Source organism: Strongylocentrotus purpuratus, unplaced genomic scaffold (genome assembly GCF_000002235.5).
Source record: "Strongylocentrotus purpuratus isolate Spur 01 unplaced genomic scaffold, Spur_5.0 spur5_scaffold_21, whole genome shotgun sequence".
Lineage (NCBI taxonomy): Eukaryota > Metazoa > Echinodermata > Echinoidea > Camarodonta > Strongylocentrotidae > Strongylocentrotus > Strongylocentrotus purpuratus.
The window spans coordinates 40,154,782-40,298,960 of record NW_022145607.1 but is presented as its reverse complement, the minus strand read 5'-3'; the positions used below and the strand labels follow the sequence as shown (position 1 = coordinate 40,298,960).

At 38.4% G+C, this 144,179-nt stretch overlaps 5 protein-coding genes across 11 annotated transcripts in view; 3 read left to right on the top strand and 2 right to left on the bottom strand.

Annotated features, from left to right (window-relative positions):
- LOC105446129 (uncharacterized protein K02A2.6-like) overlaps positions 1–1,241 on the top strand; it is a 13,119-nt gene extending 11,878 nt beyond the window's left edge. Inside the window, exon 2 of the mRNA XM_030994792.1 lies at positions 1–1,241. This exon is cut by the window's left edge and continues 1,199 nt beyond it. Coding sequence (XP_030850652.1) covers positions 1–870 — 870 coding nt within the window. The 3' untranslated portion in view covers positions 871–1,241.
- Positions 1,242–30,603: 29,362 nt separating this feature from the next.
- On the bottom strand, positions 30,604–35,740 carry LOC115928081. Its single transcript, XM_030994791.1, has 5 exons — positions 35,619–35,740; positions 34,950–35,071; positions 32,978–33,248; positions 31,941–32,185; positions 30,604–31,547 (listed from the first exon to the last, which is right to left on the bottom strand). Exons 1-3 carry the CDS (start codon positions 35,738–35,740, stop codon positions 32,989–32,991), a joined length of 504 nt encoding a protein of 167 aa, XP_030850651.1. The 3' UTR covers positions 30,604–31,547; positions 31,941–32,185; positions 32,978–32,988.
- Positions 35,741–54,249: 18,509 nt separating this feature from the next.
- On the top strand, positions 54,250–109,373 carry LOC591879 (tubby-related protein 4). Of its 4 annotated transcripts, none has more exons than XM_030994788.1 (13): positions 54,250–54,706; positions 67,260–67,388; positions 91,524–91,685; positions 94,158–94,332; positions 95,320–95,448; positions 96,016–96,152; positions 96,513–96,737; positions 99,586–99,640; positions 99,958–100,134; positions 101,310–101,530; positions 102,695–102,938; positions 103,937–105,141; positions 106,226–109,373. In XM_030994788.1, the coding sequence occupies exons 1-13, from the start codon at positions 54,455–54,457 to the stop codon at positions 106,346–106,348; spliced, it is 3,234 nt and encodes a 1,077-aa protein (XP_030850648.1). In that variant the 5' UTR covers positions 54,250–54,454; the 3' UTR covers positions 106,349–109,373. The 4 variants fall into 4 exon arrangements, with proteins under 4 accessions (XP_030850648.1, XP_030850649.1, XP_030850650.1 ...); XM_030994789.1 differs by having other exon boundaries at positions 95,317–95,448; positions 96,019–96,152; XM_030994790.1 differs by having other exon boundaries at positions 95,317–95,448; positions 106,232–109,373.
- Positions 109,374–114,624: 5,251 nt separating this feature from the next.
- Positions 114,625–129,822, bottom strand: LOC575462 (transmembrane protein 39A). The gene is made up of 8 exons (XM_775863.5): positions 129,616–129,822; positions 128,117–128,333; positions 127,470–127,553; positions 125,923–126,077; positions 125,071–125,350; positions 123,081–123,265; positions 120,748–120,868; positions 114,625–118,394 (listed from the first exon to the last, which is right to left on the bottom strand). Exons 1-8 carry the CDS (start codon positions 129,741–129,743, stop codon positions 118,173–118,175), a joined length of 1,392 nt encoding a protein of 463 aa, XP_780956.3. The 5' UTR covers positions 129,744–129,822; the 3' UTR covers positions 114,625–118,172.
- A 6,145-nt stretch (positions 129,823–135,967) lies between these two features.
- The window catches only part of LOC594769 (protein TFG), an 18,142-nt gene continuing 9,930 nt past the window's right edge, over positions 135,968–144,179 (top strand). For 2 of the 4 annotated variants that reach the window (XM_030994786.1, XM_030994783.1), the window contains exons 1-4: positions 135,968–136,089; positions 141,286–141,504; positions 141,961–142,044; positions 144,045–144,179. The exon at positions 144,045–144,179 is cut by the window's right edge and continues 39 nt beyond it. In XM_030994786.1, the coding sequence (XP_030850646.1) occupies positions 141,297–141,504; positions 141,961–142,044; positions 144,045–144,179 (427 nt within the window). In that variant the 5' untranslated portion in view covers positions 135,968–136,089; positions 141,286–141,296. Of the gene's footprint in view, positions 136,090–141,252; positions 141,505–141,960; positions 142,045–144,044 lie in introns of all 4 variants that reach the window. The other 2 variants (XM_030994785.1, XM_030994784.1) reach the window with 2 other exon arrangements.

Genomic DNA, 144,179 nt, shown 5'->3' with positions numbered 1-144,179 from the left:
GCTCACAGTAAATGGCCAGAGGTCATTCCCATGAGGTCTACAACAGCAGCGAATACCATTCGGGTGTTGAGGTGTTTGTTTTCTAGATATGGCCTTCCCCATGAAGTGGTATCTGATAATGGACCACAATTTGTTGCAGAGGAGTTTGCTGTGTTTTTGAAGAAGAATGGCATCAAGCACATCAAGTCAGCAGTGAAGCACCCAGCTTCGAACGGCGAAGTTGAACGTTTTGTTCAGACCTTTAAGAAGGCTATGAAGAAAGCCAAACCGGATGGGGGTGATGTACAGCTGAAGTTAGCTAGGTTCTTGTTGTCATACAGGACCACTCCTCATGTGGTGACCCAAGAAACACCGTCAAAGATGTTCATGGGACGAGACTTGAGGACACGGCTGAGTCAAGTGAGACCAGATTTAGGCTTAAAACTACAGCAGAAGCGAGCTCCGAAGAAAGAGAGAGTGAGAAGCTTTGAGGTTGGTGAACGAGTGAGAGTGTTAGATTTTCGGATTCATTCTGAAAGATGGTCAGAAGGTATGGTGACCAGAGTCCTTGGTCCAGTGACTTATCAAGTAGTGGTAGATGGTATTCGGTGGAAGAGGCATGTCGACCAGATAAGAAGGATGTCGCAGTGTGTAGATTCAATGGCAGAGCCACTCAGACAAACGGTACCGAACACAGACATATACAATGACAGAGACACCATCACAAGAGCCTTGACAGACGAAGACATACCAAACACACACACATCTCAGTCACCTAAGAAAATACCCCAGACCCAAGACAAAAGTCACACAGAACAACAGCAACACACAGAGCAAAACCTCCGTCGTTCAAAACGTCACATCAGTAAACCAGATAGGTTGGATTTGTAAAAAACTAAAACACACAATGTGTAACAGTTCTTGTTGCATGTCATAATGTTATTGATAAGATGAGATCAGAGTAATATGTTGGGATATGAGGATTATGATCAATACTGTTTGGTAATTTGTACAAATTGTACATTAAAAAAGAAAAGAAATGCATCTGTGATGCATAGTTTGACGTTTTAAGATGAAAAGTAATTTTGTTGTTATGAAATCATCTATGTTTTTTTTTTATAATACGGAGTCAGAATAAGTATGTTACATAGTCAGATCAGAGCCTAAGGGGTGAATGTTCAGTAAACAGTGTTTATACATTTTCACAGTCAAGGAACCAAGCATAAGTTAAAAAAAAAAAAAAAAAAAAAAAAAAAAAAAAAGCAACAACAGCAACAAACAAAACAAAAAAAAAAACTTGTAGGATAAGGATTTTTTTTTTTTTTTTTTTTGTGAAGAAATTCAAACCGCCTCTTTATTTGTTGTTATTGATCGATACCGGATAACAATATATCTATGCAAACTGGCAAATACATGTATACTGGAATATCACATGTGATGATACTGTTACAAAGAAATTTGAAATTTTGTGCGGAAGGAGAGGAGATGTGGTATAGCGCCACCTTGTGTTAATAAAACGTGCAGAGATATGACTCCCAAACCTGGACCATTGTGTTATCTTTGTTGTGTCCAAAGTGTTCTAAATGATGTACAGACACGACAGATGGTAGTAGAGGTAGAATGGAAGAAGGGTGGGAGAGTGGGGGTGGACGTAGGATGGTAGAAGAGGTAGGATTGTAGTAGAGGTAAAATGGAAGAACAGGTAGGGTGGGGGTGGGGTGGATGTAGGAAGGTAGTAGAGGTAGGATGGTAGTAGAGGTAAAATGGAAGAACAGGTAGGGTGGTGGTGGGGTGGATGTACGAATCTAGTAGAGGTAGTAGAGGTAGAATGAAAGAACAGGTAGGGTGGTAGTAGAGGTAGGATGGAAGAATGGGTAGGGTGGGGTAGAGTGGGGGTGGACGTAGGATGGTAGTAGAGGTAAAATGGAAGAACAGGTAGGGTTGGGGTGGGGTGGATGTAGGATGGTAGTAGAGGTAGGATGGTAGTAGAGGTAGAATGGAAGAACAGGTAGGGTGGTAGTAGAGGTAGGGTGGTAGTAGAGGTAGGATGGAAGAATGGGTAGGGTGGGGGTAGAGTGGGGGTGGACGTAGGATGGTAGTAGAGGTAAAATGGAAGAACAGGGAGGGTGGGCTAGATGTAGGATGGTAGTAGAGGAAGGATGGTAGTAGAGGTAGAATGGAAGAACAGGTAGGGTGGTAGTAGAGGTAGGATGGTAGTAGAGTAGAATGGAAGAAGGGGTAGGGTGGGGGTAGAGTGGGGGATGGACGTAGGATGGTAGTAGAGGTATCATGGTAGAATGGGTAGGGTGGGGGTGGACGTAGGATGGGTGAATGGGTAGGGTGGGTTGGAGTGGATGTAGGATGGTAGTAGAGGTAAAATGGAAGAACAGGTAGCGTGGGGCTGGGGTGGATGTAGGATGGTAGTAGAGGTAGGATGGTAGTAGAGGTAGAATGGAAGAAGGGGTAGGGTGGGGTGGATGTAGGATAGTAGTAGAGGTAGGATTGCAGTAGAGGTAAAATGGAAGAACAGGTAGGGTGGGGGTGGGGTGGAAGTAGGATAGTAGTAGAGGTAGGATGGTAGTAGAGGTAAAATGGAAGAACAGGTAGGGTGGGGTAGGGTGGATGTAGGATGGTAGTAGAGGTAGGATGGTAGTAGAGGTAGAATGGAAGAAGGGTGGTAAGGTGGGGGTGGACGTAGGATGGTAGTAGAGGTAGGATTGTAGTAGAGGTAAAATGGAAGAACAGGTAGGGTGGGGGTGGGGTGGATGTAGGATAGTAGTAGAGGTAGAATGGAAGAACAGGTAGGGTGGTAGGAGACATAGGATGGAAGAATGGGTAGGGTGGGGGTGGGGTGGATGTAGGATGGTAGTAGAGGTAGGATGGTAGTAGAGGTAGAAAGGGTGGTAGTAGACGTAGGGAGGTAGAACGGGTAGGGTGGGGGTAGAGTGGGGGTGGACGTAGGATGGTAGTAGAGGTAAAATGGAAGAACAGGGAGGGAGGGGTAGATGTAGGATGGTAGTAGAGGAAAGATGGTAGTAGAGGTAGAATGGAAGAACAGGTAGGGTGGTAGTTGAGGTAGGATGGTAGTAGAGTAGAATGGAAGAAGGGGTAGGGTGGGGGTGGACATAGGATGGGTGAATGGGTAGGGTGGGGGTGGAGTGGATGTAGGATGGTAGTAGAGGTAAAATGGAAGAACAGGTAGGGTGGGGCTGGGGTGGATGTAGGATGGTAGTAGAGGTAGGATGGTAGTAGAGGTAAAATGGAAGAAGGAGTAGGGTGGCCGGGGGTGGACGTAGGATAGTAGTAGAGGTAGGATCGCAGTAGAGGTAAAATGGAAGAACAGGTAGGGTGGGGGTGGGGTGGAAGTAGGATAGTAGTAGAGGTAAAATAGAAGAACAGGTAGGGTGGGGGTGGGGTGGATGTAGGATGGTAGTAGAGGTAGGATGGTAGTAGAGGTATCATGGTAGAATGGGTAGGGTGGGGGTGGACGTAGGATGGGTGAATGGGTAGGGTGGGGGTGGAGTGGATGTAGGATGGTAGTAGAGGTCAAATGGAAGAACAGGTAGGGTGGGGGTTGGGTGGATGTACGAATCTAGTAGAGGTAGTAGAGGTAGAATGAAAGAACAGATAGGGTGGTAGTAGAGGTAGGATGGAAGAATGGGTAGGGTGGGGTAGAGTGGGGGTGGACGTAGGTTAGTAGTAGAGTTAGGATTGCAGTAGAGGTAAAATGGAAGAACGGGTAGGGTGGGGGTAGAGTGGGGGATGGACGTATGATGGTAGTAGAGGTATCATGGTAGAATGGGTAGGGTGGGGGTGGACGTAGGATGGGTGAATGGGTAGGGTGGGGGTGGAGTGGATGTAGGATGGTAGTAGAGGTAAAATGGAAGAACAGGTAGGGTGGGGCTGGGGTGGATGTAGGATGGTAGTAGAGGTAGGATGGTAGTAGAGTAGAATGGAAGAAGGGGTAGGGTGGGGGTGGACGTAGGATGGGTGAATGGGTAGGGTGGGGGTGGAGTGGATGTAAGATGGTAGTAGAGGTAAAATGGAAGAACAGGTAGGGTTGGGGTGGGGTGGATGTAGGATGGTAGTAGAGGTAGGATGGTAGTAGAGGTAGAATGGAAGAACAGGTAGGGTGGTAGTAGAGGTAGGATGGTAGTAGAGTAGAATGGAAGAAGGGGTAGGTGGGGGTGGACGTAGGATGGGTGAATGGGTAGGGTGGGGGTGGAGTGGATGTAGGATGGTAGTAGAGGTAAAATGGAAGAACAGGTAGGGTTGGGGTGGGGTGGATGTAGGATGGTAGTAGAGGTAGGATGGTAGTAGAGGTAGAATGGAAGAACAGGTAGGGTGGTAGTAGAGGTAGGGTGGTAGTAGAGGTAGAATGGAAGAATGGGTAGGGTGGGGGTAGAGTGGGGGTGGACGTAGGATGGTAGTAGAGGTAAAATGGAAGAACAGGTAGGGTGGGGGTGGGGTGGAAGTAGGATAGTAGTAGAGGTAGGATGGTAGTAGAGGTAAAATGGAAGAACAGGTAGGGTGGGGTAGGGTGGATGTAGGATGGTAGTAGAGGTAGGATGGTAGTAGAGGTAGAATGGAAGAAGGGTGGGAGAGTGGGGGTGGACGTAGGATGGTAGAAGAGGTAGGATTGTAGTAGAGGTAAAATGGAAGAACAGGTAGGGTGGGGGTGGGGTGGATGTAGGAAGGTAGTAGAGGTAGGATGGTAGTAGAGGTAAAATGGAAGAACAGGTAGGGTGGTGGTGGGGTGGATGTACGAATCTAGTAGAGGTAGTAGAGGTAGAATGAAAGAACAGGTAGGGTGGTAGTAGAGGTAGGATGGAAGAATGGGTAGGGTGGGGTAGAGTGGGGGTGGACGTAGGATGGTAGTAGAGGTAAAATGAAAGAACAGGGAGGGTGGGGTAGATGTAGGATGGTAGTAGAGGAAGGATGGTAGTATAGTAGAATGGAAGAACGGGTAGGGTGGGGGTAGAGTGGGGGATGGACGTGGGATGGTAGTAGAGGTAGAATGGAAGAACAGGTAGGGTGGTAGTAGAGGTAGGCTGGGAAAACAAGTAGAGGGTAGACGTAGGATAGGGTAGACTTAGGATGGAAGAACAGGTATGGTGGGGGTGGACGTTAGATGGTATATAGAGGTAGGATAGAAGAATAGGCAGTATTGAGGTTGACAAAAGATTATAGTAGAGATAGGATCGTAGTAGAGGCAATATGGAATAATGGGTAGGGTTGGGATAGACGTAGGATGGTAGTAGAGGTAGGATGGTAGTAGAGGTAAAATGGAAGAATCGAAGAACAGGTAGAGTGGTAGTAGACGTAGGATGGAAGAATGGGTAGGGTGGGGGTGGAGTGGATGTAGGATGGTAGTAGAGGTAAAATGGAAGAACAGGTAGGGTGGGGCTGGGGTGGATGTAGGATGGTAGTAGAGGTAGGATGGTAGTAGAGGTAGAATGGAAGAAGGAGTAGGGTGGCCGGGGGTGGAAGTAGGATAGTAGTAGAGGTAAAATAGAAGAACAGGTAGGGTGGGGGTGGGGTGGATGTAGGATGGTAGTAGAGGTAGGATGGTAGTAGAGGTATCATGGTAGAATGGGTAGGGTGGGGGTGGACGTAGGATGGGTGAATGGGTAGGGTGGGGGTGGAGTGGATGTAGGATGGTAGTAGAGGTCAAATGGAAGAACAGGTAGGGTGGGGGTTGGGTGGATGTACGAATCTAGTAGAGGTAGTAGAGGTAGAATGAAAGAACAGATAGGGTGGTAGTAGAGGTAGGATGGAAGAATGGGTAGGGTGGGGTAGAGTGGGGGTGGACGTAGGTTAGTAGTAGAGTTAGGATTGCAGTAGAGGTAAAATGGAAGAACGGGTAGGGTGGGGGTAGAGTGGGGGATGGACGTAGGATGGTAGTAGAGGTATCATGGTAGAATGGGTAGGGTGGGGGTGGACGTAGGATGGGTGAATGGGTAGGGTGGGGGTGGAGTGGATGTAGGATGGTAGTAGAGGTAAAATGGAAGAACAGGTAGGGTGGGGCTGGGGTGGATGTAGGATGGTAGTAGAGGTAGGATGGTAGTAGAGTAGAATGGAAGAAGGGGTAGGGTGGGGGTGGACGTAGGATGGGTGAATGGGTAGGGTGGGGGTGGAGTGGATGTAAGATGGTAGTAGAGGTAAAATGGAAGAACAGGTAGGGTTGGGGTGGGGTGGATGTAGGATGGTAGTAGAGGTAGGATGGTAGTAGAGGTAGAATGGAAGAACAGGTAGGGTGGTAGTAGAGGTAGGATGGTAGTAGAGTAGAATGGAAGAAGGGGTAGGGTGGGGGTGGACGTAGGATGGGTGAATGGGTAGGGTGGGGGTGGAGTGGATGTAGGATGGTAGTAGAGGTAAAATGGAAGAACAGGTAGGGTTGGGGTGGGGTGGATGTAGGATGGTAGTAGAGGTAGGATGGTAGTAGAGGTAGAATGGAAGAACAGGTAGGGTGGTAGTAGAGGTAGGGTGGTAGTAGAGGTAGAATGGAAGAATGGGTAGGGTGGGGGTAGAGTGGGGGTGGACGTAGGATGGTAGTAGAGGTAAAATGGAAGAACAGGTAGGGTGGGGGTGGGGTGGAAGTAGGATAGTAGTAGAGGTAGGATGGTAGTAGAGGTAAAATGGAAGAACAGGTAGGGTGGGGTAGGGTGGATGTAGGATGGTAGTAGAGGTAGAATGGAAGAAGGGTGGTAGAGTGGGGGTGGACGTAGGATGGTAGAAGAGGTAGGATTGTAGTAGAGGTAAAATGGAAGAACAGGTAGGGTGGGGGTGGGGTGGATGTAGGAAGGTAGTAGAGGTAGGATGGTAGTAGAGGTAAAATGGAAGAACAGGTAGGGTGGTGGTGGGGTGGATGTACGAATCTAGTAGAGGTAGTAGAGGTAGAATGAAAGAACAGGTAGGGTGGTAGTAGAGGTAGGATGGAAGAATGGGTAGGGTGGGGTAGAGTGGGGGTGGACGTAGGATGGTAGTAGAGGTAAAATGAAAGAACAGGGAGGGTGGGGTAGATGTAGGATGGTAGTAGAGGAAGGATGGTAGTATAGTAGAATGGAAGAACGGGTAGGGTGGGGGTAGAGTGGGGGATGGACGTAGGATGGTAGTAGAGGTAGAATGGAAGAACAGGTAGGGTGGTAGTAGAGGTAGGCTGGGAAAACAAGTAGAGGGTAGACGTAGGATAGGGTAGACTTAGGATGGAAGAACAGGTATGGTGGGGGTGGACGTTAGATGGTATATAGAGGTAGGATAGAAGAATAGGCAGTATTGAGGTTGACAAAAGATTATAGTAGAGATAGGATCGTAGTAGAGGCAATATGGAATAATGGGTAGGGTTGGGATAGACGTAGGATGGTAGTAGAGGTAGGATGGTAGTAGAGGTAAAATGGAAGAATCGAAGAACAGGTAGAGTGGTAGTAGACGTAGGATGGAAGAATGGGTAGGGTGGGGGTGGGGTGGATGTAGGATGGTAGTAGAGGTAGAATGGAAGAACAGAAAGGGTGGTAGACGTAGGGAGGTAGAGCGGGTATGGTGGGAGTAGAGTGGGGGGTGGACATAGGATGGTAGTAGAGGTAGAATGGAAGAACAGGTAGGGTGGTAGTAGAGGTAGGCTGGGAAAACAAGTAGAAGGTAGACATAGGATAGGGTAGACGTAGGATGGGGGTAGATGTAGGATAGTAGTAGAGGTAGGATGGGAGTAGAGGTAAAATGGAAGAACAGGTAGGGTTGGGGTGGGGTGGATGTAGGATGGCAGTAGAGGTAGGATGGTAGTAGAGGTAAAATGGAAGAACAGGTAGGGTTGGGGTGGGGTGGATGTAGGATGGTAGTAGAGGTAGGATGGTAGTAGAGGTAAAATGGAAGAACAGGTAGGGTTGTAGTAGAGGTAGGGTGGTAGTAGAGGTAGGATGGAAGAATGGGTAGGGTGGGGGTAGAGTGGGGGTGGACGTAGGATGGTAGTAGAGGTAAAATGGAAGAACAGGGAGGGAGGGTGGGGTAGATGTAGGATGGTAGTAGAGGAAGGATGGTAGTAGAGGTAGAATGGAAGAACAGGTAGGGTGGTAGTAGAGGTAGGATGGTAGTAGAGTAGAATGGAAGAAGGAGTAGGGTGGGGGTTGAGTGGGGGATGGACGTAGGATGGTAGTAGAGGTATCATGGTAGAATGGGTAGGGTGGGGGTGGACGTAGGATGGAAGAATGGGTAGGGTGGGGGTGGAGTGGATGTATGATGGTAGTAGAGGTAGAATGGAAGAACAGAAAGGGTGGTAGTAGACGTAGGGAGGTAGAACGGTTAGGGTGGGGGTAGAGTGGGGGTGGACGTAGAATGGTAGTAGATGTTGGAAAATATAGGTTGGGTGGTAGTAGACGAAAGATAGTAGCAGAGGTAGGCCTGAAGAACAGGTATGGTGGGGGTAGGCATAGAATGGGGGTAGGCATAGAATGGGGGTAGACGAAGGGTGGGGTGGACAGTAGTAGAGGTAAAATGGAAGAACGGGTAGGGTGGGGTGGGGTGGATGTAGGATGGTAGTAGAGGTAGGATGGTAGTAGAGGTAGGATGGAAGTAGAGGTAGGGTGGGGACGGGGTGTATGTAGGATGGTAGTAGAGGTAGAATGGAAGAACAGGTAGGGTGGTAGTTGACGTAGGATGGAAGAATGGGTAGGGTGGGGACGGGGTGTATGTAGGATGGTAGTAGAGGTAGAATGGAAGAACAGGTAGAGTGGTAGAAGACGTAGGATGGAAGAATGGGTAGGGTGGGGGTGGAGTGGATGTAGGATGGTAGTAGAGGTAGAATGGAAGAACAGAAAGGGTGGTAGTAGACGTAGGGAGGTAGAAGGGGTAGGGTGGTAGTAAAGGTAGGCTGGGAAAACGAGTAGAGGGTAGACGTAGGATAGGGTAGACGTAGGATGGAAGAACAGGTAGGGTGGGGGTGGACGTAGGATGGTAGTAGAGGTAGAATGGAAGAACAGGTAGGGTGGTAGTAGAGGTAGGCTGGGAAAACGAGTAGAGGGTAGACGTACGATAGGGTAGACGTAGGATGGAAGAACAGGTAGGGTGGGGGTGGACGTTGGATGGTATGTAGAGGTAGGATAGAAGAATGGGCAGTATTGAGGTTGACAAAAGATTATAGTAGAGATAGGATCGTAGTAGAGGCAATATGGAATAATGGGTAGGGTGGGGGTAGACGTAGGATGGTAGTAGAGGTAGGATGGTAGTAGAGGTAAAATGGAAGAACAGGTAGGGTGGTAGTAGACGTGGGGTGGTTGTAGAGGTAGGCTGGTAAAACGGGTAGGGGGTAGACGTAGGATGGGGTAGATGTAGGATAGTAGTAGGGGTAAGATGGTAGAGTGGGTAAGGTAGGAGTAGCCGTAGGGTGGTAGTAGAGGTAGAATGGAAGAACAGGTAGGGTGGGGGTAGGCGTAGGATGGGGGTAGACCAAGGGTGGTAGTAGGCGTAGGGTGGTAGTAGACGTAGGATGGTAATAGACATATAGATGGTAGTAGAGGTAGGATAGAAGTATGGATAATGTTGGGGTTGATGAAGGATGGTAGTAGAGATAGGATTGAAGTACAGGTAGGGTGGTAGTAGACGAAGGATGGTAAATGAGTTAGGATGGAAGAATGGGTAGGATGGAAGAATGGGTAGGGTGGTAGTAGGCCGGGATGGTAGTAGAGGAAGGATTGAAGAATGGGTAGGGTGGGGTAGACGTAGGGTTGGGGTAAGGTGGGGCTGGGGTAGGGTGGGGTAGACGTAGGATGGGGGTAGACGTAGGATGGAAGTCTGACTGTAGTGGGAAAAGGGTATGAGATGTAGGAAGGTAGCAGAAGAAGGACTTACGCATACACAAACACATACACGCACTCATTATAAATATCTTTTAAACGTTTGAAAAGCTCATTTCATTGAAGAAAAACACATGACAGTAGAAAGTGTATCAGAATTTCATTTTATCTTTCAACAGTACTTTATGTATTATATCACAAAGTGTATAATAATTCCAAAGCATTATTTATTTATTTATTAATTAATTCATTTATTTCTAATCTTTTGACAGGGTAGCCCATTCACCAATAAGTAGTGGCCTTCCATGGGGCCCTGAATAAACATGAACATATTTACATCGTTTATAACGTTCAAACAGAACAGTTAAAAAATAATACTCGTTTGCAAAATAAACATATATCATTAACATTATCTTTATTTGTGAAATACATTTATATTTTTTGGTCTCATAAAATCAGTAATTCAATCATAAGAGTTATACAAATTTTTACACTATTGCAATATGTCAAAATATTCTACTAATTATGCATATATTACATTTGCATTTTCTGGATTTTCAATGACATTGACATTGTTCACAAATAGAGTCAGTAAATAGTATAAATATGCTTCAATAAATCAGTTATGAGTATTGTATTGAAACACAAACAATGATATTACCCAGGGACGTCAATCCTAAGGGTTGCAACTTACTTTAGAAGTAGCTGTCTATAGAACATAATAATGCAATGTTTTCCCCAATAATGGATTGGCGCCCCTACCCACATCATAATAATACTCGTTTGCAAAATAAACATATCATTAACATTATCTTTATTTGTGAAATACATTTATATTTTTTTGGTCTCATAAAATCAGTAATTCAATCATAAGAGTTATACAAATTTTTACACTATTGCAATATGTCAAAATATTCTACTAATTATGCATATATTACATTTGCATTTTCTGGATTTTCAATGACATTGACATTGACATTGTTCAAACAAATAGAGTCAGTAAATAGTATAAATATGCTTCAATAAATCAGTTATGAATATTGTATTGAAACAAACAATGATATTACCCAGGGACGTCAATCCTAAGGGTTGCAACTTACTTTAGAAGTAGCTGTCTATAGAACATAATAATGCAATGTTTTCCCCAATAATGGATTGGCGCCCCTACCCACATCATAATAATACTCGTTTGCAAAATAAACATATATCATTAACATTATCTTTATTTGTGAAATACATTTATATTTTTTTGGTCTCATAAAATCAGTAATTCAATCATAAGAGTTATACAAATTTTTACACTATTGCAATGTGTCAAAATATTCTACTAATTATGCATATTACATTTGCATTTTCTGGATTTTCAATGACATTGACATTGACATTGTTCAAACAAATAGAGTCAGTAAATAGTATAAATATGCTTCAATAAATCAGTTATGAATATTGTATTGAAACAAACAATGATATTACCCAGGGACGTCAATCCTAAGGGTTGCAACTTACTTTAGAAATAGCTGTCTATAGAACATAATAATGCAATGTTTTCCCCAATAATGGATTGGCGCCCCTACCCACATCGATGTGACTGGAGATGTCATGAAGACATTTCTTGAATGTCTCCTCTTGCCATCAAACCTGTCATGTGGGTCCTACATAGCACAGGATGTGCAGTTACCATGGTTACAGGTGGCAAGTAGATTTACCTTGATCACGCAATAGTACAGATATTGGATGAATGTTGGACAAATGAACTTCATTATGTCCAATGGAAATAATCATCCTAGTACCAATTGGAAATTATCCTTGTGGAACTCAAAATCTAATTCTTGTATCGTCAACCAACTTTGATAGGATGAGGATTTAACTATTGATGAAATTAGAAGGGGGTATGAGATGGGGGAAATTCCTCATGTGATTCTTTGCCCCTCCCATATGAGTCGAACGTGGTATATTTGGGATGAGGTACTTTATTGCCCCTCCCCTATAGTATAATAATGGGAGGAGCCCATCAATGTAAGAGCACTGCTTATATATGCCACTAGCTAGGCTCCTCCCTGTCACTGTATATATGCATTGGTATGCAGGGGAGGGACCCATTTGAAGATGGTATTCTGAGTTTCTCCTCCCCTTCTAGCTTACAACAGGCAATGAGAGGAGCAATTGATTGAAGCTCCTCCCTGTCACTGTATGCAGGGGAGGGACCCATTTGAAGTTGGTGTCCTGCATTTCCCCTCCCCGTTTAGCTTACAACAGATAATGAGAGGAGCAATTGATTGAAGCTCCTCCCTATCTGTTGTGTTTAAGGATCAGGGAGGGGTACATTCTGACCGGCACATTTTGCCTTTTTTTATCATCCATTGGCCCAGACTTGGGTATTCCCTACCACTGTCCTGTAATTCCTGTTGTTTAGCTCAACTAGGAGGGGCTCCATCCTCCCATTCTCACCCCCTTCAAAAAAATATTTGTTATGACCAGACGCCCCAGCCCTCTAAGGGCAAAGGCACTATAGAGTTCCAAAAGAGAATCTCAGTAAAGCTTACTTGCCACCTGTAGTAAAAAAAAAAGATAAAAAAAGGGTGCAGGTATTTCAATGCTAAACCATCCACTGTATGAAAACGATAAGGATATATGTCTATCCTAAAACCATACAAAAATACCAGTTCAGGGAAAAGGTGCAGAAGAACAGGCTACATATTTGCCTGGCTACACCAAACTGGTATATACTACAAAATGTACGTATCTTCATCGTTATGTAAAAAGCAGCAGTTTAAATGTCAAGTAAAGAGAGAGAGAGGGTATGCACTGACGTGACACAAACATATAAGACAATGGGAGGAAACATACTATGAATTCCTCCTATTCCCCTCTCTTACATATTCTGCTAACATCTTATAATCAAACCTTGAACATAAAGGTATGTTGTTCTAGTGGAACATTGATTATCAATACAACAAACAATGTTGTATGGTAGGAAACTGTCTACCAATAAAGCTATACACTCTCCTATAAATATACAGTGGATGGCACTATACCAGTCAAACATTCTTTTAACCATGTAACCATGTTTCCCAAATAGAGACATCACAGATGTATAGGCACTATAGTATCCTACCATTACTGACCAACATTTTACGAGGCCATTTGAACATCTAAATAGTGTAAACATTTGTTTTCAGAAGGGAAAAACAAAGTCAAATTTATTCTCAAACATTGCTTTAACATGAACAGGCACCTTGCCTAAGCTAGTACACATACAAGGGACATATCCCTGTATAAACAACAAGATGAAGCAGATAATACTGCTTAGTGGGAACATACACTTGTATGACATGGTTAAAAGAATGAATGCAATTTGTGGTATAGCTACACTTGTGACAGTTCCTAACTCACCAGAGGTACACACGTATGCATCCATGAATATGGTACATACATGTACACCATACCAAGCTAACAAGGAAGCTTATGCCAGGCTTCAGGAGGACTACAGCCTCCACCCTCATCAAAATGAGAGCTCCTGGATATGTTAACAGGAGATTATGGGGGTTCTACAATCAAATTATATTAGAGTATGGCCATTACTAACAAATATATACCAGTAATTATATGTGATATAAGAATTTCAAACATACTATGGCAAATTAGAAGTGTTGTTAACACAGTATCAGGTATTGCAATCATCCCTTCAATAACATAAACGCATGAATATATAAACAGCAAGTTTGTGTTGCATTTAAATCATTTCACAATCAACAATTAGCAACGATATAATCTCTTTTTCACAATAAATGAATCCATCTTTTTTAAAATATCAAATCTATGTTATGATAAAAAGTAAAGCATGATAACTAGTATGATAACCAGTGCAGAACAGAATGTTTGATAACAACTACAATAAGATAACAAAGTATATAGTGCTCTAACTTGGTTCATAATATAAATTATCAAAATATCAATATTAATATTGATACAAAAGCAAACTTGTACAACATTTTGTGTACAGGCAAAAAAAAAGGTCTCACAGAAATACTTGGAATGTATGATTTACAATTACCAATTAATAATTAAAAAAACAATGTGTTATATTTCTATATTTCTGAATTGTAACAGGGTATGAACATTTCCCACTTGCAAAGTACAAATGAACTTTAGATGCCAGAAATATATTGAGTCGTAATTTTTTCTCATGCTCTCACAATACTAGGAATTAAAGCATGGCACAATGATGCACAACTTTATTAATTTATTCGTCAACTTAATTAACACTTTCACGTCTGGAAATGAAAACAAAGTTGCTGATGCAAAAAGAGTTTACTCACCCACGTCTGGGTTAATAAACCCTATCGCATATTCAGGATAAGTTGACATATGCACGTCTGCATGTGTAAACTTTACCTGCTGAACCAAAGTAATATTAAGAGCCATTTTGAAATTGCTTTTTGTGTGCAATTTAACAAACAGATCTTTATCATGTATAATTCCATATATTGTTGTGCAGAGACTGATAAGCAACACGTGACTGAGACTAAATTCCATCTTCAGTCCCGAGATGAATTTGATTTTTGTTTTTCTCTAAATTCCTCCATCTGGAATTTTCTGCTTAAACAATGCAAGTGGGATGCCTAACAATTTTTTTTTTTAAATCTTCAAAAGATCAAGCTTTAGATGCAAGACAAAAAAGACAATTTGGATAATAAACACATTTGAACATTAATAAGGAAAATTATACATTTTCATGTACTTTGCATAGTCTAAGATAGTACATTTTCATGTATTTTGCATAGTCTAAGATAGTACATTTTCATGTACTTTGCATAGTCTAAAATAGTAATAAATACTGCTAAAATAGTAATAAATACTAGTGAATAATATAACGGCACTGATACTAATTACCATACATTAAAAATATTACACAAAAGAACTTGAAGAATAAATGGGAAACATAAGCCAGTTTGACTTTTCGTTTACCTTAAATTATCAAGGTGATCATGAACCAAATATTGCCCATACAAAACAATCTCATCAATCTGGTTAAAATCATTTAAATCTGAAACCTATAATTATTTACACTAATTCATTAATTAATTTTTTCAAAACAGTTTATTAAACAATCAATGTCACAACCATGTGGCTGAATTGCACAATCAAAGTCGGAGCTAGAGATTATCTTAAGATGTTGTGACTATGGCAGGAGTTGTCCTCTAATGTCATTAATAATGAAGGTGCATTGTAGACAAAATGGTACTTCTTTTGTTAGGAATGTGCAGGCTGCTCTATTTGATTACTAATTTAAAGTCTTTTTGTTTGTAGATTGTTTTGTCCGTTTATCATTAATTTCTTGAAGGCAATAATATATAAGATACATTTGTATGTATGTCATTGTAAAGGTTATACTGCATCAAAAGGTGTCCAGATATATTGGATCAAGTATCTACGAGCAATAAATACGTCCCAATAAAAAAAAAAATGTATTAAATGAATAAAAAATGTATAAACATTCTCTGAGCAACTCTGAATTTGATAACTTATAGTTACAAAGAAATAGAAGAACAAAATCTTGGCATAATTGTGATGAAATCTTTAGGAAATTATTAAAATATAATATCTAGATTTAACAGTCATAGATTACAAAGAGTAAGAGGGGGGAAAGGAGGAGGGGCTATTTAATCTTCTGAAACCTATAATAGCAGTATATAAAGTGTATTATTTATAATAAGTGTAATCATAGTGTAATGGAAAAAGAGAGAGAGAGAGAGAGAGAGAGAGGAGGAGTGGCATCTCTTGATTTGAATATGATGTGTAATAAACATGAAAATCTTACATTCAAAAGTCTCAACTATACATAATATAATATATTTGATTTGTTTTGATTTGATTTGTTTATCTGTGCGCCAAGAGTGCTATTATGTTGGCAGAGTTGTGCGCAATATAAATGTAGAATTATTATTATTATTACATGTATAAACAAAAATAGAAAGATGGTTGTTCCTTTCAATATGTTTCAGTGTTCAGAAAAGAAAAGAGCAGGTTAATAAGACAAAAATTGTACAATAATAGAACATGAGAATAGAGCTAGCTGTGAATCTGCTGGAATGTACTATTAACGAAAAATATTCAAATGAGTAAATCAAGATTCAAAATCATGAAGACTAATGTGATATAATTAATACATTAGACGTTTTCTTATGTCTACTTTATTAATGTCTTAAATGGATAATGGGAATCATGGGTGTCGATCCTTACGTAATACCTATTGTTCAGGGGGGATGAATGAATAGATCATCCCCCCCTGAACAATTGGTATCAATTACAGATCGACACCCATGATGGGAATAATTTTTGAAAATAAATCGGACATGGAATATCCACAAAAGTAAAGCAATTTCAGAACTAAGAACTACACAAGGTAATAGAGGGAGATAAGGGGAATACACTGTACCTCCTGAAATGAATCTAATAAACAAAATTTTAAACTAGCAAATCTCTACATTTAACAAAATATAGAGTGACAAACAGAAAACAAGTATAATTCATCTTAATTCTGATTAACAGTATTCAAAAAAGCAAAATCAAGAAATATGAAAAATAATCATTCACAGGAAGAAAGAGAGAGAGAGAGAAAAAAAAAGAGAAAGAGAGAGGAAGAAAGAGAGAGAGAGAGAGAGAGGAAGAGAGAGGGTAGTGAGCACTTTTTTTTCTTTTTTTTTTACTCAACACTTAATGTTCAGCATTATATGCAGACCCTTTTCAGTTTTGTAATGAAGATGAGTAATAAACACGCGGCCTCCAACATTCCTTGGTGAAAAGTATAAAGTCATAATCATTAAACAATAACATAATAGGAAAAGATAACAAAATTCGAGCGAGAAATCCTGCACGCTATTAAAAGATAACTTCCATAGTTCCATTTCATAGTTTAAGGTTTGAAAGTTGAAACTCAATATTGTGTGAAAGTTATAACAGAAAGGATAATCTTTATTTTATATTTGTTATTTATTTTATGATTTATTTATATTCCACTTGGGCGAGTTTTAATTTTGCAATCACTCCCGTGAGCACTCTGACAAGAAGCGATTGTGTAGCTCACGGGAGCGAATCGCCCATCGCCCCCGTGTATTGAGCACTGTTCGTAAATGATAATCATGTTCATTTTTTTTCTTCTATTCACTCCATGAATTGTTGCTATTCACTCCATTAATTTCTGCTATACAACTCATTAGTTGTTGCTATTCACTCCTTTAATTGTTGCTATTCAACCCATTTTGGGGTACATTATTCAAACAAGCACAACTAGGCTTAATAAGTTATAAAATTATAGAGACTAAACTAGTTAAATCAGAAATGATTTTATTATTTACTATTTAAATTGAATATACCTCACTTACGAAATCCAGCCATCTGATTGATTGAAATTGCAGTCGTGATTTTAGCCATTCCCGTAAAGAAACGAAACATGTCAAACCTATGTAAGAGTAAAATCCTGGCAAAAATCCAGTTACCGTGAAAATAATAAAATCTTGCTGAAATATTGGTTTAAGTGTTAACATGTTCTTTGAGCGAGCGCGGATACCATACTTTGTGTGTGTGTGAATTGGTCGCTTAATTTTTAGATTTTTTAATAAGGCGACCGGCGGTCTCGATCGTACTACTAAATTTGGCCTAGATTCTACTTATAGTTTCCAAACAAGGCAAAAATGGCTGAAGAAACTCTTCCTAGATTTCAACTTCTTGATGATGATCAATTGCAAGACTTGATTAATTCTGCTGACAGCAAGAACACCAAAAATTCAGTGAAATTCCCCATAAATATTTTCGAAGATTAGGTCTAGATCTAGACCTGCAAGTTATCAACACAGACCTTGATAGCATAAACAAACTTCCAAATTTAGAGCTGGACAATGTAGGCCTAGGCCTACTCCAAAAGTTTTAAGCTGGTGCTATAGACGGAAGAACGGTTCTTTATACATGAAGAAGTCAATGTTAACTATTAGATTCCGACTTGAGCGTCATTTCCTCAATTCTAACAATGTCAACATGATTAAGCATGAAGATTTTTAAAATTCGACAAGAGTTTTGCAGCAATGCTTAAACACAAAGGAAAGAGAGTTGTGACTCACAAACCAGCTATTTCAGCAAAATCCAAGGTTCGCTTGATTTGGATGATCCTGTAGGTCTTCAGGACAAGGTATTTATTGATGTTATCCTTATGACACTCGGACAGCTTTGAAATTTGTGAGGAATTAGGGGGAAAATGCTACATCTATACTAGTCCAACTCTCATGCAAACTTCCTCTCTTAAAGCAGTCCCAGATACAACTAGGGACATGTTGCCAACAAAGAGAGGGGATGAAGGGAGGGACATGGGTAGATACATAAATTTATATAGTAAATAATAAAATCAGTTCTGATTTAACTAATTTACCACAATAAATCATATGTATCTACCTATTATTGCTTAGACCAACACAGATGAAAGCAGGGGGCATGTCCCAAACAAAAGTTTGCGGGGGACCAGGCAAAATGCCGCCCTCAAAGACGCTGCAGCAACACACTCCTCACTCGCAGGAATGTAAAGATAACATGAAACGAAAGTTGTTAGGTGAAAGCCAGAAGGCAGCCTTCATAATGACATGAAGCGCTTCCCCATGGAAAAGAGCCTGGGAGGTACCAACACCCCTGGTATCATGTGCACGAGGACGCACACCCTCCGAGAGAGCCTCGGGACCCGCCATTTTGAACCACCTCAACAAACTATCTAGAGATAGATTCCTTTGAGGCAGGTGAGATGGGCTCCCGCGTGATAAGAAACAGCTGAACGCTGTCAAGGAAAAACCAAAGCCCCAGAGGGGAAAGGAGAAACCGATCCACCTACTGACACCTCTCACAGAGGAGTAGTAAGGGTAGTGGGAGTCTAGCCACCAACGGGCAAAGACCCCGAAAAAGGCCAACAACAGCACAGAGCTTCTCAGAAGCCGAGCTTAGCAAGACGGGTCCCGAAACAAAAAGGGAACCGGAACACCAGAAAAGTGCAACTGAGTACAGTCAAGACACCCCTAGGGCAGGGGCACAGCCCCCACCAGACCCCTGGGTGCCTGATGGACTTCACAGTCGAAGTCACAATCGGAGACTCGACATCTTAAAGCAAACGCTTCCTACCTTACGCCGAAAGGTCGGGTGACGAAGCCTGCTCAAAGGCCTTACTAAAGCTGGTAGGTTTAGCTACAGGCCCAGTGTGGTCGTTACGACCACGCTACACCGCACCTTAAGCTGAAAAGCTTGGTGCTAGAAGCCACTGTGTGACTGGGGGCAACTCATCTGAGAACCCGAGGCATATCCGAAGAAAACCGCGAGACAGAGTCCCACTCAAACCGACAGACTGGGGGCACGAACCCCCAAAGATGGGGTAAGGGGCCGATAATAGCTGCCCCTGGAGGAGCATTAATAGCAGCAGGAGCTGGAGGCTTAAACCCAAACAAGGGAGGACGGCACATGGTGGCAAGCCAACAACAGCACCAGGCAATCCGGGCCTAAAAGGTCTAACAGATGCCGGAGAAGCAACACCCGTGAAGCAACATCCGAGAATCAAGAATCGAACCTGAACCTGAGTCAGGTGTGACCGGAGCCGGCTCAAATGCCGGCTGAAGCACGGTCAAGGATAGGAGCAAACCTCCGTCTGAAACCGTGGTGCCCTTCTACTGACAACTTCAGTAGCCCAAACATTAACTCCAATAAACATGGTGATAACTTTGATGCCAACGAACTCAGAGAATAATCTGAAACCGAGTACGGTGTGAACGGGTCCGGTTCAAAGCCAGCCGGGGTACAGGCAGAGATAGGCGCCAAGCCACCGCCCAAACGATGTGATGAATTTGACGCCAAACTTTGGCGTCTGCCAATACAACTGATAACCCCAGTTGACCGAGTGAAAAAACTATCAAACCCCAAAACAAAGCTTGGGTGGCTTGGGTGGATGAGCTTTTCCGCTTCTTACCCCTAGATACGGGGGACGAAGCGAGCTTCACGGCCGTACTAGAGCTTAAACTTTAGCTTTACGGGCGGTGTGAACAGGGCCTCAAGCTCTTCCGCTTCTCATCCGTAAAGACAACGAGCTACACGGCCTCACTAGAGCCTAAGCTTAGCCTTCTGGCCGTGTGACTGGGGCCTGCTCGTTTCATTGCTTCGTGAGAAGCCTCACTCAGCGAGCTTGTGACCTTTGCGTTCCACTTATGTGATTTCAGGCACCTCAAATGTGGAAGCAGAAATACTGCCGAAATGAATCAGGTGCGTAAACCAGGTCAACCTTCGTGCTTTGCATGACTGCTGTATCGCAACAGAGCGAGGGGCCATGAAGCTCAGGGCCTCTAAAAGACTGACTAACCCCCGTGCCGTGGGGGAAAGCCTCTTATTAGAAGTTTCTATATTCGGTGTAATTGGATCTCTAGATCACAGCGTACTGGCGCCAGGGCGCAGCCTGCAGGCTGGCCCGGACGCAGTACCGCTGGCAACTTACTACAGGGCAAAGCTCCAGTCACACCAGCCCAAAAATACGTGGTGTGGGGAGCAACCTGTCTCGAGCCTGTACTTTAGATGCCCTTACCAACCCCCCCTACCGACCTAAACTCACTTGCTAGTGAGGCGGTAACGACAGCCGTAACTGGGGGGAGGAAATCGAATCCAGATCCAGAATTCTTGCTCATCGTTAACCTGTCGATGAGACAAAACAAGCTTTGTCTCCTGTATTTAGGGGTAAGAAGCAAAAGAGCTCGTCCACCGAGCCTCGGCTGGGTCTGGAGATAAAACGTGACATCAGGCGCGAGGATGACCCGGGTTTCACAAAGACGTTCGGGAGTGACCTTGGTTTCTCAAGTGATGTAGTTCCATTCAACGCCGTGGAGCACCAAGGCTCCGCGCTCGCTAAGTCTTTCTGTGAAGTGGCGAGGCGGTACTGCCCCGGTCCCACCAGCCATGAGGCTGAGGAGGCGAAGTGGTAATCTGACGGCGAGGGTTTGGCGTCAAACGTTTCTGTCAGCAGTTTCTGTATCCGCTCAGGCGGCTATGTTTTGGGGTTTGGTAATTTTTTCGCTCGGTCAACTGGGGTTACCAGTGGTATCGGTAGACGCCAAAGTTTGGCATCAAATTTATTACCCCTTTTGGACGGTGGCTTGGCGCCTATCTCTGCCTGTGCCCCGGCTGGCTTTGAACCAGACCCGTTCACACCCTACTCGGTTTCAGATGTATTCTCTGAGTTCGTTGGCATCAAAGTTGTCACCATGTTTATTGGAGTTAAAAGTTTGGGCTACTGAAGTTGTCAGTAGACGGGCGCCATGGTTTCAGGCAGAGGTTTGCTCCTATCCTTGCCCGTGCTTCAGCCGGCATTTCAGCCGGTCCCCGTCACACCTGGTCAGGTTCGGGTTCAATTTTTGATTCTCGGGTGTTGCTTCTCTGGCATCTGTTAGACCTTTCAGGCCCAGATTGCCTGGTGCTGCTGTTGGCTTGCCCACCATGTGCCGTCGGCCCTTGTTTGGGGTTAAGCCTCCAGCTCCTGCTCAGACTATTAGGCTATTAATATTATTATTATTATTATATTTATTATTATCATTATTATTATCATTATTATCATTATTATCATTATTATTATTATTATTATTATTATTTTTATTACTATTATTACTATTATTACTATTATTATTATTATTATTATTATTAGTGCTCCTCCAGGGGCAGCTACTATCGGCACCTTACCCCATCTTTGGGGGTGCATGCCCCCAGTCCGTCGGCTTGAGGGGGACTCTGTCTCGCGGTTTTCTTCAGATATGCCTCGGGTTCTTAGTTGAGTTTCCCCCAGTGACAGAGAGCCCCCGGTCACACGGTGGCTTCTAGCATCAAGCTTTTCAGCCTAAGGTGCGATGTAGCGTGGTTGTAATGACCACGCTGGGCCTGTAGCTAAACCTACCAGGTTTAGTAAGGCCTTTGAGCAGGCTTCGCACCAGACGTTTCGGCGTAAGGTAGGAAGCGTTTGCTTTTGGATGTCAAGTCTCCGATTGTGACTTTGACTGTGAAGTCCATCAGGCACCCAGGGGGATGATGGTAGCTGTGCCCCTGCCCTAGGGGTGTCTTGACTGGACTCAGTTGCACTTTCTGGTGTTCAGGTTCCCTTTTTGTTTTGGGACCCGTCTTGCTAAGCTCGGCTTCTGAGAAGCTCTGTGCTGTTGTTGGCCTTTTTAGGGTCTTTGCCCGTTGTTGGTGGCTAGACTCCCACCGTCCACTTCCCTTGCTACTCCTCTGTGAGAGGAGTCGGTAGGTGGATCAGTTTCTCCTTTCCCCTCTGGGGTTTCGGTTATTCCTAAATATCATTCAACTGTATCCTAAACATGATACCAGGGGTGTTGGTACCTCCTGGGCTCTTTTCCATGGGGAAGCGCTTCATGTCATTATGAAGGCTGCCTTCTGGCTTTCACTTAACAACTTTCGTTTCATGTTATCTTTACATTCCTGCGAGTGAGGAGTGTGTTGCTGCAGCGTCTTTGAGGGCGGCATTTTGCCTGGTCCCCCGCTAACTTTTGTTTGGAACATGCCCCCTGCTTTCATCTGTGTTGGTCTAAGCAATAATAGGTAGATACATATGATTTATTGTGGTAAATTAGTTACATCAGAACTGATTTATTATTTACTATACTAATCTATGTACATGTATCTACCTATGTCCCTCCCTCTGTCCCCTCTCCTTGTTGGCAACATGTCCCTGGTTGTATCTTGGACTGCTTTAAGAGAGGAAGTTTGCATGCGGTCGTAGTGCGCATGTGACAGGTGGTATAGCAGGGCCTTGGGGTGGGGTAAGCACAATTGTGCCTTTTTTATTTTGATGACTGCTTCGTCTGTTCACCTACAATTTAAGGGACAGTGCCATGTAGGCTCATCATTCGCATGTCACCATCTCCCAGCCAGTAATTACCTACACCTAATACCATGAATATCAAAAAATACCAAAAAAAGTTCAGTTCTTGAACTAAAAACGTGCCTCATCCAATATGATATCAATCAGCTCAATGGATGTAGGAAAGAAGAAATGTGGATATGTACACAACATTCACTTTAAAAACACTTTTGATGCCAAAGAGTGATGACTGCAATCATAGTTGAATATCTAGTGCATAATTTTACAATGGTGAAATAATATCCAATGCAAACATCTTCTGACTGCCAAGAGAATTATTGAACGAGACAAAGAAGTTGATGCATAGTAAGGTTACACTGGTTGCATAGTTACTGGTTGCAATCCATGACTGCTAATGTCATAAATATTTTCCACACAAGCAAATTACGATTTTTCTAACTAAGGAAAATTACTCTTAAATTAAGGGAGCAGATTGGTGAAAGTTTGAACGAAATCGAACAAACAATAAGGTTATGAATTTTTGAAAGCTGTAATCAAGTTCAAATTGCCTGATCGGTAATGTTGCTGTGATGTAGTGGCGGACAACTATTCAGCTTATTATAACACACAACGGTACTAAAATGTCAATTTTTCAAAATGTATGACCCAGGGGATCTTTTTCAAGCATTTCCATTCCACTTCTAGTTTCTCAATGTCATTTACTTCATTATTTGTTTATTCTATTTCTTCTGTGACTAGGCAATTATACCTATTTCTAACTTCCATAAGGTATTTTTCTGATATGACTGTTTTATTTAGAGCTTTAACATCCAGAAGAGGGTTTCTTTTTGTTCTGGGGAGTGTATTCTTAGCTTTATTTCAACTTCTGCAATCACCGGGTTGTGATCAGAATCTCTGTCAGCCCCTGGGCATGTTTTAACCTGCTTGATTAAATTCTTGAACCTGTTCGTTATTAAAATGTAGTCGATCTGATTTCTATTTGCATCTCCTAGGCTTTTCCAGGTGTAGGTTCTTCTTTTATGTTGTTGGTAAAAGGTGTTGGTTATCACTAGATCATGTTCCTTACAGAACTGAACAAGTCGATCACCCTGTTCATTACGATGGCCTAGTCCATATTGTCCAACAATCTTTCCATCCTTACCTTCCCCGTCTTTATCATTCCAATCACCTATCACGATAACAACTTCTGTTGATTTACAGTGCTTTAGCATTTCATCTATTTGATCGTAATATTTTTCTACTTGTTCATCACTGTAATCACTGGTTGGGGCATACACTTGAATTAATGCTTGGTTAAACGGTTTAGCTTTCAGCTTCATTAACGTCATTCTCTCATTTAATGTCCAGTATTAAACCTAGAATGTGTTTCAAGATTTTTCTTGATTAACATTCCAACACCATGTTGGTGTTTTTCTCCTCCAGAGTATATGCAGGTATAATCATCTCTCTTCATGCATCCATTATTAGTCCACCTAGTTTCTGCAATACCTATAATATCTAGTTTCATCCTATTAGCCGCCTGAATGAGGTTATCTAATTTCCCTGCCTTATACAACATCCTAACATTCCATGTCTTGTTTTCAGGGACAGAGCATCACAACCTAATCTTTCCGAAGGCTTTGAACTAGGTTGGTCATTATAATGTACCTTATTTGCAAAAGGCAGCAACTCTTCCCGAAGGCTATTTACAGCAGGACTAATTGTTTGGGGACCAGTCAGGCTTGCATCTCGCTTTTCTCTCTGTTTGTACTTATTCATGATGTTGCAGACAATGGTAATATACATGTACATGGTGAGGTAACAAACTCTTCCATGGTAGCTGGCCGTTGGCTCCATGTGAGCTCATCCGCCCGTAAGTTCTATATGTTATAGATCTATAGGATGGCTACACACCCTATGTTAATTGGGTGATGGTTCAGTTGAGCTGTCACGAGCATGAAGAGAATGGCATGATGACACATAGCAAGCACCTTAAACTACGAACTAGCCCTACCAGGAAAAAAAAATGCCTGATCTTGCTGCACCGTTCTCCAGCAATTTAAGGTACAAGACCAGCTAGAACATCACTCACAGGTACTCTAGTAAGACAGGTTATACCCTACTTACTACTACAGCTAGCCCATGTATCATCTAACCTGATCTCCCATAACTCTCAAGGCATCTACAACTATCCATCACCCTGCACGGCGTTTGCTGTAGTGTCTACGGCATTACAGTACCAATTGTGAGACAAGAAGTACTCAAAATTGGCCAGACCAATTCAGAGGACCTATAATTATATGCTATCCATAATTAATGTGACATAGTACCCCATGGGAGAAGGCGCTCAGGAGATAGAGAGATAGAGAGATAGAGTGGGAGGCAAAAAAGATTCTTGCTATGAATGGTATTTATCCTATTCAAAAAAGCAAATCTAGATTTGATAAGTCATAATCATAAATAGTGAGCAAGAAAGTGTGAGACATGGTGAGAGAAAGGGAAACAGATGATGGGTCTTGATTTAGAGCTGATATACAGCTGGTAATAATCGCAAAAAGCAACAAAGAGAGAGAGAGAACAAGGGAAGCTAAAATAAAATATGACTCTTATACAATAACAAATTAATCTGATAAACAGTACTTTTATATATACAGACTTGATATAAATATGATGAGTACACTTTTTTTCAAGATGAGAAAGACAAAAAATATTGCTTTGTATCTGACGTGCAGTATTTGAACAAGCCATTCAGCAGTACATCTAGATTCAGTAACTGGCAATATCAGGGAAAATAAGGTAAAATATCCTTATTAATCCCAATATTCAGATGTATACCGGTATATGAAAATTTGCAACTACAAACAGTTACCAAAGAGATTAAAAAAATCATGCCATGAATAAAATGTTTAGAAAGTAGATTCTACAAGTTATAACAAAGAAAAGAGATATGACATAATCAAGGCAAGGAAGCACACCTAAATGTAATTCATTACTAGCGAATGGAAAAGTTGATTACTAAAAGTAAACATGACAAGTCTGATATAAGATATTAAAAGAAAGAGAGAAAGAGAGAAAGAGAGAAAGAGCAAGATAGCAAGAGATCAAAAAAGAAAGAGAGAAATAGAGAGAGAGGGAGGGAGGGGATATGAAATGTGATTGGTAAGAGGATGAGGATGAGTAGGAGGATGAGGAATAGGGATACATAAGATGATGAGCAAGATGAACAGGTACGAGGATTAGGATGAGGGATAAGGAGAAGGATAAGGAGAAGGATGAGGAGAAGGATGAGGGAGAAGGATGAGGGAGAAGGATGAGGAAGAGGGATGGGTAAGAGGATTAGGATGAGGGATGGTGAAAGAGAATGATGATGTATTAGAAGGAGGATGAGGATGACAGATGGGTAAGAGGATGAGGATGGGGGTGGAGTGGGTAAGAGGATGAGGAAGAGGGTGGGTAAGAGAATGAAGATTAGGGATCGGTAAGAGGATAAGGAAGAGGATGGATATTAAAGGGGCTGTGGAAGATGGATGTGGAAGATGGATGTGGAAGATGGATGGGTAATATGATGAAAATGAGGAATGGATAAGAGGATGGGGATGGGGATGAGGAATGGATATGAGGATGAGGGATGTGTAATATGATGAGAATGAGCAATGGGTAAGAGGATGACGAAGAGGGATGGATATTAAAAGGACTGAGGAAGAAGGATAGGTAAGAGGACGAGGAAGAGGAATAGGTAAGAGGACGAGGAAGAGGAAAAGGTAAGAGGATGAGGTAGTGGAATGGGTAAGTGGACGATGGAGATGGATGAGTAAGAAGATGATGGATGAGGGTGGGGTAAGAGAAAGCAGAAAAATCAGAACTGATCTTATTATTTACTATATGAATCTATGTATCTACCTATTATTTGCACGCCACCATCGAGAACTTTTTAATAATGTCACGTTCGCGCATGCCCCACACCCCATACATCGCCTTCGGACCCAGCCTCAGGACCCGCTGCCTGAATAGCGTCCACTGTCCATTTGAAGATGGATTCTCGGGACGCAGGAGAAAAGAGCTCCCACAAAATGAGGAACAACTGGTCATCCTTTCAGTGAACCTTAGTTCTATCTAAGTACCACTTGAGTGCCATGAAGGGGCACCAGACCTTGTCCTCCGCAACCCACGAGAATTCCGAAAGGGGACTGAGGAAAACCTCCACCGGTCCGGAGGACGCCGACTGATTTTTGGCAAACCCGACATGAGTGGCAGCGAAGGGCGAACGGTAACCACGAATAGTGGAAAGGGCTCTACCCTTGTCAAACAAGTAAGTCAAAAAACCACTATCACACCTGCCGAAGTCTACGGGTGAGACCCCAAGGCCTTAACACCAAATGGAGAAGGGCTCCAAAGGAGAGTTGTAAAGGGTCCTTGTGGGATCCCTACGACTCTGGACTATAAACTATGAGACTCTCTTCAGAGAGTCCAGAAGTCAACGTCCTCCCGACACCGTCCTGGCAGTCAGAGAGAGCAAGCACCACGGGACGACGACGGAGAATCCCCGCCAGAGGCTGGAACAACACGTCCGGCCGAGAGAGGGAACAGATGTCCGCAGCAACAGGGACAGAAAACCGAACCCACCGACCTGAAACAAGCCAGAGATGGGAAACTCGCCGGGGAGCCTGTTGCCCCAACATCAGCAACGGACTCTGATTACCCTCAAGGTTAGCTGGGGAATTGTGTCCAAGAGATAATTCCCCAAAAAAATGGAAGCACTGAATCCAATGACTAGGGTAATAGTATATTTGTAAAGCACTTACAGACATTTGTATTAAATGCTATATAAAAATTGAATATTATTATTATTATCAAGACGGATCCCAACCTAAAACAGGTACCAGCTTACAACAGACAAGCGTAACTGGGCTTCAGAACAGACAGATGGGACCAGGGTAAACCCTGTCGCCCACCAAGATGCTTTGTTACAACGAGAAGCCCAGTCTGAACGGTTGGAGAGAACGCAGGCTGAGGTCTAAAAATCAACACAGCCTTCTCCGTCTAAGTCACAGTCGGAGACTGGACATCAGAAGGCTACAGTAAACCTCATAAAATACAAACTACAAACTTCGTTCCCCTTGCTGCAGTGTCGGGTGACGAAGCTTGCTCAAGGGCCTTGCTAAATCTGAAAGGTTCAGCTAAATAGGCTCAACATGGTCACAAAACATAAAACCAAACTATCACGAACAGACAAAAGGTCCCGCCGCAGAAGCGGTGATCCGTGAAGCGTAACAAGCTAAGGTGGGACGTTAGGTCAGTGAATAAATTAACCGCCTTACCACACGTAAGAAATCCCAAACAGCAAAGGCCGTAACGCCAGGACCAAACGCCCTAACCCAGCGGCGTACCAAAGCCTGTAATTTATGGTCGTGAAAGTGGAAATATGCGGAGCAGAAATGATACCCAAATTTCTGCAAAATAAATATGTGACTTGGGAACCTGTACCACCATATTAATAGCAATAAAAAAGAGGACGGAATTCAATGTGTAAAAAGAGCTAAGCCTATCGAAAAAAGGACAAAATCCTTGAATTTAAATGTGACTCAGCTGTAACGATGTCTCTGCCGGTAGGCGAGAATAGAAAGAGGATGAATGGCGGGTGTGCGTTGCGCACATGAACCCTGGGAAGGCGAATTATGGGGGTGGGGCATACGCGATTTTGATGTTTTTAGAGTTGTGGCGTAGTTTGGATAAACTAGCAAATGATAGGTAGATACATTGATTTATTGTGGTAAATATGGGTATTATGGATGGGTACAATGGATGGGAAAGATAATGAAGAGAAGATGATAAAGTATGAGAAGAAGAAAGAGTATAAATGATAATGTTCTAAAAGGACATAGAAGTGAGAGACAGAAAAAAAAGCAAGTCCATGCAAAGCGTAGCGTCCCTTTGCCGGGTAAAAATGGCCTATATTTAGCAAGTTTTTAATATTTATGAGCTGTCACCTTTGACCTTTGACGTACATACTCAACAACATTACTTACATTATTGAATGAAAACCACATTTTCGCATATATAAATAGGTATTTTGCATATTTAAAGAGCTATGACCTATGACCTACATACTCCAAAGTTGAAATTATGCTATATTTTGATACCATGTACCTTCATATCAAGTTTCATTCAAATCCGTCGAAAAATTACTAAGATTATTGAACAGAAACCAAATTTTCTAATTAGCTTTTTCCCCACATATTAAATGAGCTCTGACCTTTGACCTACATACTCCGCAATCGAAATTGGGCTGCTGTATTTTGATACCGTTTACTTTCATATGAAATTTCATTGAAATCTGTCAAACATTACTAAAGTTATAGAGCGGAAACCAGATTTGGGTATTTTGCATATTTAATAAGCTATGACCTTTGACCTTTGATCTACATACTTTGAAATCGAACTTAGGCTGTATTTTGATACCATGTACCTTCATAACAGATTTTATTAAAATCCGCCAAACATTACTAAAGTTATCGAACGGAAATCAGATTTGTTACGAACAGACGGACGGCTGCGTTACTAGATCCCCTCCGACTTCGTCAGCGAAGGGATAATATAAGACTAAAATATACATGTAAGAGAAAGTAAAAAAGAGAAAAGGGGAGATAGATACAGATACAGAAAAAGAAAAAGAAAGACGAAGACATTAACAAAAATACAAACAAATAGAAAGATAAAAATGATATAGAAAGAGGAAAGATACAATTTTCTTTTCAAAACTACACCCTTTGCGATCTCCTCACAACCTTCTCAATCTTCACCACCCTTTCTTTCCTTTCCTTTTTTACTTCCATATGACCTAATTCTTGGTGTACAAACCACATAGTGTTACCGAAAGCCTTGAATTGTGAATGACATACGATATTCTCCTATTGAAAGAAAGATTCAATACTCTTAGAAGATGTAAAGAGCTATCAAGAGAATTCTACAATATCGAGAAACATCCCTGCTGCAATGGAGAGAAGGGTAAACCAGAGAGAGCATTGGAAACGATAAACAGCTGCCAAACAATACTGAGAATGATTAGGTATTACACATTTGAAGTAGAGCCTACTGTATTAAAACATTAATTTATATTAGTGGAGACTTGAGAAGAAAAGTAGAAAAAGCTATATATTACATCTTTATTATATTTTAAAGGAGTCCTATCCTACCATAAGAAAAATCAAAACATCTCACAATAAAAGCAATTAGATATGATTAAGATACAAACTGGAAAGATAAGAGAAGGAAAAAAACTATTCATTTCACAGAGAGTCTAACAAATCCTATTAGAGAACACACATGGGATTTACAGGTGCTGTATACCTGAAAATAGTGAACACGATGTATTTTTTGTCTGATATAATGCTTAATATGTCCTCTGGTAAATATGAATAATAAACTAAATTTAATTTTGTTTTTTACCCCAGCCACATAAAGGTGATTTATTTCTTCATATGTGATTTTGTGTTTCTTCTTCGAATTGGTAACATAAACATGTCAGGAAAATGCACCCCTTTAAAAAATAGGATTGAGAATAATCCACTACAAATAGAGAAACAGAAGGGGATTTGCTTTACCGGTATATGAGTAGAACCTACATATGCATAACATGTATATAATGTATAAGAAAATAGGATTAAATAAAAGTAATTGCAAATGGGAGAAGATGAGATTTCAGTTGTTTCTTTTAAGGGACTGGAAAACTTTACCAAGAATTTTATGATCACTAATGCTAAAGGATTATAGTGGTTTTAGTGTTTTCCCGTGTAACTCGTCTCGACTTTGAAGGGAACACACATCCTTTTTAAACTTAATTTTAAACCTTTTTTTTATAAAAAAGAATGTGTTCTATTCAATTTAATTATTTTGTCCATCTTATTTTGTTTTTCATTTAACGTCTCTTTTTAAATTTTAAATTTCATATTTATTAATTGTATTTTATCATTAGTTTGCAACCATTTTTGTAAGTTCATCATTAATTGTTGGCATCTTTTTTTCTTATTCTTTCGTGCATTCCACATGAAAGAACATTCTGTCTACAAGTACATTATCAGTACACATCCTATAATAGGCCAGTTTGTAATTGCAGTTTGAAAATTTGGTTTTAAAAAATGTGCAAATTGAGAAAAATATTGGATACATGTTCAAACATTCATTTTATTTTATGCACCAGTATGGTATTTCATGATACACAGGTAAAGTTTTGCATCTCTAACTGGAGATAAATGGCATTCATGTGACTCCTCAAGTTCTACAATCCTTATTAGGCCTCTCCATGTTCAGATATATATTTAGTGGTTATTTGGTGCTAATTACAAACTGGGTAATTGGACAGCTCCTGCCAAGTCTAGCTCTTACAACAAGATACATTGATTTGATTTGTTGATTTGTTTTATTGTCCACATTACGTGGAATTTTTTACTTCACATGGCTAACAACTATATACAGTACATAAAGCATAGGTCAATTGAACACATAATAAATTACACATTGCTCATTAATCACCGAGTAGGTCATATTAATAATTTAAGCTTAACCTTTATAAACTCAACACTAAATTTTATAACAATAAATAATACACATTGAAATATCAGTACAACTACTTTTATGAGATGGATGATTGCAAAACCAATAACTAAACTTACAAAAAAAGACAACTTCTGAACCCTTATAACAATATAACGTATATTAAAAAAGATTTTCAGCCAAATATTCACAAATTCTCAATGTAATAACCTACATGTCAAACCTCAGAAGTATACATGACTTCTATTAGGAGGTATTGGGTAAACTGATCTGGTGAGTAGGAATATATGATCACAAGGTAGACATTGAAATACCTGCATACTTACGACGTGTGTGCGCGTCCCGCGGTGAGGCCTGATCTGTGGAATAAAGAGGTTAAACAAATGTTGTATTAGGCATCTCAAAGGAAATATGATGGGCAGGTAATATCGTAGAAATAAACACAAATTAAACAATTTTGTTATGTAAAGATTATACCAAGTTTATACATTAATTTCAAAATAGATTTATTTCTGAGTATGTAGACAAAATATAAAGAAGTTTTTCACCTTTCGGCCCTACATTTTACTTTATATAAACATTTTCCACATAGAGGATACATATAAATGGTATACACTCCAAAATGATGAGGACATGTGCAAACAAAAGCAAAGATGAAGACTCCCCATGTTTTGCCAGGTAATGCTATAATGCTATAAAGAATTAATACTATTTTAAACATATGAAGCCAAAATAATGAACAGTAGACATACCTTCTTGGAATAATTTACAGGCGGTCAAAGAAAGGGAATGGCCTCCGGCGTCTACCTCGACTGACCACACCCAGTCTTTCTTGACTACGATAGTACAGCGGGTCTGGTTTTGAGTGACCATGCACTACCCGTCTCGGCTTCCTCCCTACTACTCCTATAGCAAGGCGTTTACGTCCCGAGAACCTCAGCAGTGTTCGACCCAGTATCCCCCCTCGGTCTCCCCCCTGCTGCTTCTGCGAATCAGTCTGTAGGAAAGGAGAATGAAGTGAGTTTAAAAATCATTAATACTAAGGGGGAAGTCCACCCTTAAATTAAGTTGACTGTAATAAAAGCATAACAATAAAAATATGAAAGTTATGAATTTTAAAGCTGTCATCAGTGAAAAAAATGTGACATCATGCAAGCTCATCTCCAATTTGCTCTGTAGGCTACAGACAATTTCATGAATTTTCATTTTCTTAGATATTGATGACGGAATAGATACGTTTCATACAGGGGTTGCTTAACGCTATACTTGAAATGATAATACTTAGGGTAAATATTTGATTGAAACATTAATTGATTGCACCTTTAAAAATTCATAACTTTCTTATTTTTAATCGGTTTATGCCCAAACTTTCACTGAACTGTTTCTCTCATGTTCTGATTCTAAAAAAATACACTTAATATCATGGTGGGCTTCCCCTTTAATTTCATTATGAGCAAGATGTTTCAGTTTCAAACTTTTTTTTAAATAAATAAAACAGATTATGTTTTCAGATAAATGAATTTTGAAAAACCCCTATATCATTGTGACAAATAACAATCATACTATTTAGAAACCTTGGATGCATCTCAGTTCATTTTGATCCAACTGATCATTAAAAGTTGCTGCTATGTTGTAAAGTTTTGGCTCATTGTCAAGTCTTCAATCAAAAAAATTGTGTTTGGTACATTGAATACATTGCATGCTCATCTGTTTAGTTATTTTTTGTTGTGGGGGTAGGAATTGTTAGAATACTTAAAATTAGGAAAGCATATAAAAAAAAATTACTTACCCAGGCTATAATCACACATTGCCTCGCCTCGCGGCAATCCGGGCCGACCTCCGCAGGTTCTGGTTTGCCCGATTGGCGGCACGACGTTGCTCTCTCTCCGCGGCGAGTTGAACAGCGGCGGCAGCTGCGATCTCTCGCTCTACCAGACGCGGTGACCTTCGTCTCGGGTGGAGTTGCTCACGCTCCTCCGCCCTCCTACGCTGTTCATCCTGCTGTTGGCGATGAGCAGGAACGACCTCCGCACGACCGTTCTCGCGATGCAACTTGTTGACTGTATAAACCAAACGATAACATAAATGAGGACATGCTACTAGTACATGCATGGCATTTCACAGATCACATTCAAATACACGATTCTCCATTTATTCTTGAATATACCCCCTGTCAATGCACCAACGTACACATTCAATGATCCCATATTACAGGGTAAGGGGTAGGCTACTTTTCACGCAACAAAGTAAGGCCCGTACATACACAAAAATCTGGCCAGTATTGACTTTACACACCGGAGATAGGGGGTGCTTTCAAAGGGAGGGAACATGCATATATACTGCCTACCCTAAATAACACTGAGTGGAGGGGGAGGGGGAGGGGGAGGGGGAGGGGGAGGGGTCGAGGGGGAGGGGGAGGCGGAGGGGGGCAGTGTAATTAGTTTCAAAATATTTTGAATCAACATGTGTACATGAATCAATATTTACTCTTCCATTTTTAATATTTTTACCAATGGCAATATGCAGCCCTCGATTCCTGGACAATTCTGGATCCACTAATGGTCTGGGCAAATACATGTAGATCTGGGGGCCGTTTCTCGAAACCAACTCCATGACAGTCATATCTTTGTCGGCGACCTACGGAGATGTCATGAAGCGTTTCACGAAGCCATGACAGACATGATATCGATATATCGCGATACTAGCAGCTCAAGAACATAGTCTTTTTCACGATCCATTTGATTTATCAAGAATAACCCAAAACAAGTTTTGGGGCTAAAATTGTTCAAAAAGAAATATATACATATAAATTCTCCTAAAATAAATAATAAAGAGTGTCATTATCATATTTACATTATCAAGCGATTTGCATATTTCTGTAAAGATTCTTAAATTGAAGAAAAACCGGTGAGTGTTTTTTTTTTGACAGTCGAATCAAAAGTTAGTTGAAGGATACCGTAATGTGATACGTACGTACTTTTTTGTTTATTGTACGTACTTTTTTGTTTATTGTGACGAGAAATTTTAGGCAAAATGTCTTTTCTCCGCCAGTTTTTATTCTAGAGTCTCATAAATACTCGTTATATAATTGATTTGATACTGAAATATAATTTGGAAGAAGTAATTAAAGAGGGAATAATAATGTACATAGGTCGACCCCAAAGGTATGACGGTATCCCAACGAACTCAAACCAAACTTACTTGGATTTCGATGCGGTATCCTAAGAAAAGACTATGGATCGACTATGGAAAACGGTGTGTAACATTCTTACCTCTATTATTTATATGTTACAGTTTAATGATTTGTGATTTAATGTTTATATTCAGCTTTTTAAAGTTTCTGTATAATTTGTATTCTCACTTTTGTACATTTGCATTTCACATCCCAGAGAATTACGTACCAAACTCGTCTATATTTTTCTCAAAATGATAGTGAAACTAATCGTCCATTTCGCGGCCCATGGAATGGCAACAAACTGACTTGTGAAGGCGCTTTACAGCAATTAAAAAGATATGACAGGTTCGGAGCAGTGAAAACTCGCTTGTCGCGGAAGTTGTCGCTCATCTTGGCAAAGACGGTTTCGTGAAACACTTAGCTGACAATTAAGTTGCGTGACAGCTAGTGGCGAGATGTCGTTGATCTTGTAGTTATGACGGTTTCGAGAAACGGCCCCCTATAGCTAGTCTATGGTCCACAAGACGCCTTTTTAAAATGTAGATCTAAGTTACATGTGAGAGATTTACTTTGAATAAATGCATACCGTGTTGCGTGCAGTAGAGTTCAACAGCGTTTTCGTCTAGCGAGTGACGTCCACGCCGGCTGCAACGTCTGCCATTCCCATGAAGCCCAATATGTGCAGAGCACTGGACCTCGGCTGGCTGTCTGTAATAAAGGAAACATAAAACAGGACATATATAGTCTATTACTACTACTAGATTGCAAATAATAGAATGCGAATATATAAGACAAAAGTGCAGACGTTGCAATTTTGGTAAGACATTCGATAGGGTAATTACAATGAATGACCCAAAACAAATAACTTTCAACTCACTGAAGGGCCAATATCCTGCGTCATGTATTAAAGGGACTGTATCAGCAGTTTCCATGCGCAGAAGGCCATAATTCGCTGACACCAGACTTGGTGGAAATACCATTAATGGGGGTACAAATCTGCACACAGCAAACCCGTTGGCCAGTCAAGAATCCCCCCCCCTTCTGATTTCTCGGATAATACTCGAGAGTTTTCGGGTAACGGAGAAACCAAAGCATTACATAAGGTCTAATGGTCATAAAACTCGAGGCTAACCCGGGTGATTGACAACACCTGTTGTTGGGTAAACACCCGAACGGTGTCGAATTCTCCATGAGAGCTGACTACTGAGTTGGTAAATTCATTTTTAATTTAGAAAATAACTATATAGATACATACTGTCGGTGTTGCCAGCATTCTTCGACTTCATCAACAGGCAGGGGTGCCTTCCTCTTACAACGAGTACCCTCCAGGGTATTCATCACACAGTTCCCGGTGAACTTGTTGCCGTAAAAGACCATTATTACACGAGTGAAATAACAGTGGTTCAAAGCAAGCTAGGCGAACGAAGCAAAAGCTAAGTAAATATCTCAAAACGACTTGTCTAGGACAGAATCTAGCAGAGAATGGTAAATTTCTTGCTTCCCATCTTACTCGAAACCTAAAACCGATTCGCGCGAGCGGTCTCTATTTGCATGTTCAATTGAAATACATCACGTGATTTGAGCAGACGAAGGAAATGTATTTGCCAGCGTTACATCGTATAGCTGGCAAATGTTGTTTATACGGCCAATAAGTGGTGAGCACTAATTGTTCTCTGGCATGCGTGACGGAATTATTCAATTCCGTTGCGTTGAAGGTGTTTCATTTGAATATGAAAAGAGAGGATGCGAGATAAGGGTGTGGCCGTTGTAGAGGGAAGTCATTCTAGCTTCAGAGTGACATCTGTATGTGATGGTTGCTATGGGTGATATTATGTGATAAACGATGTTAGGATGAACTATTATTTGTCTGCGGTACGATTGTATAGCAGACAAATGTTGTTTGTATCGTTAATGAATGCATACTTATGTTGGACGCGGGGGGGGGGGGGGGGCTGTGCCCCGATGGAATGTATATTTGCATAGGCAGCTCGTACAGGTGTGCGAGCTAATTCTGCTACGGAGACCAGGGCGTGGCATGAATTAGTGTGTAATATCATTCTAGCTTGAACTTTCAACTAGACAACTTTTATTTACAATAAAAGTGCGTTGTGTCATGTAGTGTTACATGACTGTGTTTGAATAAGGTTTTCCAGAGTTTTTATGCTCGTTGAGTTTTATCTCTGGTTTTTTATCCTGGACCATGATATAGGTCCGGTTTCCAGTGCAGGAAACGAGAAGAAATGTTTGTTAATTACATTCATACTGAATAAACGGCTGGCTCTCAGTAGTCGATCGTTGTCAGGCTATTCCACAATAATTGAAGTGTATTTTATGTTATTTGTGTGTATTGGGAGTCAAGAGGGATGACAGACGAAATAATATGTGAGATTATAGGACAGACTCACATTTGAGACTTTCAGTGCATTCACTCGAAGCAAGAGGGACTTTTAGGTTGAGTAGACGAGAACACGACGAACGCCGATTGATCATGCGTGTCAACGTACTCAACTGCCCATGTTGACTACAATTAGAAATCTTTTAGATTACACTCGGCGATACACATAGGCCATTTTCGTAATGTAACCAAATTTAATGCATAAGTCTTTGTGAAGTGCCTCAATACAGATCATTTTATTCACCTGATAAGAATAATAGTATTTCAATAGACAGAATCTGAACTGCATCATTACTTGTTGCCAGGTTGGACAACATGATGGCTTGACCTACCTAGCTAGCAACACTTAATATATGCAGTTGCATTCTGACTATTAAAATACTATTATTCCTATCAGGTGAATGAAATAATTTGTATTGAGCCACTTCACAAAGACTTATGCATTAAATTTGGTTACATTACGAAAATGGCCTATTGCTGTGGTAGAACATCCCTTCCCTGCTATTATGTAAAAATGTGTAGAACAGGTGAATATGCATGTGACACCTGTACGTTCTACACATTTTTACATAATAGCAGCCTTAGCAGGGATCATAGGGATATACTATATATATTTTTTTTTTGGGGGGGCCCTTGAAAATTTGGAAAATCGCATCCCCCCCCCTTGAACGCCAGGAAGGGGGCCCATCTCCATAAAAAGGTAAAATTAACGTGTTTTTACACATTTTTTTCCGGGGGGACCACAGGCCCACCGGCACCCCCTCCCCCTGGATCCGGCCGCCACTGCGAGCACATTTTCTTTCCCGGAAATTAAAAAATTTGGCCGACCTATATTTCGATGGCTGGGGGGGGGGGGGGTAAGATCACTTTTTTGGGGTCACCCTTTTGCACACAAAAAAAGGGTTTTTTTCTTCTTTTTTTAAATTAAAAATCACACACATCAAAAATGTTAGTGGGGGTTCGACCCCCAATCCCCCACCCCCTGCGTACGCGCCTGTATCTATCTATAGTACTCAAGTTATTTTGACCCAAAGACAGAGAGAGAAAAAAACTCCCTCTTTTAGAGTTTAGAGTTTAAAAAATTTAAAAAAATGATAATTCCCAGAGTTAACTATACTACTATAGTATACCCTTTGACTGAATTAATGTGACTTTATGCTGGTGCAACATTGAGATATGATTAAGAATAGGCCTACAATAAACATGACACATTTAAATAATATCCAACTAAATGTTCTGTGATTTTTACAATGTAAATGTATATATTTTTAACTTGTGTCAGTGGCGGATCTAGGGGGCATGCACAGGGGGGCACGTGCCCCCCACCCCCCCCCCCAAAAAAAAAATAGTGCTCATTACCACCCCCCCCCCCCACCCCACCCCCACCCCCACCTAAGAAATCCTGAATCAGCGACTGTGTGTATTCAGTTCTGATGCTGCAGTTTGAAAGCACCCCTTTATCTTCGGTGTGTAAAGTCAGTGCGGGCCGGCTTTGTGTGTATTACGGGCCGGACTTTGTTGCGTGAAAAGTAACCCTTTATCGGAAATTTTGGGAACACAAAATCGGTCCCTCCGGACCCCGGAGTGGGAGTGAGGTAGGGGGGGGGGGTATCTTCTTTCTTTCTTTTTTCTCTCTCTCTCTCTCTCTCTTCTTTCTTTTCTCTTCTCTTTTCTTTTCTCTTCTCCTTTCTTTTCTCTTCTCCTTTTTTTCTTCTCTTCTCCTTTCTTTTTTTATCTCTTTTTTTTTTGTGCCGCCAATAAAGGGGGGGGGGGCCGCGGCCGTTTCGGCCCCCCTGGATCCGCCACTGTGTTGTGTGTTATTTTTCTTGGCTTGCACCCAGCAGATTAAAAAATGCGCAAGCTCGATCTTGTTACTGAACAAAATATACCCCCCAAAATCGGAGAAAATCTGAACACCAGCTGGGTTTTTTTTTACTGTCCGAATGAAAACTATTCTTTCCCAAAATACTGTCATTTTCATCGGCCTGAAATTTGGAATACCTGCTTAATGATAAAATTATAAATGCACCAAACCTCCTTCCTTTAAATCAAAACTCAAACGGTTCCTAACTTCCTACTATATAGGCATAATTCAGGCGCGGATCCAGGATTTTCCAATAGGGGGGGGGGGGGGGGGGGCCGAAAATTTTAAAATCGCATGGACCAATATTTCAACTTAACATAATACTGACAAGGTCGTAGAAACTTACCGGTACCTACAAGCGGGCACAATTTTGGAGAGGGGGCAGGCTCGCGTCATGTATGTTGTCTGATATCAACATCCGCCTTTTTTAAATTTATGCCTTTTTTCCCCCTCTGCGCGAAGCGCGGAAGCTTTGACGTTTCGTTAAATTATTAGAGAAAGAAGACAATTCGTTGTATACTGTTTTCGACTCCTAATCCTTGCCTGAATTCAGTTTTCCCCTCCCTTAATCGTTGTCTGAATTCGTTTTTGCCCCTCTCCCACGCAAAGCGCGGAAGCTATGACGTTTCATTAAATTATTACTCTTAAAATCCTTGTCTGAATTCAGTTTCCCCTTTTCCCGCGCGAAGCGTGGAAACTTTGACGATTCGTCAAATTTTTAGAGAAAGAAGACGATTCGTTGTACTGTTTTCGACTCTTAATCCTTGTCTGAATTCAGACCCCCCCCCCCCTCCCGCGCAAAGAGCGGAAGCTATGATTTTTCATTAAATTATTACTCTTAAAATCCTTGTCTGAATTCAGTTTCCCCCATCCGGGCGAAGCGCGGAAACTTTGACGTTTCGTTAAATTTTTAGAGAAAGAAGACAATTCGTTGTACTGTTTTCGACTCTTAGTTCATGTTTCGCCCTTCCCGCGCGAAGGTTTTGACGTTTCATTACATCATTATAGAGAAAGAAGACAATTCGTTGTATACTGTTTTCGACTCCTAATCATTGCCTGAATTCAGTTTTCCCCTCCCTTAATCGTTGTCTGAATTCGTTTTCCCCCTCTCCCACGCAAAGCACGGAACCTTCATTTGTTTCATTAAACTATTAGAGAAAGAAGAGGATTCGTTGTACCGTGTCCTTGTCTGAATTCAGATTCCCCCCTCCCGCGTAATGCGCGGTAGCTTTGACGTTTTATTAAATAATTAGAGAAAGAAGACTAATTGTACTGTTTTCGACTCTTAATCCTTGTCTGATTTCGGTTTCATTAAATTATCTGAGAAAGAAGACAATTCGTCGTACCGTTCTCTACTTTAAATCCTTGTCTGAATTCAGTTTCCCCCTCCCGCGCTTCGCGCGGAAGCTTTCAGGTTTATTAAAATTATTAGAGGAGAAGGCGATTCGTTGTACCGTGTTCATGTCTGAATTTAGTTCCCCCCCCCCTCCTGCGCGAAGCAAGGTAGTTTTGGCGTTTCTCTAGAAATTATTCCTTTTAATCCTTGTCTGAATTCATTTTCCCCTCCTGCGCGAAGCGAGGAAGCTTTGACGTTTCGTTAAATTATTAGAGAAAGAATACGATTCGTTGTACTGTTTTCGATTCTTAATCCTTGTCTGAATTCAGTTACCCCTACCGCGCGAAGCGCGGAAGCTTAGACGTTTTATTTAATTATTAGGGAGAGAGAAGACAATTCGTTGTACCGACTCTTAATCATTGTCTGAATTTTCAACAAAGTTTCTCTGTCACATCGAGCAAAAACTATCGACACTGCGGACCCGACACAGCAACATAATTATCAGTATCTTTCTTGCTCCCTCGACGTGGCGACTCCACCCAACATCCCCTTTCTCTCTTACTCCCACCCCTCTTCCCTCAGGCCCTTATCTACATCTCTCTCTCCTCTCTTTCATCCTCGTTTCTTTTTTCTCTCTCTTCTTCTTTCTTTTTCTTTTCCATTCCCTTTTCTTTTCTCATTTTCCTGTTTTCTCTTTCTTTCTTCTCTTCTCTTTCCTCTCTTTTCCTTTTCTTGTTTTCTTTTCTTTGCCTTTCCCCTTTCTTTTTCCCCCTCCCCTCCGCTCACTTTTCCGGACAGCTGTAAAATTTTACCGACAATAACCTGACAGGTGGGGTGTCGCATCCCACCCCCCCCCCCTTAGCAACGCCTCTGAGCGCAGGGTCTGTTTTAAACGTTTAACCTCGAATCCGCGGCTTAGGATTTAATGTGGCCTGTCCCCTCTATTCAATAACCCCCCCCCCCACTCCAATAACGTCTCCCAAGCCTTCTGGAATAACCCCCGATCTCCCGATCACAATTCTGCTCCTCTTATTTGTAGGGCCGGGCGGGGCTTCATCATGAGTGCTTTTACATGAACCTTTTTAAAATAAATATATAATGCTGGATTTTGACCCGGATTGCAAAAACGAAAATGATAGGGTGATCATCCCCAGTATACGCTTGCAGTTCACAGTCATGTGCACCCCCTTCCTCCTTATTCCCTTATCCACCGTTACCATTCTGCCGCCCTTTGGAGGGGCCGGGCGCAGCCTTTTCAGAAGTGTTTTTACACAACTCTTTTCAGGTACGACTCATAAACAAGTATGCTTAGAACTATTGAAAATAAGCTGAATTCAGACTCAGTTCAAGTTGCACAACCTAAAATTACAATACGGACAGTCACCCCCCCCCCCCATCCATGCGCGTGCATTTCACACGCACATTCCCCCCCCCCCAGTTTTCCCTTACTCGTTGTTTCTGTCACTTTGTGCCATTTCCTTGTCTTTCTTCATTTCTTCTTACCCGGCTTCTTTCTTCTTTTTCCTTTCTCTTTTCTCTCTCTCTCTTAATTTTCTCTTTTTTCTTTTCTCTTCTCCTTTCTTCTCCTTTTGTTTCTCTCCTCCTTTCTTTTTTCCCTTCTTTTCTTCCTCTTTTTTCCTTTTTTCCTTTTTTTTTGCGCCGCCAATAGGGGGGGCCGCGGCCGTTTCGGCCCCCCCCCCCCCCTCTGGATCCGCCACTGCTAACTTGACTATGGATCGACTATGGAAAACGGTGTGTAACATTCTTACCTCTCTTATTTATATGTTATAGTTTAATGATTTGTGATTTAATGTTTATATTCAGCTTTTTAAAGTTTCTGTCTAATTTGTATTCTCACTTTTGTAAATTTGCATTTCGCATCCCAGAGCATTACCTACCGAACTCGTCTATATTTTTCTCAAAATGATAGTGAAACTAATCGTCCATTTCGCGGCCCATGGAATGGCAACAAACTGACTTGTGATGGCGCTTTACAGGAATTAAAAAGATATGACAGGTTCGGAGCATCGAAATCCAAGTAAGTTGGTTTGAGTTCGTTGGTTCGGAGCATGCAGTGACAACTCGCTTGTCGCGGAAGTTGTCGCTCATCTTGGCAAAGACGGCTTCGTGAAACACTTAGCTGACAAGTTGCGTGACAGTGGCGAGATGTCGTTGATCTTGTAGTTATGACGGTTTCGAGAAACGGCCCCCAGTGGACCCTAGCCATAGAGATATCTCTATCTGACCCTAGCCTATCGCCGAGATCGAGAGCGCGCGCGCGACCGCGAGCGCGAGAGCTAGCTAAATGACTAGACATATTGTTTTGCTCATACAGCTGATTTTGTGATATCATTGGGCTGTGACCTGTGTGCGGAGTGAAGGCTAAGAAAGAATGGACTCTTTCCCTTCTTTGTTCTTTATTTACTAAATGGATGACTCTGAGCATTGTGGATGATCTTCCGGCACTCTATTTTACCCCTCTATCAAAGATCCACGATATACCATACAAACTGCAAGTAAAAACGGAGTAATCATGCTGTTGACCGAGGTAAGACGTTAATGGAGTAGCCTACGACAATACACCTGACGGTGGCCTGTACTGATAATGCAAAACTGTCTACAATAATGGTCGGTACATACATCTACATGTATACACTACATATACAGATAGTCTAGGTCTACATTCATAATTTAGTTGTATGAATAGTCTAGGTGACTAAAGTTCGCAGACATTTTACTTTCAGAACATAGGTCTAGACCTCTAGGTCCTATACAAAATGTGATATTCTATCTAAGGGAGGCCAATGCCCGGGCGTAAGGCTTCTACGGCTACGCCTACGATTTGTGCGCTCGTTGTCCAAGTCAGAAAATAACCAGAAATATCTATGGAATAAAATCTATAACAAGTACACAATTGTACACTCCACAACATACCTATAATCACGGATCTGTAATGGTCTTTCACCATTTGTTGACGATCTTGCAGATTTTGACGTATTTGAATCCAATAATTCTGTAAGCAGACGAACATTAACGCGCACATAAGGGAAACTAGAGGGGTCCTAGAGGGCGCGGAGGTTAGCTAACTAAAATCCTTCTCAATGGCAGAAGGTAGACCCTAAAAATATGGAATCTGTTTTAAATGAGAGAACTTTTGATGGAGATTAACATATCAGATGTGCACAAATGTCACTTTTAACAACTAGAAAATATAACGAAAAAGATTATATCTTTTTAATTGCAGATTTTTAAAAACTGCACATTCAAAGGTAGATAAAGTACGATGTTTTTGTCAATCTTGCTTTGGTTTGAGGCCGATAGCTACAGCCATCTCAAATTGAGAAGGGAAACTGTGAACAGAGATGTCATTGTTCCAGCCCCAAATAGAGATTTTTGCGACATCATAATATGAATATGTATGAGCTCGGTCAGAACGCCCACCGAACAAATTTGGCTAGTCTCACACACAGTACCTTATTCTCACAGCACGGGACTCGAGTGTCAAGCTCGTACAGTAAGTCATATATGAAAAATGTTTAAAAAAGATATTTCAGTAAAAAAATGTCTACGTGAGCAGTCTATACTCCAATTGAGATTAAGTTAGGATGGAAAGATATGATTGGATGATGTGATTGTGAGTGCATGATAAATGGTTAGTTGTCGCGTACAGCTTAGAGAGAGAGAGAGAGAGAGAGAAAGAGAGAAAAAGAGATCCAGGTACTACGTATACGTAGTACGTACGTACAGTGTATGTGCGATATGCATCATGTGTAGCGCTGTGAGTGTGAGCTGCTGCATGGATTATGGAGGTCGTTCTTGTTGATTGTACAGTAGATCTCTGACTGAAATCATAAGGAATACTCCTGAGGAAATCAAGTTATTGGAATACCAATCAAAGGTAAATATTAATGAATTAGATCTAGTTCTCTCGTACTTTCGCGCGAAGTTTTTAACTTGTTGTTCGGTCAATGACACGCCTATTCCCTCGGGCCTGTCTAATTCTCGACGTAATTTTCGGGAACATGAAATTGATCATTTCAAGGCTCTTGCGTACGGCCAGGCATAGAAGGAAAGGCATAGAAAAGAGCTGGATATCTCCCTATTTTATAAAAATTCTGGAGTCGGCAGATGGGTGAGTTGTCTTAGTGAAAGAAAATCCTTTCGTTTAATGTTTGTTTTATTATAAACAAATTCGCAATTAAAAAGTTAGATTTGGGCATTGGCCTCCCTACTAAGATTTCTCATATTCTACACAAAATTTATTTATTTCAATTTTTTCTATTACCAAATGGGCGGCAAAGTATTTTATTACAACTTAGTTCAACTAGAAAATTTGGCGCTAGTTCAGAAGTCTATCCAAAATTTGACCTGTAACTCCGGCGTGACGATAAGACTTAGACTACCCAAAATGAGGTATTTCATCAAATGTCCAAAATAATAAAGGTCATGATTTTAAAGTCTATATACTTGTTATCTGTTTTGCGTAAATTGTCTTATTTTTTCAGAGTATTTTTCCTATAAACAAAGACTTATAATATGCACTTTCTCACAGGATTCATAGCAAATTGAAGCACAATACAATTACATACCTGCCTGACAGTCAGGTGAGGGCGCGCACGTGTGTTAAGTTAGCGACTGTAATCTTAGTTTTCAATTTCATTCAAACTTTCAGTTTCACCAATCTGCTAATATTTCTGCATTCTGTTAGTATTTGCTGTTATGGTTGGATTTTTCTGAAAGGGGAAGTCCACCCTGATATCAAGTTGGTTTTGATAAAGCAGGAAATGAGAGGAACAGGTCAGTGAAAATGTTGAGCAAAATTTGATTAAAAGTTAATAAAAAAAATATGAATTTTTGAAGTTGCGAACAAAAAACATAAATTGGCAACACCGTGAGTACTAAAGTACACCCTGATATTAACTTGGTTAAGTTTAATGAAGGAAAGGAGAAAAATAAGAGAAAAAATTAGTGAAAGTTTGAGAAATATCCGATTAGAAATAGGAAAGTTAGGAATTTTGGAGTTTGTCGATCAGTGAATGACAACTTGGCAACACTGTCCCCTCTTTCACATGGTGGATTTTTTTGTTGATAAGACAGTACACAGGTAGTCAGGTACGTTGTAATAAAAATGTACATGTACATGTTCAAGTACAGTATAATCCATGAACATTAATAATAATATTCCCATTTTATGTAGCGCTTAACACATCTGTAAAGTCTCTTAGCGCTTTACAGATACTGTAAGTCCTATTCTTCTTCTTCTTCTTCTTCCTCGTTAAATGCTACTTCATACAACAAAGATTACGCACTGCAGTGTGGTGTGTGCCATGTCCAAAATGTGTGTAGGCCTCAATCCAGGTGCAAAATATGTAATGTGCTGTTAAAAACGTGGACAGCGATGTGCTGCCATCAGTTGGACGCTTCCTTCAATGCCCTTTTAAAGGCATCCAGAGAAAGGAAGTTTGCAGGGTCCTTTGTTCCACTAGTACGAGGGAAGAAGGATGAGAGGAAAGTCTGGTCATTCGATTCAATACTTGCCCGCACACACTGTGTGCACAATATCCACTCCCTGGGGATCATTCCAGCCAGGCGTTACTTGACGCTCAAAAACTGTTTGACCAACAATGACGGTCGCATCCTACCGGGTACCGTATTTGCCGGCGTAAAGGCCGCAGTATTTTTGGAAGAGAAAAAATCAAAAAGTCGGGGTGCTGCCTTTACGCCGAAACAGTAAAAATCTCAAGTTAAAACAGCACGTCCCTTATTTGTAGGCAACTTCATACAAAAAAATATATTAACAAAATTGACTTGAAAACACATCGGACAAGATCTAGTCTGAACCACGTCAGCAGCAAATTTGAAGAAGCTATCTTTTTAATCGTTGTGCAACCAAAGAAATAAGAAGAAAACTGACCAGAAACTCGTACTAAAAATCGTACTTGTAAAAATGTCCTTAGACAGCACACGGCCCGGTAACCAAAATCATACCTCGCTCACACACTCTGTGGTGGGGAGCTACGGGGCTGGGAGTTGCCAACAAATCCAACGCACCTTCGGAGATTCACAGCGCGCAATCGTCGGTGTTCTTAACTTTTCAGTAAGATAATTCTGAATTATAATTGAGACTATCTAATTAATTAAAGCGACAAACTAACCTTGGTAGATCTCTAATAACAATACAAAAGCTTGTTTATTTTCTCCATTTGGCGGTACGATAGGGGTAAGACCGGATAACATTATATGGCCACAACTTGGTTATGGCAGGATTATATTAGTGCCGACTCACTGCATGCAAGCTAAAGATGGCCATTCAGGTTTCTGTATGCATGCGAAGCGCCCTCTAGTGTCCAATGAATGTGCTAATCTGCCTAAAAATTGATGAAGATTTGCTAAATTATGATCATGTTTTAGGTAAACTTCCTGTAAATTTATAAAATGATTGATAATTTTGGTATTAGTTTGTAGGAAAAATAGAGTTCTACGAGAAAATTACGATTATTTTCTTTGGTCCGTTTTTTTTCTTTTTCTTTACGAAATGTCAAAGTTGGGGGTGCGGCCTATGCGGCGGTGCGGCCTTATCGCCGGCAAATACGGTACCCATTTAACACCTGGATGGAGAATGAATTATGGAAAATGAAAAAGAATGTACAAATTCAATCCACCATAATATTGTCTTAGCAAGCAAGTCATATCTTTGAAGAAAGAAAAAAAGGTGTAGTTTCATCACGAGTTCCCCCCCCCCCTCCTCATTCATGAATGCCATATTCGACCTTTGACCTTATTGTATTTCCTGTAATTATTTTTGGAGAGAGGGAGACTTCCTATGTGGAAATCCCTTCAGTTTAGTGTAGGATTACTTCCCACTCACCCTGCAGCACTAGCGATATGGAGTGACTCTAGCTGCATTTACACTCCCAGCAAAAACCCACCTTCCAAATTTGAAAAAAAAATGCTGGCAGAGGCTCCACCAGCAGAGATGCCAACCAGTACAATTAAATCATATTTAGTACGATAATAAGAGTGGAATACGATAATACGATATCACCTCTTAAAATACGATTTTTTTTTTTTTTTTTTTTAAACCCATCAAAACCGCGGAATCGCATAGAAACTTGAACTGTAAGTAAACCCCTGCAGCCCCAACAAAAACTTTGCATTACAATTTTCTCTTTAAATTTTAATGAAAGAGCAAACATTTTACTTGATCGTACTTACCAGTAAAACATTTTTCTGAAATTTTACGGGCCCGGGGCCAACGGGCCATTGTTACTGTCAAGTCTTCGTGAAAATCTGATTTTTCTCTCCAAAATCTGATTTTTTTTTTATACTCGGTCTGTTTTTTTGTGTCAAGAGGTTGGCATCTCTGCACCAGTTCATGCAGTGTAATGCTTGCACTCAAAGCACTGGTGAATTATTCCAGTTTTTTGGGGGGGTCACATGACTCACCTCGCCTGCAGACCAGCGATAAGTGGCACATGTGCACATCTCACCAAAAACAGAATATTAAGGCAAAGACCAATGTTTTTTATGAGTACAGGTAGTTCATATAACCTCTTGTTTTTCAAATGTTTTTTTTCTGCGATGTACATGTGAATGGACCTGATGAAGTCAATGTGGATGATACATGTAATGTAACATTTTGAATTTGTCTGGTTTTTCTGCTTCTATTGAAAATAACTTATTTTTGGAGTGGACTTGCCCTTTAATTAATTCTGTATATTGAACATTTAAACTTTTTGAATACTCTTGGTTACATAAGTATTATTAAAAACAAAGTTCAACTCTCTCCAAATTTAAAGTTCTGTGCAAAAGGAAAATGTTTTTAAGAGTTTCCTTTTGACAAAAACATATTTTTAGACTATGGAGTAAGGATTTGGATCAAAAGATACATGTATGTAGATATTTTTTCCCCTTTAGACTTAAGCATATATTGTGATTAAGTCTTAGACTATGGTATGTTGGCTAGGGATACAACAGAATAAATGACAGCTTAATATATATATGTACATGTATAAGATGTGGGCTGTTCAAAACTCATTGGTATGAGAGAGAGTCTGTTATACATACCAATTGATATATTATTTACGACATGCTTAGAAGTTCACAGCATCTGAAAAGTGGAAATAGACCCTTCACCGTATACCTGATAACCTTTAATAGGTAAGGAAGCAATTATGTGATTACATGTATGTAGTTGGTTGAAGTAGATGACCTACAATGTACTCTGTACCTCCATGACATGATAATGCAAACAAAGTTGTTTTTATACTCATATTGCATTGAACCTTGTACTTGCAGCAGAGTTCTACCAGGCCTTAATTGTTCCGTTTCGCTCTGTCTCTATCTCTGTGTCTGTCTCGATCTCTCTCTCTTCCCTCTCTCTCCCCTAGCTCTCTCTTCTCTCTTCTTTACACAGTATCTGCTACAGACATGTACATGCACATGTCACTGAAGCGTGAAATGCAATTTAAAAACCGCCATTTCTTGAGTATTGCCTCAAGGAAGAAGGCACTCTAGAGTGACTGATATTTTGTACATTTATGACAAATGGGCTAGTTGTCTATGAATACAGCACAATCCACTAACTCTTGAACCCCCAAACTTGTAAATGTAGGAGACTAGTAGACAACCCAAAAATTTAATCCTGAGCCCCTGTGACATAAAGTTTAAGATAAAGTTGAGTTCTGGTCATGTGATTGCAAATGTGAAAGAAACGTTGTGGAATCAATCAGAAAAGGTTGATCATCTAGCATATAAGTATTGGTGTGTACAGCAAGGTTCTGGAATCATTTGGCCTAGTCTCGGTAAAGTTACAAGCAATGTACACAGAATGGGACTGCACCAACATGTGGCATAAAAATCTGTCCCGTTATTTGGGCTGTTAGAATATTAAGGCATTTGAAGAGCTATGCTTTTCAGAGAATATTTGTTATCTGATGTTTTTCCACACTTGCATAATATCAATGATATGGCTCACAAATTTTGTTTCACCTCTTCCCAGAACTCAACTTCTCTTTAATAGTCTGGAGTCATGCCCAGCTGCATGTATATTGTATAAAAGCCTGCTATACACAATTACATTCTTCATTTGATAATAGCCCTAAAATTTTGCTTTTGTGGTAGTAGCAAGTGGCAACAACAACATCTAAAGGTTAATATTGTATTCATCAAAATACAACAAATGAAGAGAAACATAATAAACAAAAGTACATGTACTTGGCCTTGACCCATAGCAGTTCACAGTTTTCTTATTTTCCCAGAATTTTAGTTATTATTTCTAAATGTTTATTAAAAGAACTAAAAGTAAAAAATCACCAATTAAAATTTGTACATAAAAATAATGATTTTATATTTTACACCATGTTGCCAATTTGATAATAATAGTGTTAACCTATAGAGCGCACACACCATCCAGAGACTTTAATTATAAGTTACAATGAATTAAATCTGTCTTAAGAATGGCACAACAAACTGCATTGGAAATAGACTCAAGATTTTCTGTGATTTTTTGCTCTTTACATGTATGTAATTTAATAAGGTAATGTAATAATAATTATGCTTTATGTAATGTGTAATTCCTAGGATTCTGAATGAAAAGATAATGCAAATACATGTATGTGACTAAAAGTAGACTGTATTTCTTATGGGTTTAGGAAGTACATGTAAGTGGCAGAAATTCAGGGACTTGATTTGATAGACTAGCTAGTTGAGTTTCTGATGCTTGACTTCTGGTCAGATGATGGTCGGACACTGATGTACATGTAGAATAATTCAATTAAGCATGAAACCAACTTTTAAAATGTGTTTAATTACTCACACTCATGCAATAATAATAATAATAATAGTGGCTACTTGTATAGCACACAGGTCCACCTTTCGGTGCTCATGTACTGTAGATCTAGTATTCTTTTGAACTTTAGGGGTCATGTTAGATGTTATTCTGTGTCCTACATGTAGGTGTTGATATGTCAGGCATACCATTGGTACACCAGATAGATTAATTGATTAGTTAAATGTTTTTCTCAGAAATCAGAATATGTGTTTTTAAATGTAATTTTGGATGTCAGTGTATCAATTCAAAACAAGAGGTTATATAAAGATTAACCAGGTTTATGAAAAGAAAGTGTATTGTGTGCATTCTTCATGCAGGTACAGACTTGATTGTGATGCTTAAAGGGCAATCCAACCTTTGTTATAAGTTCATTTGAATGAAAGCAGAAAAATGTTCAGACACTCCGTAAGAAACAAATACTGAAAGGGTATTGCATGCAAACTAGTCTCTAGCTGTCTCAAATACTGATAAAAACAGTGGTACATTCTCAATAGTCTCTCATTTCAGGCCTGTAACATTTTATATGGGTTTGTGCGTTCAAACTACATGAAGTGTGAACACTGTCTGTGTTGTTATTGAATAATAAAGAGCATCCATGATGTTTACAATGAACAGGATCAATCCTGGCACAGTCTACTCTGTTTACAATCACACGATATCCGTCAAGGCACCGAGGGAATTTTCTGGCCATCACGTTGCATGAGCACAAGTTGTTGACCTACATTGTTGAAACCACAGAACATCAAAACGAGACAACGAGAAATCCTCAATGCTTAACCCCTTACCCCATCCCTTCTCCCCTTCATCTCCTACCCTTCCCCTCCCTTATCCTTTTCCTCACCTTCCATCCATCCTCCCCTTCCCTTCCTCCCCTTCCTCTCCTCCCATCCCATCTCCTTTTCCTCTCCTTCCGTCCCTTCTCCCCTTCCTCTCCTCTTTCCTCTCCTCCCCTTCCTCTCCTCCCCTCTCTTCTCACCTTCCTCTTCTCCCCTTCCTCCCCTTCCTCTCCTCCCCTCTCTTCTCCCCTTCCTCTTCTCCCCTTCCTCCCCTTCCTCCCCTTCCTCTCCTCCCCTTCCTCTCCTCCCCTCTCTTCTCACCTTCCTCTTCTCCCCTTCCTCCCCTTCCTCTCCTCCCCTTCCTCTCCTCCACTCTCTTCTCACCTTCCTCTTCTCCCCTTCCTCCCCTTCCTCTCCTCCCCTCTCTTCTCACCTTCCTCTTCTCCCCTTCCTCCCCTTCCTCTCCTCCCCTTCCTCTCCTCCACTCTCTTCTCACCTTCCTCTCCTCCCTTTCTTCTCCTCCCGTCACTTCTTCCCTTCCTCTCCTCCCCTTCCTCTCCTCCCCTTCCTCTCCTCCCCTTCCTCTCCTCCCCTTCCTCTCCTCCCTTCTCCCCTCTCCTCTCCTCCCTTCTCCCCTCTCCTCCCTTCTCTCCTTCCTCTCCTTCCTCCTCCCCTCTCCTCCCTTCTCACCTCTCCTCTCCTTCCTTCTCCCCTCTCCTCCCTTCTCACCTCTCCTCTCCTCCCTTCTCCCCTCTCCTCCCTTCTCCCCTTCCTCTCCTCCCTTCCCTTCTCCCCTTCCTCTCCTCCCGTCCCCTCCCTTTTCCCCTTCCTCTCCTCTCTTCCCTTCTCCCCTTCCTCTCCTTCCGTCCCCTCCATTCTCCCCTCCCTCTCCTCCCCTCCCTTCTCCCCCCATCCCTTCTCCCCTCATCCCTTCTATCCTCCTTCTCCCCTCCTTCTCCCCCTTCTCCCCTTCCTCTCCTCCCGTCCCCTCCCTTCTCCCCTCCCTCTCCTCCCCTCCCTCTCCTCCCCTCCCTCTCCTCCCCTCCCTTCTCCCCCATCCCTTCTCCCCTCATCCCTTCTATCCTCCTTCTCCCCTCCTTCTCCCCCTCCTCCCCTTCCTTCTCCCCTTCCTTCTCCCCTTCCTTCTCCTTTTCCTCTTTCACCTCATTTTCTTGGAAGACCCCGATGTTGTCGTGGCGACAGCTTGGCCGTGAAAAGTAGAGCCTGGGCGGATGTATGTCTGCGCATATCTGAGTCGTCATTTGCTGCAAGAGAATCAATAGTTATTTCCATTGCTCTCTTTTCATGTCGATACAAATACGGACCAGGTTATGCATAAGGTCGGAAAGTGTGCTTGTTGAGAATGTAGAGTACATGTATGTACATTGTACATGAAGGGAGATCTTGCCCGTACAGTATGTACGCTACCATTTCTCTTCAAGATTGTTTGAATGGAACTTCTATAGTGGATACTATTTTGGGAACAGGATGGATCCTGTTCCCAAAATTAAAACATTTTGTCTTTATGGTATGACTGATGTACTATCATAAAGCCAGGGCCTCTCTGTATTTTCATGCAGAGAGTTTGTATATATTGCCCAAAAAAATGTAAACATACCTTTTAAAATATGTTTTACATGTGTTATGCAGAATTCTTGTCAAAAAGCTCTTACAGTATACACATACATACTGTACTGTACATGATTGAAAAGTAACATACCGGTAATGGTATAGCTTCTAGCTAAATACACACTCTCGGCTGCCCTCAAGGAGGCTTTTATGGTACACATTATACATGTACATGTATGTAAAACTAATTCATCATTGGAAAAGTGGAAACTAATTTGGTATTGCATCTACATGTATGTACTGTAATAAGTCAAGTGCACTCGTATGTTGTGGTCATGGTAATTGCGAACAGATACATGTGTATGTATGGCAGCATCCTCCAGAAATCCTACATAAACATGAGAATCATATACAGTATGTGAAAGTGATAGTGTAATTATGATTTATAAAATGTACTTATTTGAACAATGTTAATACTGCGTGTGTACCATGCAAGGTCATACACATGCATGGTCTGTTCTTGCTTTCAGCTTGTGGCAGTACTTATACAAATACTTATTTTTAGTTAGTCATCTCCAATGTCAATTTATTATCCTAATATTCTGAAAATGTTCATTGGCATGTACATACATACATTTATACATTTTGTACATGTTATATATATATATATATATATAAATGATTTTCACAAATTTTGTGAATTTTGTGTTTTGAATATATCTTCTCAGTGTATTAAAGTTGACGATTATAAAGGTAATCCTGTTTGAGTTATGAAACACAGAAATGAGAGCAAATATGTACTTCTCTTGAGATTTGAAACCACTTTTATCATTCAATCAACAGTTTCAAGACCAATAGCAAAAAATAGTAATGATTGCCATCGAGTTTTGTTTGTAGGAGGTAGAGTTGAAACAAATTTACTAGCTGGGTTCAGATGATAGTGGGTTCTTGTATGTATAGAATGCACATGTGCAGTTTGCTGAATTTTTAGAATACATGTACTACCAGCATACATGTAGCTGATTACCTTGAGTGGAAATGTCTGAAATATAATTACATAAATTGTCTCCTTTTCCTCACTTCTTCTGCAGGTAGCTGAGCCTTGTTGGCATGTGTAATGTCTAGTGACTCACCCCCCTCCTCATGCAGCACAAGGCACACTGCCTACCCCGTATGGTAGTGGAAGAGTCCTTAGATTGCATGAGTCAGCCTGGATACACTTGCGGTAGGTTGCCGGCTAGCCGACTTGACGGGTGCGTGCAGTAGTGAAGCTAACGAGACACAGGAGACGACGGAGATACGCATGCAGTGACGTTTGTGGGGGATAAATCTCTAGATCTGGAGTACATCTCGCAAAGTCTAATCAGCTATTGATCCAGAGTTACGATAAGCGAATCCCCGTTACGTGTGAAAGTCTTCCCGTGTCGGTAGATGTTAGAGGTACACACATGTACATGAGTAGACCTGAACTACAGTATGATCTGCACATTCATCAACCTCTAATCAACTTGATAATTCCACAGGAAGAAAAATAAGCACATCCCAAAGTCGTGTTCCGTAGATCGGTGTTTCATGTTTCATACGTGTCAAATATTCATATCAAGAGGACATATTTTCGCGGTTTTTAATAAAAAAATCTAGACGGAATATCCAACCATTTTTTGGAGTATGAGCTGACCTTTTCCAAATTGCAGGAGGAGTTTTGGGGTGGTGATGCTGTTATTGTGCAGTGGAGATGCAGGGGATAAATCCGAGTCACGTTCCACTTGCGGATGTCGTCAGAGAGAGCATCAAGTGAAAATGCCATATGACCAATGCCTAAGAGTGTGGCTGTGCATCGCATAACTAATGATTCTATTGGAGTGCACTTGGGAGAGGAGTTGAAATGGAGCGGCATTGAGTTATTCCTGGCTGGGCTAGCTACGCAGGTGGCAAACATCACAGCTTGGGTATCTCATGTCCTTTCTCTTCTAATTACTGCCATAGATCATGACCAGTGTTTGTGTCTGCTAGCCATCACATATTTACTGTTCATGAGCCATGCATGCAACTTTCCTGGGACACTATAGAATTAAGAACGATGCAAGTCATAAATATGCAGGATGTACTCTACAGTTTTAGGGGTTTCTATCTTATTATCTCATTGTAAAAGCATCTACATGTACATTCATACCTGAACACAAGAGAAAATGTACTTCAGGATACCAGTAGATTGGAATACTTTCACATTTAATATCATTTGAGGAGGTGACTTCGCTAGATATTCATTTGATATTCTGAGTCCGGTTTGACAAAAAGCCGGATCTCAGTCACGTAATCATGTATGCAGTACTAGAACAGAACCCGGCAGCGCGCAGTGACTGTACTATTCTGTCGCTGTCGTGGAAAGGAACAGTCCCTGAAAGCGAGAAGGATAAGAGCTATACTCGCAAGCGACACTACACAAAAGGATGGCTTGCAACAGGCAACGTGAAAGGGGTGGTTGGAGCAACGTACACAACCAGCCACTGTGGAAAGAGTCCTCAAGCCCCTGCCAGAAGAAATTTCAATCTCCGTGGGCACAACAGTGAGGTAAGAACAAGGGCATCATATTGCATGTTCAGGGGGGTGTTTCACAAAGATTCTAAGTCAAACTTAACTCTAAGTTGGACTTAAAAATTATGGAGAGCCATTTGTAGCCCTTAAAAAAAAATACATTCAAAAGCAAAAATTCAAGTATTTTAGAGTTTTCATAAATTCCACATCAGGAACATGAAATCTCACTTGATAATAGAAAATATGATTGATTTGAATCAACATTTTATGCCTTTCAAAATAACTTTTACAAAATATTTTCAAAGATGCTAACGGCTTTCCATAATTGTTAAGTCCAACTTAGAGATAAGTTCAACTTAGGGTCTTTGTGAAACACCCCTCTGGTCATTCAGTTACTTTGTCTGCAACTCTGTATTATTATTACATGTACATGTAGGTGGTATGGACTATTGAACATGTACAATGTATACTAGGGTGCTTTAGTAACGAGACGGAAGGCAAAGAGGACGGGAGAATTCACTCAACCGAGATCAAATAATGTATGCAGTTCGGATTCTGTCTATTGAAATACTATTATTCTTATCAGGTGAATGAAATAATTTGTATTGAGGCACTTCACAAAGACTTATGCATTAAATTTGGTTACATTACGAAAATGACGGAAGGCAAAGACGAGGGTAACCGAGCAAAATAATCAATCTGCGCATGTGCGAATTAGAATTTTCTCCGTCTTGTTGATTTTCACGACCTGTCTCAGCCATAATAGCGTTCGTTCCCTAAACTCGATGGAAGAGTCGTATCGCCGTACAATAGACGATTTTCGTAATGTAACCAAATTAAATGCATACGTCTCTGTGAAGTGCCTCAATACAAATTATTTCATTCACCTGATACGAATAATAGTATTTCAATAGACAGAATCTTAACTGCATACATTATTTGATCTCGGTTGAGTGATTTCTCCCGTCCTCTTTGCCTTCCGTCTCGTTACTAAAGCACCCTACTACCTCTTCTATTCGTTAGGATTTTTTGTTTTTTGTGTTGTTTTCTCCGTAACATTTCTTGTGGAACAGATATATATCTCAAGAATGGCAATTGCATGTTCCTTCAAAGTTGGCACAACAGTAGACCCTATTCAGGACTGGACACACAATTTTTTTTAAGGTCATTTGTATAATGTGACATCTTCTGGTGCCATTTGTGAATTACGCATATCTTTAATTTCTCTGTAACCAAATATTTACACTATCTGTTATATCATCTTTGACATAGAAGGCCTAGATTTTATTTGAAAGATGCTAATGAGAGCATTAAATTCCATCCAAGTGGCTTTTTGGTTGGTTTTCTCTCAGACCTCATCTTCAGATTGGAAAGTGCATTAGAAGTTGGCATTCCAATCAGTGCATGTACGGTACATTTACCTCCATGTATGACCGTGAGCTGTGTACTTTTAACTTTTCAATGTAACAAACAAACATTGATATTCTACATTATACTATGAAAATAGGTAGCAGTTCTAGTGATCAATACAGACATTATAATTCAGAGAATTTTTTGCAACTTCAAGACGTCATTTATAAAAACACAATTTGTTTATTTTGAACTCATACAATGTACAGTATATTGGAACCACAGATGAATTACCCAATACAGTATGTAAACAGTGACAAATTCAAATGTTTTTTTTTCTTCAAATCATATGGTAGTTATTGCTACAAATGTGACGGACATTGTTAAATTTGGTGAAACAGATGCAACATGTGATCTCCAGAATCTTCAATGTGGCATTACATACATACTTGTACAATGTACATGTACATTGCATTTTCTGCATTACGGACATTGCAGTTTTGCCCACTTTCATAAATTAGTGTTAAATGTACACTGTACATGTAGTCACTTGTAGTTGTAGGAATATTTTTCATTCTTTTTAATACCTCGATGATAAATTATGCACATTTTCCAAATGTTTCCATAGCAAATGGAGAATTTTTTTTTCTTCTAGTAGTTCTAATTTGATTATATTTTGTTTTACATGTACTTTAACATACATGCCAACTGTTCAGATTAAAGAGGAACATTCCTCTTTTTGGGAGAAGATAATACACCAGTTTACGGTTGTGTGCGCCATTTTAAACAAAGCCAATGACCTAGAGGTCATGTATTTATGCCTAAATTAAGATTGCGCCCATGCAAATTATGATGACATCACTGCCTACGCGCTGCGTTGTGCGCGCACATCATCATTTGCATGGGCGCAATCTTAATTTACGCATAAATACCACTGCGCAAACGTTATTGGCCCCGCTTCCGGGGCCAATGACCCGAGGTCAACTGTCTGCGCATGCGCACTGATACAACTGTAAACTGGTGTATTATCATTTTAATGCAGGTGTTCCTCTTCCTGTACAAATTTGTCTGTAGTATTGAATAGGAGAGTTAGGATTGTTCCTCTTTTTTTTTTAAATAGCATAATTTGTACAGATTTCTGATTTTCAAATGTTGGCATGTATGCTTTAAGAATGTTTAAGTTGGCCTACCATTGTGTTATTACAATCTTGAAGACTTATTTCATGTCCAGAATTGAAGGTCTTTTCAATTGATGAGATTAGTCTTTTCACTGGCAGTCATCTTTAAAATCTGTAGCTTTATGTGCTACATGTATACATGTACATGTACATGTACATGTATGTACTACAGTGTACATGTATGTAATGTAAATGAAGTGTTTATTGATCACTCTTTGTACAAATCAATGTGTGTACCAGGTATATAAAATATGGTTTATGCTTGCAGTATGTACTGTACTGTATGTACATGTAAGTGTATATGGACACTGTACAGTATGTATATTGCTTGCATAGTACACATTAAATATGATTCATCAATGATTTTCTAGGGGATTCAGATTCTGGAAATCCAGGTGATTTACAGATCAACATTTACGATTTAATTGCGAAGGTACTATCCCAATTTGAAAAGAGAGATTACATAACAGTTAGAGGTTTTACAATGTGCCGGACAATAATTACTTGGCAATGTCAGGACTTAATCCCATCCACACGATTTCCCAATTTTAAATGAGAATAATATATTTTCAAAAGTTTGTCTTCATTAGTAGGTTTTAAAAATAACCTGCCCTTGATCAGAGATGCCATAAAAGAAGAATTTTTGTATAAATCTCTACAAATCTCTCTTCTCAATGTCATTCAGAGGCACAAGCTATTGGAATGATCTACCCCTTTCTGTACGGAAGAAAGCAGCAGTGTCTTGCTTTCGTAGAACTCTTCTATCACAAATGTTAATAGAATAGTTGTTTATAACTTAGAACCAAGGCTCTTGCCTTTTTGTAAATATTATGTTATATAATTCTTCATCTTTTATTTAGTGTAAAATACCAAAGCTTTGTATATAAGCACAGAAAATATTTACCCTAGATGTAGAATAGTTTGTAGCTTAAGTATGTATTCAATAGTATAGTATTAATGACTGCTTTGAGAGAAATAGTTGTTTTTATACGCTCAAGGGAAGGTTACAATTGTGCTATTGCCCCGAGGCGTGCCGAGGGCAATAGCCTACATGTAATTGTAACCTTCCCGAGAGCATATAAAAACAACTATTTCTCGAATATTAAAGCAGTCATTAATACTTTTATATGCCGAAAACAAAAGAGTCAACTAATGACACCACCTTGGCCTTTCTCTAGTTTATCTGCACGGTTGTTTTTTATGAGTGTATCTTTGAGAGTAGACTTAGATCTAGATTCTAGTCTAAGCAAGATATTTTTACAATTTTGGGGGTGGGCCGGCCCTGTGGGGAAGAGAGAGAAGAACCTGCGCTTTCATATGACACCTCACTTATTGAGTATCACCTTCAGGATCACAACAGATAAAGGTTTGAATCTCGAATTGAAAAAAAAAACTTGACTTTTTTTTGCATGGTCGCGCAATGCACGTAGACTGCATAGAGACTAGTGCTGTAACATCACGGATATCTCCAATTCCGTTTAACCGCCTGTCAAAACCGGACGGTTTTCGGTTAAACGATTTATTTAAAAAAAAAAAAAAAAAAAAAAAAAAAAAAAAAAAAAATCGTTTTTTTTTTTTTTTTTTTTTTTGGCCGTGTGAAAAAATCAGGAAGGTGATTTAACTGAAGGCGCCGATTTGTGCTTGTAAACTAGTCACAAATAATATTAACAATGTCGTTTTAGAATAATGTGTAAGACCATTAAAGTAAATTAAAAACAGTAGAGGACCTAGGATAGAACCTTGTGGTACACCATGTGTTAAACTTGGATGAATATATATTGAGATCTATTACAAAGATTACTTTCAAACCAAGATGACGGAGTGTTGTTCTAGTTTCCAAGTGGTAAGTCATCACACCGATTACTGAGCTGGGAGACATTGCCAGGCATAGTGCCAGCTAAAGGGGCATAAATCGAAACTTAAAAAAAAAAAAAAAAAAAATAGATCCCCTATTTAAAAAAAAAAAAAAAATTATTAAAAAAAAAAAAAAAAAAAAAAAAAAAAACGGGAAAACGAAACCGTCCAATTGAAAACGGAATCCGCCATGGGCGGTCGGATACCGGACGGTTAAACGTTTGACTACAGCACTAATAGAGACTGCATTGCGTGTAATCTCTATGGGAAGAATATAGCACACAACATCGGGTGCGCGATCAGACACCCTGACAACTAGATCTATTTTCGTCTACGTCTATGCTGGTACTCCATTTTCAGCAACTAAACGAACATGTTTATGGATAATTTCACGTACCTTTTTTGTTGTTCTTGCTGTCAGCGAGTCTTGCATTTGATAAGTTGAAATCTTGGGACAGTTTCTTTAGCCATTTTTTTCTTGTTTGGAATTGTCTTGTCTTGTATGAAAATACCGACCAATTCTTCGCACATGTACGGTATCCTCGATCTCGCAAACCATTTTTTAACATGTAAACCTATGGGGTAACCATGGAGACTGAACTATTTTCCCGGTAACCATGGTTACTGGGATTTTAGAACTGTTTTAACCATGGTTACTGGGAATTTTACAGAAATAGTTAGTTTATTAATGCAATTTCGACCAATCAGATGGCTGGATTTCTTAAGTGAGGTATATAATTGTTCATATTTATTCATTACATTCTCATTTATTGCTGTGATACTTTTTGTAGACACGATTAGCATTAAATGCTATTTTCTGGTCCCATTTATCCTTTCAATGATAATTAATAATTCACAATATGTACTTTTTGTTTTGGATAATAAACTTCAAACTAAAAAAAACACAAAAAAGTATCAATGGAAGAAGCTACTTGTACATGTACGTACGTACAGTACAATGTACATTTACTTTACGTAACTGATCCAATGTACTAGTTAGTTAAAATACTCCTAACAAATGGCTTTAATTGGAGGGTCACTCAGAGTCTGCCCATCATGTATTTTATTGAAACATATACAAGATAAAAATATGATCAGCAAAGCTATTTTTCATCATGGTCCTGGGGGTGTTTCATAAAGCTGTGCCTGAAGTTACAAATGACTTCGTCGGTCGGCTGGCAGAGGGCGTTAGCGCGCGAGCGGCTCGAAAAGCTACTTTTCAAATTATTCGCAATTAAAGATTTGTTTTATATTTAAACTGCTTTCCTTCCCGAAAATTGTTTTAAAACTTAAAAGACTAATAGAAATGTGATAGTAGAACACGGCCACAATTTTTTTCTCGGAAATTAGATTTCTAAAAGTTTGAGGCGATTTAGTGCTAACGCTCTTCTTTTTTAAATAGCGCTTCATTTTTTACCTGAAATTCGAGCTAACGCCCTTCTGCCAGCCAGGCGACGACTTTACAAATGATTTGAATTTGAAGAGCCAAAATGGGATGGGCAAAGGTTTTCCTGACATTTTAACAAATTGTGACTGTATTTCCCATAATCTCAATTAAAATGTAGCCAAAAATACACTTTGCATTGTACAGGTATGTCAACTTTTTAGCTTATATGCAATTAAAAGGATTTGAGAATCCCATAAATAGCTCTTCATATTCAAGTCATTCATAAATCAGGGGTGTCAACCCTCCCGCATTTGGAGGGAGTCTCACGCCACCACGCTCATTCTTCCGCCATCCCACCAGTTCGTAGCCGGAGACTCCCGCCACCACGCCCTTCCTCCTGCTCTCCCGCAATCTCCCGGTTTATGAAAAAACCTCCCGCCAAACGTATCAAATGAACCAGCGTACATGATACATGTCGTTGTACACACTGAATGATGCATGTTTTATTTTAATGGACATTGTACGTATGTATGGTACATGTTTTGAAAGCTCTGAGATGAGATGAATCATGTTTATTTTTAGCCCTGGATGCAAACATGAATGAACATTGATCCTGTTAAGTGGGGGATTTTAAAGGTAATATTACAAAGTTTTGGTATGGGGTCATGAATTTGGTTCAAATGAAAATATTGGAAGCATATATAATATATATATGATCCTTCAATATTCAGTGATCGTTGTCAAGGTTAAAATCGAGTCTGAAGTGATAAAATTGTAAATAATAAACTCTTTAGTTGTATAGCGCCCTCTCAAGACTGATATTACTTTAGCTCTAAAACAATGTATCTTGACTATTTGAAAATTATATATAAGAACTACATATTATGATATGTTCAGGGTCGCAGCTACCATGGAATGGCCTTAAGCGCTATTTGAAATATTTGAAATTTACTGGGAGCACCAGTAAACTTTGTATTATTAAATTTCTTGAAAGCAGAAGTGTTTTAGGGGCTAAATTTGTCAGTGCTTATATACATCCACAGGGGCATTCAAATATATCAACATTTTAAAGAATTACTATCAATCCAATTTTCAAAATTTCCCTAAACTTTGCATTACCTTTAATGTAGTCACTGATATTTAGTATCAATAAATATGCTGCAACATACAGATATGGCCAAGTAAAAGACAATACAATGGACATATTTTTTGTGTATAGATGTTCCCTGAAACACAGGAGCAGGATTTTTTTGTGGAATTTTTTTCTTCAACAAAATATCAGTTTTGACATCGGAATTTCATTCGGTGAATAAAGATGATGCTCATGATCATAAAGTAATCATACATGTGGATTTATATTATTAAAGGGAGTGTATCATGGAAAATACTGGTTTTAACACGCCGTCTACGTCTTCTCTTGGACAACTGCATGTAAACGAATAGACTTGATTAAGTGGGTCAGCGTGCGCTAAACTGGGTCAGTGCGCCCTAGCATTGACGAAACAGACCGAAATCTCCTCACGCTTTGGTTTCACATATGTTGCACGCACGTGAATGCTGCGGTCGCCTCGTCCGTAGTCGTATTATACCCGATTGGCCCTGGGTAAGGCCACGGGAAAGACACATAGTCACGTCATGACACACTCCCTTTAATAAACAATATTGGTTGGAATAATCCATATGATAATTATGATACTACAACATGTATTAATAACAATTATAAGTGAAATAATGAAAATGATTTACATACCTGTACATATGTACACTGTACATGTATGTAGCAAGATGGGTTGAGCAATGGCTTTGCATTTATTCATTTTTAAAGCTTATTTTCCTTTAAAAAAATCGCTGGCACCAAATACAATACAGTCATAAAACAAAAATAGATACAATGTTCAGAAATTCTCACATATTTTTAGGGCTCTGCAGTTTGAATCAAAGGTTATTGAGCCAAACCACAGAATATGGAAAGACTAGCTGTCACCAAAGGGGATAATGATTTCATTTTATCGTATTTTGAGAAGAGAGAGTGCAGTGCACATGTACAATGCATACATGTACAATTGTACATGTACATGTATACATTGTACATGTAGGCGCATTTATACTGTCAAATACCTCATTTTAAAAAGTTATGTTATTCTTTATCACTTTCTCTTTCTGTCTTTCCTTATGTAATTCTTTGTGTCTTCCTTCTATCACTTTCTCTTTCTGTCTTTCCTTATGTTATTTTTTGTTTCTTCTACCACTTTCTCTTTCAGTGTTTCTTTTATGTTATTCTTTGTTTCTTCCATCTGTATCACCTTCTCTTATGTTATTCCTTTTTTTTTTTTTTTATCATTCTATCACTTTCTCTTTCTGTGTTTCCTTATGTTATTCTTTGTTTCTTCCTTCTATCACCTTCTCTTATGTTATTCTTTGTTTTTGATCATTCTTTCACTTCCTCTTTCTGTGTTTCCTTATGTTATTCTTTATTTCTTCCTTCTATCACCTTCTCTTATGTTATTCTTTGTTTTTTATCATTCTTTCACTTCCTCTTTCTGTCTTTCCTTATGTTATTTTGTTTCTTCCTTCTATCACCTTCTCTTATGTTATTCCTTGTTTTTTATCATTCTATCACTTCCTCTTTCTGTGTTTCCTTATGTTATTCTTTGTTTCTTCCTTCTATCACCTTCTCTTATGTTATTCCTTGTTTTTTATCATTCTATCACTTCCTCTTTTTGTGTTTCCTTATGTTATTCTTTGTTTCTTCCTTCTATCACCTTCTCTTATGTTATTCTTTGTTTACATCGTTCTATCATTTTCTTCAAGGACGACAGCTAGCTCCGCTCCTAAAGTCACGTGACCTAACATCGCGAACTGCGAGCATTCATACTTGCCAACACGCCAAAACACGCCAAAAGATCACACTTCGTTTTGGAATGTTTCGGGCATGGCATTTCTGCCGGTAAAGCGTAGTTGCCCTTGGTAACATCGCGGTCAGGCTCCGGTTGGCATTTTTTGGTGTGTTTGGAAGACGGTGTAAATGCCCCTACTGTAACATAGTCACAAATGTATTGGAGTGTTTTGTTTGTTTGTTTTTTCTCCCAACTTGAGACATGAAGTATTGTGCATATATATATATATATCTTTATGTGATTCAAAATTCATTACCATTTCTGCATGTACATGTACATGTATACACACAATTATGTACAGTGTATACATGTAAGTACTCGGGTCACTGTCTCATATTCATAATGTAACTCACATATTGCCAGACTCCATGCCGTCTGTTGAAGAACAGCGCACTAGCTGTGGAATAATTATTGAACAACAGGCTGCATCATAACGATAGTGCAGATGTGATGCCCATTTGCAAAAGCCATTATGAATTTGTAAATTCAACTTTGGTGGGTATAGTGCATGCGATGTATGTGATAGAGGGTAAACTACATGTACATGTACAGTATAAGTTTCAATTATTCATACCCCTTGAAGATTGCATGTTTTTTTGTGTTTTTTGTGACTCACGAATAAAAGGTGTGAACTGGTAATAAATTAGGGCCTTTGTTGAATACTTTTAGATATAAGTTTTCATACGTCACATTTTTGGGAGGAGGGTGTAGTATTAAAGGTAAAGACCAGTATTGGAAACGCCCCAATTTAAAAAAATGAAATGGAAGCTCTCATTACCAATCATGTGAAAGAATATGTATTGTTATTAACATCTTGAGCTATATGAGCTTGTGTCCGGATACTTCTGTTTTTCTTATGTACACAGAACTAGGCCTCTAACCGATCATCGGATCGGGGGCCGATCTTGAGCCGAACAGGGGTGATCGGAAAATAATAAAAATGATCAGATTTTTTTTTTTTTTTTTTTTTTTTTTAATGCTGAAATTTTCAAGCTTTTGGCTATCAAATGCTTTACAAAAATTCATAGCAGGGATTATTTTGTCATTTGGAGTTGTTGTAGACCATGCTTGTTGATATTTAGTGCCTTTTCATGACTTTGAAATTAATAATATTGGTCTGAGAGAAGAGGCAAAACATGTGGGCCGCCATCTTGGATTAAAAATGTAGGCATGCAAGGTGTCGCTCCGATCTTCCGATCCGACCAAAGCCCCAACTTACAGGGTTACACAGAACCCTCAGTTCAGACAATATTTTTTTTTTTAAATAGAGGTTACAGTGTCGTCAATATTGTACCCCAAATGTCATGTGCAGAAGAAACAGAGGGGTGAGCGTAGTATTAATTACCCTAACAAAAAATGTTGGTAAAGAATCAGGGTCAAGGAATTGTTTCTGTTCTTGAAATGTTAAAGCACATACATACAAGGTACATTCTTATACAATATTTCCATCTGTGTAAATGAGCCCAAGTTACTTGCAATATGAGATGCATTAGCAAACCTCATGGACCTCATGAAGAAGCAGAAACCCCTTCTAAGATCTTTAAAGCACTGTGACGCATGCCCTGAGTAAACAGTGTGTACATGTATTAAGCCTCAACATGACGCGATCCTCTTAACCCGTCCGTCACGCTGAACATGATCGTGCCACCGATCCAGTTACGTTGCTTCTCCCGCCGAATGCTCCATTTCCCCCTTCAAACATTGCCATGGCACTGATGCAGTCATTTACCAATTAGCCGCCCAATGTATTTTAGATGCCTACGCAGTTTAGCAAAGGGGATCAGTAGAGACTAGAGGGTTTAAAGGGAATCGTCAATCAAAAATGGAGAAGTGGTACTACAGCAATGGAAAAATGAATAACATGAACCCCAGTGCCAACCCGTCACTTGATCTTGCATTGAATCCACCGTTACTTGAGGTGATTCTGTCTACTGTAAATCTCTGTGTATAAGGCGCACCTGTGTATATGAAGGCGCACCCCTATTTTGGGGGCAAAAAAAAAAAAAATGTTTTTCGTTTGTTGTTGTTTTGTTGCCGAAAACCCACGCGGGAAGGACCTTCATTTAACATCGAGGTGCAGTTGAAGGCGCTGTTTTGTGCTTGTGAACTTGTCACAAATAATAGTAACAATGTCGTTTTTAGAAGGATGTGTAAGACCATGTGCATACATGCCAACTGTTCAGATTAAAGAGGAACATTCCTCTTTTTGGGAGAAGATAATTATCATTTTAATGCAGGTGTTCCTCTTCCTGTACAAATTTGTCTGTAGTATTGAATAGGAGAGTTAGGATTGTTCCTCTTTTTTTTTTGAAAATAGCATAATTTGTACAGATTTCTGATTTTGAAATGTTGGCATGTATGCATGTGCAAGAGCCTACAGGAGAGATTTTGCGATGGGGTGGGGGGGGGGGGGGGAGGGGGAGGGGTCCTGAGGAATGCAGGATTAAAATGTAGGGGCCCATATGTTGCACCAGGCACTCTGTAACAGTTCACATTTTTCTTATTTTCTACAATAATTAGTTTTCTCCCCTCAAATTGGCTACAAAGTCTATTTTTTTCTTCTCCATTTCTTTATAGTTTGGAAAAGATTTATCACCAAATGAACCAGCTGTGACATAAATTTTAACTGATAAATTGCCAAATTGACATCGAAACAGTGATTATACATTTTGCACCGTGTTGCCTATTTAGAGGCTTGAATGAAAAGAATATACAATTTAATCACTCTCATTCGAGAACAGCACAATGTTCTGATCTTGAAATAGCAGCTTAGAATTGCTAGTATCTTTCTATTATTAATCAACTGATCTGATTTTGTCTTTGTTTTTTTGTTGGGGGGGGGGGGGGGGCTTACCGAATCAAGAAATTGTTTGAATTTTTTTTTGTGTTTACCTTTGGATTATTTTCTTTGTGTGTGTTTTGTTTAATTTTTCTGTGATCTACTGTATATTCTACATTCTACTTTCTACATTGTGTATACAATATACATGTACATGTAGATGATTGCAATTGAGCTGATGAATGCAGACAATATTTCCCCTTTTAAAGTAACATACACATGGTACAAATTGTAGAACTCTACATTAATCTTCATATACAGGTTGTACATATGTACAAAAAGCATGAATGTCTCCATGTGCATTTTGAATTATTTAGAGAATGGAAGATTCATCAACATCAATTGGTTTCCACGGTGATTTGCAGTCCCAATCCAATTAGCTGAAAGGGATGTCACATTAAGCAATATGTACCCATTCAATTATTGCTTTCACTCAGATAGGTGTCATTGTCGGGTTGCATTGTTTTAACAGCTGTTCAACAAATAATAAAACTGCTCCCACAGATAAGTCATGTCTAAAGTCATTACTGTATTAGTAAAGATCGAATGTACAGTCAGATGTATGTTGCAGGTACTTTGAAATGGTAATGTGAGTCTAATCATGGTTTTACACAGTTGAGAAAAAGTCATGCTAGTATTTGATTACTTCAGAAAGATACATGATCATTTTAAGAGGTATACATGCCACACAAATAAGATTTAAGTTGTGATTCAATTTAATATTCATTTATAAATTATGATAGACATATTATTTATCCATGGTGTACAAATGTATATGAGATGTGTACATGACCCACAAATGTAGATCAGGCACAGTCAAGATAAAACTTAAAGGACAAGTCCACTCGAAAAATAACTTACTTTCAATAAAAGCAGAAAAATCAGACAAACTAATAAAAAAAAAAATGGAGTGCCGGTATTAAAAAAAACCCCAAAAACCTGCACACAGAACCAAAATCCGACTTGGGTACGTGCGTCAAACAGTCTACTCCAAAAGTAGTTTTTATGTTTATTGTTCTAAACTCTTTCCAATATCATGATCATGTACATGTATTTTGTTTTTATTTGCTAATGTGATTTGCAGGTGGTGTTGGTGAGATGGAACGAACCATTTCAGAAGATGGCTACCTGTGATGCTCAAGGGGTCATCTTTGTCTGGATCAAGTATGAGGGGCGCTGGTCAGTCGAGCTGGTCAACGACAGGTCATGTCAGGTATATATTCTTCTTTCTTTAAGTTATTTTCTGATCAAGGCTTTAAGGGTAAAGAGACATATTGACATTATTATTGCTATTATTATTATCATTATTATTATCATCAATATTTGTATATTGTTATAATTATTATAGTCTTCTTTCTTTCATTTATTTTCTGATATACATGTAAAGGCTTTATGGGTAAAGAGACATGTTGACATTATTATTGCTATTATTATCAATATTAGTATTGTTATTATTATTAATATTAATATTTTTTACATTTTATTGTTATAACATGTTTTATTATCATTATTATTTATCATTATTGTTGTTGTTTTAATAATCATCATAAGTGTACATTATTATTATTATTATCATCATCATAATTATTAGAACCATTATTGTTGTTGTTGTTGTTCACTCGGAAATGAAAACTCACTTGAAATTGGTCAACAACTAATCAACAACTGATCATATCATGTCATTGTCTCTACGTGAGGTGTGCTAAAATGATTATTTTATTCTGGTTTCTTGCTGGAAATAAGTTATTAATCTGCACTCCTGAAAGTTTAATCACCCATTGCAACAGGACATTGAAATTTGAAAATGTCAATGCTTTTGACTAATGCTTTCAGTTTGATTGCTTTTTGCAACTTAGATGTTGCCAAAGTCCAAATTAGCAATTGATGCTGTCAACATATTTGCATGTGATGACCAAAATGTAATCCTCTTTACAAGGTACAGTGACATGCTTTTAATATAATTGCCCTGCGTGGGCATCAACTTTAAAGGGCAATCCAACCCTTGTAATGAGTTGATTTCTATGAAAGCAGAAAAATAAGATTAACTAAATGGCAAAAGTTTGAAATATATTGGACCAATAATAAGAAAGTTAATGTGTGAAATATGAGATCACTATAAAGTCTATGCGAATCAGAAATTGGCAGTTTGGCCACCGTATAGTGATGTACATGTAGGATGCAGAATATTACCCTGTTAGCCGTGCACAAAAATATAATTCATTCTGTTTTTCTCTGAAGTGCCTTCTCCTTGCTGCACTAATCAAAATATATTATAGGTAGCATATTATTATAATAATAATAATAATAATAAATTGTATTATTATTATTATTATTATTATTATTATTATTATTATTATTATCATTATTACTACTACTACTACTACTTCTGCTACTACTACTACTACTACTACTACTACTACTACTACTACTACTACTACTACTACTACTACTACTACTATTATTATTAATATTATCATTATTATTATTACTGAGCTATCATTTTTTGAAAAATTGAACTTTTAGTCATTTTGTGTGTTGGAACAACTGGGAAAGTAGTGACTGATTAATACTGACTGATTCAGCCAATTTGAAGTTCCCATACGTATAGTGAACACAACTTTCCATGAATCATAACTTTCTTATTTTTAGTCAGATTTAATTAAAACTTTCATCAGTCAGCTTCTCTGATTTATCTGCTTTCTTTTAGCGTAGTTGTCTATTAAGGTTGGATTTCCCTTTAAAAGTCTTGCTTTTAACAAAATTACCTTGGGCCATCACGTTTTCAAGTACACAACAGAAGGGACAACCGTAAATCCAGGCCTAAAACTAGTGCAGTTGCCTACATGTAGATGCCAGTGAGCAGCCAGAATCTGCTAGAGCATACTAGTAATTGCTGCCTTTGCCTTGTACATGGCACCTTGAAGATCTCACTATTTATTTTCTACTGATAATTTTACGAACATGGACTGTCGCCATCATCTAGGCTTCCCTGCTGTCCAGACAGAGTTAATAATAATAATAATAATAATAATAATAGGCATTTCTATAGCGCTGTCTATCTAGAAATTCATTTCCGAGGCGCATTTATTATTACCCCGGCTTTAGCCTAGCTGCCATTACAGCGCTCCATCATTTCAAGGATTTAATTCCTGCCAGGTACCCATTTACATCACCTTGGTTAATACATGTACATGTACATGTGAGAGTCCTTAAATGTGAATACCAACTTTACGAAAATGTCATTGTCAATTTGTTTGTTATCTACATGTATATTATCAAGATTATGATTTCATACATACCAGATACATTTCATCTGTTGAGAGCCAGAAGGGTGTAATTAACTCTGTGTTAGATTGTGAGTTAATGCCCTTCTGGCTCCAAGCAGACGGTGGATTTGAAAAGGTGTGATCAGCGCCTCTCTGATGCTGCCACAGTATTTATTAATAGCATTAGTGTAGTATTCTACATACACGTATCAACTTCAGATGTTCAGTACATGTATCGGTATGCAAATTGCCACATCATTGTTTGTTGGGTTTCTGTACAGAATTCTCAAATGCCTGGAACTGTGTGTGAATTAAGACTTCTTTTGTTCTTGTGCAAGCTGTATAAATTTCAATTATTCCTAGGGTAATTGATGGTTGGCCTCACCTACCATTTTGTTTACCCAACTGTCTATGTAGAGGACACCAAACCCCACATTCAGATCCATCATAGTTGGAGAAAATATTGATATTCTGTTCAGTGTGCTGATGCTGCAAACATGTCTTTGACAAAGCATATTGTGTATTTGACACTAACAACATAAGACCCCAAATAATCAAACAATCATCAAATAACACCAGGAAAGGATGTAGAAGGATTTTTTTTTGCTCTGTTAAATCTCTCCAAATCCACCACAACTAGCTACTTTTGAACTATTTGCTTACATCGTAAGGTAAACTTATACTTGATTATTTGGATTTTCTGCTTTTATTGAACATTTGTGTCCATCTGTGTACCGAAAATGTCGAATACCAGATCTAAATCCGTCCCCATTACGGGCAAACACAGTGACACGCCCATTTCTAACACGTACGCTACGGAAGAAGCGGTATCGGAATTCAGAATCCAATTTGACAAATTTTCTTCGACTGTACTTGACAAACTTGATTGTGTGACAACAACTCTACTATCAGTTCGCGATGAATTGAAAAATATAAAATCTTCTCTTCATGAAGTTGAAGCATTATCGGCAGATTCAGCCGCGAGAATTGATACACTTGAACGCGTGACCCTCCCTGCTATGTCAAAAATGCAGAAGGAATGTGACCTAAGTATGCGTGACTCATTAGTTGCCATGGAGATCCATGATCGTAAACAAAACCTTCTGCTTTACGGAGTTCCTCAGAGTACACGCGAAAACATCATGGACATCGTGCGGAAGGGAATCGTCGAGCTTGGCATACCTGAAGATCAAGTCCAGAAGATGCACTTCATCAATGCTCATCGTCTGCCGCGGTAACCGACGTCAACATCACCTTCCAACGCTCGACCACTTAACCCAGACCCGATCATCGTTCGATTCATGTCAATATTCCACCGTGATGCCGTCCTCAATGCGTTCCATCAATCGCTTAAACGACCGAGACCGAAGCCAGCCATTACAGTTCGCATAGATCTGCCTCCGGCACTTAAACAAGTACGCTACAACCTCGAAAAAGCAGCCTATGAGTTGAGGAAGCAAAAGGAAATGTCAACCAGAGTTCGTCTTATTGGCACCAAGCTTATTCTGGAGTACAGACCAAGAGCACAGCGTCAAGCGTCTTGGCTGTTATTCCAGGGGTGAGGGTGAATTCTGCCATAATCAATCTATCCTGTATGTATTATATATATGCTGCTACCGACTTTCTCAACCTCTTCAACTCGCATTTTTATCTACGTGTAAATTCACTCCTTTAGCCATGTGCTTTGTGTTTGTAAACACCGATCTTTTCCCACGGTTAATTATGCAAATCTCACTCATGGAGTTCCTTTATCTCTGACCACAATGGATCGTTTACAGAGACAGAGTTTGTCAACCCCATCATCAGGAACGTTGGTAACTATGCGTCTCGCACACCATTTGACACCGCATGCCTTTTTCTACACACCTGTAGTAGACACTGATCTGTTTTCTACGGCTGTGGTATTTACATCGGCTTTGTAAGATCTGTCTCCTGTTTTTAAACTCTAGTGACGTACCCATAAATTATCTTACGAATTTAAGTATTTTTTCAGTAAGTGTGGTTTTTGGAGAAATTAGCTAATGTGATCTCATATCTTTCAGGCCATACGATTTTATCGCTCTCTTAAACCTCGAATACGTACGTGTTTGTTTGGACATCTTATCATTAGTATTTATATTACCTTTTTTTTTTTAATGTGTGTGTTTTTAAAACTTTTATGAGGGGTATACTTTTATCGCTCTCTCTTAGACTTCAAACATTTTAGTGTTTGTTTGGGCAACCTATTGTTGGCCTTTGTATTTTGTTTGTCGTTTCCCTCTTTTCTTTTTTGGTACACTTTTTGCAGCACTTCCTTTTTTCTTTTTTCTCATGAGGGGTAATAAACTACTCTGTCAGAACTGTTCTAAATTACAATCACTCAAAGACGATGCATTTTGTATTCCTTGCAACTCTGAAATTTTTCCTTTCAATCATCACCTAGACAACGATGTGTTTTTGTTATCTATTTTTACTTTCTTTCACTTAGACAAATGTATCGATGAGGACAAATACCACTCTCTGTCCGTAAATCCTCTTAGTCTAAATGAACTTAATAATGAGCTGAGTTCTACAAAAATATTACAACCTAACAATGTAACCAATGATTCCTGCAAGTATATGTTTTCTGATGATTTTGTACAAAAATATAAATCTACTCCAGATAATTTTTCTATATTACATGTTAATTCAAGGAGTCTTGTCCGTAATTACGACGATCTACAACTTCTTCTCAGTTCATTAGATTACAAATTCACAGTTATTGGAATTTCTGAAACATGGTTTCGAAACAACATTTCAGTTAATATGTTTAATATTGACGGATATTCACTTGTTCATATTGATAGACTTAACAAACATGGGGGAGGAGTAGCTTTATATATAAGAGATGATATTGATTATAACCTGTGTCCTAATTTATCAGTTAGTCGTAATCATTGTGATACTGTCTTTATTGAAATGCATCAAGAGAAAAAGAAACCTATAATAGTTGGCTGTGTTTACAGAGTACCTAATACTGATGTTAATGATTTCAACGAAACACTCACGAGTCTGTTGATCGAAATAAATCCCCTAAATAAAGATGCTTATATATTAGGCGATTTCAATATAAATTTACTTAATCAAGATACTGATCACAGAACTAATGAATTTCTAAATATAATGTTTACATATGGGCTATTCCCTACTATAAGTAAACCAACTCGTGTAACCAGACATTCTGCTACCGTGATTGATAACATATTTACAAACTGTATTCACATGCATTTAAACTGTGGTATCATTTATTCAGATCTTTCGGATCATTTTCCAATATTTTGTATAAGTGACAATATATCTGTCCCTATTCATTCATTCTGTGGCAAATCAAGAGTAATCACCAAAGAAAAGATTTTGTTATTTAAGAATAAGCTACGATTGATTGACTGGTCTGTAATTTATGGTAGAACAGATGTCACTGTGTCATATGATCTATTTATTCATAAGCTTAGCTCCCTTTATTTTGAATGTTTTCCCCTTACAAAGGTAAAACTTAAAAAACACGATAAACCTTGGATCACCCGTGGTATTTTAAAATCTATTCAGAGAAAGCAAAAGTTATATTGTCGTTATATGAAGAAAGGTGACACCCGTACGCGAAAAAAATACGTTGAATATAAGAACATATTCACAAGTATCATTCGCCGAAGCAAAAAGATTTATTATGAAAACCTATTTAAAAAATTGAGAGGTGATATGAAAAAAACCTGGTCTAAAATAAACAATTTATTAGGTAAAAAATACAAAACATTACCTTCTCACATGTATTACAATCAGGATAAGATACTTAGTAAAGCATCTATTGTTGAAGCATTTAATAGGTATTTTGTTAATATTGGAACGATTACACAAGAAAAGATACCAACTTCTTCCTCTCACTTTCTGGATTATTTATCAAACCGTGTACCAAGTTCACTGTTCTTTAATCCGACTTCCAATACTGAAATAATCAATGTTCTCTCATCCATGAAAACATCTGCTGCACCAGGTTCGGACTCTATTGCTGCACGTGTCATTAAGGAATGCATTCATACAATTGTTGATCCTCTTTGTTATATATTCAATGAATCAATGTCACAAGGTATTGTCCCTGATAATCTCAAGACCGCTAAGATAATTCCAATATATAAAAAAGGTGACAAACATGACATTGTTAATTACAGACCAATTGCTCTATTACCTTTTTTTTCAAAAATGTTAGAAAGGATAATCTACAACAGGCTGTATAATTTTTTTGCACTAAACAATATTTTGATACCCCAACAATTTGGATTTCGAAAGAATTTTTCTACTGATCTTGGCGTACTGAACTTGGTTAATACTATATCACATGAAATAGATGTTGGTAATTATTGTCTTAGTGTATTTATGGACCTGTCAAAAGCATTTGACACCATTGATCACCACATCTTGTTAAAAAAATTAGAATTTTATGGAATTAGAGGGGTTCCACTTCAGTGGTTCGTCAGTTACTTGTTACATAGAAATCAATATGTGGTGATCGATGGTGTCAAATCTCAACATATGGACGTATCCTGTGGAATTCCTCAGGGATCTGTGTTAGGGCCCCTCCTTTTTCTCGTCTACATTAATGATATAGTTAAATGTTCTTCAATTCTAAACTTCTCTTTGTTTGCTGACGATACCACTGTTTCATTATCACATAAAAAAATTGACAATCTTATATCATCAGCAAACAACGAACTAGACAAATTAAATAAATGGTATGCTTGCAATAAATTGTTTTTAAATTTTGACAAAACTAGGTATATTATTTTTCGTGCGAGAGGAAGGAGGGTTCCGTCAAATCTGTCAAACCTCATTATTGGTGGAAATGTCATAGAAAAGGTCGATAATATGCAGTTTTTAGGTGTAATTTTGAATGAATATCTTTCTTGGAAACCACATCTTAGCTCAATTTGTACAAAAATATCAAGATCTATTGGTGTTCTTTCTAAATTAAGACTTTTTGTGCCCCAGTCTATTCTGACGACTCTTTACAATAGCATTATACTCCCTCATTTCAATTACTGTAATACTGTCTGGGGTCACACCTTTAAAACCCATTTAGACAAATTATGCATTTTACAAAAGAAAGCAATACGAATTATCTTTAATGCTCCCTTCAATAGTCATACAAAACCTTTATTTTCACAATCAAATATATTACCATTAAAGGACCTGATAACCTTGAATTCCCTTGTGTTTATGTATAAATTTCATTCGAAAATCTTGCCTCCTCTCCTTAGTGATATCTTTGTTTTGAATTCCTCAATTCATTCTTACCAAACTCGCCAAATTAATTTAATACACTTACCTCAGGTTCGTTCTTCCGTCGCCTCAAATTCATTTATAATTCATTTTCCTAAGTTATGGAACAAACTCCCCAACAATATCAGAAACAGCTCAACTCTTTCCAGATTTAAAAAGCTGAGCAGGGAAATCTTAACTTCTTTATAAAATATTCTTGATATTCTTGTTCGCTTTCATTTGTACTGCCCTCTTATACATGTAGATACAGTTTTTTGTTGCTGCTGCAGAAGTGTACTTCTCTTCTTTTTTTTTTCTTTTTTATATTAATGTTCGATGTTGATATTTTTTAGTATAATTAATGTTGATCTTTTTATGTATTGGTGGCCCCTTTTTATAAGCTCTGCTTTCTCCGGGGTCACCAAACCATCATTGCATTATTCTAAACCTTGATGTAACTTATTTTGATTGTATATATATATTGATGGTTGAACAATAAATGAAATAATTTAGCTAAAAATACATTGTAACCTCTCATTTTCATATTACAACAATCATGTGAAGTACGAACTCTGTCAAGATTATTCTTGCCCAATCTGTAGAAGTCATCACTGTCCCAGTTAAGAGTACACTAAGTCTGAACCTTTTTGAAATAATGACAGAGAAGATAACATTCACAAAATATTGCTTCCCACCCTATATTCTGTTGGGTAATAAGATTATAAGAAAAAGGTTGACTTTTTGTATTCAGTTGATGTGATAAGGGTGGATAGGTGACAATATCTTGAATTGAAACTATATGGATAAACAGTGTATTGAAGGGAAAGAAGTGATATCAATCTGATGGTAATCTGACAGGACTCATGTAGAATGGTAGATGCAGGTGATAGCTTCAAACTAGGGCAGACAGCATGGAGCTGCCCCTTGCGTCTTTATACAATGTTCACAATGTAACTATTTATATGCCACACTAATGATTTCCCTTTGCCACATTGCATTTATCTGGGGATGCATGTAGATGTATCAACTATTCAAGTATTTAATTGTTTCCAGTGCGTAGGTTAAAAGGGTAATTGTCATGGAACGAATCCTGATCTGAAATGGGTGATTTGTCAACCCTTTGGTCAATTGGTGCCTATTGTTTTGTGCAAAATTTCATGTGTGACAAATGACCAACTGTGCAGAGATGAAGAGAAAGCAACCAAAGTGTCTCAATTCCGATTACAGGGAAAAAATTATTAGAAAAATTTGGGGGCTACTTTTCAAGCTTGGTTGAATTAAAATTACACTCTTTAATATGTTTTGCATGAACTCTATGCAAAGTTTTGGGGGCGGTTTTAAGACATTCGGGGGCTCTTTTTGGCATTTCCGGGGCTAATTTGCCCCGAGCCCCCTTTTTCTAGAGCACAAGAGTTTCACTATTTTAAGGGCAGGTCCAAGCTATTTGGATTGTGACGTACGGGACATTTAGAGACTTTAAACAAGAAATAACAACAGATGAAATTATTTATATGGCTATCTTTTGGTATGAGTCTGTGGCTATTATGGGCTAGTTCATTTGTGGAAAGTTTTAGTTCTGACCAATTTTTTAATTAATTTTAAATGTAATTAATGTGCTGCTTGACGTACGGGACCACAGCGTCTCTAAATGTCCCGTACGTCACAATCCAAATAGCTTGGACCTGCCCTCAAAGTTCCATAAAACACCTTTGAAGCAATAACACCCAGCCAATGGAGTCCAATGAGACCATCTCTAAATCCACCTTGCACATACCCCTTTGGTAACGCCATGTGGCCTAATTTCCAAGGATTCATTGAAGCTCCTTAAGCTAATATTTAGGGCAGAGCCAATATCTGGACGGATACTCCAGGAATGTCCGCTTGCTTGCTTGCTTGCATGAAGAGGAGCGCCAAGGTTTCCAAGTGTTTATCACACGGTCAAATGATGCTCGCAGGCAAATATTAAGTGTTCTGTCATATTTGATTTGCGATGGTATGGAAGGGATAAAGAGAAGTCTCTTTTGAAGTGTCTTAAACAAGGATTCAGAGGTTGTGATGTATTGTGTTCTGTATTAATTATTTGCACATTCGTAAACAATAATGCCATCTAATTAGTTTTCATTAGCCAGTTTGTCTTAAAGCTTATCTGCCGTAGTTTAATGGAGGGATTAGACTGCCCTGCAAGGTCACTGGACAGGTGGTTATCTCATCAACTCAGCTCTCAGTTAACATAAGAAAAAGAGGATCATGGGGGACCAATGGTCACCAATTAGGCATTGTTTGTTATATAGAGGGCGCAATTAGCTACAAGTAGTGCAGTGGACCTTTAATGAACTGTTCACGAGTAGATTTTAGTTATTTTTCAAAACATATAGAAAGGCAGAGGTAGATATTGAATCCATTGTAAATTAGCATATGTTGGCACCAAAGAGAGAGCTCCCATAAACAGCAAGAATTTCTAAAACCAACATGTAGTAGTAGAATGGTTTATTGGAACAACAGCAAAATGGTAGCCCGAGAGCTAAATTACATTGCAAGTTTTACAAACTCAAATTTAAAAAAAGTTTCAACAAAACTTAGATATAACATGTAGACAAGTAGAGGTAATACACAGAAAAATAGATTATAACTTATTACATATTCCATACTTGCAAAAAAATTTGAAATTACAAATAGTATAAATTCATCATTATTATTATTTCTAAAAATAATTGTTAAGTGAGGAATATTCATATTTCAAATAGAAAAATTGAGGCTGATTAATTGAGTTTATGACAAGTAAATACTGAATATTTGTTTGATTTCAAACCATAGCATCTTCCTGTCAGCATTCCTTCACACATTAAATCCAGAACATTTCATTTGAAACCATATATTCATACATGTGTAATTACATATTTATGTACAAAGCACGAAGTAATACAAACATATTTTTATCAACTGGTTCATAAAACAATAGCAGATCAGTGTTTCCTTTTAGGTGATTTCCAAAAAAATCTTTTGATCCAGAATTCTAGGAATCACACAATTTATATGGGCAGAAAGAGCAAAAATCACAAATGTTGGGTCCACTCGAATATAATTCATTGTCCCGTTCATGAATGAGAATGATTTGATTGGACATGATTGTTACACTCTCTCAATTGGCAATGCGGAGTGTAATTACAATCACTATTTTTGTGTATAAATTGACATTTTTTTGTTTGTTTTGAATTCAGTAATTTTTATTGCCATTGGATCATGTTATATAAAGTTTTACTTTTTAATTATGTAGGAAGGGAAATTAAAATGATCAATGCAAATTTGAGGAGGCAAAGCCCTTAAGAATACTGTGATATGCCATGGGTGAACATGGTGGAATCTCTTCTTACTTTCAACAGGGTGCTCTAACATTTTGTCAAAAGCATAGGGTTACTGTTAGGTCCGAAGGATTGTGGTTGGGTTAGGTTTTGGGTTCCGGTTAGGTTTATGGTTCCGGTGAGGTTTTGGGTGCCGGCTATGGTTAGGTTATGGGTACCGGCTAGGATTAGGTTTAGTGTTAGGTTCATGGTTGAAGTTTAAAATTCACTTAGTTGAAGATTTTATAGTGAGCAGTTGTAACATGAACAAATATTACACAACCTTTGAACAGTCAATGGTATGCTATCAGTGGTAGATATCAAAGTAGCATGCAGTATAACACTATACTTTGCAAGTACAAATACAGTGATCACAAGCTTATATATTTTGTTGTTGTTAGCACTATGCTTTCTGTCACTATGAACATGAAGGACAAAGAAAGTGGACAAAATATACAGTTCCTCATTCTAACCTCAACAATTACTATGGTAGACAAAGGAACATCCCTTCACTGCTATTATGTAAAAATGTGTAGAACAGGCGTCACATGCATATTCACCTGTTCTACACATTTCTACATAATAGCAGTGAAGGGATGTTCCTTTGTCTACCATAGCAATTGTTGAGGTTAGAATGAGGAACTTTTTATTTTGTCCTTTTTCTTTGTCCGTCATGTGCATAGTGTGTCTGCCCTCCCTCACTTTTCGTATAGCTTTACTGTTTGGAAAAAACCCTGACATTTTCTCTTGTTGTATCACAAACACATTGAGAAAACTTTCATGTTTACATTTAAAGTTTTATTCTGCTGACTGGTGCTTGACAAATGTGTTTTTACAAGTGATTTTTTTTGTTTCTTCCAAGCAAAGCAGTATTTAATCGAATTGCATTTTGTATGTAATTTGTAATGTAATTGGGAAGATGTATTTGTTTCTAGGATGTGCCCATATTTTAAAATCCCTGTTTTTAATTAAAGGTCAAGGTTCTATATTATGAACCTATTTGGAAATGTCTAATCACAGTTGTAGTTCCTTATTGCATATGGACAGAGACGGAGAAACATGAACGTGTGCTGGGGAAGACAAATGCCAGCATTAATATCGAGTGACAGCTTGTTCCATGATCCCACTGTTAATACCAATATGGCTTCCTTACAAGATAATCCTGCCTCCTGGGTCTTTCTGTCATGACTGCATGCTGTGCAGCAATGTTGGAACTTTGAATACTCTAACCCCATTTTCATTCTATATTGATTCACAGCGAATGCATGAATTGGTAATGTTCATACATTTGAAATCTGTTTCCACTTACAATTTCTGGATTTTGTGATGACATTCTATTTTACTGCATTTACACATCAAAACAGTCCTTTATTGTTTTTAATGTGAGTCCCTACATGTACATGTTAGAAATGTTAGAAAAAATAACTTTGCAGGATTTGATAAACACCGCACAACAACAAATTAAAATCCCTGTTCATAAAAGTGCTCTTTAATAGAACATTTTGATTATGTACAGATTACTGAAATGGTAAGTTTATTGTAATGATATTAATATAATTTCCATTTCATTTTCTGTATTTGTATTGTTTCCCCTGCACATGACTCTTCTTTACCGTCTGTCTTTAATACTGCTCTGTTTGATATTGTTCAAGTGAGAAAGGTGCCCGGTATATTCCCTCATTTATTTTGAGGCGTCTAATGTCAAAATAATCAGATTAATTTGCGACTCCCTATGGCAATATTACACAATTTATTTTTGATTAAAAAATCATTACATACATGTACATGTAGCACTGTCAGTTCAGGGGTTTTCCCCGATCTATATGACTTGTGTGTGATAAACGGTGATAAAAGATAATTTCTATTTTCCTAGTGGATTTTCTGCTCATCGACTCTTTAACAACAGCTCTAGATAGCCTCTTGCATCATTTCATATGATATTTAATAATAATTTGATATTTTGATAGTGCACATATCCAGTCCACCACGCAATGTGCTCAAGGTGCTCTAAAATAATGTAAATTAAAGGGACTTGGTAACATTGTTTAGATGAGAGAAAGTGTTGCTAAGGTAGTGACTTCAATGCTAGATGTACAATTAAAAATAATCTGAAAGTTTGAGTGAAAGCGGACCATTATTAATGATATAAATTGGGGAAAACTGATCTGATCGATTCCTTAATTTTCCCAACTGTATTATTACAATTTAATTACATTTGAGGAGAATGTAAATAGTCACAAAGCAATGAATTGGCTCTATATACCATTCCACACATTTAAGTGTCGAAAGATTTTTAAAAACCTGTCTTATGCCTTTTTTTCATGGAAAAATGGTTGGGAAAATCTAAAAATGATTGGGAGAAGTTAATGTTAATCACTGTTAGAGGGTGTTGCACAGTGACACCTTCAAAGAAAACCATAGATATCTTTGTGGTTTGTGAATTTTTTAAGGTTTTTTGCATGTTAGAGGGTTAGTACAGTAGAAAGGATAAGTAACATTTCATACAAAAATTATGCAATTTTTTCATCAACTTTCAACAATGTTACAGAGTCACTTTAATATATCTTCCTAAAGGACATTAGTTTTCTGTGGCAGTACTTGAACTGTGAAGCATATGATCTACAGTTTGAAGACATATTCACTAGATTACGACACCTCTATACATGTACACAAATTCTGTCTCCCTTTTGAAAAGCTGTGGGAACCGAAGATACTGAAACGTTCAATCCTCTGTCTAACATTTATAATGGTTTAATCAGGTTTTCTGTTGCCTTGCTGCATGCTTATAGAGCCAAAAATCAATAAACGTGGTCAGTATATACACTGTACATTGCACACCGATGGACGCCTATTCCTCATTTCAAGAGCGAAGGCGCGCTAGTCACAAAGATAATTCTTCATTCTTCATTTTTTGCATACTAGAAAGGAAAAGTACCAGGCACATATTCAATTCAATAATTGAACTTATCAGTATATTACTTAGCATCTAGCTTAGATCATGCCATATTCAGATCACATTAAAGATAAACTCCAGTACTGGTAAAAAAAAAAAAAAAAATTCTCACAGAATCAAACGAAACTTACACTGAATGTTCAAGATTACAAATAAATGACATGTGCCAAACAATTTTGGAAGAAAATGTATACTGGCTGAGTAATGAGCATAGAAAGACAAGGAAATCAGGTAGTACTAGCCCCGACACCACCGTGTGTGTTGTCCCATATATAGCTTTCTATGTGAGTGCTTGTTACTTTACCAAGACTCGGTCAAATTTATTATGATTTTGATGACTCCAGAACCTTGCAGTGCACACCAATACTATATGCTACATGATCAACTGTGTCTGATCCTTTCCACACCTTTTCTTTCACAATGCAATCGCATTACCAGTACTAAAGTTTATCTTTAAGTATTTTACTTTAGTAAGCCAACTTTAAGGCAAAATACTTAAAGATGCACATTGTGACATCACTAATTAGCCAATCCAAAATGATGTGCAATAAAAGCATTGCATTAATGCTCGCTGATACATTGGTCCACAGCTTAATGACTGCATAAAAAAACCACTTGCCTGCCAATCAAATAATTGGCTTGGTAATTCAGCCAGAAAACTGTCTAAAATTTTGGATAAAATGCTTAGCCAAAAGCTTCAACAGAATACCAAGGTTGGCCAAGTATTTTAATTGAGACAAAAACTGAGTAAATAATCATATTCCTGCCATAAGTATTGACCTAAATACTGGCAGTGATTTATTATTATGATTTGGGAAGGGGTAGGGTGGTGAGGAAGGGGTAGGGTGGTGAGGATGAGGGAAGGGGTAGGGTGGTGAGGAAGGGGTAGGGTGGTGAGGATGAGGGAAGGGGTAGGGTGGTGAGGATGAGGGAAGAGGTAGGGTGGTGAGGATGACGAAAGGGCGTGGTTTCCTTCCAATATTGCATCACAATTGGCGCGTCTTCACTAGCTCGAGATTGCCAAAATAGCCCGAAGTTACAAATTGCGTCTTCATCAGCTCAAGATTCGACCTCGAAACTTGAAACTCAACCTTGAGAAATTTGCTCAGTGTTAGCGTATAGTGCGAGTCTTCGGTCTGGTGAGGATGCACCAGACAAATAGCTGAATATTTTGCCAAATAGTGGGATATTTTGCAAACTATCCCAAGATATCTTGGGATGACCATCCCGACCAAATTTCTGCTAATTGCTACTTCGGGCTGATGAAGACGCAAATTAGCTGGATAGTTTGCGATCGGTATAGTTCAAATAGCAAGATATTTGGCAATCTCAGCTAGTGAGGACAGGCCTCATGATCAAGTGCACTACTCATCCAAAAAACAGACAGCATGAGCAAACACCAACAGTTTTGTATGCTTTCCAGAAGTGTGAAAGGAAGTCCAAAGTATTTTACATGTGTGAATGGGCCTTATATCAACCTTTTCAAATGTTTCCCGACAGTTTCTCTCAAGATGCAGCTTTATAACGAAACTTCACTTTATTTTGAATGATGGGATAGGACCATCCAAACGATCTGCTCATTACATTTCTTTACTCAGGCTATTATATGGAGGTGTGCTGTTAAAGGCCATTTTTCATTTTCAGGTGCTCACAATTACCCAAGGTTTCCTTTGCTGTACATAATGGAGCTTCCTAATTGACCGTGACGCATACTGATTGTATTGTGCAAAACAATATGCAATTTGTACTCCGTGATAGGGAGCTTGATTGAATTTTGGTATACCGGTAGATGAAAAATGAGTTGTTTTTTTCTCGAGTAGAATGATTATTACCCCAGCTTTGCATGGCTAGCTACCATTACAGCACTCAAGCATTTCAAAGAATTAATTCTTGCGAGGTATCTCACCTGGGTGGAGTGTGGCAGATGGAGATTGATGCCTTACCAAAGGACATTAGTGTTGTGAAAGGGATTCAAACTCTGTACCTTGTGGTTTATAGTCTGCAGACTTTTCCACTGGACTACAACATTTCTACACGTTTACTGTAGCAATGTCACAGGGGATGATGATTTGTAGAATTTGAGTACCGGTATGTTGTGTAATAAGGCTGTGCATAACCGTATAATAAGGTACTTGAGTACACTTACAGGCTTACAGGCAAATACTTGAATACTCGGAGGCCATTTTTTAAATTAAAAAAAATATATATATATTTTTTTTTCTATTTTTTTTGTGTGTGTTTTTTTGCCAACGTTGTAGGAAGGACCCCATAGTCCAGCTACGAAAAGCCTCACTATTTTACTGCGAGTTGCAATTGAAGGCGCCGATTTGTGCTTGTGAACTTCTCACAAATAATAGTAACAATGCTGTTTTTAAAACTGAAGATGAAAGACAAATTATCCTCCAAGTTCGAACAGAAATCTGGACATTGGCAGCTAGTTTGGTCCTAGTTTCTGAGTGGTGAGTTGACAGCGACACCCCGTGTATGATCGGCAGGAGTCATGTTCAGTGTTTGTATTTTGTGCATTTTCAAATTCTTTTATACTTTCTTTTATGCAATGTTTTTAGAACACCTTGTTTGAAGTTCCATGAGGAAAAGGAAAAATGAAAGATTCATGACAGAAACAAAAAATGTATTGTTTTTTAAAGGTGTCCCAGCAGAGACGTTAATCAAATTTGTCACATTTCTGAGAAATGCTTGATAGCGTAATCAGATTAAACCTTGTGAAATTCTGCACAAAATGAAGAGAGTGCTCATTCTGGGACACCAGCTCAAAGTGAAGTAGGAACATTGACTTGAGAAGAGAAGAGGAAAGAGAGAAAGAGAGAGAGAGAGAGAGAGAGAGAGAGAGAGAGACGAGGGAAATGCACAGAGACAGAAGGAGTGAAAAAGATGTAGAGACAGAGAGATGGAGAAAGATAGAGTGTGAGGAGGAGGAAGACACAGAGAGAACGATAAAGATGGAGGGAGATTGACAAACATAGATTTGAGAAAGAGAATTCCTGCATTAAGCTTTCATGAGTTATTCTTTTAAGGCACATTATCTGCTCAGAGCCAGAATGGTATTTGCTCAGAGTAAACTCCCTTCCAACTCTTAACAAACAAAGTATTCCTCTTTTTTAATTGTTCATCGGGTTATAGTCTTCTCTTAATCAGAACACTGTGCGCTTAGAAACATCAGTATTAAGTGCCTAATAAATGTTATGTATTATTATTATTATTATCGTTTTGCATATTCTGTAGTGGTAGTTTACTTTCAGAAATTAGTAAACTCAAATTTCATACATTCCACTGATTCTACATCTACAATTCTCATATACACCCACCATTCATGACTTAAAGGTGACTCGGTAACATTGTTGAAGGTTGTTGAAAAAAAGCGTAATTTTGGATGAAATGTTACTTATTATATTTCTTCTACTGTACTAACCCTGAAAACTTTCTCAAACCACAAAGATATTTATGGTTTTCTTTGAAGTTGTCACTGTGTGACACCCTCTCATAGTGAATTCTCCCTACCATTTTTTAATTCTCCCAACCGTTTTCCAATGAAAATAAGACATAAGACATAAGCAACTTGATGGGCATACTTACCTAAATACCTTCAATATACATGCACCTCTAACAAAGAGAAGACTTTGTATACATGTATATGCAAAATATGAAGCTACATGTATTGCCCAAAGATAATATTGTACACCTGTGGTTTTGATCGATTACCTTATACTATGTTTGCAAGCAAGTGGTAGTGTAGCACATATTCTTGTCCTTTGTTGCTTGTTCCTCATCTTTTCTTTTTGATAAAAATCGTTTGGCAGTAATCACTGTTCATTTGCAGTTTTGAACATACAGTGTGTAAACTTTCATGTGATTCCATGAGAATTCTTCTTCTTCCTTGTAGTTCCTAAAATTTACTTTACCGGGAAAAAAAACGGCAGAAGGAATTTAAGTGCTCTAAAATGAATTCACATGTTATTCTTTTTTTGAGCCATATTTTTGAAGGGTATTTGTGTGCGCTTTCAAACATGTTCTACATGTATGCTTATTCCCGTTATTCATCATCTGAAGTACTTGTCTTGTATTTTGTATTTGCATCTTCACATACTACCACTGAAGGCCAAGTGTCTAGAGAGGTTGACAGTACATGTAATGGTTAGAGAGAGAAAGAACAGATGAGAGGGAGAGAGAGAGAGAGAGAGAGAAAGAGAGAGAGAAGAGAGAGAGAGAGAGAGTGTGTGAAGAGATTAAGAGATAGAGATATATTTAGATAGTAGGCGTGTCCTCATCATCTCGAGATTGCCAAATAGCCGGCTATTTCTGATTTAGGAAATGATCCTGAACTTATAATTCGCGTCTTCATCAGCTCGAGATTCGACTTCGAAACTTGAAACTCGACCTTGAGAAATTAGCTCGAGATATTTTGCTCAGCATGCACGCATAGTGCGAGTCTTTGGTCTGGTGAAGACACACTGGACAAATAGCTGGATAATTTGCCAAATAGTGGGATATTTTGCAAACTATCCCAAGATATCTTGGGATGATAATCCGACCAAATATCCTGCTAATTGCAACTTCGGGCTGATGAAGACGCAAATTGGCTGGATAATTTGCGATCGGGATAGTTCAATTAGCGGGATATTTGGCAATCTCGAGCTAGTGAGGACAGTCCTAGAGAGAGAGAGAGAGTGTGTGTGTGGAGAGATTAAGAGATAGAGATATATTTAGATAGAGAGAGAGATGGATGATATGGAGCTAAGGGAGGGGGGGGGGGGGGGGTCATACAGGTTTACCACAAGCCACACACGCCAGACAAGACAACCAGATGAATGATGGAAAAAGTTTGTCTCGTCGCCTCCAACCAAAATAGGTGAAGTACTTATACAGAGAGACTATATTGAATTTTATTTGTGGCAGAGATAGAATTGGGGTATCAACATTAACTCTTTATATACCACACAAATTATCTCACTTTGCCACTTTGGATTTCTCATTGAATAGATATAGGCATCAATAATATTCACCTGTTTACAGTAAATAATTTATCTATGCAAGTTATGCTTAGATAAGATAGCTTACCTTCCATCTTGATAGATAAGAGATATTACAATATTAATTAGATAAGAGGTCTTACAACTTTACTTAGATAAGAGAGCTTACTTACCATCTTACTTAGATAAGAGATCTTACAACTTTACTTAGATAAGAGAGCTTACTTACCATCTTACTTAGATAAGAGGTCTTACAACTTTACTTAGATAAGAGAGCTTACTTACCATCTTACTTAGATAAGAGAGCTTACCATCTTACTTAGATAAGAGGTCTTACAACTTTACTTAGATAAGAGAGCTTACTTACCATCTTACTTAGATAAAAGGTCTTACAACTTTACTTAGATAAGAGAGCTTACTTACCATCTTACTTAGATAAGAGGTCTTACAACTTTACTTAGATAAGAAAGCTTACTTACCATCTTACTTAGATAAGAGAGCTTACCATCTTACTTAGATAAGAGAGCTTACTTACCATCTTACTTAGATAAGAGGTCTTACAACTTTACTTAGATAAGAGAGCTTACTTACCATCTTACTTAGATAAGAGAGCTTACTTACCATCTTACTTAGATAAGAGAGCTTACTTACCATCTTACTTAGATAAGAGAGCTTACTTACCATCTTACTTAGATAAGAGGTCTTACAACTTTACTTAGATAAGAGAGCTTACCTACCATCTTACTTAGATAAGAGAGCTTACTTACCATCTTACTTAGATAAGAGAGCTTACTTACCATCTTACATCTGATGTACTTAGTATACTTCAAGTCAACAAACATTACGATAGCAAGAATTCTTTTTTTCTTTCTGGAAATGAATTTGGCATAGTTCAGTAGTTCAGAGTTTTCCTAAGGTCTAAAAAAAAAATTCGCATTTCCTCCTCGAATAGATACCACTTAATTTTAATTTTCCACTCTTACATAGTTAATAGGGGAAGTAGCATGACAAATACCGGTTAATGCATCTACAACTTCTTTTGGACAACTGCACGTAAACGAATGGATTTGATTAACGGTCAGAGCGCGCTAGCTTTCGCGAAACAGACCAAAGTTCTCCTCACGCTTTGGTTTCGCGTATGTTACACGCACGTGAATACTACGGCCCCATCGTCCGTAATCGTACTATACCCGATTGACCCCGAGTCAGGTCACAGGAAAGACACATAGTCTTGTCATGCTACACCCCCTTTAATATATATCTTAAATGAACCAATATTAATGAAAATTACAACATTTAGCTTAAAAATTGTCTATTTGTTCATACAAATTCTGATTTCACACCGTATCGCCAATTTAGGGCCTGTTGTGATCATTTACAATTAAATCGCTCTTCTTTATGAATGTAAAAAGTACTGCTGCATAAAATAGAAGTGGACCCTAGATTTTCTATTTCTGTTCATTCTGCTCATTTATGAATGTGTAATTCCTTGCATTCTAGATCAAAAGATAATCCACAAACATCTTTAAAAGAAGACACTGAACTGTCATTGGTTAAGTTACTATCCAAAGACTAAATATAGATGCTTTCAGGAGTCTTTTGCAAGCCTTCACGGGTAACAGCTAACAATTAAGACTTGAAAGAGACCGGTTTCACAGAAAATATGAATAAGCCATCTTGAATTTCATCAATATAGTAATTTAAGCTATTTCTACTCCTCTTCAGACACTTTGTTTAAGCTAAAAGCAATCTTGCCATAGTCCAATTACCAACAAACGGAGAGTGAGAATTCTATTTTTGATTCCGCATAACTTTTTTTGAAATCCAGTAAAGACAGTATGACATGTAATAGAATCACAGATGCTCTATCCATAGTTTAAATTTAGATTCCATCCTCTTCATTGCACTGGAATTTCACCCCAGTGGATAAACGAAGCCTAAACTGGAAAAGGTACCTGAAATGGAGGTTTAGTTTCTCTTCCTTTTGTAAAAGCGCTTTCAGGATGCATGCCTACATTATGTAGTTTGGCATTGAAAAAACAAGAAAGAAAGAAAACAAAACATATAAGATTAGATGTTTCAATGTAAGAATTACAAATATCAATTGCATGAAATGAACTGAAAGGGCAAAAGTTCCTGCATACTTGACGCAGGGGATTTTCAAAAGAATGATTAGCATCAATGTCTGAAAATTGGCAACATCTTCAAAAGATAATAATATATTAAGCAGATTGTGATTGCATTTGAAACCCACTTATGGACAGGAAATTTTGTTAAAGAGAAATCCAACCTTGACAGCAAACTACTCTAGATGAAAACAGAAAAATTGGAGAAGCAGACTGGTAAAAGTTTGAATGAAATTGGATACAAAATGAGAAAGTTATGCATTTTTGAAAGTTGTAATCGCTATAGGTATGGGCTGTACAATTTGGCTGAATGAGTAATGTTTCTCTGTGATGTAGTATCTGACAACTTTCCCATTTGTTCCAACACACAAAATGACTAATGAATCAGTGTCCTTTTTAGCAGAAAAATCCATTTCTACCAACGCTGAAGGCCATCGTGAATGTAGGCCTCATGAATAGTATTCTTGTTTTACATGAATCATCTTGAATCATGGAGGAGAGAGAGAATGAGATATCATCACAAGAGGACAGAGAGAGAGAGGGGGGGGGGGGGGGAGGGAGAGAGGGATGAAAGGGGGGAGAAAAAGAGGAAGAGAGTGTGAAAGATAGAGAGAGAGAGAGAGAGGGCGTGTGTTTGTGTGGGTGGGTGTGTGTGTGGGATGGGTAGGTGTTAGTGTGAGGGGGAAGAGGGAGAGGAGAGGGAGGGATATATATATATATATATATATAGAGAGAGAGAGAGAGAGAGAGAGAGAGAGATAGGGGGTAGAGCACAAGGGTTTAGAGAGATGGATAAAGATAAAGAGAAAAACTAACAGAAATTGGCAGGATCCATTATCCCCCCAAAATGTTGCTTTTAAAGGATTTGTGAGGTTCATGCATTTCTTTTGCATCTGGCTGTCCAGGATATCAAATCTTGTTCCAGTTCTTTGAATGAAGAAACTTGAAAACATGAGATTGAGCATAAAAATCAAAATATCCTCCTAGAAAAGGAGAAAAAGAATTATCTTACTTGCTGGTATTAATGGGATTCATCTAGATGAGACCCGTTTGGTTTTAGGAAACATTGTCTTTCATTTTCTAAAAAGAAAATGACATTTAGATTGGAAATATTAGCTTGACTAGGAAGTATTTCAAGAAGAGAAAAGTTCTATCTGATCAGAGCCAGAAGGGCATTAATGCATATCATTGGACATTGAGTCAACAGCCTACTGGCTCTTAACAGACCAAGAAAGTAGGGAGGAAGCAGTAGTGGTGCGCTCGAATTGAAGAAACGCTCGCAAATAATTCACAAACATATTGAGTTGTTCTACTTGATTTCCAGTGGGAATGTAAATCTATATCCGGTTTAAATCAAGCTAAATATCATGGGAATACCATTTCTGAAAGATATCTATACATCTTGTACATATTTCATTGAGTGTTTACAATAGCAGGGGTTTTCCCTAAATCTGGTTCACACCGACATTTACATTGTAGGAGGCATTTATCATCTGCCGAGGTTTGGAAGGGCGTTAACTCATGATTTATTAATGCCCTTCTGGCTGTCAGCAGGCGATTTACAGCCTTCCCCCCCCCCTCTCTCTCTCTCTCTCTCTCTCTCTCTCTCACTCGCTGTTTCTGTAGCCATAAACATACCGTATATGAGCTTTCAGTCTGTAGAGAGCACTATAAAGATATCTTTCCTGTCTTTGTCTATATAGATGTACTTGATATCAATGACATCTCACCTGTTTTCTTCTTTCTTCAATTATTCTGAATGTTGCTAAGGCAGAGTATATTTAGATTTTTATTTCGCTAAGATATAGATTTAGAAAGGCCCAAGGTTTTAGAACAAAAGACACCTTTTTAGTCTAGTCCTATTAGATTGCAGAAATGTTTGTTGTTGTTATTTTTGTGTTGTTAATTATTTAAACATAATTTATTATTAATTACTATAACTTTCCTCTCCATTTCTTCTTCTTTTTGTTTCTTCTCTTTTTATAATTATTTGTGGTCACTTTCCTCTCTGTCTTAGAGTCTCTACCCTTCTCGCATCTCTCCCTCAATTTCTTTCTTTCCTTTTTTCTGTTTATTCCATTGTATCTCTTTCCTGCAATCTCTGTTTCTCACCGCTCATGCTAATCTGATTGATTATCTACCTTCCCCTCTCCCTTTGTGTGTGTGTGTGTGTGTGTGTGTCTCTCTCTCTCTCTCTCTCTTTCTCTTTCTCTCTCTCTCTTTCTCTTTCTCTTTCTCTCTCTCTCTTTCTCTTTCTTTCTCTCTCTCTCTCTATCTATCTCTGTCCAAATATTTCTATGTTTTCCATTTCTCATTCAGTCTCTCTCTCTCTCACCCTCTTGCTTTCTTGGTTCTCTGTGCCATATCTTCTCTCTCTTCTCTTCATCTACTACCCATCCCCCTTCTCTCTCTATCTCTCTCTCTCTCTCTGTTCCCCTCTCTCTTTCTAGATACATTTTTTTTTCTCTAACCTGTACGGCTACATGCACTCTCTTTTTCTCTCTCCCCCTCTCCCTCCCTCCCTCCCTCCCTTTCTCCATCCCTCTCCTCTCCTCTCCTCTCCTCTCCTCTCCTGTCCTCTCCTGTCCTCTCCTCTCCTCTCCTGTCCTCTCCTCTCCTCACCTCTCCTGTCCTGTCCTGTCCTCTCCTCTCCTCTCCTCTCCTCTCCAATCTTTCCACTTATCAATATTGCTAATGATTGTAGCCAATGTGTTATTGCCCCACTGGGCATGATACTGACCAATAACGACCACTTCACATTAAACCAGCCACACCATTCCATGGTGTAGATTGTACCATTATTCTAATTGGTAAAACGTGTCGATAGTAGCGCGTTGTGGACTCGCCTCTGCTGGCGTCTATACCAATCGAATCATGGTCACTGCCGGCAAGTCGGATCGAATCTCTTCAATCCCTTGAACCCGCACTAGGTGTGCTGGTGCTCATCTACACTGCCCTCATGAATGTTGCAGAAAGTACATGCCACATCCAGACCCTGCATAATGTTGGATACCCCCCGGGTGACCAATTATAAATGCATGTGTTTTCATTTAATCTTGAATCTCTGCTCCATGGGTACAAAGTCAATCCTTGATTTCTCTTTGCATTCATAACCTTGTTCTTTTTCAAGACTCCTCTCATGAAAGGATACTTCTGTTAATTTATCTACCTCTATCCATACATACCAAGTAGACCTCTGTAGGACGAAACCCCTCTCTCACTTTCTTTCTATCCCCTTTCAAACCCCACAGTCCTTTTCAGGACTACCCACATGGTGAAACATATGCATACATTTAACCTTGAAAGATCATCTGAATGTTTAATTTCATTTGTAATTTGTGCTCTATGTTTCAAAAGCTTTTGTTATCAACTTGTTCATTTCCGTTGTTCACATTTCTTGCTTTGACAGGTGAGTGATTTCTCTTGGAGTCATGATGGCCGAATGGCTCTCATCTGTTACAAGGATGGCTTCGTCCTGGTAGGGTCAGTGACCGGTCAACGCTACTGGTCATCTCTTCTTGACCTGGATGCCAAGCTGCTATGTGGGGCATGGGCACCAGATGATAAACAGGTAAGCATCAATGTATGTATGCGTTTGTTGATAAAGAAATGTTAATTAACCAAGAATCCCAGATACATTGCAATCTCATGATTCAGCGATGGAATACAATGTTCTGGAACTGAAAATAAGAGGCCATAATAACAGTCCAGCATTGGCACATATGAATTTACAGCTGTTTTTCCAAAGCAGGAGCTCCTCAGATGTAAGATAATTGCCTCAATAGCAAGGCAAAATATCATATAATCATTGGGATCACTTTTCACTTACAATGTTGATAATATTTCTGGACATGACATTTTTTAAACCTTCGTCAGTAAATTAATAATTTTCAAAATGAATGCAAAAAAACCAAAATCTTTTGTCAATTTTTTTCATTATTTCTTTATTAATTCCAAATAAAGATTTATCACTAGATAGTGTTAGATTCCTCTTTCCATTAGTATATTGTGTATTCAGAACCAGAAGGGTGTTTACTATGTGCTAAAGTACATATATTATGTTCTTGTATGCATGCTTGTACCTCATATTCAGATACCATATTGCAATGATTGAAAGAAGAGCATTTGAGATGGAATTAATCATTAATTTGCATGTACATGTTCATGTATATACCAAAACATACCATACGATTGTGTCAACATAAGTCTGTGTATAATGCATCCTTGTCAACTTAATCTTTGCTTTCGTCCATGGACTATATCGTGATTATGACTACCCGTACCAGTAATAAGTAATGTTTCATCTTGCCTTTTTTCCCATACACTGAATCTTGTGTTTGTGTGTGTGTAGCATTCTGTTTTCATATTGAAGCTTCTTTGCAGATAAGAGTTTACATGTAGAGTTGTTAGGTACACCCTAGTTGGGAAGAATTGAAGCGCGCTCCACATCAATGCAGCAGACACTACAAGCCCGGAGGAGGAGGAGATGGATATCAGATTTCTCCTTGCTTGCTTGCTTGCTTGTTTGTTTGCCTTATTTTGATGACAAACAGAGCAGAAGCATATTCCCTGGCTTAGTAGCTTGGAAGAAAAAACTTCCAAAGCGGGATTTCTTGAAGAGTATATAATTATACAATTCACACTCACAACCTCGCTTCCCTCTATCCCCATTTAATACATGTTTCTTCTTTTTATTTTTTTTGTTTGTTTGTTGTTTTTGCTTCTCAGTTCTACTTTTTATTTCTGTCTTGCTCTTTCTGATCTTTTAGTCTCTCTAAATTTCTCTGTTTGCCTGTCTTTCTTTTACTCTTTTGCTCTCTCTCTCTCTCTCTCTCTCTCTCTCATCTCACTGTCCAAGTCTCTTCCTAAGTCTCCAGTTATTAAAAGTCTCTCTTTCTCTTTAACTCCATCTCTCTATTTCTTACCATATTGCTTTCTTTTTATGTCTATATTTTGTCTGTTCTTTTTTTTTCTCTCTCTCTCTCTCTCTCTCTCTCTCTCTCTCTCTCTCTCTCTCTCTGTATATGTATCTTTGATCTTTCTCTGTCATCTATTTTCCTCCCTCCTATCTCTCTTTATATCCCCGCTCTTACTTCAAAGTATCCCTCTCCCTCTTCGTGCCCTTCTCTTTCTTTGTCTTTCTTCTGTCTGTCTTTTCTTTTTTGATTCTCTGTCTCTCAGTCTCTCTCTGTTACCATCTCACTCTCTATCTCATGAGCCCTATAAATGAGTCCTCTCTCCCATTTCTTCATGGTTATCAACTCAATCTATTCTTCATAGAATCACCAGAGACCAGAATTGCATTTTCAATGAGTGTCTGCGCCAGATATTTACCAATCTTTTGTGATCAATCCTATTTTTTGTAAGGTTATTTTAGCGATAAAAGTCCTTGGGGCATCCATTATGTGATGTTGCCTAGCAACCTCATCCTCAGTGGTGCATAAGCCTTGCATCATGTATTTCTTTGCTATTTTGTTCAATCTACATGTAGTGTTATTGAGTTGAAAAATGTCTAATGCCTTTCAAATCTTTGTACAGTCAGTATACATCTATTTCTTAAACCTATTTACCACTTACCCGGTTCTGTTCCTCTCCTATTGTTCTTATTATTTCCCAGTGCATCCCATCTGTACAAGAAATCAGATTTTTATTTTAAAGGAACCAGAAAATGATGATTTTGACTTCTCTGTCTCTCTTCCCTCTTCCTCTCTCTGTTCTCAAACAATGTTATTTTGTATGTCCAAGGGAGAACCATTTTATCTTCTTTCTTTTTTTAATTTTTATTTCAGGCTATTTTTAAAATGATTGTGCTAATCTTTGTGTGAATCGTCATTGAGTTCTCCTTCATGTATAATCTATCTTTTCAATCACTTCTCATTACTTCCCTCCACATCCCATCACATCACATCCCATCACATCACATCAAATGTACAAGAAACCTCAGAATGATTAAAAATAGAAAGAAAAAAAGAACCGAAGAAGAATAATTATACCTGCTTCCCCCTCCCCTCCCTCTCTCTCTCTTTCCCTCTTCTTTAATCAGGTTTTGCTGGGTACGTCTAAGGGGGAAATCGTTGTGATGGATATCCATGGCGCCTTGGTGACTCAGTGTAACCTAGCAACAGAGCGCCCCCTTAAGGCGCTGCTCTGGTCCTCGGAGAAGTTTCGGATGGTTAACATTGGAGACTGTGAAGGGGAAGACAGGAAGAAGAGAAAAGGTAACAAGTCTGTCACTGGATCAAATACTGGGGAAACATGGGACGGTCGTAAATAGAGTAATTTAATTGCGATATCCATCTTTCTTTTCTTCTTCCCTCCATTAAAATTGATTGCTTCTGTCAAATTGCACATGAATTTTCTTGCCATGTTTCCATTTTGTGAAAGATGGAAGCAACAAACTATATTATCAGCATATGGGGATTATCAACCAATTAAGCTCTACAAAGTTCTGAAAGAGATATTGTTGGTCAAGAAGACCTTTGATAAACTAAAAATGTGAAATTAAACATGAGGTAATTTCACTTTTACTGGAACAAGATGGAGAAAAAAATTCAAATCAAATTTCTGTATAAGCACTTGAATAATTAATTTCTATAAATCCATAACTCCATAAGCATCTGTGATAAGATTTTTGATAAATATTTGTGCATTATGAGTGTAGAGTGGAGATGAAATGTTGATTAGAGATTAATTTTGTATTCCCAGTCAAACCAGTAGGCTCTGACCAGGCATCACAAAGCCACACAATGATATTCTAGTTTAGCTCTGTTTCTAAAAGAGGATATTCTCAGCTTTAAAATGAGATAACTAGTCATCACAATTAGATATTTCTAACCCAGTGAATACAGAGAAGAATGTTCAGTCCCATAGAATGTCACTCCAGAGAAAGAAGGCATGTAAAGTGTGTAGTTTGCATTTAATAGCACTTTGACTTCCAAGGTTATGTGCAAGGGGACAAAGGGAGGATAAAAAACTTTCTAGAAATTCCTGTGGAGGAATCGTTAGCTTGTCCTAAGCACATCCCGTCAGTGACATCGAGAATGGTCACATACTCTTTCATGGGTATTTGTAGAAAAATTGTAGCTTGGAGAATGATAAAATAATATCTTTGATTGTGATAACATCAACAATTGTATTTTATGTTGTATATATGACTAAAATGGTGATAAAGATTTCTTCTCTATTTGTTGTCCACACACAAGTAGGCAGTGACAAGCGGAATCGTAGCAAGAGGAAGAGTCCTGTGATGGCGATAGATCTGGGAGACGGTGAGATCCAACTGATGAGAAGCCATGATGATCTCACTCCAATCTGCATCAAGACTGGAATGACAGGTTGGTTGGTAGTCAGCAAACATGGAGCAGAAATACATTAGAGATGATAATAATAATAGTGGAGTCTTGTATAGCGCTCATGTTTGGTACATTGCCACTAATGGCACTTTATTATTATTACCCTGGCTGTAGCATGGCTGCCATTAGAGCGCTCAAGCGTTTTCAAGAATTAATTCCTGCCAGCTATTCATTTACCTCACCTGGATGGAGGTGTGGCAAAATAATTTAGATTAATGTATTTCCAAAGACATTATTCTGTAACAGAGATAGAAACCCCATGCCTTGTGGTTCACAGTCCAGAGACCACAACAAATATAAGAATAACTTTATAACGGTTGATTACTAAAGGGAGATACGGATTCAGGGCAATATGTCCCGTACGGTATAAACATTTATTCATATGATCTATAAATGAAAATCTCTTGGTAATGACCTTAGGGCATTATCATGGTATAGTGATTCAGTCACTTTCTCTCCATGATAGGGTCACGTTCTATGATCCTACAGGACGCCTTCAAATTGGCAACATACTAACGTACAATTGTTTATCTTGTTTGATATATAAAGCAGCTGTAAAGATGGAGTGGAGCGGATGTGGCAGTTTCCTAGCTGTGGGTGGAACTCAGCCAGTAGAGAGTATCAGTGCTGTCAAGTTCTACGATACGACCGGACACCTTCGGTTTACACTTAACATTCCATCCCAGGTAGGAGCTATCTCAGGACTGCATTCAAATGTCAGCTTTTGAAGAAAAACACGCTTTAGTAGTACTACCATAATTGTATTTAAAGTCATTTACATTTGAGCATTTCAAGTGTTATAAGTGGTAGATAATAATTAATAATTAATAATTATAGGCATTTCTATAGCGCGGTCTATCTAGAAATTCTATTCTGAGGCCATATTACAGTGCTCCAGCATTTCAAGAGAATTAATTTTGTTTGAAATTGGTTGTAAACAGATTTTGAAGAAGAAGAAGAAGAAGAAGAATTGATAGTTATTCACTGTATTCTTGTTTCTTTCTTTCTTACAATTTTTGGCTCCCATGTTCCCTTGTTGATTTCAGAGACCACTGTCTGCTTTGACCTGGGGTCACAACGACCAGCGTCTCTTTGTGGCGTGCGGTTCCATCCTCCACGTAGCATGGATAGAGAAGGGCGTGGCACCTCTGCAGGTGCTGTGTAGGGAGGTCATCCAGCCACTCACCAATGAGGAGAAGCTGATTGCCAAACTCCCACTGCCTCTCAGACTCAGGAATTACGTCTGCGAGAGATTGTCACTCACTATAAAGGTATCATTTTGGATTCTTCCATTGTACTTGGGTATCATGATGTAAGCAACCAGCCATGCAAAGGTCAAAGCCCATCACAAACACACATAATTATAATCTTGTTAATTATTGAATGACATTATGAAGATAATGGTTAGTTATTTATTCTGGGGATGTGGTTTGGGGGGGGGGGGGGGGGGTGGTCTTAAGCTCTGTGCTATAAGATACAGAAATATGAAGCGTATTATGCTTGCATCATTAAAAAAAAGCAGCAGTTTACCACCTTGTATCTGAACTAACCATTATCTTCATAATGTCATTCAACACATACAATAGGTGTATTTTAGCATCAGATATATAATCACCATAATACCATGTATGCTCATTGAGAAACAAAGGCCCAATTCACATGGAGGATATCAATTGATCCATGGTGTAAACTATGAGTTGTATAATCCATTTTATCTTTTAGCTTTAATTGCTGTTCTGTCATGCATTGTCCCAATTCTTCGGTATAAGTGGACACTTCCACATGATAACCATGTGTGCTCCACACCTTTCTCATGTTGCATGTATTAATAATGTTTAAAGGTAATACAAAGTTTTGGTATGAGGTCATGAATTTGGTTCAAATGAACATATTGGAATCATATGCGATCCTAAAATATTCAGTGATCGTTGTCGCGGTTGAAATTAAGTCTAAAGTTATGAAATTGTAAATAATAAACTCTTTATGTTGTGTACCTCCCTCTCAAGGTCAAGATATTAATTAAGCTATAAAACAATGTTTCTTGACTAAAATTGACCGATTAGCTATTCCCGGGTCGAAATTATATATCACAACTACATATTCTGAGATTTTCATGGTCGCAGCTACCATTTTACGGCCCTAGGCCCTATTTGAAATTTATCAAAATTTACTGGGAGCACCGGTTGATTTTTATATTCAATTTTTTCTTGAAAGCAGATGTGTTTTAGGAGCTAAATTTTCTAGTGCTTACAATAAATCCACAGGGGCAGCCACATATATCAAAATGGTAAAGAATCACAATCTACCTAATTTTCAAAATTTCCCAAAACTTTGTATTACCTTAAATTACTGGGTCTTTTTGTGGATAGATAAGTGATACATAACAACATTTGAGCAGCAGATACCTGAATTGTTCACAAGTGCACAATATATACAACCCCTCCCCCAACAAACAAAAGAACTCTAGTGGATAAAATAAGCGTATAAAACCTGTATATTGCCTCTTCCTCAAAGGTACTATGTCCCATTTGCAGGCCAATAAAAATGAAAAAGCTAAATTCCAACTGCATTTGAAAGATAATACTAATTTAGAACTTCCCTAAAAAAGGTGGGGCTTGAAAATGTCTTCAAGTGGGAAAATAACGACTGTTAGTTGTCAAATCGACTTTAGGGCTATAGAGCCCAAAAGTAATAGTCTTGATTTTCAGACAATTGTACCGAATGGTCATACGTTTTATGCTGCGCAAAGATTCAATCAGTTTAATCTTGGCCATCCAAAGAAGTGGGTTATGGATGTAGACAAATGCCCATGTACCCTTTACAACTCTTTTCATGTATGTTATTTATACCAAAGAAGAAAAAAAAGCCAGTCAGTCACTCAATAGTGTCTGACAGTGAAGTCTAGCAAGGAAACGGGTTTCCTTGCATAATTTGAATATGAGGACACTGCTAACATTTAAATTTCACAGATAGGACATACATGACATATTCATAATTCCTGCAAAGTTCTACAGCATTTGAGGTTGGCTGCAAAAGGGACATAGTACCTTTAAAAGAACATGCATATACTTCTCTTTTTGAAGTTTAAACCAGGGTTGAAAATTTACTTGCTGAGTTAACATTTTGCTGTTTTTGTCTTGTATAATTGTTTGCTTCTAACCGCTTGTTTGATCATGATTTGTTTGTATCTTGTAATATACTGTTGATATTGAGTTTTATTTGTTTGTTAATTTACAGGTCCTTGTTGTAAAAAACAGTGTAGCAATCACTGATGAAAAAGATTTAATGAATAAATGAAATGAAGGGTTTAATTGAAAGTGTACAAATCACCTGAAAAAATAATTTGGGTAAAGGTAGAATATATAGAATCAAGTAAATCAACATAGTTTTTGTTGTTATAGGTAGTTGGTTAGGGAGTATGAAGAAAATAAAGGATTAACATAAAACCCTGCATATCAGACTTGGGTTCCGTGCATAAAGGGATAGTTGAGTTCTGTTGCAGAGGGCGCTACGCAAAATAATTTTTTTGTGAGATAATGAAAAACTGAGTGTCAAATTTAAAAGAACATAATATTTAAATGACAAAATCATCTTTGTTTGATCAAAATCGGTTCAGAGACGGCTGAAATATAACGATTTCTAATACTTGTCTACCACTTCAAATGTTAGATATTTTGAAAAATTTGAAAAATTTGAAAAAAAATGTTGAAAAAACGGTATGCTCACATTGGCTAAATTTCACACATTTTGGGGTCTAAAATTACCTTCATAGCAACTTTAGGTTCTAAAAAGGCACTAGAAATGTCATAGATAAGAATAAGAGCGATAACCATGCACTTTGAAGGCATTTACGGTCTGAAAACAGAACTCAACTATCCCTTTAAGCAGTCTACTCAACTAGACATATTACAGTTCACTAGGAGTGTATCTAAACTGTAATATATCTGTGTAGATGAAATATGAAACTCTTAGTTTGTCTACAGTATAGCAAAATAGAACCCCTTGCATCAAGAGCAAAACATGACTGTTTTATAGAGATTAGTACATTTTAAATTTCTTCTGTGAATTATGTCTGGTGTAAGATGTGAGACGAGTCTTGTGTTTTCTTTCTTCTCACAGGGATGCATTCCAGATCCAGCCAAGCTCAGAGAGTTTGTCAGTCAGCCTCCACCAGGTAAGAAATAATTTCATACTTTAAAAGGAAAACATTTGAGAGTTGAGACATACCTTTGAGAAATAAAAAATACATGTACTTACATGTATATTGTCATTGATCTGACAGTTGTTTGGGGTAATACTCAGGAGGAGGGGGGGGGGGTTGTTTTGATTACATTATTACATCCATTTTCCTCCTCTGTGGTAAGATACAGCAATCTCCTCACTGGATATTGTACATACACCTGTAGCAACGGAAAGAGAATGGAATTTAAATTGCTGTATTTGGGTCCACAATGTATTCTACTGTAAAGTTATTTATTATCTTTTCTGTAGGCAACGAAAGACTTCACTGCACAATGGTACGGACCGAGTTTGATTCAAGAACGGGAAGTCCATGTTTCACCCTCTTTCTGGAGTTCCTAGGGGGGCTTGTACCCCTCTTGAAGGGACGTAGGATAAGCAAGCTCAGACCAGAGTTTGTAATATACGACCCAAAGACGATACCAAAGAGTGAGTACACATTTCTGTATTTAAAGGTAAAGACCAGTTTTGGAAACGTCCCTCTCTCAAAAAATGAAATGGAAGCTTTTATTACCAATCATGTGAATGAATATGTTTGGTCTAATACGTAATGATACAGATTTTGCTGAGAAACCGCCTACTAATTGATATATTTGGTAAAATATTATATCTATTTGGACCTGATAGATATAACACACGTGTCGCGCACGTGTCGCGTAATCCTATATACAACTTTCTGTGTACAGTGCTTGTAACTTTACCAAGACTGGGCCAAATTTCCTATCATTTTGATGATTCCAGAACCTTGCAGTACACACCTATACTTTTATGCTAGATGATCAACCTTTTTCTGATCGATTCCACAATGTTTCTTTCACAATGCAATCGCGTGACCATAACTGGTCTTTATCTTTAACACATAGTCTACTGAATTCTATCATACCTTTACCTTAATGCATGAACCATCCTACTCTGTAGGCAATAAGGTAACATCAATATTGTTTAAAGCCGCACTGCACTAGAAGCACTCATGCAAAATCTCCTCTAGCGCCATCTCAGGTCAGCTGTAGCAGTATGGCTGCGCTGTGGTTCCGGCATCGAGTCCTCTGTCTGCATGGCGCGTTGAGTAGTCTACTCACAAGTGGCTTTTATGTTAATTGAGAGTGTATTAAAACTTGCTAAATCCCTTTACTGAAGTAATGTAAGAAGCTCATATTTTGAAGAAAGCTAATGTGGTTAGATTAGCAAGTGTGCGCTTGTAAAAATGATGCCTGGTTGGAATGCTCCCCAGGGAGTGGAGAATATGCATACATTGTGTGCAGGTAAGCCTGAATCCGATGACCCAGGTAATAATATATATATATATATATCTGTAAAGTGCTTTGAGAGGGCCTTCGGTCCTGAAAAGCGCTATATAAGAACTAGCTATTATTATTATTAACATGGAACCACTAACCAACAGAAAAAAATATACATGTATAGCACACAAAATATACACATAATATACACCAAGTATTTGTTGGTAATGGGTATATGTACATTTTTACCCATGATATACCATTTGGTTTCGATATGACATAATGTCCATTGAGCCTAGCTCAAATTATAACAGCCCTTGTGGTCAATGGGGTAAGGATTCATTTAACATCATTTTTCTCTTGCAGGTAACGATGATGATGGGGGTGTCCCTACTTTCATGAGTTCAGATGACAGCTCGTGTACGGATGACAGTGACGAGGACCTGATGTGCAACATGCGACGCAAGACGGACAATCGTAACAGCAGCAGTAGTCCCAAGCCCAGGGACAGTACGCAAAGTGCATCGGACTCACCCAGGCTCAAGGAGAAGGAATTTGACAGCTTGTTTCTTGATAGTTTACCTGAGGTTTGTCCCTTGATTATTAAACGATAACAAAAAAGTTGTACCTATAGATTGCCGGTTAAAAGTTTTTCTAGATCGCCCTGGTGCCATTGATTAACAGAGTTTGTCCAATCAGGGGCCCGTTTCATAAATCTATAACAACTGCTAAATTTTGTATGACAAATTTGCTCTCAGCCAATCAGATGCCATGATTTCAGTAGCTTATAACAGTAGCTTGTAACTTGTTAATGATATCAAGTTTTATGAAACGGCCCTGGTTCGAGTGAGGCAATATGGCGAATACTGCTTTGCTAGGCAAGCAAAACACAAAGGAATATAGGCCATCTTGTGACCAACTGAAACCAAGTTAAACAAACTCTGTGTATAGATGGCTGATTGCTGGTGTGAACTAAATGAGTGCCAGTGGACCTCCCTGGCGCATGCTGTCATGATTGCAGGACCAAAAGTTTGCCCTTGTAGTGAGAACTTGATCACTGACTTCCCAATCTGAGTTGCCTCTCAGAGGTGTTGCCTACACTTTCACTTATCACTGATCTTCAAAGAATAAGCACATGTCCCAAAATGTGCATTTCACTGCCTACATCAGTCACTCTTTGGTGATGTTGGCGGACATATCCCTATTTTTCCCATCTTGCACTCCTCAGGGTATATTGTCTGCCGGGAATCAGTAGAAAGTAGACGTTAAGTCCACCATTCAATGAGAGAGGGTGTAACAGTGCTGGCAAGAAAGAACAACACACGATTCTTCATAAAGTCTTTCTGCTGTCAGCACAGAATGTGATTTACTCTGATAAGTGCAAGACCAAAAAGCTTTAGAATGTCTGTATGTGTTGCTATTCTTCAACTTTGTGGTACCAATCATCTCTTTATCATTATTATTTTTTTATTGTTTTAAATTTTATTTCATTTCCAGGCAAGATGATAACATACAAAACATCACAAGGTTGACAAATGATATATCATAAACATAATGATATTTAGCACCAGCCAATGCCTGAGGATCACCTACAAAAATTTAAAGATTCTGTCTAGAGGCTCTCCACATTGGCTGGTGCATACATAAAACAAAATATAAAGATGAGGTCAACATAATTTCTAAATGAATGTGTAACTAAAACTAACGGTAATATACATGTAGATCAAATTATTTGTTGTTCTTGTGCACAGCGCAACCCTCTGGTGGAGGTCACGTCCAACATCTGGGGCACGAAGTTCAAGATCCACGGCCTGGCTGAATTCCTGCCAGCTAACCTGGGCCAGATCAACTACAGGACCAGCCTTCTTCATCTCCAGCCCAGGCAGATGACCATCGCCCTGGTGGAACTCAAGCCAGAGTTCCTGCGTTGTCGGCAGGATGAGGACTCTGACTATGATCCTAATGTCTTCAGTGAAGATGATGATGATGTCCAAGGTGAGGATCAGTGCTAGGACCTGTTTCACAAAGCCTTTTTTCAATGACAAATGACAAATATCAGTGACAGATCTGCTGATAACCAATCAGAATGAAGGATTTCAGTAGCTTATAACAACAACTGTCATTTGTCACTGATGACAAGTTTTGTGAAACACCCCCCCCCCCCCCCCCCCCCCAGTTCTGAAACTCTGTTATGGATGATAATTAGGTAGCTTAACGAAATGTAATGGCACGAAAAACATGCATCCGGAACGCAATATGCATAATTGTTGGAAATGAAACTTTGATTATATAGAGGTAGAAGCACATCGTGAGGATACAGAGGTGGTAAATGCATGTGCTTTCTCGATTAGGCTTAATCCTACCTAATTTGTGTTCAGATATGAACCAAAAACATAAACTTTTAATTTACACACATTGCTATTACGCCTGCTGTGTTCCTCACATGCCTTGTCGTGCCTTTTCGTGCCATTACATTGTCAATTCGCTCTCAATTCTGTAGGAAGTTTATTGTTAAGGCAAATATGATTTGTGTTGGTTTTGGTCAGTTTTGCCTGGCTAGAGAGTGGCTAGAGAGTGGGACACTGGGATAGAATCACCCTTTAGTGAAGATATGTTGTTGTTGTTGTTTAGGTAAGAAAAGTTGTCTCAATGACCTGTAAGCCCTTGTTAACATTGCTCTTCAATACAGATGACAACAATGTAGTGTCTGATTTTCTGAATTGGGGGATAGTCCTTCATTCATGAATTTGGTAATATCTTGTGTGTTCTGATGCAATGAATAAGGTTCTTCAGCCCCTGCACGCAATTACTCTCTATCTGTTTTAAGGACATGTTTATTTCTTTAAAAAGTTTTGAAAACACATGCAGATACACATGAGATGGTCTCTTTAGTGTTGATCCCAGAAATACATTTTGGATATTTCTTTTGGTCCCTCAGTTCTGCTCTGTGATTATTGACGTTAACATTGTGTCATCCTTCTCTTTTGTGTAAGATGTCGTGAAGAGTCCCCCTCTTACCAAGGCAGCAGCAGCACCCATCGCACCGATGACATCCACAAACAGGAGCTTCTCAGACACCATGGATTCCAACAATCACAACCTAGTTAGTGAGCTGACTCAACAGAATAATGCCGAAAGTCAAACCGTTGAGGAGGGAGAGACTGATTCGATTCCACTCTTAGCAGAGACCACGAGGGAGGAGTACACACAACAGGGTGCTATTCCCAAACAGAGACTAGTCTCACAAGGAAGACGCAAAATAGAATCGGAATGTGGGTCAACAAGCATAGGGGGTGGTCGCACGGGACCGCTCGATGTCGTGACGGATGTTCGGGTGATGAATGGCGGAGCGGAGGCGTTAGATGAAGGAATTATCTTACCGTCCGATGTACAAGGCGAGGAGGAGTTACAAACAGACTTGCCACGTTGGGCAGATACTGCCCCCAGACATTCGCGGCCTGGTCATTTATGTGACGGTCCTGGTAGCAACAGCCAGTCTCCGAAGCGAATAGCTCGGAGAAGAGAACATCATGAATCCAATGGTCATGGGTCTGTGAAGGACACCGATGTAAGACATGTAGCAATAATGAATGGTAGCCCTCAGATAGATAAAGTGCGTAGAGCACCTATTAGTGTGGATGAATCTGATCTAGACTTGTCAGAGCCAGTCAGAGCATCCTCACCAAAGCCTTGTCAAACTCCAGTGGATGAGAAGGGAAAGGAGAAGAAACACACAGCGTCATCGCCTCAGACAAAAACAAAGAGGTCAAAGTTAAAAGGTCGGAAAGCAGAAAATGGTCAAGAAGGGGCGGCCACCGAGAAGCAAGGGTCGCCGAAACTCTCCGGCAGCGCCCAGGAAAATTCATCAGGAAAGAGTCGCAAGTCCTTACGCAAGGCATGGTCCAACTCTGACCGCTCGCCCTCCAGGTCGCGGATGAAATCACAGGGAGAAAACTCTGACAGTGATGCAGAGAATCAAAACGCCAACGAAGCGGGTGATTCGTCAACAGCGAGCAGTGCAAAGTCAAGGAAAGCCAAGCTGATGAAGCAGTACGCTAACTGCAAGTCAAAGGTGTTTGTCATGCATAACAAAGCCCCCTTGTGGAACGAAAACACACAGGTTTATCAACTGGACTTTGGTGGCAGAGTGACCCAAGAATCAGCCAAGAATTTCCAAGTGGAATTACTTGGGAAGCAGGTAGGACACAGATTCCTGTATATTATTCATTCATTTTGTAAAAGAAGAAAAAAGGAAAAATGAAGGTACCTGTTAAGAAAGTCTCGCCATTCTGTTTCTTAGATGTACAAGTTACTCATTCTTATTTCATACAGAATGTATGAATTGTTTTTATTCCTATAATCATTGATTTTGATGACTTGATCTATAAAATTGAAGTATTTGCTTTCAAGTTGACTGTTGTTCTCTAAAGGTACTTTTTTTTGTGAAGTTGCAATCAATCGAACACAAATTGGCAACTCTGTGACGTATCTTGCGAGCTCCCCTCCTATTTGCTCTGTACAAAAAAGAATCTGAAACTTGTTATTTTCCCTCAAGAAATTTTTCAATCATATGCACTCTATTACTATATTTATTGCAAATATATTACTACATATCCCCTTTATGGATAATATCTATTCCGTCATCAGTAACAAAGAAAATGAAAGTTTATGACATTTTATGTACAGAGCAAATAGGAGAGGAGCTTGCAATATAGTCACAGTGTTTTCAATTTGTGTTTGATTGATTGCAACTTTAAAAATTCATAACTTCCTTATTTTCAATGGGGATATTATGTGCATGCATAATACTTTAAAAAAACTGTATCATTAGTAGAAACGCTTAAACATAAAGTTGAGTTCTGGTCATGTGATTGCATTGTCAAAGAAACAGTGTGGAATTCATAAGAAGAGGTTGATCATCTAGCATATAAGTATTGGTGTGTACTACAATGTTCTGGAATCATCAAAATGATAAGAAATTTGGTTCAATCTTGATAAAATTACAAGCACTGTACACGAACATGTAGCATAAAAATCTGTCCAGATTTTTATGCTGTTACATGCCATATTCAGAATATTAAGGCATTTGAAGAGCCATGCTTTTCAGGGAACATTTTTTCCCTGTTGTTCTTCCATACTTGCGTAATAACAATGATAATGCTCACATATTATTTTTCACCTCTTCCCAGAACTCAAGCTTCTCTTTAACTTTTTGGTGAGATCGCAAATTTACACAACTTGTTCTTTGCTCTCTTCTGCCATCCTATCCTTGCACCCCACTGATCCAGGTGATGCAGTTCGGAAAGATAGATGGCCAGGCCTACACCTTGGATTTCCAGAGTCCTTTCTCTGCTATCCAAGCCTTCGCAATCGCTCTAGCAAATGTGACCCAGAGACTGAAATAAGATGGCGCTCTGGCGAAAGTTTGGATTTCCAGAGCTCTTTCTCCGATATCGAAGCCTCCGAATCACCCTTGCAAATGGGACCCAGAGACTGAGGAAATGCTGTTTGAGATTAAGCCATCATTGTTGTGGAAGTTTGGATTTCAGAGCGCTTTCTCTGCTTTCCAGGCTTTTGCAATAGCTTTTGCAATTGTCATCTGGAGATGGTAGAAATGCTTTCTAAGGTTTGGCCGCTGAGAGACTGACATTGGGAAAGGACTTCGCCATCACTTCTGCAAACCCAAGACAACTCTCCTAAACCTCTTATGGCAGCCGTGCTAAAGCCAGGGTAATAATCGGGAGCGCCAGGAGTGTCAAGTCTGACAGACATGAGCGCTATACAAGAACCAACTATTATTATTATTATTAAGTTCAAAATGGATCTGGATGATGCTCAGAGAAAGGGTACGGGATCAAGGATGGTGAGAGGAGATCTGAACAGAAAATAGTTGTACAGATACACAGAGGACTGGGACCTGGAACAAGCTCTGTCAAAGTGTTAGCATAGAATGAACATCATTTCAGTGAAGCACAAATCATGAAATTAATTCAGAACATTTGTAGTGCCCATGCTTAGTTTATTTAAATGTACACTTACAGTAGAAATAATACATTCAGTGCTAAAGGACAAACATCATCGTAACCTATATCAAACTTGCCTTTTCATCCCTCTGAAAAATTACCCATATTAAAATTCATGAAAGCTTCTGTATTAAATCTCACGCAACTATACAAGATTAAGGAGGGATGGAGGTAGCTCATTGATATACAATAGCATGAAAAGACATGTCCAGAAAGCAAAAAGGCCAATGGATTATGAAAATTTGTAATTTGAAATATATATATATGACATTTTTGGTAATATTGAGTGTAAACAAGGTTGGATAGATATTTCTTGATCCTGTGAGCTATAAATATGGTTCTGTCAAAATGCCATGAAACTAAAATTTAGTAAACAAGTATTCATTTTGCATTCTGGACGTGTCTCTCCGTGACACTATATTTTGGTAAGCTACCTTAGTGATGCAAGGTGTAAGTATTCCTTGCTGTCTCTCGCTCCCCCTGTTTATTTTATTCAGCAATTTTTTGATGGGTGCCCAATGGATCACAGTGGGACAAATTTAGAGTAAAATTGCGGTGTCTGAAAGTTTGTGATGTGGATCTCAACATAGCTTGGTGATATCAATATCATTACCAGACTATTCATGGTTGCACAATTGTTTTTGATGCATTGTTTATACAGCATCTCGGTGTCTTAAACACACAAAAAAACGTAAGTCCCCCCCCCCCCCCCCCCCTGAGCAACACATCCTAATTTCTGAACCGCAAAAGTTTTGATCAAATCTACTTAGAAGTGACTGTCTGTGTGTGTTTCTCATTTAACTTATATCTGAAAATCAGAGTTATCCATGAGGTCATGCTAGAATGAGCTTTCTCTTAAGACACAATAATCACATTACAACATTCACAAGACTTTCATTTCATCAGTGTACTGATTTGAGAGATGGTCAATTTTCTGACTGTCTGCTGTTTGTGCATGCATTGGAACAGTTAATGATGATCACAAAGTTGCCATTTTCATTGCACACATGTATGATGTGTTAATCTATTACTGGCCACTTAACGCTATTTCTTTGTACTGCAGAAAACCCTTTCAATGAATTGTCTTGAAAAGTTGGTGAGATAAAAGTGAAATAAGCATGAATGAAGTCTGCTTTACTTTGAAGCGGTGAGTCTGCTGCATTTAGCAGGGATCAGCAAAATAACGGAACCTTTCCAAATTTATATCAGCAAAAAGCTCTTAATACCGGACACTAATTTGTCAATGAACTTTAATTGAACACTGAGATAAAAGTAATTTTTGTTTTATATGAATTACGATTCCAAACGATCGACAAAATCATTATTGTCTACACTGATATACGGCCATTTACGGGTGTTCGGTATTAAGAGGTTTCTGGTTTGGGTTAATGGGGTTAGTGACCATATGTGCTATGTTAAGGATGTCACAGTGCACTATGGGCCATTGCTATTTGTATGCTGTATGGTATGAATTGTGCTTAAATTAAAAAAAAAATCTGAAGCTCAGTGGTTTGAAGTAGATATACGTTTATGCATGTACTTCCTCTTATCAAGTCCAATACCAATTAACATTCATCACAAAAAGTGAAAAAAACATTTCATGATTACCTGTATTTCTCATGTTTTTTTCTTTGTTTTTCTTCAAATACAGTGTATCTTAAGGAAGCATTCTTTTTGCAATACATAAAAAATGAAGCTTCACCAGTTACATATATTTGCATCCAGTATATACATGCCTATTTTGTTTAAAGTACTTCAAAATTAATATTTGAAAAGTTAATTGTGAAACCAGCTATTAAACACACTGAAGTTCCATATCAAAGCAAACATGTAGATTTTAGTTTACATTTACTTGAGATTGATTACAATCTGTCACATTATGATTTTGATTTTGAATTTGGAAGTAATCCATTTTTGTTTTGTTTGTATAAATCATTGCTTGCATTTTGATAATGAGATTTCTTGGACTGTAAGTTTGGGAGAGTCAGCATTTTGATCATGTGTTGTTCATGGGAAATGTATACACTGTAGATATGCTATCATGCTGGTGAAACGCTTGGGTACCTTAGCGATATGTAATTAAAAGTTTTGTTTTGATATAAAAGTTTAGCTTACATTAAGCCTTGTCAAGATGGTACATGCATTTACCAGCTCCATATCCTAACGATTTAGTTCTACCTCTGTGTGATGGATGAAATTAGGATTTTCAACAATTATACAGTTTGCGTTCTGGACGCGTCTTTTCATGCGACTATATTTGGCTACCGGTAAGCCGACTTAGTATTTTGTTTAATTGGTTTAAAACTTGTATATGCTTGCTCTTGTGTTTTGCCTACCACTGCAATTCAACAGAAAGATGTGATTGCGTTTCGGTGACACACGCTATGGCGACAATTGCTCCGCGCTCTTTTTCATATACCGGTACTAGCCAAATTCCTAACATCAACCCTGTACCATGCACTATACATTTAATTACATTATATTACATTTCATTACATGTACATGTAATCTTAATGCCCAAAGCCCTGTCCAGGGACTCACAAGTTACACAAACTATTTCAAGCTACTGACACTATGAACATGACGAAGAAAGAAAGAGGACAAAATATACAGTTCCTCAGGTAGACAAAGGAACATCCCTTCACTGCTATTTTGTAAAATGAGTAAAACAGGTGAATATGCATGTGACACCTGTTCTACACATTTTTACATGATAGCAGTGAAGGTATGTTCCTTTGTCTACCATAGCAATTGTTGAGGGTAGAATCTTTGTCCGTCATGTTCTTAGTGATGAAATCACTGCCTTTGATTGGCCATTGTTATTGGTAGTATGGTTTTTTCCAAAAGAGGGTTCAGATATGAAGCGGTAAACCATTGCATTGTTTTTTGTTGCTGTTTTTTAATTTTATTTTTCATTTTTTAAAAGAAACGTTACAGTAAAATTCTTCACATTTCTGTATCCTTTGGCAAGGCATTGGTCTACATTTGCCACACTCAACCGAGGTGATGTAAATGGGTACCTGGCAGGAATTAATTCCTTGAAATGCTAGAGCGCCGCAATGGTAGCACAGCTAAAGCCGGGGTAATAATCTCCAAGTTTGGAAGCGCTTAGTGATTGTAAAAAGCGCTATATAAAAACAGAGTATTATTATCACACAGAGCTCACTGAATAAATGTATGTGTAGGATCTTTGTTGCACACATTACATGTTTTGAAAATAATACCATAGTTTACCACAGCCTATCTGAACAAGACTGAAAGGGAGTCACTCGTCAGTTTCCATGTGCAGAAGGCCATAATTCGCTGACTCCAGACTTGGTGGAAATACCATTAATGGGAGTACAAATCTGCACACAGCAAACCCGTTGGCCAGTCAAGAATCTCCCCTAATCTCTCGGAAAATACTCGAGAGTGACTCGGTGAGGGAAAAGCAAAGCATTACATAAGGTCTAATGGTCATAAAACTGAAGGATAACCCTGGTGATTGACAACGCCTGTTCTTGGGTAAACATCCGAACGATGTCGAATTCCCCGTGAGAGCTGACTACTGAGTGTCTTTAACCCTAAACCAAATGAAAAAATCCATTGCAATCCTCAACCTACATGTATATATACACTGTATCTTCATTATAGATATAAAAGCCCACTGGGGCTGGCCAGAGCATGTGTTGCTGTAGTTGACCATGTTCACTTTTAAAGGAAACTTCACCCCAAGAAATAACTTTACTTTTTCTGAGAGATTTACTATATCCTTGCCCATTAATCTACAAGATTCCCCTCCAAAGTGTGTTAGATAGGCATAGAGCAAGAATAATGTACAGTTTCTCAGCACTACATGGGCACCGCCATTTTCTTCATAACGTGACGTACTTTGTGAAGTCGTTTATCAAGTAAATGTATTTAAATTTATGGATGCTTCCTTCCCAGGTGTGTTTTGTGATGAAGCATTTCATTCACCTGCTATTATCCTTTGTAAAATTGCCAGAACGCAAATTGCATAAATTAGTTGGTGCTCTTCTGGTGTGAAGGTTTCTCATAAACGAAATAGATTTTTCAACTGCTATATTTTAATATTTTAGAATAAATTAGTTACTATTGTTCCCCTGTAATATATTTTTTGCCAAACAAAATTTCTCAGCTATGATTTTTGTCTTGCCTGCGTAGCAAAAAGCGAGACATAGGCGCTGCTTTTCCGGTGACGGCGACGGCGGCGTCGACATCAAAAACTTAACCTAAGGTTAATTTTTTGAATTTTTGATATAATTTTGAAAGTATAAGTTCTTAGTCAATGAAACTTTGGCTATAGGGTAATCAAGTATCCCCAATCATGTGAGTAGAATTTCAGATCACAAAGTCAAGGTCAAAGGTCATTTCAGGTCAACAGACTTGGACTATGTTGTGGCATCAACATCAAGATTTTCAAAATGCTTCTTCTTCGTTATTTTTCAACCGATTTTGATTCTGATTGTTTCATATGATAGGGCTAGGAGGGGGATTTATATTTCTACACAGAATCGTGAAATTCATTATCTATGCTAATTTATGCTAATTTATGCAAATTTATTCGAAATCACAAAAAAAAGGCTTCTTCTCCTTCATTTCTCGACTGATTTTGATTTGGTTTGCTTTATATCGTAGAGCTAACTTTGGTACACTAAACTTCTACACAAAATTTTGAAATTGTTCTCCATTAATTAATTATGATAATTTATGCAAATTTATTCAAAAAATAACAAAAATTGCTTCTTTTCTCTCATTTATTGACCGATTTTGATTTGGTTTGCCTTATCTGGTAGAGCTAAATTTGGAACACTAAACTTCTACACAGAATTGTGAGATTTTGTTCCATTGATTATTTATGGTACTTTTTGCAAATGAAATGAAATTATGTCACTTCCAGGGCATCAAATTTTATTTTTTGACCACTTCAAAAGTGTACCACATAAAATTTACGATATTTGTTGTTGCGAGATGCGGATGAGCGCTACGTCATTGACGTTCTGGTTTATCATAATGAATAGCGTTATGTAGGCGAGACCGCCGAGAGCGTTTCCCTTGTTTCTCTTTGAAAAGTAAAGGTTTTGTTATTGATTTATTAAAAGTCTTTCCAACTAAAGCTTGGTGCCATGATACATGTACAACTTCAACTGATACGTCACATTTCAAGAAAATGGCAGCACCCGTGTCATGCCAAGAAAACCTTCATTTATATATATATATATCTTGAATATTTTTGTAAGGAATACCGGTAATGTACATGAAAGGGCAGGAATAAATCTCATTTTTCAGAATACCTTCACTTATTCTTTGGGGTGTGGTTTCCTTTAATGTTTTACTCACAACTGAACATAAAGTGCAATCATGACAAGTCACAACAATTTGAGACTTTAAAGGATTATGACGAGAATATATCGACTGGAGTTCACCTAGTTTGTTTCATCATATTTTTGTTTGCCCTGTGTAATTTATGTGTAATATCAATCGTCACATTGAAGTAATTTCTATTTTACTGGTACATGTATATACTTTTATGAGAGAAAAAGAGTCGTATAAAACTTGCCCAATTATCAACTTTTCAGTTGTCCTATAGAGTAAAGATAGATTTATATGTATGTGTATTAGCATACAGTTCCTTGCCAGACAAGTGACTTCAATCTACCAGCCAGATTTGTTGTAGTTGCCATGGATGATTGGGAAGGTTATTTTGTACATCAGTGATACAATATTATGGAAATCTGATGAGTACAAATAATACAGCTACATGTATTAGAAACATATTGCAGGAATCTGATGCATGGGGTACATGTAGAAGTAGTATTCACATTGACTCAAACTTCCAGTACTTACTGGGCTCAACAATTGGAGGGATAATGCCAGTTTTATGAAACCCATTCTTCCTTTTATTGTAGGAACAGATAATTTGATTGTATTAACCCTGGAATAGTTTAAATGGAGATCTAGATAATGCACCTACTGTGTCGGTCTACAGTTTTGAAAGCGGTGAGGACAAGTACTGGAGAAGTTAACAAATGTACAAATGCAATGCTAACCCATCCGTTCATGATCCGGCCAATTTAAAACACTACAGAATTTGGAACTCTATATAGAGGCTTATTAATATTAAAGCCTGTGTTCAGGAGTTTCTATAAATGTTGAAGTAAGGTACATCTTTGTCTAATACTATGCATTGGCAGGTGCGTTCACAGATAAGTTGTGTTTTTGAAATATCTGCACAAACAGCAATGAACAGTTGGATTTTTATGTTATTACTCCATTTATGATGCTTTTACTTGAAGATAGGATGCTTATAGTTTCAGAATATTTCCAAAAGAAAGACGCAAAAAAGATAACAAAGATTAATGCTGAGTATGTATTTCCAGTTTCAGAATGTTGTTTCTGAATATAAAGAAGAACCATAAAAGCCTGTATATTAAGGATGGAAAATGATGCAAAGTGGATGTATTATATTTGATATGATTACTCGCATGATTCGCTGTAGTATTCATCTTGCTCTCAAGGTGAGAAAAATCACCTATCAATATCACTTGTGGAACCAAACAATAGATATATGTATGTTGTTCACTATATTGAGTTTGTGTGCAACTTGAGAATGCACTTCTTAGCCGCAAAATGTGACATTGATTTGTGCGTAATGAATTTGATCTATTTATGAAGTAAGTGTGTGAGGGAATCACCCCCTGTCGTAACGTTTCAAACTCATGCTTGTAAAGTTCATATCGATGGGCCCCCTCTTCAGTTGTGAAACAATTTTTGTATACTTTTTTCTCTGCTTTTCCTTCTTTTTTTATATTCCCATGTACATGTATGTATGTATGTATAAATTGTTGTACATGTACGTGTAAAATATTGGAAGATGCACATTGTCATTTTGGTCGAATTATGATATGAAGACGTGATTAAAATCTTCTTCTTTTTTTCCTTTTTGTTTCATGGTGAAACACTTTCACAGAATGTTTGTGTCTCTTGCTTTTTATTTCAGTATTTGAATTAGTACTAGCTACAATGATCCTTCTTTGTTGGGAATATACATGTAACATGATCACACAAAGACTTTCCAGAAAATCAGTTTAACATTTAACTCTTAAGCTGCCCCATACAATTCACCCAGTGCCACAGTGCTAATCCCTATTGTGCCAGCCACTAATCTCTTGTGTGCCAAGTTAATTTAGGGTAGGTTCAATTAGCGTGTGTACTTATGCACGGAAATGTGTCCGTGGCATGCGAGTGAATGATAGTTTATGTGTGCATGCATGGCAAGCCACCAGAAACCCAATTATGAGAGCGTGGCATGCCAGCGCATGCACAGAACAGTGTTCTTGGCAGGATATGGGTTAAAGGACCAGGGGGCAGAATGAATCTACCCACCCCCCTGTTGATCAATGTATTGTGATATCAGAAAATGATTTTTACAAGATCAGGAGATTGACATTTGACCCTTTTAACATCAGTAGATAGACTCTACACGCTCAGATGGGGTTTCAACCAGGACAAAATTAGGCACTTTTTTTTCCCCTTCAATACTGGCCTCTCAGTATACACATTCAAGTAATACTACTATATGTACCAGACACACTTCATGTATATCTCATCCTAATGACATGAATGCATTTTACAAAGAAAAGCTTCACTAATATTCCTTAGTTTCAGCATGATAGGAGCATGTTTATTTCTTTAAATACAAAGATATCACACAAAATGATGTTAGAAAGGCAACATTTATACAAACAAGAACAAAATTATTAAACTCTCTCTTATATCTCCACCAGTTTCCATCGTACATGTATTTTCTTGGATATATCCTGAACACCTCAATCATACCAACTAGACCGATGCCAAACCGAAAATAGCCAGAAACAAAAAGTCTGTTACCCCCAAATGGCCAAGCATCGGTCAGTTAAGGGTCAGTTTGGCGGTGTGAGTGACCCTGGTATATGATTGTTGAATGGAAGTAGATTCTACATGTAATGAGAGCATGTGTTGTATGTGTCTTATTCTCATCAATGAACAAAACAAACATGTTTTTGTTAAAAATTATTTGATTGTATCTTACAATGCAGTACATGCATGTACTAGAACAGCATATCTTCATTTTAAAGGAAAATCCAACCTTAATTGGCAACTATTTTAAAATAAAGCAGAAAAATCAGAGAAGCACACTAATGAAAGTTTGAATGAAATTGGACAATAAGTTTGAAAGTTTTTACTTTTTTAACAAATGAAATAACTTGGATACTTCGACGGACTGTCGATCTGAAAGTCCGCGGTTCGAGTCCCGCCGCGGCACTAATGTCCTTTGGCAAGACATTGATCTACATTTGCCACACTCAACCCAGGTGATGTAAATGGGTACCTGGCAGGAATTTACTCCTTTAAATGCTAGAGTGCCACAGTGCCTGCCTTGCTAAAGCTAAAGAATGGGCACTTCATATTGGTTGAATCAGTAATATCATTGTGAGATAGTACCGGACAACTTTTCAATTTGTTTCAAGAGAGAAAATGACTAAAACTTATATTTTTCCAAATGAAGGAGTTCCAATGGAGAAGACACTGAAAACAGCAGAAACTAGTGATATATTTGTACACCACAAATGGGAGAGTTGTCTGTGACTAAATCACAATCCACTGACCAACTTGCCTATTTGAGATTTGCGTAGATTTAGTGATCTCATATTTCAAATATTCCTGACTATCTCACTCTTGGTTCGATCTATTTCAAACTTTCTCCATTTTGTTTCTCTTATTTCTCTGCTTTCAAAGAAATTAATTTCTCACAATGGTTGGATTGCCCTTGAAAGAAATGTACATTGTTCAACATGTAATGTAATTTACAATCCCTTCCACGTAATCTACCGGTACTGGTTTTGTATGTGGTGAAAATAGCTGCTATAAGGTCCTCTGATTTAGCACCTTGCTTTCTTCATGAGTAGCTATCAATCAATAAAACTAGTAAATTTACCAAACATATTGACGGTTTAATACAGTAGATTAACAAAAAGGATGGAGTATAACTGGCAAGTAGTCAAATCCATTTGTTTTTCCCAACTCCATGGTATATATTTTTTTCAAGGTATGCAGCAGCGTGAAGTTGTCCAATTCCCAAAGCTTCTAAAAACAAAATATTGAAAACCAGAAATCCAAGCAGGATTTAAGCAGACAGTTGATAAGCTTATTAACACCTAAAACAATTCTAAGCAATCAATAGACATAACTAAAAAGCAAATTACAGTTAAACCTGCAACGGCCACCTTTACAGAACTAGGACCAGTTTACCAAGTATACCAGGAACTTGTCATCATAACACCTGTTTAATAACACCTGGCCACATGCGTACAAAAGTCACTTTGTATACTTCCTTCTATTAAAGTGCCCTTTATATACAGCTTTGACATAGTACTAAATCTAACAACTAAAAATCTCAATCACAAAACACAAACTTGATTTAAATGAAAGCTATCTGGTCTAAGTCAGCTCTAAATACAGGTACATTGGCCTATACATTTAATCTTTCACTCAATCGTGAATGACTAGATTACGTATACTTGGGCTTTTGTAGATGGACTGTTGGTATTGTCAATGAAAATCAGGACAACTATAAAAGACCCCTTATTTTTGAGAACTTTACACTATAGTGTGTCTTTCAGAGACTTTGGATGGAGGCAATGTCAGGTAAATGGTTTCTCATTGAAACATGTACTAAAGGAACCTGTCTACATAGACCACTTTTTGTGTATCCCTTACGCAGTCGCTGTAGACAGGTTTGACTGTAGTACCAGTAATATCTTGACGTGAGCTCTCTGATGCGTACTTTCAAGAATTCCTCTTCAAATTTTCTTCGGCAAACTACTGGATTCTTGGTATTATTTCCATCGGACAAACATAGACCCTAAACAATCAAGCAAACTCTATGATACAACTACTTCAGAAACAAATGTCGAAAGTCAGAAGATTTTGTTACTAAACTAAACAATGCTCACCAAATGAAATATACAATGAAAAATGAGCGGTCACTTTTGCTATAAAGGTAGTGTCAGCTATTTGCAATGGGTCATAGCCTCACCAGAATAATCTCAAGATTTCTCTATCACAATATGTAATGGATGATAAATTTTAGTTCAAGCCATGCCTCCATTTAGTAGTTACTGATGTAAAGATTAAAATTACAAAAGACTGTTAAAAGTTATTACATCAATTAAGTTTGAAAAAATACAACATTTCTTACAGAGTTTAATTCTTCAAGAGCTATTTTTTCAGTAGTTGTACTTTGAAGCTAGCTTCGTATTTCATAACAGTCTGAGGTGGTATCCTGAAAATATACTATTTTTTTATGCCATGACAAATGTTAATTAGGACAAGCCATTGGTCAATATCTGCCCATGGTTGGCAGCAGTGAAAAGTTAATTGTGAGACTTTGATTTACACTATGACAATTAACATACCTTTCGTGAACATAAAAAGTAATATCCTAGTACCAGAATACAGTGCTAGCACTTATTCTATTTCAGAGTTTTAATGGTTGCAAATGGCTGACACTATCTCTTGTCCAACACTAAAAACGCTTTGGGCGATACATGCAATGTGTCCAATACGACCTATGACGTTTATCCATATATTTCATCCATGAATGAAAAATCTCTTAGTAACATATGACCCTGACCAATGATGATGAACCCAGAAAGTATCATTACCCAACGGTCAGATCATTCTTTTAATGTAATATCTCCAACCCATCAATCCAATCCAAAAGGTATTTGATATATCTCAACACGTCGTCTGGGCCACGTACCCAAACAATGTAATCTTTGAAGGGTTCCATGGTGAGGATTAAATTGACAGAGTTTTGCGGTTACTCTGAGGAGGGCCCACTTATGCTCTATTTCAACGTTTCCAGGTGTAACTGCAAACCTCACTAGAATAACACATTACTCTTTTGGCAGGGATTCACGAAATCGTCATAAGTATAAGATAGCCTACATCCCCTTGCAACACAGGTGTTTTAGTTTAATAAACAGGTTTCAATGGGGTTTTTTTAAACATGTAATTACGATGGTTTCATGACACGACGCCTAGGCGAGTCAAAACAATCCAATGTCCTCTAACAACATAAATGAGACTTCAGAAATATGTGACAAATTGACATGTGTTGTATGTGACACATTGCACGGAATCAACCGTTGACCTTTGACCTTTACTCCACTTCTTCGTGCACAGGTCGATACACCTTGCCCAAGATGAAGCGGCTACGTAGCAGCTTGAAGAGCACATAGTAGTTGCAGAAGAGGAGGAGAGACAGGGAGATGACGTAGTGCCAGTGAGAATGGCGGATAAGAAGATAGAGCTGGGTTGCTATGACGCCCAGTTGCAGGAAAACAAAAAGGTTGAGGACTCGAAGAGGGTCATGGAACATGAACTGTGATATAAGAAAAACATGAAATACTAAAATAGTGTATGGAAATAACTATGTATGTCAACAAAATAATACCAAAGTAAGTTTGAAATCCTTCCACTGTATACTGCCAAATGTACATGTAAAGATATCATATCAGTAAGCAGTGAAGATAGTTGATTTGATTACAAATTCTGAATGAATGGTAAGGAAAACCATCTCTCATAGTTGCAAGGGGAAAGGGAATATAAATGTTCATTAAATAATAATAATTCTATTGTACAAATAAAACCTTACAATACATCATCACTGCTTAATTAGAATTAGAAGAGCGATTAAAAAGGGCTCTTCTGTAATTAGAACCATTCATATAGTCTTACTTCCTATAATCTTTTGGACTCATATTCTAACTTGAATTTTAAAAAAAAAAGTTAAATCGTACCTGTAACACAACATATCCCAGATAATACCCTGGTCACATCAACGAGACCGACAACAGACTAACCACAAAAAACAGACCTAACTAGACGGAACTTCGACTGCACGCAGTCGAAAATGATGCCTCCGCCATAGAGCAATTTTACAAACCATAACGGAAGCAACTTTTAAAATTCAAGTTTGACTGCAATCCATCTGTCGTCTTTAATAATGCATTCACAAGCAATTTTTAGGCATCTGTAATGAGCCCCATGAACTTTGACCTGATGACCCTAAAATCTAATCAGTTCATCGGCTCTGCAAGATACATATACATGTCTTGAGTTTGATAGTAATCTGTCTTTCAGTTTTCTCATGATAATGTGATCACAAGCTTATTGTGCATACATAATGAGCCCTGTGACCTTTGACCTTGTGACCCCAAAATCTAATCACTTCATTAGCTCTGCACGATACATGCATGATTCAAGTTTGGCGGTAATCCATCAATTGGTTCTTGAGATAACGCGATCACGAGAACGGGACGTACGTACGGATGTACGGACGGACAGACGGACAACCAGAAAACCTAATGCCTCCAGTTACTTTGTAGTGAAGGCATAAACTAGATGGAATTTTGACTGCGCGCAGTCGAAAATGATGCCTCCGCCATAGAGCAATTTAAACAAGTTTGGAGTTTAAATCTCCAGTGGTTCTTGAGATATCATGATAACAATCTCAATGTATGGAATTTCATAAGTTGACCTCTGTGACCCTTGACCTTTGACCTACGTGCTCCAAAATCTAATCAGATTGTCTTCCTATGGTGATACACACTATCATTAAGTTTGAAGTTTAAATCTCCAGTGGTTCTTGAGATATTATGATATGGTGATACATACTATCATTAAGTTTGAAGTGAAAATTCTCCAGTGGTTCTTGAGATATCGCGATAACGATCTCAATGTATGGAATTTCATAAGTTGACCTCTGTGACCCTTGACCTTTGACCTACGTGCTCCAAAATCTAATCAGATTGTCTTCCTATGGTGATACACACTATCATTAAGTTTGAAGTTTAAATCTCCAGTGGTTCTTGAGATATTATGATAACAATCTCAATGTATGGAATTTCATAAGTTGACCTCTGTGACCCTTGACCTTTGACCTACGTGCTCCAAAATCTATTCAGATCGTCTTCCTATGGTGATACATACTATCCTTAAGTTTGAAGTTTTTACATCTCCAGTGGTTCTTGAGATATCATGATAACAATCTCAATGTATGGAATTTCATAAGTTGACCTCTATGACCCTTGACCTTTGACCTACGTGCTCCAAAATGGAATCAGATTGTGTTCCTATAGTGATACACACTATCACTAAATTTGCAGTTTAAATCTCCAGTGGTTCTTGAGATATCATGATAACAATCTCAATGTATGGAATTTCATAAGTTGACCTCTGTGACCCTTGACCTTTGACATACGTGCTCCAAAATCTAATCAGATCGTCTTCCTATGGTGATACATACTATCCTTAAGTTTGAAGTTTAAATCTCAAATGGTTCTTGAGATATCGCGCTAACAAACTCAATACAAGGAATTTCATAAGTTGACCTCTGTGACCTGTGACCTTTGACCTACGTACTCCAAAATCTAATCAGATCGTCTTCCTATGGTGATAAATACGATTCCCGAGTCTTAAGTTTAAATCTTAAATGGTTCTTGAGATATTGCGATAACGGTCAAACGGGACGGACGTACGGACGGACAACCCGAAAACATGATGCCTCCGGCACCACCTTCGGTGGCGGAGGCATAAAAAAACAGACCTAAAAATGCAATACCGGTAACCAGAATGGCCAAGAGATGGTCAGTTGGGAGTCTGTCTGGAGTAGTTTTGGCCGTGTGACCATGGTCAAAGATGCACATAGAGCATTACGAAAGAAAAAGACTTACATAGAAGCGAGCGTAAGAGCGGTCTGAGGGAAAGGCCACATTCTGCTGTCCAGTCGCCCGATAGATACCCTTGTTGTACCTGACCAGGACTCCTTGTGGCCATACCGTCGTGTCTGACCACCTGAAGCAACAGAAGATACAGGTGAAGATACATGTGATTGGTATTGAAAGAACCAGGAATTAATTTGATGCATTATTACTAAGTAATTAAAGATTTAACCATTAATTTCTGATATTTAATTAGGGTTGCGCATTTTCAACAATAGTGGTGGTGTTTCACGAGGACCTGTTTGGTAACAAATACAGAGCACTAACATCAAACGGGAATAACTGACTATTAAAGGTGCTTAGAGAAGTTGAGGTGCGTCCCTGTACCCGTATGTGGGTACTGGTAACAATTCATATCAACTACGAGAACTACTCATCGAGCAATGACAAAGAACATGATTACACCAATGATGCTTATATTCAGGTATTCAGGTGTTGAAGTGTTTTGCTGTACCCACAGTCAAAGCTAAGTTAATGAGAAGCCGTACATCAACACGGAACACTAACACTGAAAATGATTAAGCCACTACAGTGCTTACAAAAGTGGTTGATGAATTATAATTCTACACAGCACTACACACAAAGCACTAACACTGAACACTATGGTGTAGGCTTGAGTCGGGACGGTCGATCACACCGGGACCCGACCGTTGCCGTCGGGTCCCGGTTTCGTTTTTTGAGAACCGGCGCTCCGAAAAAAATAATGAAATATGTAAGAAATTGCAGTTTTGCACACCACTAAAATCAATCCACCCTAAAACTTAAGTATTTAATTGTTACCAATCGTATTCTAGCTCATCCAGAATCAATCCGAACTGCTGATATAAATATGGGTTGCAAAGCAGTTCGCCCAATGGGGTTGTTGTTGCCAGCTGCTAGCTAGCTACTGTACTGGCCGGGTCTCTCGGCAGAATTAATAAATCAGGTTGAAAGAAACATTAATGTTAAAATAATAAAACGGCTTTCTTAAAAATTCTTCTGTACAATGTACCGATCATATAATATTTAAAAGACAAAATATATATTTTTTCTTTGATTTTGAACACTGCATGCTTCTTTAAAAAGCTGAAAATGACTTGGTAATCACAAGAAGTTTCGATACGGATAGCTGTTGCAATGCAAGTTCAGACTAGTCTCGGAAAAATGCGCAGTGCTCCTTGTTAGCTATAATGCGTGCCAGAACGAACCCAAACAAAGACGTGATCGTAACGAGAAAAAATCATTAAAAACTACGAGAGCACAATTGGAAAGACAACTACTCAAAATTATCGTAAGCAGATACATAACTTGGAGGAAGAATACAATAGTTGTCCAAGAAAAGCCACATAAATAGTGATATTTAATGAGTTACTATAGGTACAATCATTATCGGAAGGGCCTGCTGCAATATATCTAAACGTGTTTAAATTGAACACGAGGCAAATACCGCCCTCTACGGTAAAAAGCAGTATAACAAAGGATTCGAGTATTTGCAGCAGGCCCCTTGCGATAAAAATGTACCCAGTTACTCCTCGATTATCACAATTTCTGTGGCATTTCTAGGGCGATTATTGAATTCTTTGTCCAAGTTATGTATCTGATTATGGTAATTTTGAGCAGTATATCTTTCCAATTGTGCTCTCGTAGTTTTTAATGATTTTTTTCTCGTTACGATCACGTCTTTGTTTGGGTTCGTTCTGGCACGCATTACAGATAACGAGGAGCACTGCGCATTTTTCCGAGACTAGTCTGAACTTGCCTTGCAACAGCTATTCGTATCGAAACTTCTTGTGATTACCAAGTAATTTTCAGCTTTTAAAAAAAAGCATGCGATGTTTAAAATAAGAGATAAATATTTATTTTTGTCTTTAAAATATTATATGATCGGTACATTGTACAGAAGAATTTTTAAGAAAGCCGTTTTATTATTTTAACATTCATATTTTTTGACCAGATTTATTCAACCTGCATAAATCAAAATGGCGGCTCGATTGTAGTCTTTATATTTTTGCTCGAGATTTTTTACTTTTAGAGGCACGATAATGGCACTAAACATCGCCAATCATGGATGAATATAATGTCAAATGGAAGAATATACCAATCTGTGCCGAGGTATGCATGTGTTGATTTATTTGACTGATAAAAATGTCACTTTTAAGGGACATACTGATGATATGCGCTTTTTATAGAGGCAAGTGACAAATCCTGCGAGTTGATTTCGGGACACCGGGTCCCGACCGGTGCAAGGCCGTCGGGACCCGGTTTATGAAAATCCCGACATGACTCAGGCCTACTATGGTGCTTACAGGTGTTGAGGTGTGTTGCTGTACCCGTGCTCCATCTTCTGCCATCGGCCCAGGTGTAGGGAGCACCGATGGAGGGCGTCACAGTACGCCACCGGGAGGAAGTGAGAGCCAAACATGACAAAAGAATTGATCCAGACGAAGGCTATGAGAAAACAGGACCACCACAGATCAAGGTACATAGCAGGCTGTGGGAGGAATCAATAGTGAGAATCGTTTTATTAAAATACTGAACCTGGCATCCCGTAGGCTGAATAACATTCAGTTTACAAGATGAACACAGCTGCACTTGCACATCAATGTTGTAACAATTATTCTACAATGTAAAATCATTCTAAATTAAAACAATACCGCAATTAAAGAAATTAAGTATTCTTAAAACAGGGTCAAACTATGTTCACATATTGCACTGAGAGATATAGCAAGAGAGAGAGAGAGAGAGAGAGGAGAGAGAGAGAGAGAGAGGGAGAGAGAGAGAGAGAGAGTAGAAGGAAAGTGGGAGAAAAGGAGAGTTTGAGAAGAGGGAATCAAGAGGAGGATAGAGGAAAGAATGAAATGAGAGGTAAGAAACAGGTGAGGGATAATGTCATATCATATCTTGGATTCTCCACAGGTCTGTTCACTTCTTTGTTTTTCTGTTTGATTTTCTGCACATATTCTTCCAGAGCACAATATCAAGCCCCACATACCTACTAGTACTAGCAGACCTACTCCACTTGCACACATCAATGTATAATACACTCTCCAAAATTTGTAATACACTTATCATCTCTCACACAAGCAAACAGATATAAGATGAAAGCTTTTTCAGTTACCGACCCAAGATAAGGAACTCCCTACTCCTTCCATTAAAGAACGTCCAATCTCTCACACAAGCAAACAGATATAAGATGAAAGCTTTTTCAGTTACCCACCCAAGATAAGGAACTCCCTACTCCTTCCATTAAAGAACGTCCAATCTCTCACACAAGCAAACAGATATAAGATGAAAGCTTTTTCAGTTACCCACCCAAGATAAGGAACTCCCTACTCCTTCCATTAAAGAACGTCCAATCTCTCACACAAGCAAACAGATATAAGATAAAAGCTTTTTCAATTACTAACCCAAGATAAGAAACTCCCTACTCCTTCCATCAAAGAACTTTCAATCTCTCACAACATTCAAGAAGTTACTTAAAACACATCTTTTCTCATTTCTTTGTATTGTTCTTATCACTATGATTATTTTTTGTAAAAGTATCTTTTGTTATTAAAGTTGTATCTCTTTAAGGCGCTTAATAGATGAAATGTAATATCATAAACAATATGACAATTCTGTCTTTCATTCTGTGCCTATGATAGCGATTCTTTAAACTCCTATGACATCAAGATTTTTAAACAAGTGTCAAGTTTCAATTTTGAACCTGGTGGACCCTTCTCTATCTTGTTTCCCCTCTCTTCACTTCCATCTCTCTCTCTCTCTCTCTCTCTCTCTCTTTCTCTCTCTCTCTCTCTCTCTCTCTCTCTCTCTCTCTCTTGTCTATTTTCCCTTTATCATTTAAAGTACTGTAAATCTCTGTGTATAAGATGCATTTTTTTTTTAAGTGTTGATTTATGCCCCTCCACCTGGCACTGTGCCTGGCAATGTCTCCCAGCTCTGTCATACATTTTGTGTTGACTCACCACCTCGGAAACTAGAACAACACTTCCTGTATGGCCAAATTTCTGTTTGGACTAAAAGGAAAATTTGTCTGTCATCTTTAGTTTTTAAAACGACATTGCTACTATTATTTGTGACAAGTTCACAAGCGCAAAGTGGCGCCTTCAACTGCACCTCGCAGTCAAATAAAGCTCCTTTTCCACGTGTACACGGACCTGGCTCGCTGCCTATGGAGTCTGCAAAAAAAAAATAGGGTTGCGTCTTATTCACTGAGACTTACAGTACTTTCTTGAAAGCAAGAATATCAAGGCCAGTTAGAGATACAATTTTGGGGGAGCAAGGGGTTATCGTTACCTGTAAGAAACAAATTGGCACAAAGCCAACATAATATGCGCAGACCATCGAGTTGAAAAGCACGCTCTTCACCCGGGAGTTGAAGTCCATCTTGAGAAGATCAGCTTCCTGTCGGATCTCGTTTGGGACATGGGAGCATTTGTGCTTGGCTGGTGCTAACATGGTGATACCGTTCCATAAAAGTTCCTCTTTGCTACCCTTGGCGGGGGGCGCTAGTTGTGAAAACAGGGTCATGTTGAAATCCAGGGTCAGACCATACAGAAGAAAATAAGAGATTAACCTGTTGAGGGTCAAAACATACACAAGAAAAAGATCAGTTGGGGGTAGAAACAAGGGAAATTTTAAACGAATTTTTGACTGAGTGAGGGTCTAGCAATTACAATTACATGTATAAAGATGCAATGACAATGATATGTGCTTTAAAGTCACTGTATTATAATTATTGTTATTATCCTATTAGTGATAAAGTGACTTGTGAGTAATATGTTAAGGGTCAGGATTACAATCATGATGAAAGTGACTTGTGATATTGTGCTTCTTTGAGATAGTCCTCGCTTTAAAATTCCTCACTTTAAAATTCCCATCGCTTTGTGAACTTTTAATCAGAGTTTGTGAAGTTCTTCGCTGTGAAGAAGTGAATCAAAACATATTTTTTTGCACTTATCAAGTTTTTTTGGCCACAAAAACCACTATCCTGTTTGTGAAAGTATCCCACTTTACACTTTCTGTACAGTATTGGTTTATTTCAGACCAACATTAATTTAATCTGGACTGATCAAACAGTTCTCAATAGATATGTTTTATATGATCGTTGTCAAATGGCAGAATTTGAGGAGGGACATCTTTACTCACGGGTACGCAAGGAACAGAAGATTGAGAGGTGAGTTGTTATTCATGAGCTGCCAGAGGCACCATAGTCCCAGGTTGAGGAAGGTTAGGGTGATGATAAGTTTGATGACTTGCAGGACACAGTAGCGCGCTGTCACTATGGTTACTATTGGCGTTAGCTGTGGAGAGTTGGTGGATAATGGAAAGCAAATATATTTACGACTGGATCATGCAGAATATCATGCGTTAATTCTAAGGTTTAAAATGCGGAATACAAAATAATATTACTAACATGAGCTGTAGCGCAAATTATCAAACTGTCAGTATAGAAGCAGAGAAGAATTTAGCAGTGGAAATCTCTGAAGATATCTGGAAAAAAAAGAGCTTTATCAAAAAATACAAAGATGAATACCGTATTCGCCGCGTAAAGGCCGCAGTATTTTTGGAAGAGAAAATATCAAAGAGTCGGGGTGCGGCCTTTACGCCGAAACAGTAAAAATCTCAAGTCAAAACAGCACGTCCATTATTTGTAGGCAACTGCATACAAAAAAATATATTAACAAAATTGACTTAAAAAACACATCGGACAAGATCTAGTCTGAACAAACGTCAGCAGCAAATTTGAAGAAGTCATCTTTTTAATCGTTGTGCAACCAAAGAAATAAGAAGAAAACTGACCAGAAACTCGTACTAAAAATCGTACTTGTAAAAATGACCTTAGACAGCGCACGGCCCAGTAACCAAAATCATACCTCGCTCACACACTCTGTGGTGGGGAGCTACGGGGCTGGGAGTTGCCAACAAATCCAACGCGCCTTCGGAGATTCACAGTGCGCAATCGTCGGTGTTCTTAACTTTTCAGTAAGATAATTCTGAATTATAATTGAGACTATCTAATTAATTAAAGCGACAAACTAACCTCAGTAGATCTCTAATAACAATACAAAAGCTTGTTTATTTTCTCTATTTGGCGGTACGATAGGGGTAAGACCGGATAACATTATATGGCCACAACTTGGTTATGGCAGGATTATATTAGTGCCGACTCTCTGCATGCAAGCTAAAGATGGCCATTCAGGTTTCTGTATGCATGCAAAGCGCCCTCTAGTGTCCAATGAATGTGCTAATCTGCCTAAAAATTGATGAAGATTTGCTAAATTACGATCATTTTTTAGGTAAACTTCCTGTAAATTTATAAAATGATTGATAATTTTGGTATTAGTTTGTAGGAAAAATAGAGTTCTACGAGAAAATTACGATTATTTTCTTTGGTCCGTTTTTTTTTTCTTCTATGAAATGTCAAAGTTGGGGGTGCGGCCTATGCGGTGGTGCGGCCTTATCGCCGGCAAATACGGTAGGTATACAATATTTGTAAAGAAAAACACCCCAAAACACAATTTATCCCTGAAAATAGCATCATTGTGTCAATATATCAATAAGTGTAGAGGTTGATCCCAACATGTTAAACATACAAATATGAGGATAGGGTGAAAACCTACAGCTATGTACACAATACACAGATGTCACTTTTTCTGATCTTTAGAACATTCAATCTTTCATGATAAACGTACCTCAATAATAAAGTGCCACACCAAACGCCTGATGAGAACCAGAGTTACAAAGATCAACAGGAAAGGGTCGATGAGATGAAAGTTCTGGTGGGAAGAAAGAAAAAAAATAGTTTCTAGTCAAACTTCACTACAGGTTATATTATGAGGAAAGTGAGAAGAGAGAAATAGGAGAGAACTAGGAGAGAAAAGTAATTATATAGACACAGTCAGATATACATCCCATTCTTGAATTACGAAGGAAACAAAGTTTCCATCTATGGCAGATTATACTCATTATTGTTTATTACCTACAGGTATAATAAGAGCAAAACAAATTGTTAAAAAGTTCAAGAATTCTCAGACCAAGAAAATGAAAATGGAATCAATCACATACCGGTAGTTGAAATTTAATTAATTCGTAATTTTTGAAATATAAATTTAACACCCTTTTCCAAAAATGTAATAATTCATCTCACTCTGCTTGATTTGAGCTATATTTGAACATATTTAGACTATACCATAACAACCATTCAACAAGTACATGTTTGTTCCCTCTGAAGATAAAAAATGTCAATATACTACAGCAAGAATTAACAAAAAACCTTATAACAAAATAACTCAACTCTGATATAGTTTTTGTTCTTCTCTCTTTCCAAGCTTATATTTACCATGGCTGTATTAGAGGGGGCAAGAGGCAACCACCAAACAGTCTTGTATATGTTAATGTATTGAAGAAAGAGTGCAGTCAGCAGGTAGATGACTGTGTGCGTCTCAAAGAGAAGGCTGCACTCTGCTGGCAGATTAGGGATATCAGGATGCCGGATGGGGGTGATGGTAATCAGGGTGGTAAGGGGGGTATTGCTCCCACCACCACCGGTTCCTCCTCTGTAGGTACATGTATATGAGGGAGAAAGAGTGACACAGAGAGAGAGAGAGAGAGAGAGAGAGAGAGAGAGAGAGAGAGAGAGAAAGAGACATAGACAGATAGAGAGAGAGAGAGAGAGAGAGAGAGAGAGAGAAAGGGGGGGGGGGGGGGCAAGAACAAAAAGATGGAGAAAGAAAGGGAAGAATAGGAAGAACATGGAAAAGGAGACAATCAAGAAGAGAAGAGTAAGAGTTTGAAGAGAAGAAGAAAATAATGAGTGAAGATAAGAAATGTTTGATGAGCAATAAAAACAAACAAAACATAGATTTCTGGGCCCTTTTCTTGAGGCCGTCATGGGTCTAAATTCTTAAATAAATGACCGTTAGTAAGCTACTTGTTAGCTACAGGTTTCACGAATTATCAAATTAACTGGAAGAAGAAGAAGAAGAAATAATAGAGTAAAACCGCCAAACTTCTGACGTTGCCAAGCTTCGGACAAAAATTACTTCAACGGCTCGAACGCAAAATATGAGCCTAGCTCAGGCGGGTAACTTGCATGCATTTGATACTATTACTAACCTATATCGCTAGTACAGAAAGGTAGGGCAGGTTGCCGTCTGCAAAACTCCCAACGATATACGTGCGCTACACATGAACGTCCGAAGCTTGGCATGAAAAAAGGTTCGGCGGGTAAGTAAATAATTCTAGTTTTCCATTTCCTTTACTAATTTTCTATTACATGACAAACATAAACAGTATTTGCACAATAATAGTATACTTGATCTTTCAATAATTAAACAAGAATTTAATGTTTTCCCCCGTTTTGTCTCAAGTATCTGAAGTTTGGCGGTCTTACTCTAAATGAATAATAAATAAATAAAGGCAATTTGAACAAAAAACATAAGGTGGTCTGTATTATATACAGCCCACCTAATTAAATAGACAACAATAGTAAAACTAAAATACAGTCAACATGGTCAATCTTCAAAAAACAGCCTGATCGATCTCAATTTCATTAACAATTTTAAAAACAAACATGAAACAAAAAACAGTTCTAGGCCCTATGTAATGGGTTCTTGTAACTGTAAGTAAATGTAATCTCCATAATTATAGTGAAGATATATATTTAGGTGCAATTTTTATTTATCTATCAATTCGAATTCGAACTGACTTCATTGAACATTTCTCCAAACTAGCCTAGACCTACGTCCTACGGCAAAGACAAAGTGCTGACAATGACTGACGGACAGTGACAGATGTCATGTCAACACAACAACAGCATAATGAACGTATGGGACTCACCGATGGCGAACTGATGAACCTTGGGATGAAGAATTCCCACCATGAACAACATTCGTCGCATGAATCGGTGGAGGCGGCATTGATCGGCTCATCTGAGGTCGCCCTGGACCTCGTCGACCTCCTGCCATGGTTCTCAATCGATAAATTTCGCCTGAAAATTGTCAACCCCAACAGCGAATTTCCTCTTTCAGAAAAAAAGTCTGTTGACAATTTAAAGAAACACAAATAATTCATAAAGTTAAATATTTTGTTTGATACAAAATATTTTTTATCTAGTTGAGTATAATTTTTTGTACCAAATAACATTATTTTAAATTTTATTTTATTTTTCATTTTAATTTTAAATAAACAAGTTCTCTTAATAATATAAGTGCTGATTGGCAACACTGTGATATACGTAGCAGTTGTCGAACATAGCAGACTATTTTATGGATAAAGAGAATGGTGGCACTGAGTAATATGTACGCGTAGTGTATAGTTCAGTGGTGGTGGGGCTGTGGGAAGGGGGGGGGGGGGGTTGGGGAATGGACAACAATAGAAATTCTACCATCAAAATTAAACAAGATTTTTTTCATGCAGTGACATTTACCCCACTAAATCACATGATTTCTTCATGTTCCTGTGTTCATAAAGAGAACAATTATTTTATGATTTCTGTCAGATAAATTGTGTTTTTCCCACTCTCCACTTATCGTTCAATATTTAGAGAGAATTTTAAATTTTAAATAATCCTATCGATTTTCAGTATGTTTTATTATACCTCTAGGCAATTGTGTTTTTTAATGTACATGTCATTATCATATGAAATACAATTGTGTCGAAAATAATTTACAGGCCGACTCCATGTCTAATGGTGTTTGATATGTTTATCATAATTGTTTCCTAAACGGCCCCATGCACCTTTGGAATGGAAGCAATACAGATAAATGGTAAAAACAAAATACAACAAAGACAGCAAAAAATAATATCTTACAATAAAGAAATGTTCTATGGCAGCAAACACAATAAACTGAACGCAAGATTTTATCGGCCGTCAGGCATGTTAATTGTTACCACATCGAAATTTACAATTAAATTAAATTCAAAGTTTATTCAACACAGCTCTTCATAAAAAAACATTTAAAACATACAAATACAGCCAGTGGAATGATAAAAAACAGGATAGTGATAACAAATAACAATGGCAATTTATGAGAGCATTTGGGATAGGCAGAAAGGATGGATTCTTTGTATGAAAGCGTACCCCTAAAACACACACACATACTGTAACAGTAAAACAAGAAAAAAAAGAAAAAAGGACAAAAGAACATAACAAAACAAAAAAACATACTAAAACATACTGTCATGTACAATCAGAGTAACACAAAGTGTCAAACTAGCCCTTGTTTATTGCTATTAAAGGGAAAGTCCACCCCCAAAATAAGTTTGTTTCGATAGAGGCAGAAAATCAGGTGAGTGAAAGTTTGAGCAAATTCTGAATGAAAATAAGAAAGTTATGAATTATTGAAGTTGTGATCAATCAAATACAAATTAACAACTCTGTGACTTATTATACGAGCTCTCCTTTATTGCTTTGTGCATAATATTCCATAAAATCATGTTTTCTTCGTTATTGATGACGGAATATATATTTGTTCCTTGCAGGGGGAGTATAGAAACATATTTGCAATTATTATATTTAGGGTGCATGTATGGTTGAAATTTTTCTTGAGGGAAAATGAAAATTTTAGATTTTTTTAGTACTGAGCAAATGGAACTTGGAAGTTGAGCTCGCATGATACGTCATAGAGTTGCCAATTTGTGTTTGATTGATCACAACTTCAAAAATCTTCCTTATTTTTAATCGGAATTTGCTCAAACTTTCACTGACTTGTTTCTCTCATTTTTCTACTCCTATTAAAACTAACTTAATTTCAGGGTGGACTTCCCCTTTAAAGGTAAAGACCAGTTATGGTCATGCGATTGCATTGTGAAAGAAACGTTGTGGAATCGATCAGAAAAGGTTGATCATCTAGCATCTAGCATCTGCAAGGTTCTGGAATCATCAAAATGATAAGAAATTTGGCCCATTCTTCGTAAAGTTACAAGCACTATACACAGAAAGATGTTTATGGGACTACCCTATATCTCTCACAGACCATGAGAGAAACAAATTTACCAAATATATGAATTAGTAGGTTTCCCGGCAAATTTTTTATCATCATGTATTAGTCAAAACATATTCTTTCACATGATTGGTATTGAGAGCTTCCATTTCATTTTTTGAAATTGGGGCGTTTCCAATACTGGTCTTTACCTTTAATACTGATTATTATTGATTGTTATACTTATTCATATTTATTCGCTATTCATAATCAAAGAAGAGAGTCGGTATTCATAATATTAGAAGAGGGAGGCTATATACTCATAATACGAAATCGGGGTCGTTATTCATAAGGGTCCCTATTCATAATATTACACAAGGGTTGGTATTCATAATACAGAAAGAGGGTCGCTATTCATAATACGACGAGAGGGTCGCTATTCATAATACGAAATGAGGGTCGTTATTCATAATGCAAAATGAGGGTCGCTATTCATAAGGGTCATTATTCATAATCGATGAAGAGGGTCGCTATTAATAGGAGAAGAGGGTCGCTATTCATAATAAGAGTATAGGGTCGCTATTCATAATAGAAGAAGAGGGTCGCTATTCATAATAGTGAGTGGGGTTCGCTATTCATAATAGTAGAAGAGGGTCACTATTCATAATAGGAGTAGAGGGTCGCTATTCATAATAGGAGTAGAGGGTCGCTATACATAATACGAAATGAGGATCGCTATTCATAAAAAGAAATGAGAGTCGCTATTCATAATAGGACTAGAGGGTAGCTATTCATAATACAAAATGAGGGTCGCTATTCATAATAAGATATGAGGGTCGCTATTCATAATACAAAACGAGGGTCGCTATTCATAATACGAAACGAGGGTCGCTATTCATAATACGGGATGAGGGTCGTTATTCATGATACCACGAGAGAGTCGCTATTCATAATACGAAATGAGGGTCGCTATTCATAATACAGAGTTAGGGTCGCTATTCATAATACGGGATGAGGGTCGTTATTCATAAAATGAAACAGGCCTAAGCAATATCCAAAATGCTCATAACAAAGGGAAATGTTGGACGGAGGACACCCCCAAGGCGACACATGGCCCTGAATATTTGTCTTCATTTTAAGTAGGTATATTTCATCTTTTATCTTTAATAATTATATAGAGATATATCTCCCGCCCTTATGGTGACGCAAAAAAAGGAAAACATGAACATATATAATCGTATCGAAATTTGACTTTCTTGAGGGAAATGTTGCCCCACCACCCTGCCCCCGACTGATCTTATCCAGGCTATGACAATGCGACATTAAGTAGACCAAGCAGGCCCATTTTCATAGTTATTCAAGGACTGAGTTTGCTATTTCAGAAATTGTCATTGTTTATACGACAATTATGTTTTTGTAGAAAATAGCTTTTAGTAGGAATTATGGACCTACAAATTATATAGCGGGGTTGGGCCGGACCACGAGCCTACTTACTGTACGGAGAGGGGTGAGAGGTGGGGGGGGGGGGGCACTTTAGAATTGTGATTTGTTTGAGACTTTGGGGGATAGGGGTCTTGAACACTTTCGGACCTTCACGCTTTTCGCGTCATGTATCGTACAAAGAGGTAATGCAATCTGAATATGAACCAAACATTTATTGTCTTTTTTTGTTGGGGTGATGGTGATGGGAAAGGAGGTCTGTAAAGGTCTTTTTAGTGCAACACAATTAAAGTAAAAGATGCCGTGAGAAATTTGTTTTTCGTTTTTATTTTGAGGTGGGATGTCTAGCCCTCATATATATATATATATATTACTAAAGGCGTCATTGGAGGGACATTCGGAGTGAAAAAGTGAGTCATTAAGTAGACATTGTCATTTAGGAGGACATGGATCCGCCACTGAGTATGCCTGTGGTGTCCAGTGGCGTATCTGGCGCTTGTTCTCGTTTGGGGGGGGGGGGGGCGAGAGGGGCGCAAAAGCGTATCTTTTTCCCCTTGTTTTTTCTTCTTCCTCTATATTTTCTTTCCCTTTCTCTGTTTTGCTGAGAGGAGGGGGGAGGCAAGGGCCTTTTGATCCAAACCTTGTTGGCGGGAAAATCGCAACTGACATCCCCTGTCTTTAGTTTTCTTCTTCCTCTTTTTTCTTTCCCCCTTTTCTCCTTTTTTATATGGGGGAGGGGTGGAGGCAAGCCCCCCCCCCCCGATTTCCTTCTTTTCCCCCGTTTCTTTTCTTCTTCCTCTTCTCTTGGGGTGGATATGTGCGCATTATAAATGTGGTTATTATTATTATTATTATTATTATTACCTTTCCCTTCTTTTCCTTCTCTCTCTTTCTCTCTCCTTTTTTTTTTGGGGGGGGGGGGGGAGGGGGCGGGGGAGGGGGCATTTGCCACCTCGCCCCCTGGATCCGCGCCTGGATGTACGGACGGTAAACGGTACGAAAATGACCGGTATAGGCAGGGGCGTCGCTAAAGGGGGAGGGTGTGGGGTGCGACACCCCCCCCCCCCACACACACAAACACTCACACACCTTTTTGAAAAAGTATTTTAATGTAAATATAAAGAAAAAAAAAGGTGACCTGCCGGTTTCACAAATGAGGTACCAAAATATGCTCATCTGTCCGTAATTAAATGCCTAAAACCCCCGAGCTTCCGGGGGCATGCAGACCCCACCAAAGGCCCTCAGGCGGGCCCCTGGAAGCTCATCTGACCTTAATTTAATGCTTAAAACACCAGAGCTTCCTTGACCCTCACGGGGGCTTTGCCCCTGGACCCCACGCCAATTTAAACAATATTGCCCAACTTTTTCACAGTGTATAAGCTAATGGTCCGGTCAAACTCCGTTTGTTTTCAATGCTAGGAAACTTTCAGGAGATCAAGTTTTTGGATAAATCAAGTTAGGTTAATTGATATGATTATTAGTATCCTGAGGCATGATAATTCATGGAAAACTGAAATCTTGAAACTCTTCATTGGTTTCATTGAAATTGAAGAGCTTCTGTGTGCCTATATTTGACTAAGGCTATATAATTTGTAGTTCCATAAGTCCTACTAAAAGTTACTTTCTACAAAAATATTATTTTCGTATAAACAATTACTAGTTTCTTAAAATAGCAAACTAAGTGCTTAAATGGCTATGATAATGGACATGCTTGTTCTACTTAATGTGTCAGTGGCGTATCCACGATAAGCTCAGTCGGGAGGGGGGGGGGGGGGGCAGGGTGGTGGGGCAAGATTTCCCACGAGCGGGAAATGACGATAGGATTATGTGTGTTTTCCTTCTTGTTTTCACCGCTGTAGCGGGGGAAATATATTAGCTAGATTATGGGGATGTCTATAATTATCAAAGCTAAAAAGTAAAATATTTTACAAAATACACAATAAAGGGAATGCAACCGTTCGCATAATGTCTCACGGTAAAAAAAAAAATCGTATCTGATTCTGAATATCCAACTTCCTTACTTATATGGAAAATATGTGGTGCGACATTGTATATTTACGAAAAGCTTGAATATGGTATATAACTTAAGTCCCTACAGCCCCCTCTCTGTCGCTTTCTTCCTTTGCTGAGGATAAGATACATGATAGATCAACCCCTTGAAGGCAACACTGATACAACCCCACGCCCCCCACCCTTGAACACACACAGGCTGTACGCCACCTATGAACTATACGAGAATTATCGCTAATATGTACATGTACCAGGGAATACTGCCGGTAGGGTGGCCGAATGGCGCAGCGTGGTCGGGCTTACTGGGGGGGGGGGGGGGCTGGTGACCGGAATGATGGGACACTAAACTCATTATTAGGGCACGCCTTTTTTTCTTCCGAAATGTGAGTTTCTAATAAATATTTTCTTCAAATGTTTGGGACCATGTGGCCTACCCCACACCCCCGGCCTACGCCCCAGCAACGGCCTACGCTGTAGATATGGGGTTTCCTCTATCCAGTATGTCACTTTCTAATTAACATTAAGTTTATTGCTTATGTCATTTTGACTTTTTCGGTATTATGAATAGCGACCCTCTTCTCCTATTATGAATAGCGACCCAAAGCGACCCTCATTTCGTATTATGAATAGCGACCCTCTACTCCTATTATAAATAGCGAACCTCATTTTGTATTATGAATAGCGACCCTCTACTCCTATTATGAATAGCGACAGGAAATATTCACAGTGACCTGCTTATCATAGCCTTACTATAAAAGGAATCATACAAATAATAATCACCCCAATGATTTTTCGTTCTAATGTTTTCTTTTTTCATCCATTTTTAGATACCATACATGAAGTTAAATAAATTGTCAGTTGTGTTCAGTCTGATTACACGTAGATGAGGCTGCTCTCTGACCCAGTGAATTTTCTCCATAGTATTTCATTAGGAAAGGAGGTGAGTATTATATTGATGTAAGAATTTGAAATAAATAACAATACAAGTAAAATGCATGGATCAGTATTTTTTTTGAAGACGTGATACATGGGTATGCGTCCAAAATTGTGTTTACGTGCTGTGAAACTGTCTTTGTGAAGTGCAGTCCCACCTGTTAAGTATGATGTGATTTATTTTGGGTCGATGAGTCATGATCAGATGATTGAAAATGAACGGAACAAGGCAAGTTTTGTGTAATGTTACATGTAATTTACTAAGAGTAAATTGTCGTGTAATGTATTAGTTTGAGTTTTATGTAAACTAGTGGAAGGATAAAAAGCATGGGGAAAAAAAGGAAAAACCTCACTGAGAATGTAAAAAGTAAAAATATTTGGTGAAAAGTGCTGGAGAACAATTGTATTTGTAGTGTAGGGCTTAGGGCAAACATAGGAGCATCACTGTCCTGACTGTGTAGTAAAACAGGCAACACTGGCAACAACACATTAACGCGACACATTGGAAAGCCTGCGGTATGACACTTTCAAATGTCCTACTAATTAATTAAATGGGATATAACCAACGTCATACGCGCCCGTTCAAAGCTCTGTGCGCGCGTGGAGCGCGGTCCGCCATTACTAAGGAGGGCAAAACTTTGAGAAATACCCAGATGTTCCCTTCGAAACTGTGCTACTGATATGCAATGTGAAGCTTCATTTTTCGGGTTGATTTATCGGTTTTCGAGTATGAAACGTTATAATTGTGGTATTTTGCATAATGCATGAACCCTACTCATCTCATGCCTCAGTCATGGTATCTGGTGTAGGTCAAGATTAATTACGGGTGTTTTGGTGAGGTAAAAGGGACAAAAAAAGCTATTTATATTTCAATATATCATCAATTTTTCTTCCTCTTTCAATATAAAACTGTGATATTATGACATCAAATATTACTTGGCTTTCAACCAATCAGAATCAAGCATTTGGGACGTGTATTTGATATATATGTCATGATATTAAACAAAGTTTTATGCTACAGGGCCAATGCCGGGGGCCAATCTCTTTCTAATTCAGTTATTATGAGAGCCAGGGTTTATTGATTTAAAACGCTTTAAAGGTAATATATTCATTTTATGTTTATGGCTATTATAAACAGATTGATACTTATAGATTTGGGATAGAGATGGGTATGTAGATAGCTAGACACATAAATAGATGGATAGATAGATATAATATAGAAGGATAGGTAGATAATGGAAATGCAGATATAGGACGATACTGAAGATAGGAAGAGGGGGAAGGAAAGAATTATACACATTTATTTTAAAAAAATTATGTTATTTACTCATCCAATCATTCATCCATCCATCCAAACATTCTTTTTCTTCTTCTCTCACTCATTTTATATCAAATTCACACCTTATGTCTTTTACCTATTCTCTATAAAATCACTATATGTCTGAAAGAATACTTCAATTTTTACAGTTCACTATAAATATATATGAATATTCTTTAAAAACAGCTGATCATTGATGTAATAATTATTTATTCACACCACTTTTTTTCTCCATAAATAATATTCTCCTTGATACAGTGTATTTCTTATTTTCTTCATCAACCAGTTTTAGAGAATTAACTTATACTTAAATTTGAAGGAAAAAAAATGAATGAATGAACCTTTTATTACCACTTGGTGTTGAATATTCTACAGCATAGGCATTTAAGTTTTAAAATTTTATCGGACATTATATACTGCAATAATACATCACAATTGAAAGAACAGACATTGCAAAAAACAACACCTCAGATTTTAGCCCCAAATTTACTGTCACAGATCATAGGCAACACAACCACGACAAATTGATTCGCCACCAAAGACTGTATGTTGTGCACAGTCTTGATGGGTCGTTCGTTTTTCTGCCCTCCTTAGTAATGGCGGCCACCGCTCCAGGTCCGCACAGCAATTTGAGCGAGTACGCCCTCTAGTGTTAGTAGTATATATCTCTATGGATATAACCCATCACAAATAAGTAAAGAATGGAACTTACAAGTTTCGTTGGTGTAAATTTCCTTGGTTTCCAGACATCTGGCCTACTTGTTTGCTTATAGCCCAATCGTCTTCAGCTAACGTGCGCCATTTTCAGATGTAATGACTTTTTTTTTTAAGACCGGTCTCGCCCTCTACGCCCGAATTGAAATTCGTTGATATGGACGCGATCGGTTGTGTACACAGCTCAGCGGTAGGCTATTGCGTACAAGCATTTTTAGAGTTTGGTATTAAATACATATATATTTCATCCCAACTAAGCCGACAGGGGTGGCGGAGCATTACTATATAATTCCAAAGTATAATATTCAATTTAGCAATTGTAGGGTCTTAATAATAATAATGATACTAATAAAAGGTATTTCTATAGTCTGTCTAGAAATTCGTACGAAATAAGAGGCCTACTGTAGGTGCTTTAAACCCCGTACGTCGTCACGAACACTTCGTTCATCTTCCACATTACTGTTAACACCTGGACCCCGCACTAACACCCGGTATGGTGACCGCGCCTTTTCAGTTATTGCCCCCGCTCTCTGGAACAAACTGCCCGCCTTTATTCACTGCGCCCCCTCTGTATCTCAATTCAAATCTCTACTCAAAACCTATCTTTTCAAATTGTAAATTGCAGTTGTGCGTCGGTCAATGGAGGTGCGCACCATATTTGTCTTTATTTAGTTGATTGCCACTGTTTTTCTTACCTTATCTATGTTACTTTTGTATTTTTTTTTTTTCTAATTTAATTCTACGGGTTATAGTCTTCTCTTAATCAGAACACTGTGCGCTTAGAAACATCAGTATTAAGCGCCTAATAAATGTTATGTATTATTATTATTATTATTAAACCTGTGATAAAGCATTAAATGAAAACGTCTGCGAGATAAGACAACTACCCGTCAGATATTGCGCAAGATAGCGTCACATATGGTTTCACCAAATTCCAGACAACTTGCCACAAAGACAACTCGCCGCGCCCCTGAACAACTCGACACAATACCCTGGACATCTCGCCACAATACCCTGGACAACCTGCTATGGTCGAGTTGTCTAAGGAGTGTGGCAAGATATCCAGGGTATTGTGTCGAGTTGTCCAGGGGGCGATTTGTATTTGTGACGACTTGTTGCATGCATGTAGAATTGTATGGTAAGCGCAACGTGCGCAGTTTTAATGTCGTCGCAATCGAGGAGGGAATCATGCAGCCGTCTCTGTAAAAGAAGGAGAAAAATTAAATTAAGATAGTTTAATATCATAAAATGTAAATAAATATAACATAACCTATGTTATGTTGTATTTGTCTTACATTTTATGATATTAAAAGTGGAAAAAATCCACCCCGCGCATACCACATACATGCAGTGCTAGAGGTCCATATGCATTTATGGACTCTCTATGCTTTGCTGGAGTGGGCTTAGGGTAGCGCGCCCGGTATTCGGTCACTTAAAGGGAAAGTCCACCCCCAAAATAAGTTTGTTTCGATAGAGGCAGAATAATATGAAAATCAGGTGAGTGAAAGTTTGAGCAAATTCATTTGCTTTGTGCATAATATTCCATAAAATCATGTTTTCTTCGTTATTGATGACGGAATATATATTTGTTCCTTGCAGGGGGAGTATAGAAACATATTTGCAATTATTATATTTAGGGTGCATGTATGGTTGAAATTTTTCTTGAGGGAAAATGAAAATTTTAGAATTTTTTAGTACTGAGCAAATGGAAGTTGAGCTCGCATGATACGTCATAGAGTTGCCAATTTGTGTTTGATTGATCACAACTTCAAAAATCCTAACTTCCTTATTTTTAATCGGAATTTGCTCAAACTTTCACTGACTTGTTTCTCTCATTTTTCTACTCCTATTAAAACTAACTTAATTTCAGGGTGGACTTTCCCTTTAAGGGGAAATCGCTAATATTTGAATTCTTACCTCCTTTAATTGGCAATATACCCATTTAGTTGATTGCCACTGTTTTTCTTACCTTATCTATGTTACTTTTGTATTTTTGCTTTTTCTTCTAATTTAATTCTACGGGTTATAGTCTTCTCTTAATCAGAACACTGTGCGCTTAGAAACATCAGTATTAAGCGCCTAATAAATGTTATGTATTATTATTATTATTAAAAGAAAAGAAAATTAGTTCTCTAACAGGATTTTAAAGTCACTTGAAATATAGAATGACGATAAGCAAATTGTTTCCGAATAGAATTTGGTCCCGCGATTTGTGTGTGGTATCGTTGACAAGGAGCGAAACTATATTCACACAATCGCGTGACTAAGCACTGAATGTCAGTGCGTTGACTAAATACTGGACGAGTGCTACCGCATGGCAAGGGTATTGTATAAATACCTGTTGCACTTCGGTAGGTGCGTCATTTGCAAATTCGCTGTGGTGGAGCGAACACGGAAGAGCTCTTCTTCACACACATACTATATTCATTGCACCAGCACACGCAGTTGTTTCACAATAGGCTTCTACATATGGCTATGCATGTTAGCGCATGTGCTAACAGAACCCAGAAGTGCATAAAGTTCTGCGACACTGACCAATTTCGAGTTAACTTGGAGAGCTTTCCAGGGCCCTATACCTGATTTAATTTTGAGAGTTAGGATAAGTTACTCAGCTGCCTGATTTGTGCAAGTTTCGTGGCTCATTAGTTATTTTTTTAGTTTGTTACAGCAGTTGAAACGGCTGTCTGACCAAATACTGGTAATTGACCGAATACCGAGCGCGCTACCCTAGATCTAACTCTTTTATTTACAAACGATCCAACATAGAATTTGACAAATCTATGCAAAACCTTTACCCCAGAAGAGCAAAAACTTTTTCATGAAATTGGCAGGAATTTGAATACGTTTACTTGATAAACAACTTTGCATAGTAAGTCACATTATCAGCAAAATGGAGATGCCCATGTCGTGCTGAGAAACTTTACATTATGCTAAGTTTATACTTCTCTCATACACTTGGGTGGGAAATCTAGTAGATAATAATAGGCAAGAATACAATAAATCTCTCAGAATAGCTAAAGTTATTTATTGGGGTGAGGTTTCCTTTAATTTTCATTCAAAGTAATTGCAATTGATTTAGTATGCTACATGGCATGCTTTAGTCTAAGAGCTCTCCAGCTATAGCTTAACTTCTCACAGATAGCCCTTGTGTATTTGTTTCCATTGCAACAGGTAGGTAGCGGATGACTATGGAAGGGCCCAGTGGTAGCTTCCCGCAGATTGACATGAGCAACAAGCTGATCATCAAAGCCCAGCTAGGGGATGACATCAGGAGGATACCTATTCACAATGAGGACATCACCTATGATGAGTTAGTCCTGATGATGCAGAGGGTCTACCGAGGCAAACTCAATCCAAGTGATGAAGTCGTCATTAAGTATAAAGATGAAGGTATGTCAGGGTGCTCTATCAAATATATTGTCCATTTAAGGCAGTTAAAGTTAGGATGATTTAGTCAATACCACTTAACCAGCAAACGTAGAGAACATATTGAAATCATAAAATTCCTGTGTGTAATGTATGTTTGCTCTTCTAAATTTGCTACTGTGTGGGGTTTTGTGTAAAAAGGAACGAAACTCCTTTATTCTAAGGCAGGTATAAATATCCATCTATTTTCATTTTCACCAGTAAGACTACTGCTACTGCCATTGTTTAGGGTTTATCCTCTTCTCCTCCCTCCCCTCAAAAAAAAAGTTGACAAGTGCTTTGGATTTCTTTGCTCCTCTTACAAATGTACATGAGTATGCACATGTACACATATATATTTAGTTATTTTTTTTTATTTTTGTTAAATTAAAAATTCTGTCATCTCTTTAATCTGCACAAATAAATGTTTTTCTTTGACAGATGGTGATCTGATTACAATTTTTGATAGCACAGATCTTTCATTTGCAATCCAGTGCAGTCGAATTCTGAAAATCACATTGTTTGGTAAGTCATTAATCAAATCTTGTTCTTTTACTTTTCTTAGAAAGTTTAAACCTCTTGCTGTCAATGCTTTTATGTTTAATGAGGCACTGTTGATAAAGCGCTCTTGATGATAACAATTAAACATAAAGTAGAGTTCTGGGTCCCCTTGCATAAATATGACCATTGATGGTAACTTTGCCATCAATGGCAGCTACCATGGTAACAGGGCTCAACAGCCAATCAAAATCAAGTATTCCATGGAAGTTACCATTGATGGCAAAGTTACCATCAATGATAAGTTTTATGCAACGGGACCCTGGTTATGCGACTGCATTTTGAAAGAAACTGTTTCGAAGTGATTAGAAAATACATGATCTCCATGTAACACATAGTTATTCGTGTAAACTATGAGATTGTGGAGTCATCAAATTTGATTAGAAATTGGCCCAGTCTATACTAAAAGTCACATCATCCGTACATATGTGGCGTAAAAGTGTGGTCCACAACAGTTAGCTGTTTCTAGTCATATTTTGAAGATGAGGGCCTTTTCAGGGGACATTATGTGCCCTGATACTCTTCCATACTAACATAAACATAATGAAAAACCTCACAAAATATTTTTCACCTATGCCAGAATTCAATCATCTCTTTAATCATTGAGTTTTGGTAATATGGTTTGCTTAGAGCTAGATGGTGTTTACTGCTATCATTTAATAAAGAACAGTTAAAGATAAAGACCAATTATGGTCATGCGATTGCATTGTGAAAGAAACAATGTGGAATCGATCAGAAAAGGTTGATCATCTAGCATATAAGTATTGGTGTGTACTGCATGGTTCTGGAATCATCAAAATGATAAGAAATTTGGCCCAGTCTTCGTGAAGTTACAAGCACTTTACACAGAAAGATGTATATGGGACTACGCACACGTTTATCTCTCACAGTCCATTAGATAAACTAATTTACCAAATATATCAATTAGTAGGCAGTTTCCTGGCAAAATTGTTATCATCATGTATTAGTCAAAACATATTCTTTCACATGATTGGTAATAAAGAGCTTCCATTTCATTTTTTGAAATTGGGGCATTTCCAATACTGGTCTTTACCTTTTATAAAGAAAAAAAGTTAAATGACCATCTGGTTCTTTGAAACATGATTATATTGAATGTCTTGGGTAATAAATAAATCCAGCCATAATGTCTTTAGATGTATACAACGAATAAGTTAGCTATAAATGTGAATAACCATGCTCTATGCGGCCCTATAACTCCCGGCTTTGGACTTCTTCCAATCTCATGCTGTGTCTGATCTGCCTATAGCTTATCCTTCTTTAATTAGATCAGTTATCAATATGTCAGGGTCATCAACAGACACAAATGCTAACATGTAAAATTGCAACTTGTAGGAATGTGAACTGATGTTTTCTTTTGTGCACATGATGAGCAAAATGCCTTAGGTCCCTTATGGCTGGGTTCCTAGAAGTTGTGGGGTTCTTAGATGCTTTCTGATGCGATCTGGAGGCTGAGCTATACTTTGAAGCATTTTCAAACAACACTTTTTACTACTATTTCATAAATAATTTTGGTTGAGAATGAAACTGAACCTGTCACTGTAACATTTTAAAACCCTTTGAGAACCGCCATGATGTATTTTACCCTCCATTATTGTTGTTGTTGTTCTACTTATGTTGTAACTATTTGAGCAAACTGTTACCTTTTTGATTTTTTTTCTATGAGTAAATTAATTATTTGTCAGTTGTATACCAGTGGAAAATCTTTGTCATAATGGATGATTAATACTTATTTCAATTTCAAATTTTAACTTCAACTTAAGTTTTAATTTTAATTTCAGTTCCAACTCCCATTCCAATACCAATTTCGATTCAAATTCCAGTTTCAAGTATAATTCCAATTTCAATACCAATTCCAGTTATTATTCTAATTCCAAATTCATTCCAATCCCAATTTCATTCCAATTTCATTTCCAATTCTACTTTCAATTTCCATTTCAATATTTTAGTCAATGGTCAGCCGAGACCAATCGAGAGTGACCAGTTGAAGAACCTGAGGCGAGAGCTGCAGTCGATACGGAACCAAGTCAACTTTCTGCTGGATTCTTTGGAGCCCCGTGTACCCATCGAGAAACCTGAAGGTA

Bases quoted from the DNA above. Each gene is read 5' to 3' on its own strand.
- LOC115928081 (XM_030994791.1), bottom strand. From the start codon at position 35,740: ATGGTCTTTTACGGCAACAAGTTCACCGGGAACTGTGTGATGAATACC. The intron at 35,072-35,618 runs GTATGTATCTAT...CCTTTATTACAG, and splicing joins GAATGCTGGCAACACCGACA to ACAGCCAGCCGAGGTCCAGT. The intron at 33,249-34,949 runs GTATGCATTTAT...TGGTTTATACAG, and splicing joins ACTCTACTGCACGCAACACG to TCAACAAGTTGCATCGCGAG.
- LOC591879 (XM_030994787.1), top strand. From the start codon at position 54,455: ATGTATGCAGTACTAGAACAGAACCCGGCAGCGCGCAGTGACTGTACT. The intron at 96,153-96,512 runs GTAGGAGCTATC...TGTTGATTTCAG, and splicing joins CACTTAACATTCCATCCCAG to AGACCACTGTCTGCTTTGAC. The intron at 96,738-99,585 runs GTATCATTTTGG...TTCTTCTCACAG, and splicing joins GATTGTCACTCACTATAAAG to GGATGCATTCCAGATCCAGC.
- LOC575462 (XM_775863.5), bottom strand. From the start codon at position 129,743: ATGGCAGGAGGTCGACGAGGTCCAGGGCGACCTCAGATGAGCCGATCA. The intron at 125,351-125,922 runs GTGAGTAAAGAT...GACCCTCAACAG, and splicing joins CTTCTGTTCCTTGCGTACCC to GTTAATCTCTTATTTTCTTC. The intron at 120,869-123,080 runs GTAAGCACCATA...CTGTTGCTTCAG, and splicing joins AGCAACACACCTCAACACCT to GTGGTCAGACACGACGGTAT.